General features: G+C 50.7%; 10 protein-coding genes across 17 annotated transcripts in view; 6 read left to right on the top strand and 4 right to left on the bottom strand.

Annotated features, from left to right (window-relative positions):
- The first annotated feature begins 16,978 nt into the window (after nt 1-16,978).
- Nucleotides 16,979-25,487, top strand: PRSS36 (serine protease 36). Of its 3 annotated transcripts, none has more exons than XM_039247864.1 (15): nt 16,979-17,023; nt 17,296-17,331; nt 17,562-17,597; nt 17,822-17,984; nt 18,383-18,663; nt 19,983-20,149; nt 21,807-22,056; nt 22,165-22,294; nt 22,640-22,896; nt 22,976-23,124; nt 23,514-23,751; nt 23,886-24,027; nt 24,280-24,545; nt 24,628-24,749; nt 25,019-25,487. In XM_039247864.1, exons 1-15 carry the CDS (start codon nt 16,987-16,989, stop codon nt 25,295-25,297), a joined length of 2,553 nt encoding a protein of 850 aa, XP_039103795.1. In that variant the 5' UTR covers nt 16,979-16,986; the 3' UTR covers nt 25,298-25,487. The 3 variants fall into 3 exon arrangements, with proteins under 3 accessions (XP_039103795.1, XP_039103794.1, XP_039103796.1); XM_039247863.1 differs by having other exon boundaries at nt 22,976-23,139; XM_039247865.1 differs by lacking the exon at nt 24,628-24,749 and having other exon boundaries at nt 22,976-23,139; nt 24,280-24,358.
- A 2,365-nt stretch (nt 25,488-27,852) lies between these two features.
- PRSS8 (serine protease 8) lies at nt 27,853-31,819 on the top strand. The gene is made up of 5 exons (XM_039247805.1): nt 27,853-28,037; nt 29,800-29,962; nt 30,224-30,495; nt 30,585-30,751; nt 30,875-31,819. Exons 1-5 carry the CDS (start codon nt 27,953-27,955, stop codon nt 31,181-31,183), a joined length of 996 nt encoding a protein of 331 aa, XP_039103736.1. The 5' UTR covers nt 27,853-27,952; the 3' UTR covers nt 31,184-31,819.
- Nucleotides 31,820-31,892: 73 nt separating this feature from the next.
- KAT8 (lysine acetyltransferase 8) lies at nt 31,893-43,945 on the bottom strand. The gene is made up of 11 exons (XM_039247804.1): nt 42,975-43,945; nt 41,571-41,645; nt 41,317-41,492; nt 36,660-36,713; nt 36,395-36,559; nt 35,559-35,648; nt 33,070-33,210; nt 32,879-32,972; nt 32,634-32,784; nt 32,338-32,492; nt 31,893-32,080 (listed from the first exon to the last, which is right to left on the bottom strand). The coding sequence occupies exons 1-11, from the start codon at nt 43,183-43,185 to the stop codon at nt 32,016-32,018; spliced, it is 1,377 nt and encodes a 458-aa protein (XP_039103735.1). The 5' UTR covers nt 43,186-43,945; the 3' UTR covers nt 31,893-32,015.
- A 2,235-nt stretch (nt 43,946-46,180) lies between these two features.
- BCKDK (branched chain keto acid dehydrogenase kinase) lies at nt 46,181-50,405 on the bottom strand. Its single transcript, XM_039247896.1, has 12 exons — nt 50,302-50,405; nt 49,366-49,745; nt 49,173-49,241; nt 48,971-49,081; nt 48,610-48,657; nt 48,410-48,529; nt 48,229-48,327; nt 47,963-48,036; nt 47,516-47,644; nt 47,335-47,424; nt 46,707-46,865; nt 46,181-46,616 (listed from the first exon to the last, which is right to left on the bottom strand). The coding sequence occupies exons 2-12, from the start codon at nt 49,558-49,560 to the stop codon at nt 46,472-46,474; spliced, it is 1,239 nt and encodes a 412-aa protein (XP_039103827.1). The 5' UTR covers nt 49,561-49,745; nt 50,302-50,405; the 3' UTR covers nt 46,181-46,471.
- Nucleotides 50,406-58,349: 7,944 nt separating this feature from the next.
- VKORC1 (vitamin K epoxide reductase complex subunit 1) lies at nt 58,350-60,485 on the top strand. The gene is made up of 3 exons (XM_039247897.1): nt 58,350-58,686; nt 59,416-59,525; nt 60,011-60,485. Exons 1-3 carry the CDS (start codon nt 58,514-58,516, stop codon nt 60,217-60,219), a joined length of 492 nt encoding a protein of 163 aa, XP_039103828.1. The 5' UTR covers nt 58,350-58,513; the 3' UTR covers nt 60,220-60,485.
- Nucleotides 60,486-62,234: 1,749 nt separating this feature from the next.
- PRSS53 (serine protease 53) lies at nt 62,235-67,529 on the top strand. The gene is made up of 11 exons (XM_039247823.1): nt 62,235-62,611; nt 63,533-63,553; nt 63,659-63,821; nt 64,152-64,417; nt 64,549-64,703; nt 64,863-65,082; nt 65,846-65,996; nt 66,083-66,327; nt 66,410-66,555; nt 66,788-67,004; nt 67,295-67,529. Exons 1-11 carry the CDS (start codon nt 62,554-62,556, stop codon nt 67,312-67,314), a joined length of 1,662 nt encoding a protein of 553 aa, XP_039103754.1. The 5' UTR covers nt 62,235-62,553; the 3' UTR covers nt 67,315-67,529.
- A 203-nt stretch (nt 67,530-67,732) lies between these two features.
- On the bottom strand, nt 67,733-76,341 carry ZNF646 (zinc finger protein 646). 3 transcript variants are annotated; one of them, XM_039247820.1, is made up of 3 exons: nt 76,070-76,341; nt 69,489-74,920; nt 67,733-68,215 (listed from the first exon to the last, which is right to left on the bottom strand). In XM_039247820.1, exons 2-3 carry the CDS (start codon nt 74,836-74,838, stop codon nt 68,094-68,096), a joined length of 5,472 nt encoding a protein of 1,823 aa, XP_039103751.1. In that variant the 5' UTR covers nt 74,839-74,920; nt 76,070-76,341; the 3' UTR covers nt 67,733-68,093. The 3 variants fall into 3 exon arrangements, with proteins under 3 accessions (XP_039103751.1, XP_039103752.1, XP_039103753.1); XM_039247821.1 differs by having other exon boundaries at nt 68,134-68,215; nt 69,439-74,920; XM_039247822.1 differs by having other exon boundaries at nt 68,157-68,215; nt 69,430-74,920.
- A 691-nt stretch (nt 76,342-77,032) lies between these two features.
- Nucleotides 77,033-86,999, top strand: ZNF668 (zinc finger protein 668). 2 transcript variants are annotated; one of them, XM_039247958.1, is made up of 3 exons: nt 77,033-77,118; nt 83,109-83,784; nt 84,328-86,999. In XM_039247958.1, exons 2-3 carry the CDS (start codon nt 83,135-83,137, stop codon nt 85,538-85,540), a joined length of 1,863 nt encoding a protein of 620 aa, XP_039103889.1. In that variant the 5' UTR covers nt 77,033-77,118; nt 83,109-83,134; the 3' UTR covers nt 85,541-86,999. The 2 variants fall into 2 exon arrangements, with proteins under 2 accessions (XP_039103889.1, XP_039103891.1); XM_039247960.1 differs by having other exon boundaries at nt 77,054-77,118; nt 83,114-83,784.
- Nucleotides 87,000-101,971: 14,972 nt separating this feature from the next.
- On the bottom strand, nt 101,972-107,625 carry STX4 (syntaxin 4). Of its 2 annotated transcripts, XM_039247961.1 has the most exons (11): nt 107,224-107,488; nt 106,936-107,037; nt 106,724-106,823; nt 106,514-106,588; nt 105,925-105,995; nt 104,298-104,406; nt 104,149-104,225; nt 103,773-103,910; nt 102,491-102,601; nt 102,302-102,400; nt 101,972-102,206 (listed from the first exon to the last, which is right to left on the bottom strand). In XM_039247961.1, the coding sequence occupies exons 1-10, from the start codon at nt 107,251-107,253 to the stop codon at nt 102,320-102,322; spliced, it is 894 nt and encodes a 297-aa protein (XP_039103892.1). In that variant the 5' UTR covers nt 107,254-107,488; the 3' UTR covers nt 101,972-102,206; nt 102,302-102,319. The 2 variants fall into 2 exon arrangements, with proteins under 2 accessions (XP_039103892.1, XP_039103893.1); XM_039247962.1 differs by lacking the exons at nt 101,972-102,206; nt 102,302-102,400; nt 102,491-102,601 and adding an exon at nt 103,287-103,427 and having other exon boundaries at nt 107,224-107,625.
- Nucleotides 107,626-121,492: 13,867 nt separating this feature from the next.
- Nucleotides 121,493-136,218, top strand: part of STX1B (syntaxin 1B) — an 18,390-nt gene continuing 3,664 nt past the window's right edge. For both annotated transcript variants that reach the window (XR_005531045.1, XM_039247956.1), the window contains exons 1-9: nt 121,493-121,569; nt 129,597-129,671; nt 129,873-129,972; nt 130,086-130,160; nt 132,892-132,965; nt 133,329-133,437; nt 133,616-133,689; nt 135,821-135,958; nt 136,042-136,152. Coding sequence is in view for 1 of the 2 variants with exons in the window: in XM_039247956.1 (XP_039103887.1) it covers nt 121,540-121,569; nt 129,597-129,671; nt 129,873-129,972; nt 130,086-130,160; nt 132,892-132,965; nt 133,329-133,437; nt 133,616-133,689; nt 135,821-135,958; nt 136,042-136,152 (786 nt within the window). In the remaining variant the exon portion in view is untranslated. The remainder of the gene's footprint in view (nt 121,570-129,596; nt 129,672-129,872; nt 129,973-130,085; nt 130,161-132,891; nt 132,966-133,328; nt 133,438-133,615; nt 133,690-135,820; nt 135,959-136,041; nt 136,153-136,218) is intronic.

Here is a 136,218-nt window from a genome sequence, read left to right as displayed (position 1 = left end):
CCCACCCAGTCGCCGCAGAAATTGATAATTTTTAAATTATCATTGCATGTTATGTAGTCTCTGGAAAACTCCGGAAAGTGAAAAAAGGCAAATGACCTCTTAGTATTATAATGAAAATAGTTTTGATCTTACAGGCCCTCTAAAAGGATTTGAGAACCCACAAAGGACCTCAGACCTCACTTTGAGAACTGCTGAGCTAGACTATTATGCTATAGTAATAAACAACCCCAGAATCTCAGTAGTTTTACACAGGTAAGTTTACTTTCTGCTTATGCGCACGTCCACTGAGGGCTCTGCTCTTTATCATCCTCATTTGGGGGCCAAAGTGGAACATTGCTGGTTATTGGAGCAAGGGTGAAAAAGCTAGCACAGAAGGTCTCAGAATTAAAGCTTTGGCTCAGTAGGTGTACATTCATTTCCATTCACAATTCATTGGCCAGAAGTAGTCACGTGTCTCTCCTCAACCACAAAGAGGGTCTGGGCAGTACAATCCTGCCACGTGAAAATGATCCATTCTCCTGGAAAATATTTTTCTTTTCAATAAGGAAAGAGTCTTTCTCAGAAGCCCCAACAGACTTTCCAGGGGTCAGAATTTGAGCAATTGCTGGTAAAGAGGAGCAGGCGCAGAACCATTATCATGCACTCCTGGCCAGAGGGTAGGGGTCCTACATCCATGAACATATTGCTGCCCACTCAATGGCTGAATAAAATCGGAGTCTGGTTAGCAAGAAAGAAGGAGAGGAATAGCTATCACTATCTTCCCCCTTCTTTTTTGTTTTGATCTGCTCTCACACTGGCAAACACAAATAGTATATTGAAATAGGCAGGAAACATACTTAGGGTACCTAAGGTATCTCTTTTTCTTAACAGACTTTTTTTTTGAGAGAGAGAAAGAGAGCGTACATGAACCAGTGGGGGAAGGGCAAGAGAGAGAGAGAGAGAGAGAGAGAGAGAGAGAATTTTAAGCAGGCTCCACAGTCAGTGTGGAGCCTGACTCGAGGCTTGATGTCATGACTGGAAGTTCATGACTTGAGCTGAAATCAAGAGTCGGTTGCCCAACCAACTGGGCCACCCAGGTGCCCCTCTTTTTTTTTTTTTTTTTTTTAAGTAAACTCTACGCTCCATGTGAGGCTTGAACTCATGATCCAAGATAGAGTTGCAAGCTCTACCCACTGAGCCAGTCCAGGCACCACTGATGCCAGAGGTGTATCTCTTAAAAGGGAAGATTTCCATTTAGAGCTAAGAGATAGCAAAACTGAATATTGTATTTCATCACAACGGGTTCTAACCAGCTGAAGCTAATAAACAGGTGTGGCCTTTGAGTGACTCCTGGATGCCAGACCCTTATGGGAACAAACCGAAGACTCCTTCCTAACCAATGACAATGGGACTTGTTTTAACCAATTGAATCAGACCTATGGATCATTCTATTCTATCCAAAATGTTCATTTAAAAATTTTTTTTTAACATTTTATTTTATTTTTTGAGAGAGAGAGCCAGAGACAGAGCTTGAGGAAGGGAGGTACAGACGGAGAGATCGACACAGAATCTGAAGCAGGCTCCAGGCTCTGAGTTGTCAGCACAGAGCCCGACGCGGGGCTCAAACCCACGAACTCAGGATCATGACCTGAGATGCTCAACCAACTGAGCTACCCAGGCACCCCTTGATTTTTTATGGTAATTAGCATATTACCATCAAAACCCCTTCCTATTACTCAAAACTCCTGACCTCCTAGTCTGAGCAACACTCCCAATGAATTTCTTGTTCTGTCAAGCACATTCAGCTTTTTTCTTTTTCAAGCTTTGGAGATCTTTGTTTTATTTATTGATAATCTTTTTTTAGGCTTATTTTTTTTTTTTTCTGAGAGGAGGAGGAGGGACAGAGAGAGAAGGAGAAAGAAAATCCCAAGGAGGCTCCATGCTGTCAGCTCAGAGCCTAACACAGGGCTTTCACAACCATGAGATCATGACCTGAGCTGAAATCAAGAATGGAGCATTTGCTTAACTCACTGAGCCACCCAGGCACCCCTATTCATTGATAATCTTTAAATTTTTTCTTTAAAGGGCAGATGGTAAATATCTTAGGCTTTGTAAAGATCTCATCACAAGTATTCAACCCTAACTTTATAGCACAAAGGCAGCCATAGACAATAGGTAAATGAATGGGAGTAGCTGCACTCCAAAAAAAATTTACTTACAAAAGCAAGCTAATGGCTGGATTTGGCCAGAGGGTCAGTTTGCCAACTCCTGCACTAGAATAAATGCCACTAACCTATGGCCTATTATAAAAATCAGTCTGAAAGCCTAGTAAAAATCAAGTTAGAGGGCCACCTGGGTGGCTCAATCAATTAAGTGGTGGACTACTGATTTCGGCTCAAGTCGTGATCACATTGTTCGTGAGATCAAGCCATGCCTCGGGCTCTGTGCTGACAGTGCTTCAGAGTCTCTCTCTCTCTCTCTTTCTCTCTCTCTCTCTCTCAAAATAGGAAAAAAAAGTGGCGGGGGGATGCCTGGTGGCTCAGTCGGTTGAGTGTCCAACTTGAACTCAGGTCATGATCTCACGGTTCATGGGTTCGAGCCCTGCACTGGGCTCTGTGCTGACAGCTAGCTCAGAGCCTGGAGCCTGTCTTCAGATTCTGTATCTCTTTCTCTCTGACCCTCCCCTGCTCAGGATATCTCTCTGACTCTCAAAAAACAATAATAATAAATAAAAATTTAAAAAAAAAGAAAGAAAGAAAAGAGTCTCTCTCTTCCTCTCCCTCTGCCCCTCCTCTGTAGCACATACCTTCTCTGTCTAAAATAATAATAATAATAATTAGTTAATTAATTAAATAAATAAAAATAAAGTTGGGGATCCCTGGCAGTAGCCATATCTCCTAAGAAATCTCTGTAGAACGGTCCCCAGCAATAAGGGATTATGAAGCCACATGGTTTCTTCCATGAGCTGACTGGGACTAAGGCCTGTTCATACCCTGGACAGTTCATGTACTAACCTAACCCAAGTGAACTTTAGTAATCAGAAATTTAAGACCATTTCTTGGAAATGGTCAACTACCAAAAGAACTAACCCAGTTTCAAATTATTTTTTTTAATGTTTTATTTATTTCTGAGAGAGAGAGAGAGAGGGTGAGCAGGGGAGGGTCAGAGAGTCAGGCTTCAGGCTCTGAGCTAGCTGTCAGCACAGAGCCCGACACGGGACTCGAACCCACGAACTTGAGATCATGACCTGAGCCAAAGTCGGACACTTAACCGACTGAGCTACCCAGGCGCCCCAAACTACCCCAATTTCAAAACCAAGATACAAAGCAGGTGCCCCTCTGTAGAGAACAATGAGAAATATTGATCAAAGGGCAGGGCCAGTCAAGATCACTAGCAGACTACTATCCATTCTAACACTCTGATTGGCCCAGCTTCAGTCAAGTGTTCTGGACTAATAACTTGCCAGGGAAGTAAGGTTGTGTCTTTCAAAATGGCTGATAGTATGAGATTAAGAAAAGCATTCAAGGACATTTCTTTTGGGCATTGTAGGCCATATTGAGTTTAATTCAATTATAAGAGCCTTGAGCAGCCACAGGATTTTTTAAAAGTTTTTTTATTAAAATGTTTTTTAATGTTTGTTTATTTCTGAGTGAGAGAGAGAAAGCAGGGGAGGGGTACAGAGAGAGAGAGAGAGACAGAATCTGAAGCAGGCTCCATGCTCTGACCTGTCAGCACAGAGCCCGATGTGGGACTCTAACCCATAAACCGTGAGATTACGACCTGAGCCAGAGTCCTACGCTTAACAGACAGAGCCACCCAGGCGCCTCAAGTTTATTTCTTTATTTAAGTAATCTCCATACCCAATGTGGGGCTCAAACAACTCCCAAATCAAGAGTCACATGCTCTTCTGACTGAGCCAGCTGGGTACCCCATCCACAGAAAATTTTGAAGCAGGGAAAACAATTTTATTTATTTTTTATGCTCTGTGCTGACTGCCAGCTCAGAGCCTGGAGCCTGTTTCGGAGTCTGTGACTCCCTCTCTCCCTGACCCTCCCCTGCTCACGCTGTCTCTCTCTCTCTCTCCTAGAAATAAATAAAAAAACATTAAAAAAAATTTAAAAAAAAATATTTTTTATTTTCAAAATATTTATTTATTTAAGCAATCTCTACACCCAACATAAGGCTCGAACTCACAACCCTGAGAACAAGAGTTGCATGCTCCACCAACTGAGCCAACCAGGCACCCCATAAGCAAGGGAAAACATTTTTTTAAATGTTTATTTATTTTGGAGAGAGAGGGAGGTAAAGGACCCAAACCTGGAGCTCAATATAGGGCTCAAACCCAGGAACCCTGAAATCATGACCTGAGCTGAAATCAGACTCTTAACCAACTGAGTCACCCAGGTGCCCCCACCTTATTTTTTTAGGTTTATTTATTTATTTATTTTGAGAGAGAGAGAGCACATGCAAATGGGGAAGTGTCAGAGAAAGAGAGGGAGAAAGAGAGAATCCCAACCAGGCTCTGCAGTGTCAGCACAGAGCCTGATGAGGGGCTTGAACTCATGAACCTTGAGCATCATGACCTGAGCTAAGGTCAGATACTTAACTGACTGAGCCACCCAGTCACCCCAGGGGCAAAAGGTTATAAAATTTGATTTAATAGCTGCTAAGGTCCAGGGATGGAGGCAGGGGGTGCCGGGATCTAGCAGAGAGAAATGCAAGTAAGAGCAGTTACTTTTCCTGTCGCAAGGGGGAGCACCAGGAGGCACGACTGGATGCTACCAGTTGATTAGACTTCCTCATACAGAGTGGAGTCAGTATGTTCTCAACTTTCATCAGTAATTTCCCAGTGGTGCCTGGGTGGCTCAGTTAAGCACAGACTCCTGATTTCAGCTCAGGTCATGATCTCACAGTTCATGAGATCAATCCTCTCATCGGGCTCTGTGCTTACAGCATAGAGCTTGCTTGGGATTCTCGATCCCTCTCTCTCTGCCCCTCCCTGGCTCTCTCTCTGTCTCAAAATAAATAAACATTAAAATAATAATAATAATAATTTCTCAAGTGTCCCCATTCAGAGGATACCTCCATCGAGTAACATGGTCTATGCATTTTATTTTTTTAAACATATTTATTTATTTTAGAGAGAGAGAGAAAGCACAAGCGGGGAAGGGGCAGAGAGAAGGAAAGAGAGAGAATCCCAAGCAAGCTCTGCACTGCCAGCTCAGAGCCCCATGCAGGGCTCAAAATCCCAAACCGTGAGATCATGACCTGAGCCAAAATCAAGAGTCAGACACTTAATCAACTGAGCCACCCACGTGCCCCTTGACTGTGCATTTTAGACTCTACATCAAGTTATTTCGGAACACACTCCAGAAAGTCTCATTCTTCCAAGCAGAGGAGACAACACAGCAACTTAACAGGACAGTATTATGGCCAAGGTAACAGGGTAGCCAGATTAGCAAATAAAAATACAGGACACCCAATTAAATCTAAATTTCAGACAAAAACAAATGATTTTTTAGTATGAGCATGTCCCAAATATTGCATGGGACCTAGTTATACCATAAAAATTATTCATTGATTATCTGAGATTTAACTGAACATCCTCTATTTTATCTAGCAACCTTCAAGGCATTGCATCTGCTTCAACAGTTTGCCAAACTGAAATATTTACAGACTTGCTCTGTAGGGGCACCCTGTCTGGGGTGCATTAGAGTAGACACCCCAGATTCTATTCTGAGGAGACAGTCTCCTGCCCACAAGATCTTCACAGAGCAGCTCTGACCAGAAGCAGAGTAGCTCCCAATTTGGCACTTCCTCTTATCACAGGAAGCTGTAGTGCTGTGGGCCCCAGCTTATGTGATGTGTATGTGGCTACGACATTAACCCGTGAAATGATCACCTGCTCCCTCCATTCAGCACCTTTCAAAAGCTTGGCTGAGAGAAACAACATTTTTCTTCCAGTTTTATCGAGCAATAATTGACATAGAAGTGAAACAATATTTTTATTAAATAAATTTAATGTTTCTTTATTTTTGAGAGAGAGAGTGTGTGAGAGAGCAAGAGCAAGCAACTTGGGGGGGTGGTGCAGAGAGAGAGGGAGACACAGAATCCGAAGCAGGCTTCAAGCTCTCAGCTGTCAGCAGAGAGCCCAACGCAGTCCTCGAACTCACAAACCGCGAGATCATGAACTGAGCGGAAGTCAGATGCTTAGCCCAAGTAAGCCACCCAGCCACCCAGCAAAATAATATTTTTAAAGGATTATCTGAAGAATGTCTTTTTTTCTAGGTCAGTGATAAACTTTTTCCTGAGAAGCCCCATTCAGAAAATAAGTAACCTGTTACCAAATTTTTTAAAAAAGAGATTTTTTTTTTTTTTAATCAGGAATGTAATAGCAACAAGTTTGCTTAAGCATGCTTTTATTGTTTCTCCAGTTGCTAAAGGGTTTTATTGTTTTGGTTAAACTTTCAGAAGCTACATAATGTACTCTCTGTTATATCTGATGTAATGCTCTACCTTCTACCGAAGTTTGTGGTCTAGGAAAGCATTTTTGGATCTGGTTCACTTCATTTATCCTTTACTGACCCTGAAATCCACTTACCTGTAAATGTGTTTTGTCTCTTTTCACTCTGGTATAATGACCATACAGTAAAGTGATAAAGTGTACTAATCTTAAAGGTTCAGGGGCGCCGGGGTGGTTCAGTCAGTTAAGCTTCTGACTTCGGCTCAGGTCATGATCTCACAGTCCATGGGTATGAGCCCTGTGTCGGGCTCTGTGCTGACAGCAAGCTCACAGCCTGGAGCCTGCCTCAGATTCTGTCTCCCTCTCTCTCTGCCCCTCCCCTCCTCATTCTCTGTCTCTGTCTCTCAAAATAAAGACATTAAAAAATAAAAAAAAATTTTAAAAAAGGTTGAGTTTAGTGAAATTTTGCATTTGTGTACACCTGTGTAGCCACAACTCAGATCAAGATATAGAACTTTCCTGCACTCCAGCAAGTTCCTCTGTATTCCTTCCTGGTCAATACTTCAGCCAGAGGTAACCATGGTTCTACTTCCATCAATAGCAATTAGTTGGGTTTGTTTTTTTTTAATGTTTATTCATTTTTTGAGAGAGAGAGAGTGAGAGCACGCACGAGCGGGGGAGGGTCAGAAAATGAGGGAAACAGAAGATCTGAGGTGGGCTCTGCGCTGACAGCAGAGAGCCTGACTCAGGGATCAAACCGATGAACCATGAGATCAGCACGAGCCTGATAAGGGGCTTGAACCCATGACCCTGGGATCATGACCTGAGCTAAAATCAAGAGTCGGCACGCTCAATCAACTAAGCTACTCAGGCACCACCTTAGTGCTTCTTTTTTTAATGTTTTTGTTTTTGTTTTTCCTGAGAGAGAGAGTGGCAGCGTGAGCAGGGGAGGGTCAGAGAGAGAGGGAGACACAGAATCCGCAGCAGGCTCCAGGCTCTGAGCTAGCTGTCAACACAGAGCCCGACGCGGAGCTCGAACCCACTAACTGTGAGATCATGACCTGAGCCAAAGTCGGACGTTTAACCAACTGAGCCACCCAAGTGCCCCCCACCTTAGTGCTTCTTGATTAAGGATTCTTTAAAATGAGAGTTTTCCCGTTGTAAATAAATAAGACTCAAAGGCTTATCATTCCAGTCATTTTCAAATACAGGATTCTCTACTTTTCATTTTTTGGTTAACTATGTTAACTTTTAATCATAAAAATCAATACAGCTTCCCACATATGAACCTGAGCTATTCCATAAACTACTCTCCTGACCCTCACAATGCCTAAATTGAATCAGTATGTATCCACAGCCAGGATGGCCAAGAAATACCAGTTCAAGGATGCCCAGGTGGTTCAGTCAGTTAAGAGTCCAAATCTTGGGGCACCTGGGTGGCTCAGTTGGTTAAGCCTTGGACTCCAGCTCAGGTCATGATCTCATGGTTTGTGGGTTCGAGCCCTGCATCGGGCTATGTGCTGACAGCTCAGAGCCTGGAGCCTGCTTCAGATTCTGTGTCTCCCTCTCTCTCTGCCCCTCCCCCACTCACGTTCTGTCTCTCTTTCTCTCCAAAATAAATAAAACAGTAAAAAGAAAAAAAAAAAGTCCGACTTGATATCAGCTTGGGTCATGATCTCTCGATTCATGGGATTGAGCCCCACATGGGGCTCTGTGCTGACAGCACAGGGAGCCTGCTTTCTCTCTCTATCCTTCCCCCACTCATGCTGTCTCTCTCTCTCTCTCTTAAAATAAGTAAACATTAAAAAATTAAAAAGAAAAGCAAAGAAATACCAGTGCAGTGATATACCAATGTTCGCAACATTTGAACCTCAATTTCCTCATCTGAATTTTTTTTTAGAGAGAGGGGGACACAAGTGAGCAAGGGGCAGAGAGAGGGAGAGAGAGAGAGAGAAGCAGGCTCACTTGAAGCAGGCCTGGAACTCATGAACTGTGAGATCATGACCTGAACCAAAGTCAGATGCTTAACCAACTGAGCCACCCCTGTGCCCCTCTTCATCTAAATTCAAAGAACTTCCAGTGGTGCCTGGGTGGCTCAGTTGGTTAAGTGTCAAACTTCAACTCAGGTCGTGAGTTCGAGCCCTACATTGGGCCCTACATTGTGCTGATAGCTTGGAGCCTGGAACCTGCTTCAGATTCTGTGTGTGTTGTGTGTCTGCCCCTCCCCCATTCATGCTCTGTCTCTCTTCTTCAAAAATAAATAAACATTAAAAATATAATAACAAAAATAAAAAATAAAGGACTTCCAAAAATTTGATCTCAGAACACACTGGCAAGACAGATGGCTATGGTAGGTTGATGATTCCCAAAGATGTCTACACCTAATCCCCAGAAACTGTGGATATTTTACCTTACGTGGCAAAAAAGACTTTGCAGATGTTATTGAGAGTATGGACCTTTGGGGGCGCCTGGGTGGCTCAGTTGGTTATGCATCTGACTTCGGCTCAGGTCATGATCTCACAGTTTATGGGTTTGAGCCCCGCATCCAGCTCTGTGCTGACAGCTGAGAGCCTGGAGCCTGCTTCGGATTCTATGACTCCCTCTCTCTCTGATACTTCTCTGCTTGTGCTCTGTCTCTCAAAAATGAATAAATGTTAAAAATTTTTTAAAGAGAGAGAGAGAATGTATCTTTGGATAGAGAGATTATCATGGATCATCCAGATGGGCCCATTAATCAGGTGAATCCTTAAACTCAGAGAACCTTTCCCAGTTTGGTCAGAGAGAAGGATGTGAAGACAGAAGGGTCAGAGAGATGTGACCTTGCTGGTTCTGAAGATGGAGGAAGGGAGCCATGAGCCAACAAATGACAGCAGCCTCTAGAAGCTGCAAAGGCAAGGAAATGAATTCTTCCTTAGTGCCTCTAGGAAGAAACCCAGCCCTTTGATAACCAGGGTGATGTTAGCCCAGCAAGACCCATGTCAGACTTTTTTTTAAGTTTATGTATTTGTTTTGAGCGAGAGAGAGAGAGAGAGAGAGCAAGAGCAAGCATGGGGAAGAATCAGAAAAAGAGGGAGAGAGAATCCCAAGCAGCCTCCACATTGTCAATGCAGAGACAGACATGGGGTTTGATCTCATGACTCTGATATCATGACCCTGAGATCATAACCTGAGCAGAAATCAAGAGTTGAATGCTAAATCTACTGAGCCCTGACCCATGTCAGACTTTTAACCCTCAGAATTAGAAGATAACAATTTTCGGGGCGCTTGGGTGGCTCAGGTGGTTAAGCGTCTGACTCTTGGTTTCTGCTCTGGTCATGATCTCACGGTTTCGTGAGTTCAAGTCCCACATCGGGCTCTACACTGACAGTGTGAAGTCTGCTTGGGATTCTCTCTCTCCCTCTCTCTCTGCCCCTCCCGCACTGACGCTCTCTGTCAAAATAAATAAATAAAAACTTCAAAAAAAAGAAGATAACAAGTTTGTGTGGTTTTAAGCCACTATAAATTACCATACACTTAGTGTATGGTAATTTGTTACATCAACCATAGAAAACAAATACATTAGCTGGTCTGTAATTTCCCCTTCCACTAATCAGACCAGCAGAGAACTATGTGTCTATGTACTGCGCCTCTTACCCAGAGGCAAACATCATATAATTATTTTATTGACTTGTGGTTTGATTATGGTGTTATTGGCTGACATTAAGCAACACTATAAAAATCAACCTTATGAAACTCTTTGTTGCTTTTGCCATAATGGTGTGGCTGAGGAAGATTTCATTACACCAAAGTTTACTCTCCATTAGAACCTGCAGAAAATTATTTTCTGTCCTAGTACTTGGAAGAGAGATTCCTGGTTGGGTTTCCTTCTTTGTCTGTTGTCTGTGAGGAAGCTTAGAGCAGTGATTCTCAAGCAAGCACACCTTGGGCTGGAAGAACTACTAGAATCATCCTTCTTCGCACAAGGTCCGTCATTTTGCTGAGCCACTGTGCTATCTGATGAGAGGCAAAACCCTCTAAAGGCCTGATACGTAAGGGAAGCCATTTAAAAACTTTTTTTTAATGTTTTATTTATTTCTAGGAGAGAGAGAGAGACAGCGTGAGCAGGGGAGGGTCAGAGAGAGAGGGAGTCACAGACTGAAACAGGCTCCAGGCTCTGAGCTGGCAGTCAGCACAGAGCCCGACGTGAGGCTTGAGCCCATGAACCGCGAGATCATGACCTAAGCGAAAGTCGGACGCTCAACCGACTAAGCCACCCAGGCGCCCCCCCTTTTTTTTTTAAATTTTTTTTAAGGGAAGCCATTTTAGATTTCTAAGTCATAACTGCATAAACTTTGTTTAAGCCAAAAGCCAGGGTGAGGGGGTGACCCTTGGCTAACTCAGTCCATGGAGCATGCACCACTTAGTCTTAGGGTTGTGAGTTCGAGCCCCGTGTTGCTTGTAGAGATTACTTTAAAAACAAAATCTTTAAAAAACAAAACAAGGGGTGCCTGGGGGCTCAGTCAGTTAAGCATCCAACTTCAGCTCGTGTCGTGATCTGAAGGTTTGTGAGTTTGAGCCCTGCGTTGGCCTCTGTGCTGACAGCTCAAAGCCTAGAGCCTGCTTTGAATTCCTTGTCTCCCTCTCTCACTGACCCTCCCTCCCCTACTTGAGCTCTGTCTCTGTCTCTCAAAAATAAATAAACATTTAAAAAAATTAAAGCAAAACAACATAAAACAAAACAAAAGCCTGATTTATGGCCCACCCAGCATACATTATACACTTGCTTTGTAAATGAGTGGCCTAAAAGAAAGCCATAGTATCCTTAGATATGGTCAATGAACCTACTCCCTAAATTCCTTGACATTGAAACTTGTGATTCCTGCCTATATGTTAATCTATAATCTCTGACTTTAAAATTTTTTTAATGTTTTTTAATTTATTTCTGAGAGAAAGAGAGAGCGTGAGCAAGGGAGGGTCAGAGAGAGAGAGAGATACAGAACCTGAAGCAGGCTCCAGGCTCTGAGCTAGCTGTCAGCACAGAGCACGACACGGGGCTCGAACCCACGAACCATGAGATCAAGATCTGAGCCAAAGTCGCTTAACCGACTGAGCCACCGGGCACCCCAATCTCTTGGCGTTTATAAGAGGTAAAAAAAAAAAAAGTATATAATCCTTGGGGTGCCTGAATGGCTCAGTCAGTTAAGCCTCTGACTCTTGATTTTGGCTCAGGTCATGATCTCTCAGTTCATGGGATTGAGCCCCATATCAGGCTCTGGGCTTACAGCATGGAGCCTGCTTGGACTTCTCTCTCTCCCTCTCTCTCTCTGCAACTCCCCTGCTTGTGCTGTCTCTCTCAGTCTCTCAAAAATAAGTAAATAAACATTAAAAAAAAGTGTATAACCCTGTAAAAACCATTTATCCTCTGGAGCACCTTCTTTTCTGTGAAGACTTTGTCTCCCAAGCAACTGTCCTAACTTGAGCTCAGACAAAACTCCCTTCCTTACTTTTAGGGATTCTGAAAGGTTTGTTCATTTTGCATCGACATATCTAAAGGAGCAAGTCCTATTTCTCAGGTCTGTTGATTGGAGAAAGGGTTAAGAATTATTGTCTTAGGGATCCCTGACTGGCTCAGTCGATAGACCATGCACCTCTTGATCTCACAGTCATGAGTTTGAGCCCCACATTGGATGTAGTTTAGTTTGAGAGAGAGAGAGAGAGAGAGAGGGAGGGAGAGAATTATTGTCTTAGAACAGCAGTTCTTAAATATGATCTGGGAAGTCCTGGGGGGGGTTCCTAAGACTCTTTCAAGGGGTGCCCAAGGCCAAAACTATTTTCATGATGTCAAGTGTACAATACAGGTTTCCAAAGGCTACTTGACAAGTGATATTTCAAAAGGCTGGATGCAAAGGCAGATATGAGAATCCAGCTGTAGCCCTATTAATCCAGACACTAGTGAGGTTTGTGCAAAAATGTCACTCTTTTCACTTTTAATTTTTTAAATGTTTTTTATTTATTTCTGAGAGAGAGAGAGAGAGACAACGTGAGCAGGGGAGGATCAGAGAGAGAGGGCGATACAGAATCTGAAACAGGTTCCAGGCTCTGAGCTGGCAGTCAGCACAAAGCCCGACATGGGGCTCGAACCCATGAACCTCGAGATCATGACCTGAGCTGACGTCAGACGCTTAACTGACTGAGCCACCCAGGTGCCCCTCTTTTCACTTTTAAAATGACATCACTCTTTTAACTATTTTTTATTGGATTAAAAAAATGTTAAGTTTATTTATCTATCTTGAGAGAGAGAGAGAGAGAGAGAGAACTGGTGTGCAGGGGAGGGGCAAAGAGAGGGAGAAAATCCCAAACAGACCAAACAGATTCCGTGCTGTCAGTGCAGGGCCCTCACGAACAATGAGAAGGTGACCTGAGCTGAAATGAAGAGTCATAGGCTCAACCGACTGAGCCACCCAGGTGTGCCTTCACTATGATTTTTGAAAATATAGCTATTTTTCATAAAAAATATGTTACATTAACATGTAACAGAGTAATTCTTTAGTGAATTAATAAATAATTTTAAGTGCTTCTGAGTTTTAATTTCAAAGGCAGTAAATATTGATAGATATAACCCACATGAGCAAAAATTCTTTGGATTCCTCAATAATTTTTTTTTAAATGTTTTATTTATTTCTAGGAGAGAGAGAGAGAGAGACAGCGTGAGCAGGGGAGGGTCAGAGAGAGAGGGAGTCACAGACTGAAACAGGCTCCAGGCTCTGAGCTGGCAGTCAGCACAGAGCCCCACGCGGGGCTCGAACCCATGAACCGTGAGATCATGACCTAAGCGAAAGTCGGACGCTTAACCGACTAAGCCACCCAGGCACCCCAATAATTTTTAAAAGCGTAGGGAAGTTGGGGCACCTGGGTGACTCAGTCGGTTGAGCAGCTGACTTTGGCTCAGGTCATGATCTTGTGCTCATGGGTTCAAGCCCCAGGTCGGGCTCTGTGCTGACAGCTCGGAGCCTGGAGACTGCTTTGGAATCTGTGTCTCCCTTTCTCTCTGCCCCTCCTCTGCTCACACTCTGTCTCTCTCTGTCTCTCAAAAAATAAAATAAAACATTTTAAAATTTTTTAATAAAAAAATTAAAGTGTAAGGAAGTCCTGAAACCAAAATGTTTGAGAACTACTGAATTGCAGCAAGTACTCTGTAGGTGAGGGTGTTCCTGGCATGAATATTTTGCTTTAACCAACCCATACTCTCTCTTTCTTTTTTCTTTGTTTGCCCATTCCCTCATTTTTCTGAGTGTTTGTTGTCTAAATATCTAGTTCTTTATCCTTGGAGGGGCAAATACCTGCAATGACTGCCTGAGGAGACTTAGAAACTCCAGAAGTGTGACTCTTGATCTTGGAGTCCTGAGATTCAAGCCTGTCGCTGGACCTAGAGCTTACTTAAAACATAAATAAACAGGGGAACCTGGATGGCTCAGTCGGTTGAGTGTCCAGCTTCAGCTTAGGTTATGATCTCACAGTTCTGGGTTGGAGCCCCGAGTCAGACTCTGCGCTGACAGCCCAGAGCCTTGAAGCTGCTCCAGATTCTGTGTCTCCCTCTGTTTCTGCTCCTCCCCGGCTCACACTCTGTCTCTCTCTCAAAAATAAATAAACATTTAAAAAAATGTTGGGAGAGGTTGCTTGCGTGGCTTAGTTGGTTAAGCAGCCATCTTCAGCTCAGGTCATGATCTCACAGTTCGTAGGTTCATGCCCCACGTCAGGCTCGAAGGAGCCTGCAGGCAGGAGCCTGCTTCGGATTCTGTGTCTCCTTCTCTCTCTGCCCCTCCCCCACTTGGTCTCTCTCTCTTTCTCTCTAAAATAAATAAACATTTAAAAAAATTGTTTTAGAGGTACCTGGGTGGCTAGTTGGTTAAGAGGTCAACTATTCATTTTGGCTCAGGTCATGATCTCATTGTTTCGTGGGATTCTCTATCTCCCTCTCTCTCTACCCCTCCCCCACTTGCACTGTCTCTGTCTCTCTCAAAATAAATAAATAAACTTTAAAAAAAAAGTCTTTTAGGGGTGCCTGGGTGGCTCAGTTGGTTAAGTGTCCGACTTTAGCTCAGGTCCTCATCTCACGGTTTGTGGCTTCGAGCCCCATGTCAGGTTCTGTGCTGACTGCCAGCTCAGAGCCTGGAGCCTGTTTCAGATTCTGTATCGCCCTCTCCTTCTGACCCTCCCCTGCCCACGCTGCCTCTCTCTTTCTCTCTCTCTCTCTCTGAGAAATAAAGCATTAAAAATTTTTTTTAGTTTTTTAATAATAAATAAATAAACAAACAAACAAACTGAAACTCCAGTATTACTTTAACGGGTTTGAAGCTATTGCCACCAAGTTTACTTTCATTGTCTCCCCGGACTAGCTAAGGTTAGCAAGGTTATCACTTAACTCCACCCAATTGTTGGGTCCCTATATTTGCATTTTCTCCCTCCCTGATCACCTGATCTCATTTTCCCTTGCTCTTGTTGCCCTAGGATTGTACCTCCCAATAAAGTACAAGCATGTAGGCTTTGCCCAGGCCTCTATTTTCTAGGGAAACTGGATTAATAGAGTTATTATTAATCTGTATTTGAGAGAGAGAGAAAGCACAAGCCCAGGAGGGGCAGAGAGAGAGAGAAGGGTCAGAGGATCCGAAGTGGGCTTAGTGCTTACAGCAGACAGCAGCAAGCCCGATGCAAGGCTCAAACTCCCGACCCCGTGAGATCATGAATGCTTAACCGACTGAGCCACCCAGGCGGCCTGCCACTTTGTTTTTTAGGAAAGACCTACGTTAGTACTTGTTTTCACTAACACAAAGAAATCCAAAAAGGATTTTCACTTTTTCAAAAATAAGGTGAAAAGTGGAAATGGTGCTTGGCGTTTATTTTGCAGCCAGTCATCATGGAGAACTCCTTCCCTGGCAACCACACTCAGCACCTCAGCATCAAGTCATCATAGCTTTGAACTATGTGAGCGTCTGTGCTTGACTTCAAGTTATATTGTGCATTTGATAGCAAGATATGGCCTAAGGTATGAGAAAAGCCTAAAAGACGGGCCCCTGGCTGGCTCAGTCAGTGGAGCATGCCACTCTTGATCTCAGGGTTGTGGGTTCAAGCCCCACATTTGGGTGTAGAGATTACTTAAAAATAGATTTTTTCAAAGAAAGGAAGAAAGGAAAGGAGGGAGGGAGGAAGGAAGAGAAGTGAATTTTGGATCTGGGAATGTTAAAAAAAACCCTCCATATAAATTAATAGTAACTGCTTCTTTGCTTTATGCCTTTTCCGCTTCCAAATGATTTCATAGAAATGCTCTACTTTCAGATAGCTGGGAAAATCTGTGTGTGGCTATTCAACTCTTCCTTTCCATTCTCCTCCATTCTTCTCCATTCTGATCTGTTCCCCCAGAGTGACCTTTATGGGCCACATCATGGGCTCCCTGTCACTCTGGCTTCTGGGAGGTTTCAGAGATGGGAGGAGCTGGCAGGTGATGAGAGGGTAGGAGGAAAGTGAGATGGTGACTTTTACTTCCCAGCTCCCTCCCGGTATGAGCCACAGGTTGATAAAGGTCACATCTCTCCACTGGAGGAGCTCCCACTGATCAACCCTCTCCTACGGGCTCTCCCTTTCCAGTTCCAGTGTGTGTTCCTTCTCTTGGCCTCTCCGGGCAGGCAGGGCTCTCCACTATTGCTAGCCCCAGGGTGCTTCACCATCCCTTGCTGGTTTCCCTTATCCCCGCCTATACCTCGGCAAGTAGTTCCTTAATTACACTCTCCTCCATTCCTCTTTGAGGCACCATTGTTTCTTAGGTGGATTCTTATTGAAATACACTGAAGGGTTGAGTGACTTCCCCAAAGTCACACAAAGAGTCAGTGACAACACTTGAGAGCACTCTAACACAGAAAAAGGGTGGAGTCTTTTTGGCTTTGCCAGCCTGCCCAGCCCCCTCCCACAATCCTCAGCCCCGCGCAACCCCACGGAATCTGTGATCCCTTTGTTGGGATGGGATTGAATTCCCTAGGGCTCCCTTCCCAGACCCGGCCAGCAACTCCAGTAACCAGAGCTGTGTGAGAAGAAAAGGCCAAGCCACTGGGGTAAGCCGCACCCCGAATAGAGGTGAGGACTCGGGTGAGTCACGCCACTGAGGGGCCGCCTGCTCTGTCCCAAGGGCCTGGGCTCACCTACAGCCTGCCTCACCAAGGACCCAGAACATCAGCCTCACCGCACCTAGCTGTCCTCACCTTCTACCTTTGCCCACAGGGTTCTCCACTCCTCCACCCCCCACCCAACAGTGTCCTGAAGACACTGCCTCCCACCCCCACCTTGGGCCTCCAGAGATATGAGATGCTCACGGGGCTCTGGGTGTGGCCTCTAGGCTCCCTACTTCCCCCTTCCAGCCCCACATCCTCTCAGATTGCCAGAGATGGGCTCCAGCCAGGGAGGGTGGGGCTGCTCCTGGGACCATCACGAGTCACAGGCTGCCTAGGCAGTGACAGAGCTGTGGCTGGGAGCAGACCTTCACCCATCTCTGTGCCTCCAGCTGACTCAAATGTGCCATGTCCCAGCACCTGCTCCTTCCACTTGTGATTCTCGGTAACTTCAGGGGACAGGAGATGGCTGCAACGGGCCCGGGCCCTAGTACCTGGGAAGCTGGAAAGCAGAACTCCTGGGTCCTGTGTGGGCAGTGGGGTGTCAGAGGAGGACATCAGGAAGAACGAGGGAGTGAGGTGTCAGAAGGGAGAGGAATAGCCTACCAGAGGGAAAGGGGCCTGGAAGATGGAGTAGCTCCAAAGCTTGGGGTAGGGAGGCAGGGAGGGTTCATCAAATTGTAGGTCTTTAGCCTCTTCCTGCTTCCCTCTTTCTAGCCATCAGCCCCCTCCCAGGAGCTTTCCAGGACTCAGGTAAGGCAGCTGCACTGGGCGGGAGTGGGGTGGGGTGGGAGAGGTTGTCACATGGGAGGCAGAAAAGACGGGAGGGGTACCATGGGGGCTCCAAGGGGGTGCTGGAAGAGCAGAGAACTGGGGAAGGGGAGAGGAGAGGGTAGGGAAAGGAGAATGGGAAGATGGGGGCTGGGCAGTGTCAGGGATTGGAAATCACCAGTCCCTTCCTCTCTTTCCACTCCAACTCCCAGCTCTCAGTCCTACCCAAGAAGAACCTGAAGATCTAGGTAAGGAAGAGTGGGGTTCCTAGATCTTAAAGAAGGTTAGGCCTGGCTAGGCAATGAGGAAGGTGGAAGTCACCAGTAAACTAGAAGTGCCTAAGTCCTCTTTGTGCTTTGTTCAGAGGGGCAAACTGAAGCCGGGTGGGAAAACAAGGCTTTATCTTGAGTTACCTGGGTCTCCCGCCCAGGGGGACCAGGCAGGCTATGACCTCCATGGTACCCCATTGCAGACTGCGGTCGCCCTGAGCCCTCTGCCCGAATCATGGGGGGCTCAGATGCGCAGCCAGGCAGCTGGCCATGGCAGGTGAGCCTGCATCAGAGGGGGGGCCACATCTGCGGGGGCTCCCTCATTGCCCCTTCCTGGGTGCTCTCCGCTGCTCACTGCTTCGTGACGTGAGTATTCACCCATGTCCAACCCCTCTTCAAACGCTAAGCCAGCCCCGCAGCTCGACCCCGTGTACCCATGGCCAACTTGGAGCCGAGCAGCGCCACTCTCCCTGAATATGGTTGACGCCGCCTGCAGACTCGACCCACCACTCCACCAAATACCCGAGTCTGAGTTCCGTCTTTCCAGTATCCTCAATCAACCATCTCCGAATCGCATCCACTCCTCTCCCTTTTGGGAATCTATCTCAACCTGGATCGCCCTAGCCCCAAATCTGGATCCCACTCTGCCCCTCCTGGATTGCCCCTGATCCCACCTTCTCCCTCGCTCTGAGCCCCCACCCCCACGAGAGTCTGCTCCCACCTTAGGGTCAACCTAACTCCCTTCTGCCTGGGTCTCCGCGCAGGAATGGGACCTTGGAGCCAGCGACCGAGTGGTCGGTACTGCTGGGCGTGCACTCCCAGGACCGGCCCCTGGACAGCGCGCACGTCCGCGCGGTGGCCGCCATCCTCGTGCCGGACAACTACAGCAGCGTGGAACTGGGCTCAGACCTGGCCCTCCTGCGCCTGGCCTCGCCCGCCCGGCTGGACCCCGCTGTGCGGCCGGTCTGCCTGCCGCGTGCCTCGCACCGCTTCGCTCATGGCACGGCCTGCTGGGCCACCGGCTGGGGGGACATCCAGGAAGCAGGTGAGTGAGGCGAAGGGTCCCGGGAAGTAGGTTACTGGAGAAGTGGAGCCTACTGAGCGGCCCTTGGGAGAAGACCTCCAGGCGAGTCCTAAAAGCAGTGGCTCCGGGTAGATGGCCCCCTTGGAGCGGGGGCTTGGGGAGGCGGGAGCCACAGGGTGAGGCCGTGGGCCGGGGGCCTGGAGCGCAGATTTCTGCCCAGCCTCGGGTAAATGCCGTGCAGATGTCCTTGCATCCTCCTTCCCAAGAGCTCGCAAACTAAGACTACTGACTCATCCACCCCGATTCCCTCCTCACCTTTCCTTGTTTCTTTTTCTTTCCTGGATATAGGATCCAGATAGGGTTCCCATCCTAGCTCTGCTATTTCAGATAAACCACTTCATCCAATCTCTGAAATTTCCTCCTCTGAAAATTGAGGAAAAATAGTGCCCAGATCGTGGGGTTGTTGGGTTAAGGATTAAGTGAGAAAATCCCTGTAAAGTTTATAGCACGATGCCGAATAGTGGTAATTAATGCACTTTGGATATTTTTGCCCTAGGTAATGGTGCACTAAACCGCAGCACCTGGAATATTCTAAGCATTCAGCAGATGTCAGCTTCTGCCCTCCTTTCCCCGTCCCTCTTCCTCCCATCCTCCCCTCCCCTCACTCATTTCTCTACTTATCCACCTCCTGTCTTCTCCCTACTTACCCTCATTCATTCCATTCATCTTTCATTCGTTTAACAGATATTTCTTGAGCACCTTCTTGTGCCAGGCACCAGGGAGGAGCCTGGGCCAATCATCCAGGCCCAAAGTTGTACCTCCTGAACTAGGGCAGTTGCAGTGAAAATTCCAAGAAGTCACAAATGAGAGGTTTTCAGGACTTGGGAACTGATCGGGGAGAGGAAGCTGAGATGGGGGTCACAGCTGACCCCCAGCTTCCATGCTTGGCAACCTGGTACAGGACCACACCTTAGTCGACATGGCACCTTTGTTGAAAAGGATGCCCTCTCAAGATTGATACAGCCTATATGTCAGGGCTCAGATCTTAGTGATTTTAGCCCCTAAGGGCATCGTTTATTGTCTGGACACCTTTCTCACTGCACAACCATCCATGGAAGCTCTCCCTAAGCACTTGATGGGCCATTCCTGAGATGAGGATATAGGAAGAACAGAGATATAGGAACAGGTGACAGTGACTGGTTTTGAATGTAGCAGGCTGGGGTGCCATGAGGTACCTAGGTAGAGGTGTCCAGGAGGCAGCTGGAGGGCATTAAGCCGAGCTGGGGAACAGGGAACGTCCTATCTGCCTCACAGCACTTGCTCTCTGGCTCTGCCTGCAGACCCCCTGCCTCTCCCGTGGACGCTACAGGAAGTGGAGCTAAGGCTGCTGGGAGAGGCTGCCTGTCAGTGTCTCTACAGCCGGCCTGGCCCATTCAACCTCACTTTCCAGCTCTTGCCAGGGATGCTGTGCGCTGGCTACCCAGAGGGCCGCAGGGACACTTGCCAGGTGAGGGGGGGGCCCCTGCATCTGCCTCGCAGGGCCAGGCAGAGCCCTAACCAGTAGGAAGCATGAGGAGTAGACAAATCTCGTCTCTCTCAATGTCTCTGAAACTCATCTGCAAAACGAGGGCAAGACTGCCAATAGATAAGATTGATGAGAAGACTATAAACGGACAGAACTTGGGGCTCAACAGGAGAGCACTGTTCCTTACGGCAGCACAGTGCAGAGGTTACATGTCGGACGCCAGAGTGAGTCAGCCTGGTTAGAAGTCCAGCACCACCACTTATTAGCTGTGTGACCTTGGCTAAGTTATTTAACCTCCATATGTTCAGACTTTCTCACCTGGAAGATGGAGATGATAGCGTTACTTACTTCATAGGGTGGCTATGATGATTACAGGAATTTGTATATATAAAAGCACTTAGGACAGTGCCTGCTCTGTAATAAGAGCTTAAATAAGCATTAGCTGTTGTTATTATCCCACATCCCAATCACCTGTTACTTAGCAGATTCATTTTAAAAAATGAATTAATTCAGGCACCTGGATGGCTCAGTCAGTTAAGTGTCTGACTTTGGCTCAGGTCATGATCTCATGGCTCGTGGGTTCGAGCCCCACGTTGGGCTCTGTGCTGACAGCTCAGAGCCTGGAGCCTGCTTCAGATTCTGTGTCTCCCTCTCTTCTACCCCTCCCCTGCTCACTCTCTGTCTCTCTCTCAAGAATAAATAAACATTAAACATTAAAAAAATGAATTAGTTCCTCACAGATGAGAATTTTCCAGATATCTTGCTGAAAACCAGACTTAGCATATTTTAACCATTCCCTCCCAGAAACTTTCCTCCAATGGCACACATTTTTTTAGGGCACTCAAGCATGCATGGTGATGATAGGGATTCAAGCTAGATAGTCTTCAGTGTCCCTCCCAATTATGAGGCTCCAGGACCTAGGGACATAATCCCCTGCCTTCTTGAACAGGATTGCAAACAATTCAAATTCCTCTAAACCAAGCACTGTCCGTTGGAACTTCCTACAATGATGAAAATGTTCTATACCTGTGATGTCCAGTGTGGTAGTCACTAACCACTTTGGCTATTGAACATTTGAGATGTGGCTAGTGTAACTGGAACATTGAATATTTAATTTATTTTTTTTAATTTTTAAAAGTTTATTTATTTTGAGAGACAGAGACAGTGAGCAGGGCAGGGGCAGAGAGAGAGAGAGAGAGAGAGAGAGAGAGACAGAGGATCTCAAGCAGGCAGGCTCCACACTGCCAGCAGGGAGCCAGATGCAGGGCTCAAACTCATGAGCCATGAGATCATGAGATCATGACCATGAGTCAGACACTTAACCGACTGAGCTACCCGGGCACCTCTATTCCAGCCATTTACTGAACAAGAATCAGTTGGCTCTGAATGAGACCTGCAGGCTCTCTAACATGGCCTTTGATGCATTAGCTCGGTGCCCTTGGCTTTGGCTGCTCATCAACCTTTCTGCCTTGGAAAGCTTTCTTCTGTTTAGAGTTGCAGGGGATGCAGAGGATGAGGTACAGCCAGGGCCGGTTTCCAGAAAGTGGCTCTATGTTTGGCAACAAGAAGAGTTCTAGAACCCAGTATAAGCTCGTGGGTCCCTGGACTAATCCCTTGACACTGAGTTATCTATCATCAGGGAGACTCTGGGGGGCCCCTGGTCTGTGAGGAAGGCGGCCGATGGTTCCAGGCAGGAATCACGAGCTTTGGCTTTGGCTGTGGACGAAGGAACCGCCCTGGAGTCTTCACTGCTGTGGCCCCGTATGAGGCCTGGATACGGGAACAGGTGATGGGCTCAGAACCTGGGCCTGCCTTTCCCATCCAGTCCTGGGAGCCCCAGGCAGGTCCTTGGGAGCCCACGGATGAGAACTGCACCATTGCCCTGCCAGGTGAGGGAGAAGGACCCCTAGATGTCACCTGGACATGGGAGATTTGAGTTGGGGTGGAAACTGCCTGGGGCCTGGGAGGGCCCCTGACCCAGATCTCTCACCCCTCAGAGTGCGGGAAGGCACCACGGCCAGGGACCTGGCCCTGGGAGGCCCGGGTGATGGTGCCAGGATCCAGACCCTGCCATGGGGCGCTGGTGTCTGAAAGCTGGGTCTTGGCACCTGCCAGCTGCTTTCTGGAGTGAGTAAAAACCCAGGCTCAAGACAGATTCTTGTACCTCCCTCCCCATTGGCCTAAGACGCTATCGACCAGTCCCCAGCCCTTCCCCTGGGCAGGGTAGAAGTAGGGTGGAGGGGCACATAGGTTTGGAGTGCCGGGATTTCACAGGCAGGTGTAGGATCCCGCTTGCAAAGCTAGGGGGTCCTAGTCTACCCGGGGCGAGTACGGGGTAGTAGAAGTTCCATCCAAGATGCCGGGGTCTGAGTGCACAGTTCTCTGGAAATCCAGAGTCCAAGCCTGACGTGTGCGGTTTTGAGCCGAGTGTGCAGGATCTGGCCCACGTCCCCAGTTTCCCCCATCCCGCAGCCCCATCAACTCAGACCTCCTGCCCCGAGACCTAGCCAGCTGGCGCGTGCTACTGCCCTCGCGTCCGCGCGCAGAGCTGGTGGCACGCTTCGTGCCGCACGAGAATGCCTCATGGGACGACACCGCGGATCTGGCGCTGCTGCAGCTGCAAACGCCCGTGAACCTGAGCACGGCCCTGCGGCCAGTGTGCCTACCTCACCCAGAACACTATTTCCTGCCCAGGAGCCGCTGCCGCCTGGCTCGCTGGGGCCGCGGGGGTGAGCAGGGGCCCCACTCAGGGCTGGGCGGCGCCGGGCGGGACTCCTCGGCAGCGCAGGCTCCCTTTTTCTCTTCCAGAACCTGCGCCTGGACCCAGCACCCTGCTTGAGGCGGAGCTGTTGGGCAGCTGGTGGTGTCACTGCCTGTATGGCCGCGAGGGGGCGTCAGTACCGCCGCCAGGAGACCCTCCGCACGCGCTCTGCCCCGCCTACCGGGAGGAGGAGGAGGCGGGCCGCTGCTGGGTGAGCGACGGGGGCGGGGCCCGCGGGTCTCAACGCGGGTGGTTGCCGGCGCAGGGTCTGAGAGGAACTGGGAATGAAGCAAGAGAGCTCTGCGGGCAGGGACGGGATTAAGGCGGGGCCTCTCGCTAGGGGCGGAGCCTAGCCCTGGAAGACTTTGGGGAGGGGCCTGAGACCGGCCCTGGGCGATGTCTGACCTTCTTGCTATTCCTAGATTTAAAGAAAATGTTAAAGTGAGGGCTGATTTACACAGATAACTATTGGAGCCTGGCTTGGAGGAGGTGGGACTTGTTTTGCCTGAGTACAAGAATGGAGTACAGGAAAGCCCCAGGACCTTTCGATAGCCTCTCACCAACTTGCACACGCTCTTGCTGCAGAACTATTCTCATTGGAGCCTTCTGTGCCAGGAGGAGGGGACCTGGTTCCTGGCTGGAATCAGCGACTTCTCCAGTGGCTGCCTACGTCCCAGAGCCTTCTACCCCCTGCAGACCCATGGCCCGTGGATCAGCCATGTGACTCGGGGAGCCTACCTGGAAGACCAGCTGACTTGGGACTGGGGCCCTGAGGGGGAAGAGACTGAGACACAGACTTGTCCCCCCTCCACACAGCCTGGTGGTGAGGGCTTAGGGCTTAAAGTCCCCTTAGGGCTTAGAGGGCTTTGGGGCTCCTGCATGTGCTAAGATCCATGGCAGAGTCTTCAGGGGTCAGCTGTGGAGCCCCCACTTAGGTGGTGACCTCCTCTCCCGTAGCCTGTGGCCTGCGGCCAGAGCCGGCTGTGGTGGGTGTCCTGTGGCCCTGGCTGGCAGAGGTGCATGTGGCTGGAAATCAAGTCTGCACTGGGATCCTCGTGGCCCCAGGTTGGGTCGTGGCAGCCACTCACTGTATCCTCAGGTGGGTCTCACCCATCTCTTGGGCAAGAGGGAAAAATGGAGAGATGGGCAAAGGACTTTTAAAATAGTAGGATAGTCTCCCTTTTGGGCTCTTACAGTACAGGGAACTGCTACAAGTGTTTTGAGATAGAAGAGAAATTTGGAAGGAGCTAGTGGAATGACCTTGGAGTTCATTCTGCCCTGTCCCCTGCATTGAGCAGGACTTTCCAGCAATTGGGGGAGCAGGAGGTCACATTGGGCATTGTTCCGACAGGCCGGGCTCTACAACAGTGCCTTATATTGAAGTGTACCTGGGCCGGGCAGGGGCTAGCCCCCTCCCACAGGGCCACCAGGTATCCCGGTTGGTCATCAGCATCCGCCTGCCCCGACACCTGGGACTTCGGCCCCCCCTGGCCCTCCTGGAGCTGAGCTCCCGGGTGGAACCTTCACCATCAGCCTTGCCCATCTGTCTTCATCCAGGGGGTATCCCCCTGGGGGCCAGCTGTTGGGTGCTGGGCTGGAAGGAACCCCGGGACCGAGGTGAGAGCCCAGGGTTCTGGGGTTGAGAGGTGACTGAAGACCAGATCCCTGCGACATCCCTATCCCTCTCTCCTTTCTCTAGTCCCTGTGGCTGCAGCTGTCTCCATCATGACACCACGACTCTGTCAGTGTCTCTATCAAGGCATTCTGCCTCCTGGGACTCTCTGTGTTCTGTATTCGGAGGGTCAGGAGGACAGATGTGAGGTAAAAGGGTCTGGGCGTCCTGTTCCAGGGAGGGGAGAGGCAGTGCTGGGCAGCTGGACCCTAGAGAGAGAGCAGGGTTGGGATTCTTGAGTGCTGGGCCCCACATGGGAAGAACCGTGCTTCCTCGCTGAACCTCAGAGAGAGAATAGGGGCCAGGATGCCTAAGGATGTAGACAAGCAGTGCTTTGTGGTTGGACTCTAAGGAGAAGGTGCAGGGAAATCAGAAGGAAGGGTAAGAGACCCTTTTGGGCTTGGCCCTGACACTGCAGGTGACCTCAGCACCTCCGCTCCTGTGCCAGACCGAGGAAGGCTCCTGGGTCCTCATGGGCATGGCTGTTCGAGGGAGCCGGGAGCTATTTGCTGCCATTGGCCCTGAAGAGGCCTGGATCTCCCAGACAGTGGGGGAGGCCCATTTCCTGCCTCCCAATGGCTACCCCTACTGGCCCCCTGAAGGCAGCGACCTCTGCCCGCCCGACATGGCCAGGGCCTCAGGCTCCCCTCAGGTTGCTCTGTTGCTGCTGCTACTTACCTCCCTGATCCAGGGCTGAGGGGGGCCTGGGTCCCTGGGCTACCTCTCCTCCTCCTCCTCCTCCACCCCCTTAGCCGTCCACTTCCCTCCCTGTGGGGCTGGAATGTGGCCTAACCGGCTTTGTTCCCTTGCCGGAACCTCCAGAGCGTCCCGCCCACCTGGACTGCAGCGGCTTGGATAATTGGGCCTCTGTGCCTGGCTATTTTGGGCACGGGAATCCTTGGGGGCCGTGGGAAGCGGGACAATAAAGGTGTAAACATAGACACGTGGCCTTATGGCATTGCTGGGGGCTGGCTGAGGGGCTGGGGGAAGCCCAAGGGCTAGGGCCCATCCCTTCTGGGCCTCTGTGAGTCAGGCCTTGGGCTCCCAGGAAATGTGTCCCCGATAACGTGGCAGCTGTCCCTCATTCCTGCCCCAGGGCGGGGGAGGTTGGGTGGCAGCTGGGTGTGTGTCACCTCCCCAGTGGAATCAGCATCCCTGGCACCTGCCAGAAACTTCAGCCCTAGCTCAGACCCCTACTTCCCTTCTCTTCCTGCCACCCCCCACCCCCACCCCCACCTCCCTCCACAAAGACTGAGGGTGAGCGTTAGAGGAAGAGTCCAGGAGTCTGGGAGTGCAGAGGGTCTGTCTGCCTTATCCTATATCCACAGACAGCTGCCCCTCATATACACACCCTGATGAATGTCCCAGGGTGTACACCTCCAGTGTCCCCAGTACACATACATGACACTTATGTGTGACCCTTAAAGGGTCCCCCACTTCATATCCTGCCCAGTGCCCCCAGAATTTGGGCACCATCATATGTCCTTGTGTGTACATCCCACTGCCTCACCCACCACTTACTAGTGCACCTTCCTACATGAATTCAACCACATTCCCTGCGAACTACTAGGTCCTGGGGTCTGGGGTCTGATAGATAAGCCCCTGAAGTGCTCCCAGTGTAGTGGGGAACACATATGGACACCCCTGCCTGGGCATCAGGAATAGGTCATGGAAGAGGTTGATGTTTGAGTGCAGAAAAAAGGCACGTGGAGACATGGGGAAGGGGACGTGCTTGAGGTGGAAGCCAGTCCCTCCCTATAAAGGTGGCAGAGGGGTCACCTCAGGGGCTGGAGTCCCCATCACTAGGTAGAGTGGGCAGAGGATGGGGGAGGGGAAGTAGGGAGTTCCTGGGAGATTGAGGAGAGGGGCAGAGGTTCTTAAAGGGACAGGCTTATCATTAGCTGCCAAATCCCAAAGAGAATATTCCCCTGGATAGGACATACATCCCCACCTGCGTTCCATGGCCAGTCAGTCACCCATATGCCACCCCCCATAAACATTTAATACAACCATCCTCTCCCCCAAACCCACCACAGTGTCCAATGTTGCTCCATCTTACCCGGCTTAGACTCTTTCCGAGTTAGCTAGTGAGTTAGCTTCTAGCCCCTCACCCACTCCAGGAATTCCTTGCCCTTCAGGAGGGGCCCTGAAGTTTTTGGCTGGGAGGCCCCCAGTCTTATGGAAATTAGGTGGGGAAGTGGGGCTCTGTTTTTCTGAGGCTTGAAGCCAACACACATGCCTAGTTGTCCACAGACTTATACACTGATTTAGGATGAACCTGACCCCAACCTGGCCACATGGGCTTTCGTCTCCTGGACTTGTGCCACCTGCATCCTCCACCTGAGAACACTTTCCCTGGACCACCCTCCTCCCATATTTGCCTTAACACTCTTCCATAGCCCCTCTGGCCGCAGTTCTAACCGCACCTTCTTGAGGAGCCCTTCTTTACGCCAGCCTACGTCAAAGCTCCTGTGAACAGGCCCCCAGAGTACCCGTTCTTCTTTATCAGAGTGCCTAGCTTGAAATTATTCTATAATTGCTATGTGATTATTCAATTCAAAGCTGTCACCCCTACTTCACTGTGAGCTCAGCGAAGGCAGAGATGTTGTGTTTTGTCTCCTGTGCCTGGAACATAGTAGGCACTCAGGAAATATTTGTGAGATGATTGGCGCTTGCCAGTCACACTCACCACACCTCACCACACACAGATGATGCTGCAGGCTCTATAGAAGGCCCTGAAACGGCAGGCCCAGGGAAGACCCAGGTGTCCTGAGCTCAGTCAGATACCAAGCAGAAGAAGGGAAGAAAGGAGGAGCGCGGTGGCCCCAGGACAACAAAGGCTGGGCCAGGCCCTGGGGGGACATAACTGCTCTGTGAGACCTGAAAGACCGGGGGCAAAAGGCAAGGGGTTTCCAGTCCCTTCTGGGGGGTGTGCGTGCGTGCATGCGTGCGTACACACACACACACACACACAAACGGCCCGGGGGTCTAGGAGGACTTAGGACTGTGTTGGCAAGAAAAGCCGCAGGAGCTAAGTGAGGAGGGCGGGGCTAGGGGAGGGGCAGGCAGGTAGGTGCCTTTCTCCACGGATCCACCACCCTCTGGAAGGTCTCTACGTAGCCAGACCGAGCGGGAGACGTGTCCTCACTGGCGGCTGCGGAAACCCCAGCGTCTCCCCTTGTGCTTTATTTCTTGCCTTCGAAGCTAGCCTTGGACATCTCTTCCCCCTTCCCAGCGCGGATTCTAGGATCCCTTCCCTCTGGGCCTGATTCCTGGATCTTGCCTTCGAAACCAGCCCCAGGTCACTTCCCTTGGGTGCCTGGTGTCTTCCCAGGGGCCCTGGTCCTGGGCCATGGCCCACAGGGCGGGCCTGGGGCTTGGTCAGCTGGAGGCTGTGGCCATTCTGCTTTTACTCGGATTATTCCCGTCCGGGCTTGGTGAGTACGTGCGGGTCAGAGAGTGCGGGGCTCAGGGAAGGGGTGGTGCACATAAACTGGGGCTATAATCTTTTTCTGGGCACATCCCTTATCCTGGGCTCAAGAACCCACCCACCCCAGCTTCAGTCTCCCTAGCTCTTGTCCTCTGCCTCTCCCTTCAGCTTCGGCCTCCTGGGAGTCAAGGGGGTGGGGAGGACCGTCCCCTGGAGCAGTGGTAGGTGCTAAGGGGCCTGGGAACTCTGGTCTTTCCTGTTTACCCTTTCCTCTTTCTCCCTCCAGGAGCTGACTGGGAGGAAGGTGAGGCTTGCATGGGGGAGGGGAAAGGAAGGGAACAGGGATTCAGATTCCAGTGGAATGTTTCATGAGTGCCTGACCCTCTCTTTGTAGAGCCGTCTCAGCCACTCTTACTACCATATGTAAATCCCCCCATCAGTTCTGTGAGATGGGGATTAGGGCCCTCATTTTACGGAGAAAGAAACTGAGATAGAGAGGGAAATGACTTAGCCAAGAGCACACAGCCAATAAGAGGTGTAGCTGGGATGTTACACCCAGGTCTGACTCCAGAGGTGGGTCCTTTGAGGAAAATAAACCAGAGATTTCCTTTCTTCTAAGGCACACCACTTGACTCTGAGTCCGGTTTTCAATCCCCACTTCGCCAGATCCTACGGCTATGTATCCTTGGCCAGTCCCCTCACCTCCAAAATGGAAGTTGATTATGTTTGCCTCCTGGGGCCCAGTGAGGAGTCACGGAGATAGAGGAAGTGAAAGCCCTCTCCCAGCCTGGCATTGCTTGAACAGTCACTAAATAGTAGCTACTGTAGTTGTTATGAGGAGAGAAGGAGGAGCTTGGCTGGGCAGTTTTCTCTGCTCTGGGGAAGATGACTTTGTGAAGGGCTGTTGGGTCCTGCTCCGAATGGTAGCCTCAGTGGTGGTGAGGCTGTCCTGGAAACCAGATGTTCAGTGTAGGAGTCCTGTTGTTTGTTCAACACACATCCACCACTCCAACTGTGTGTCCAGCCCTGTTCTGGCCACTGGGGACAAGGAGATCTGCTCCAGTCCCTGTCACTAGGGAATGCCCAGACTGGTGCAGTTGAAACAGTCACAGACCATCATGACTGTGTGATGGGGCAGTGTTGGGGGAAGTTGGGGGAGCCCTGGGAGCTGCCGTCCTCGTCTAACTCAGCGAGCAGACTCAGGGCAGGTTAAGGAGTGCCTGACATTTGAACGGTCTCCATAGGCAAATAGGTTTGGTGAGCAGGAAGGGATGAAGAAGGGTATTCTAGACAGAGTGACCTGAATAAGCAAAGGTCTAGAGGCAAGCAAGTATGTGGCGCAATGTGTGTGACAGAAGTGTCCAGAGGGATGGTGGCTGGAGTAAATGGTAGTGCCATGGAAAGTCTAGAATGTATCTTAAGAGCAATGTGGAGCCAGGGGAGGATTTAAGCAGAGTCATGACCTGATCAGATTCGTGGTTTATAAAGATCTTTTGACTTATAAGGAGTGGGCTGAATGGAAGGTGGGAGGACCTGAGATAAAGGAAGGTGGACGAAACTTGGGTTGGGTAACGAGGATGGCAAGGAGCCAGAGCTAACCATGCCCTGTGAGCAGTGGGGTGAGAACAAAGGGGGGATGGTTGGCTCCTGTGAACTCACTTCCCAAGCTCCGAACCAGATTGTCTGGGCTATACGGGGAACGGCAGGGCTGAGGACCTGGGATGGGGGCCCCAGAAGGACCTGACCCCCTCCCCTTCCTCCCTGGGCAGCCTTCTGCGGCGTGGCCTCCCAAGCACGCATCACAGGTGGTAGCAGTGCAGCCGCTGGCCAGTGGCCCTGGCAGGTCAGCATCACCTACGATGGCACCCACGTGTGTGGTGGTTCTCTCGTGTCTGAGCAGTGGGTGCTCTCAGCTGCTCACTGCTTCCCAAGGTACCAGCTGGGTGGCGGGCCGGGTGGGGAAGTCAGAAGTGGATCAGTCTGGGCCAGAGACTGGGGTTTTGGGGTTGGGTCTAGGGGTGTCAATAAAGTCTGAAAGGATCAGTCAGGAGTGAAGGCCAGAGGTCACAGGTCACAGGATAAAACGAGCATGCAGTGTGGGATCAGAACCCGGGGTTGGATATAACAAGGCAACAGGGATCAGGGACCTAGGAGAGGTCTCCTGGGTCCCAGCCTTGGCCCCTCTGCCTGCAGGGAGCACGCCAAGGAGGACTATGAGGTAAAGCTTGGGGCCCACCAGCTGGACTCCTACACACCTGAGGCTGAGGTCCGCACCGTGGCACAGGTCATTTGCCACTCCAGCTACCACCAGGAGGGCTCCCAGGGTGACATTGCACTCCTCCGTCTCAGTAGCCCTGTCACCTTCTCCCGCTACATCCGGCCCGTCTGCCTCCCTGCAGCCAACGCCTCCTTCCCCAATGGCCTCCAATGTACTGTCACTGGATGGGGCCACGTAGCGCACTCAGGTGAGGTGGGCGCTGATGCCTAGAGGCATGGGGGGGCAGTGCCTGACTCAGGGTAGGACCCCCCAGCTAAGCACCTTTCGCCCCTACAGTGAGTCTACTGGCCCCCCGGCAACTTCAGCAACTTGAGGTGCCACTGATCAGCCGAGAGACGTGTAACTGTCTGTACAACATTGCCGCCAAGCCTGAGGAGCCCCACTTTATCCAGCAGGACATGCTGTGTGCTGGCTACGTGAACGGGGGCAAGGATGCCTGCCAGGTAAATGCAGGGAGTCCAGTGAGACAAGTGCGTCTTGGGAGACGTGGGCCGGATGGGGCCGGCATGGACGGCTGGAGGCCTGGGGCTTAGACCTGACAGTTACTGTATGGCTTTTCTCTTCAGGGTGACTCTGGCGGCCCACTCTCCTGCCTTGTGGGGGGCCTCTGGTACCTGGCAGGGATTGTGAGCTGGGGCGATGCCTGTGGGGCCCCCAACAGGCCTGGCGTGTACACTCTGACCTCCAGCTATGCCTCCTGGATTCACTATCATGTGACAGAACTCCAGCCTCGTGTGGTGCCCCAAATCCAGGAGTCTCAGCCCGATGGCCATCTTTGCGTCAACCATCAGGCCTTCAACTCTGCCCCAGCCCAGGGCTTACTGGGGCTTATCCTTCTGCTGCCACTAGGCCTGACCCTGGGCCTCCTCTGCTGAGCTGGTCATCCTGGGAAATGACCCCGCTTCCAGGACTTCCACACTGCCCCCAAGAACAGATGGACCTGGCTCTTCCCTGACATCTTTTGGGCCTGGGGACTGGCTTCCTTCCAGAACCCTGCGGGAGTCCAGGGCACCATCCTGACCTTCGAGCCCACTCTTCTGGGTTTGTTCTATGGGACTATGGTCCAGAGTCAGGAGTTTTACTACCTGTGGTATTGGCTAGAACCTCTAGCCACCTCCACCGACTGTTCACAACCCTACTGACTGGGCTCCTGTGTAGCCTCTAAGGACCCTTAGCGATGAAAATGAGCCCAGGCTCCCCACCCTGTTTCTAGAAAACTGGGTACCTGCCCAGCTAATTGCTGCTAAAGAACTGGCTCCAGCACCCCACCAGTTCTGCCTGATGAACCCCATCACTTCACCTTCTTCCTGTATTCTGAGCTGGAGCTGCCTCTGGGCAGCCTGTTTTCAAGAACAGAAAAGGCCCCAATCTTGCCCCATCGGCTGCCATGCCTTCCTTGAACCTCGACTCCTAGACTCCGGAGGACTGAGCCCCCACCGGAACTGGGCTTGGGCTTGGATCTGGGGTGAGGGGCAGAAAGAACAAGAAGGAGTAAAATGTTTTGAGCACAACTGGCTCTGTGTGTGGCGTGCAACAAAGAACTTCGGCTCCTAGCCTCTCCCTCCCACCTCCAAAGTCCAGAACCACTGGCAGAACTTACTTTATTAAAAAAAAAAAAAAAAAAAAAACAACGACGAAACAAGTTTGTACATATTTACAGGCTAGGGGACAAGGAGGCAAAGGTCCAGCAGCAGGGGCACAGGCCACTCACTTCTTGGAGAGTTTGACTTGCTTGTGCTTGGGGGGGGCCCACTTGAGACAGACAGAGTCCACTGTGGGGAGAGAGACATGAGAGGCAAAGCTGGGACTCTGGGCCCAGGCCAGGTGTCACCTCTAGGTGAGAACAAGGGCAGCTTGAGCTGGGAAGGGGGTAGGGAGGCCTGGGAATGACTAGACTGCCCCAGGCTTCGGTCCTGGGAGCTGGTCAGACTAGTTTGGGATCATGTGACAGCAAAAAGGTAGCCTTGGCTCCCGGTAGACCTCAACACCTACCCCCTGCCACACACAACCTGGGCAGCCCCCCACCTACCTGTTATGGGTGGTTTCTTATACTGAGCACTTTTGAGGTGTTCTTCTACCAGCTTGGGTGTGACGCAGATCACATGCTGGCCCTTCCAGTACTTGACCATATTGAGGGACTGCAGGGTGCTGATGATGTCATTCTGGGTGATGCTGGTCATCTGACTGCAGAAAGGGATTGGAGTATATGCTGGGGAGAGTTCCCTTGTGGGGTATGACTGGGACAGCAAAAAGGGACAAGGAGACAGACAAGATCATGGCCAACCTTAGAAGAACACTTCCCTCTTTAAGTTCCAGGGCCCTCACCTGAGGTCCTTGATGGACAATGTGCCCCGGAAGTCTCGCAGGATCTCCAGCAGGACCCAAGACCAGTAGCTGCGGTAGCTGAGCTTGCCCAAGTCAGACAGTGGCTTCTCAGGGGAGCCTACTGTGCTCTCTAGCTTGGAGAGCTCATAACCTGGCAGTGGTGGAAAAAAGGATTCTGAGGACCCAGCCCTGCTCTGGCTCCCCCCAATAGCTGCCCCTTCCCTGACAGGCCAGGAACCACTCACTGAAAGCAATGAGGAATTTTCCATAGCCACGGCGCTGGTAGGGGGGCAGAGTCAGGATGCAGGCCACATTGTTCCCATCTGGAGACTCCTTCTCCTACAGGGGTGTGTGGTCAGGGCCTCTGGGGAGGCTCAGCCCCTTCTCTGGTTCATAGTCCCCACCCTCCCTCCACCTGGGCCCTCCAATCCAGCACCTTAGAGAAGTAGCCAACAATGTGGGCCCCCTGCCTGTCCACTTCAGTCAAGATGTAAAAGACGAAGGGCTCCACGTCGAAGTACAATGTCTTGTGGTCCAGGAAAAGCTTGGCCAGCAGACACAGGTTCTGACAGTAAATCTGAGAGGCGGGAGAAGTGGAAGCTGGCTCAGGGAGCAGGTGTAACTCCCCCACCTAGCTCCACTGAGGCCTGGGCTGTGGCTGCCACCCTGCTTTGCATGTGCCAGTGCCAGGCCCGTGAGAAGTGGGCTCCTCACAGAACAGTAGTATTTAGAATTGGAGGCAGTCTTACCGTCATTTTTTGATGGACAGGGAAACTGAAAACCAGAGAGCTGGATTAATCTGTTACCACTTCTTTTTTTGTTTTCTTTCTTTTTTTTTTTTTTTTTTCCCAAAGATTTTAAGTAATCTCTACACCTAATGTGGAGCTCAAACTCATGACCCTGAGATCAAGAGTTGTGTGCTGCACCAATAACCAGCCAGGTGCCCAACTCAGTTACCACTTTTTTTTTTTTTTTTTTTTAATAGACTCTATGCCCAGCTTTGGAGCCCAAAGTGGGGCTTGAACTCATAACCCTGAGATCAGAACTGAAACTTAGACAATTGAGCCACCCAGGCACCCCTCAGTTACCATGTCTAAGTGCTAAATAGGAGTTCAGTCTTCAGGGACATTAACTCTTATGTTTCAGATTGGCAAACTGAGGCTCAAGGAGATATGGCTGGCATGAGGTCCCATGGCTGGTGAGTGCTATGGCAGGATTCAAACTGGTATAGGACTTCTGTCTCGTTCATAGCAAGTGCCGAGCTTTATTGCTTAGCCTTGTGCTTGGCAAATGTTTGCTGAATGGATGACCTCTGAGCCTGACTCCAAAGCCTGAGCTGTCTGCCCACTTGGGTGCACTCCTCTGCTGGGCCTCAGCAGCCTCCTTGCTGCAGGCCCAGATACCCACCCACACCAGCTAGAGACCAACATCAGGAGGGACAATGAGACCGTGAGGCTGGCTTCATGGCACAGATCATGAGGCCCGCTGGTTTATGACACCTTTTATATCCACTCTTATTTGATCCAACAATTGTGAAGTCCAGCACTGCTTGTGCACTTCACTCAGGAAGAAACCGAGGCTTTGGGAAGGGGCAGTGCTTGCTTGAAGCTTCAGGGTTAACCTAGAGCTAGAAAGAACACCCACACCTCCTGCTGGAGCCCTTTCTGCTATTCCCACTGTTCAGGCTCAGGCAAAGCAGCGGACTCGGGCCAGGCTAAGGGCTAATATTCCCCAAGCTATTTATCACAAGGCTGACTTAGCCCGAGGGGTCACCAATAATAACAAAGGCCCATGTTTACCAAGCACCGACTTGATGCCAGGCACTGTGTTAAGTACTTGGCATTTCTGTCTCATTTGTTCCACCAACAGCCCTATTAGGTAAACATTATCATAACTCTTATCTTATAGATGAGGAAATAGGAACAAACAACGTTAAGTAACTTGTCCAAGGTCAGCTACCAATAACAGGACAATTTGAAGCAGGAGCCACTCAGAAGCCTTCCCTCTTTTCCTCACACTCTACTGCCTTTCCATGGGAAACAGGGACACTTGGTGAGACCTTGCCAGGCAAAGGCCAGATTCTCAACGGCAGCAAAGCAGGCCCTAAATGCCCCACCCTCCCCCACTGAGGTCTTTCTGCCAGAAACAAGGAACTCAGCTGTCAGAGCCATACCGGCATCAGGCAGAAAGTCTCACACAAAGCAGTCCCCTCCCAGGAAAGAAACCTTTCCTTCAGGCAGAAAGAGAAAGCGCTTCAGGGGCACCTGGGTGGCTCAGTCCGTTAAGCAGCTGACTTCGGCTCAGGGCATGATCTCGCGGTTTGTGGGTTCGAGCCCCGCGTCAGGCTCTGTGCTGACAGCTAGCTCAGAGCGGGGAGCTGGTTTTGGATTCTGTGTCTCCCTCTCTCTCTGACCCTCCCCTGCTCACGCTGTCTTTATCTCTCTCTCTCAAACAAGTAAATAAAACATTAAAGAAAGAAAGAAGGAAGAAAGGAAGGAAGCAAGGAAGGAAGGAAGGAAGGAAGGAAAGAAAGAAAGAGAAAGAGAGAAGGAAAGAAGGAAAGAAAGAAAGAGAAAGAGAGAAGGAAAGAAGGAAAGAAAGAAAGAAAGAGCGCTTCTCAAAGCAGCCTCTGGCATGGCAATCTCTACTGTGGGTGTCAAAATTGCCCAAAACTAAGCTACCCATCAGGAGGAAAGTCTTCAGGGACAGAACAGAAACCCAGTCCCTAAGACTGATACCACAGGGCCATGTGTCTACCATGCACCAACCATAGGTCATGTGCCAGGCTAAGCACGATCCACAGGCCTTTTCCCGGTGGGGGCCTGTCCCAAGACTGGCTTCTACCCTTTCGGTGACAATGAGGATCATCCAAGAGGTGCCAGTGCTCCCCACACCGCCCCACAGCACCTCGGCCGTCTAACTCACCTTGTGGTCTTTGCCATCTACCTCATACACAGAGATGTTGCTCTTGCGGTAGATCTCCTTCCCTGGGGGCTGCCGCCACTGACACTGGCCCTGGGGGTGGGGATGGGGAGGCATAAGCTTGAGACCCTGAGGTTGGGCTCTGTACTTCACCTACATCAAGTAATCCTGCCAACTACCTGAGGAGACAGAGCCTATCTTATAGATGAAGAGACAGAGGTACAGAGGCTAAATAACTGGCTTGAATATAATACATCTAGATGGTTTCAAGTTCAGATCAGCCTGGCTTTGGAGGACTCTACAGGGCTCTCATCCATGACCATGGCGATTCCTAAAATGTACACATCTACCTCAGACTACACCCTTTGAGAGATACCCTAGTGTTTCCTGCACTGGTGATGTGAGCCCGCAGCAACACCCCCCCTCCCCCAACCCCACTCCCCCAACCCCCCCACCCCCCCTTGCTTCCCATCTGTCCACACCTTACAGTCCCATTGCTCAGGGGCTATGCTTGCTTCCTCTTTTGCACTGAGGAACCTGGCACTGCGCTGGCCTTGATAAACATATGGTGTTTGGGTTGACCTGAGGAAACGGTAAGGGCAGGGATTACTGTCCCCATTTCACAGAAGAGGAAACTGAGGTCTGGGAAAAGGCAGCAAGTTGGCCAAGGTCACTCAAGCAAAGGTAAAGCCAGGCCTAAAACCCAGGTCTCTTGACCCACGGACAGCTCTTCCTTATACTCGACTCCTCTGGGCCTGTCTCTCTTCCCTATCGCTGCAGCCTTGGCAGCCCTTGCCTCCACGCCTGCCTCTCTCCAGGCCCGGCTGGCCCAGTCTCACCAAGTGGAAGCGGTAGCTCTTCTCGAATTTCATGTACTTAAGGCAGTACTCGCAGAGCCACAGCTTGGGCTGTTTCCCATAGTCCTCGGGGAACGGTGAGAAGTACCAGGCATCGATTTCGTAGTTCCCGATGTGGATCTTGTCCACATACTTCACCTTGGTGATCTGTGGGGAACGTGGGGGCCGAGGGCAGTGGATGGCTCAGTCGGAGCAAGCAAAGCCGGGAGAGGGGGTACCCGCAGGCAGGAGCCCTGCCCCTGCTTACCGCCTCATGTTCCTTTTCCAAGGCTGCTGTTGTGGGGTCCATCTCTGCATAGGTCTGGGCAAGGACAGAGCAGTGGATAGAGGTGAACAGAAGTAGAGGGCAAGTTGTCCCTCCCCTGAACCAGAACCCAGTGCTTCCCTCACATCTTCCAGACCTCAACCTCTGAATGACAATAACCACATGAACAGCTAGCTTGTTTTATCTGGTTTTAAAGCCAGCTGGGCCAAGCTTCTCTCTGACTTTCCCGCCCACCCACACATCCCTGATGCCTGAGTTTGGACCTTTTGCCAGGTGACCTGGGCTTGGATCAGGCCTGGTTCCGGTCTCCTTGGACTAGGAGCTCCAGCTATGCAACGGGAGCTCTGCCAAAATTGTCCTGAGGCAGGGGCGCCTGGGTGGCTTAGTCGGTTGAGCGTCCGACTTTCGCTTGGGTCATGATCTCGCGGTTGTGGGTTCAAGCCCCGCGTCAGGCTCTGTGCTGACTGCCAGCTCAGAGCCTGGAGCCTGTTTCAGTCTGTGACTCCCTCTCTCTCTGCCCCTCCCCTGCTCACACTGTCTCTCTCTCTCTCTAGAAATAAATAAAACATTTAAAAAAAAAATTGTCCTGAGGCATATAAATAACGGATCTTCTCTTCTGTGCAAACAGGAGGGACTGGCGCTGGCCTCCCTGACGTGACTGGACCTCTTTCCTGAGCACCAGGTCCAGGGAGCTGCCTGCCCCACGGGTCGCTCCCACAGGTACATCGGACTTTAGATGTCTAGAAAGGGACTCAACCTGTGCTCCCTGCAAACCTATTCATCCTCCTGGACATCACCCTCAGTCCAACTGCCCAAGACCAGTAGCAGGTCTGCTCTTTTTTTTTTTTAAGTGATTTATTTACTTGAGAGAGAGACCATCGGGGAAGGAGCAGAGAGAGAGAGAGAAAATCCTAAGCAGGTTCCACACTGCCAGCTCAGAGTCCAATGCGGGGCTCGAACTCACAAACCGTGAGATCATGACCTGAGCTGAAACCAAGAGTCGGATGTGTAACCAACTGAGCCACCCAGGTGCCCTGGTCTACTCATAAGACTCCTTCTCTCAGGAGGCTGGTGTCCAATATAGGGCCAAGTCCTGTGAATTCTACCTCCTTGACATCTGTGGAATTGATCCCTCTCTGGAATTCTCCTCCGTCCAACTCCAAATAGCCATTGCCACCATCCCAAGTCTGGACAATTACCTAAGCCTCTGAAGATTCTCAGCCTCCAGTCTCAGCCCCTTCAAATTTACACTATCAATACTTCTCTTCTTGAGGCCTCCGAGCCTTTGCACATGCAGTTCCCTCGCCTCTTGCCACCAAAAAATGCTTACTCAACCTCAAACAGAGCGTAAGCCAGGTGAGTGTGAGATGAGGCAGTTTTATGAGCCATCATGTGTAATTGTTTTTACTGTACTCTTTCCTGTCCTTCAAGGCCTCGCACCCTTCCTGCTCCCTCCAGGAGACCTGACTGGATTCTTCTGACAGAATACGCCCTCTCCTTCTCAATTTGGGAATTCAGTGGTTAACAACAATCCCCTCTACCTGCCCCCAATTGGTGTCCCCTATTTTCCAAGTCCTTAGAAAGCAGGGACTAAAAGTCATGCCATACTCATGACACATCCTACTCTTAAGCCAGACTCTGTAGAAGTAAAGCAAGTACAGCCTAACGATGAAGGGGGGGAGGGGGTCCAAGAAGGCCCATGACCTACACTAGAGACAGGAACCTTGCCGTATAGTTGAGAAGGCAGAAAGGAGCCAGCGTTTTACTCAGACCCCCTTCCACAAAGCACTTTGCCTGTATGGCCTCATTTTACCTTTTCAGCCACCCTGAGACAGAGCATTCTTATTTCTATTTTACAGAGAAGTAAACAGGCAGGGAGAGGTGAGGTCATTTGCCCTCGGGGACTAGCTAGCTGCCATTTATTACAAGTGCCAAGCACTCCACACACATTATTTCATTTAGTCCTCACAAAGAACCAGGGACATGAGTGCTCATTATCCATACTGCACAAAAAGGAAACTGCGGCACAGAGAGGTGAGGTTACAGAACTGGTACTCAGCACTGTCAGGCGCAGGCCCCTGGTGTGTCCAACCCTCAGCCTAACCCCCGTAAAGATGAGGGAAGAGAGATTTTCCTCATAGGCCTCTTTAAAAAACCCACTTCCCAACTCTCACAAAATACAATCCTCTTCTGCAAATGCGTTAAAGAACTACAAAACACTACTTTTTTAAATGCTGCAATTTATTTAGAATTAAACATTAATTAGGCTGTGAAGAACCTGGCTGATTAACTCACCGATTATCCGTCCTTTGATTTTTATCACCACTGGCCCACTGTCATCCACCCTGCTGACTACCAGGCTTTGAGGTACATCTTTGAGACTTAATTTGCTAGTGCAACCTGGTCGAGGAGCTAAAAGATACTCAGACCTATGCTGTTCAGCAGAGGAGCCACTGACCACAAGTGGCTATTTAAACTCATTGGTTCAATTTTATTTTTTAATGTTTATTTATTTTTGAGAGAGAGAGAGACAGAGCACGAGCAGGGGAGGGGCAGAGAGAGATGGAGACATAGAATCTGAAGCAGGCTCTAGGCTCTGAGCTGTCAGCACAGAGGCCAACGCAGGACTCGAACTCACAAACCGTGAGATTAGGAACTAAGCCAAAGTCAGATGCTTAACCGAGTGGGCTACCCAGGCACCCCGAAATTCATTAAATTTAAATAGAATTCTTAGCCACACTAAACACATTTGAAGTGCTCAATTGCCACATGTGGCCAGTGGCTACTCTATCAGACAGTATAGCTATTAAACACTTCCACATATCACAAGAAGGTCAATTGTGGTTAAGTGCAGCCTTAGACCATTTCAATTTCAAAAATTGTTTTTCACAACCCCCAGTATGAAGTGCAGTTGGCACTGTAAACGAGCTGACCTGTTTGTGTATACATGTACGTGTACTTGTAAGTGAAATGAAAGCTGCTCAAAAATAATACTTACCTCTGATAACATACAATGTACTCTGATATTTTCTATCTTACCCTATTTCTTCTTTTCATTTTTAAAAAATTTTTAAGCAATCTCTCTGCTCAACATGGGGCATGAACTCACGATCCCAAGATTAAGAGGTGCATGCTCTACTGAGACAGCCAAGTGCCCCTTTCTTTCATTTTTAAATGTAAATGCCAGTCATAATCCACTGAACTAATCTGACAATCCACTGAAAGTTGCGCCCCACTGTTGGAAAAACACTGCCCCAAAGCACACAACAAACATGCAAAAAGATGAAATCTCACAGGCTGAAGCTAATGAATGTCTAAGTGCCTTGAAACCTCAATAAGCCCTGGTCTCATCTGCACTCCCTGTTTTACAAATCAAGAAACTGAGGCTCGGGGGCGCCTGAGTGGCTCAGTCGGTTAAGCGGCTGACTTTGGCTCAGGTCATGATCTTGTGGTTCGTGGGTTGGAGCCCCATGTTGGGCTCTGAGAGCCTAGAGCCTGCTTCAGATTCTGTGTCTCCCTCTCTCTCTCTGTCCTTCCCCTGCTCAGGCTGTCTCTCTCTCTCAAAAATAAATAAACCTTAAAAAAAAAAAAAAAAACTTTTAAAAAGAAACCGAGGCTCGAAGTGGAGGAAAGTATCCCCCAGGGGCAGGGATACTTTGGTGAAAAGAACCCAGATTTTGGAACGAGTGGCTCAAGTTTCTAGGTGTCAAAGTCACGATTAAGGGCTGGTACGCCAAAGTAGGACAATCTAGTTGGCAAATCTAATTCCTGACTGGGTTCTTAAGCCTATCTGTTCCTCCCCTGTAAACTGGAGATAATTACGATGCTTACCTCACAGGACTGCTGTGAAACTTCAGTGAGATCATGTATTAAAACACTCAGCCTATAACTTTGGCTCACAAGCCAATAAATGTTTGCCATTATTGTTCTAATTCCAGTCCACTCTTTTACTAGCTGTGTAACCTTGGGCATGTTACCTAACCTCTCTGATCCTGCTTCCTCATCTACAAAAAGAAACCATTATTCCTGTGGCATTGAACTGTTAGGAAGGATGTGATAAGCTTATGTACACGCATGACTCAGCACGGTGCTTGGCAACAGCAAGTGCCCAGTATCATTCATTCTCTTCCTTCCCTTTGGACTTCAATTGTTTGTCTGAAGTGGCACAGCAAATAGGAGACAAAGGAGGCTATCGGTGCAGGAGGCCTGAGTTCCAGTCCCAGCTGTGCCATTTACTTGCTGTGAGACTGGAGCAAAGTGCTTGCCCTCTCTGAGCCTCAGTTTTCTTATCTGTGAAGACTCTCTCACAAAACATAGGTAGAGCCCCTTACACGGGGAGCTTGAGAAAGGGGAGGGGCTGGAGCACCTGGTGGCTCAGTCGGTTAAGCAGCCGACTTCAGCTTAGGTCATGATCTAATGGCTTGTGGGTTCGAGCCCCACATCGGGCTCTCTGCTGTCAATACATAGCCTGCTTCGGAGCCTCTGTCTCCGACTCTCTCTGCCCCTCCCCCCGCCCAAATATATAAACATTACAACTAAAAAGAAAGAAAGAAATGGGAACTGCTATGGTTTTGGCGCTGGGACCCAAGGACGCTGGCAGAGCCTCCTGGGGCCTTGGGGAAGGGGAGGGGGCCCGGACCTTCTGCACATGGTTGATCTCATCATGCTTGCGCTTTTGATTGCGAGTGATCTTGCGCTCAGGCTGCTCAGCCAGCTCGCTCAGGTACTTCTCTGAGTTCTTCTGCACGGCATCTTTTACTGTTTTGGTCAGCGCCAGCCGGTTCTTGTCTACCCATTCGTCCAGTCGCCGGTTAACTGTGAGGATAGGCCATGAGGGTGCTGTTCTTCCACCCCTCACCCCTACCCAAGCCCAGGGAGCCCCAAGTCACTCACAGCCCACGTAGTGTACATAGAATTCCTCTCGGCCCTCCTGATCGTTCACTCGAGATTGAATCACTTCAGCAGAATCTGTGAAAGAAAAAGGATAGGATCATCAGGAAGGCAGGGATGGAACAAGAATCCTTCACCCCCAGGAGCAGTTTCCAGATTCGAGGGACACACACAAGCTAACATCACCTGTCTATATCTGCCATTCCATCAATCGCTGCCTGTGAAGTAGGCTTGGTTGGAGCTGTTACTCTTACTTTACAGATGAAAAACTGAAGCTTACCCAGGCTCACGTATTTGAAAAATGATAAACTAACACTTAACTAAGTTAAAATCTGGCTCCAAATTCAATGCTTGTTTTACTATATTTAGTTGTTCATTTGTTTAGGAGTCACAAGGGCTGGCTCTGGGTTTATATACAACTCTAGCTCCTCACTTCCTCTATTTAAGTGCAAATTATTTTGGTTGAGCTTCAGTTTCTTCATCTACAAAACAGAGATAATAGTGCCCACCTCAGAGGGTGAGTTAATGCCTCTAAAAGCATGTAGCATAGTGCCTGACAACTAGTCAACCATTCAACAAATGAGTAAGGCAACCACTGCGTGTCTGTCTGGCCCTATGCTGTGTTATTGCTGGGTAGAGAGGACACAGCAGTGAATCACAAGTGTTCCTGCCCTCCAGAAGTTCCCACTTTGATAGTGGAAGACGTAGACAGTGACTAAATAAAGTCACATATGCTACGGCCAGCTGAGGTATGAAGAAAATGTAGGCACATTCATAAAAGATGGACTCACTTTGCCTGAAGGGAGTCAGAAATGGCATCACAAGGGATATGGTGTGTTAAAAGGATGAGTAAGAGCCAGCCAGGTGAACAAGGAGAAAGGCAAGGGCATTCAAGCAGCGGGCACAGGTGGTAAAAGGCATATGGTCTTCAGAGAGCACAGTGTGATCTAGTCTGGCAATGGCCTTTGCTAGGGGTGTCTAGAAACCACAGGTCACAAAGATGCACGTCCTTCTAAGGAATCTGAGGTTTATTCTGAAGATGAAGTACGGCAAGGGAAGGAAAAGGGAAGCTCAATTTTGTGTTTTGGTAGGTCCTCTCCGCTGGCGGTTGTAGAAGAGGGATGGAAAAGTAAGTCGCAGAGACCAGAGAGACCAGCAAGGAACCACGATTTTGTTTGAACAGAAAATGAAGCCTAAGATTGGATAAGCAAGTGGAATGGGAGCGCTACACAACGTAAACAAATGGGAGCTACTGTGGTCAGGTGTAGCCAGACTGCTGGAATTTGTAGGCGGCGCCCGGGAGGGCCGGAAACTCTGCGTTCTTCCCTCAAGCCCCGCCCCCATGACGCAGGCCCCTCAGATAACCCGCCCTCAGGCCCGCCCCCTGTCCCTGGGCCCCGCCCTCACGCCAGGTGCTATCCGGACGTCGGCACAGGTACGTTTCTCCGATCTCCACGGTGACTTCCGGCTCGCCGCGCGCCGGGGTCGGAGGAGAGACGCGGCCCGGGGACGGGGCGGCCCCCTCGACCGCCGCATTCTCCCCGGGCCCGGGATCGCTCTCCCCCGCGACCCCTGAAGTAGCCGCCGCAACCGCCGCAGCAGCTCCCTGTGCCGCCATCGTTGTAGTGGAAATGACGCCAGGATTCGGCGCCGCGCAGTGCTTTTAGTTCCGGGTCAGCGACGCGTGGCGGAGGTAGCTGCCGGTTTGAAGGTGGGGTCTGTGACGTAGCAAGAGTTCATTGGTTACTGCGGCCTTCTGGCGGTCCCTGGACAAGTTTGACCTTTCGGGTGCCAATCGCGCTGGACTTTTTTTTTTCTTCCGTATGGAAATATGGCTGAATCCTGAGTTGAAAGAGACCTTCGTGATGTGATGACTGAGTCAGATATTTTTAAAAGGCCTGGTGCCTGAGGAAGTTGAGGGGTGCCAATTACCAGAGGCACTGCCCCCACTTTACCCGGTACCGGGGCGGAGCCAAAGCTTGCCTCCCTGGCTGCCTGGCAGTAGGGCTTTAAGCTTGGAATTAATTTCCACCTCTGCGCCGCCCACTTCTGCCGTAAAGATTGTAAAGATTGAAGAAACTGCCATACTTGTTCACGGTGAGGGAAAACAGGACCGCTGTGTCCGGGGATAGCTAGTAAATTACTTTCATAGGATTAAGCTTTTCTAAAGAAAGTACCAGGCCACCCACAACAGATGTCCCCTAAACAAACTAGTCAAACACAACAGAAATCTTAGCGTCTTGGGCTTGGTGAGGAATCCCGGGTTCTGATCCTGCTCTGGGTAAATTGTACAAAGGTGTCCATTCTCAGAGGGTCCATAAAGGTTAAAATACATGATTGTATAATCCATAGAACTATATAAAGGGTATGTCTTATGTATATAAGTGTGTTGCACAGTACTCCGCAGGGTAGGTACTCAATAAACATTGTTTTTTTGCCATCCTCTGAATTTTCTTTGACTTGCAAATTGGTTATAGGGCTTAGAAGCTCATACTGGTTATTGGGGTGGAACCTGAGGCCTCCTCAAGTTGCAGATCAGTAGGAGTTCTTCGAGTGCCTGTGTGGCTCAATTGGTTAATCCTCGGACTTGGCTCAGGTCATGATCTCATGGCTGTTGAGTTCCAGCCCCAAGTCCGGTGCTTTGCTGTCCGTGTGGAGTCCGCTTCGGACCTCTGTCCCCCTCTCTTTACCCCTTTCCGGGGCGCGCGCTCTCTCAAAATAAACTAAAAAAATTAAAAATAGTTCCCTATGGGGTGGGGGTGATGGCAGTGGTAAGTGCTGGTAACTTGGCTTTGGGGAAACTAAAGAATTTTAGGGGGGGAGGGGCGCCTGGGTGGCTCAGTCGATTAAGCGTCCCGACTTCGGCTCAGGTCATGATCTCACGGTTCGGTTTGTGGGTTCGAGCCCCGCGTCGGGTTCGGTTCTGTGCTGACAGCTAGTTCAGAGCCTGGAGCCTGCTTCAGATTCTGTCTCCCTCTCACTCTGCTACTTACACGCTCATACCCTGTCTCTCCCACTCTCAAAAATAAACTAACACTTAAAAAATCTTTTTTAAGGGACGCCTGGGTGGCTCAGTTGGTTAAGCTAGTCCGATTTCGGCTCAGGTCATGATGTCACGGTTCGTGGGTTCGAGCCCCGCGTCGGGCTATGTGCTGATCGCTAGCTCAGAGCCTGGAGCCTGCATGGGATTTTGTCTCCCTCTCTCTGACCCTCCTCTGCTCATGCTCTCTCTCTCTCTCTCTCAGCAATTAAAAAAAAAAAAAAAAGAATATGGAGAAATCAGTCAGGCAAGACAAAATTAAAATTGTAATGCCTTCTCCCACTCCCCATCCCACCCCCCACCTTCAAGATTGTTATTCTATCCACCCAGGGTTCTGGTGCATCACTTTTGACTTCACTCAACATCTTGTTACAGGGATGCTGTCCTTTCTAGTTCAGGATTAACCCTAGCTTTATAAATCCCTGATCCAGGTTACTAAACCAACCTCCTCACTATTCTCCCTCCTCCTACTGTGCAAATCTGTTATTTCTAGAACTATGTAGATGCTTCACCCAGATCCTCTGGAATCTCTTTGTTACCTCTTCGGATCCATACCTACCCACCCTTACATCCCAACATAGACATTAACCAATGATTGTCAAGTAAAGGAGTCCATCAATGACTGTGGAACTGAACTCTCTTGCCTCCAATTCTAAGGCAAAACTTAACTAGTTCTGGACTTTTGCCGGAGATGACATCCTTGTTTGGTTTCCTGCCCTTCCCTTTCCTGCTTCCCCTCCTCCCTAACCGGAGCACTTTCTCAACAAATCACATGGACACAAACCCTCCTGTGTCTGCTTTGAGGAGGAAATCCAACTGGAACCATCCCTTCCTAGCTTAAAAGCTGTCCATGTATCGCTGCTGTCTGCAGAAGGCCTGTGCTTCTTGGCTGTACTCTGGCCTCACCCCCCTGCACTGCAGCCAGCAGAATTTTCAGTCTGGTAAGTCACTGTGGTTTCTACCACCTGGCATTGACCTTCAGATACAATTCCTTCTCCCCTCAATCACCCACCTCCATCACCAGTCCCACCAAAGCAGGCTTTCAGGCCTGTCTTCCCCTCCCCTGGGTCCCACCTGCTCTCTGGAGCCCTTTCTTTTAGCCCTTCCTACCAGTGCCCCACTGTCCCTTGGCACCTGCCAGGGTATAATCTTGTGTGTTCCTTTTCCTTGGCAGAAGTAGGCACAGCTGGCAGGCAGTATTTTTAACCTGACTCAGGCTCAGGAATCAGGTGGCTCAGGTCGCCCAGTCTGGTGACCTTCACTTCCAGAACCTGTGACTGCCAGGAAGGGAAGAGTCAGAACTGACGCCTGAAGCTGGGCCAAGTTGGGCCTTCAAAATTATCTGGGACCCAGAAATATTTGTTAAGTGAAATGGTCTTTGCACAAACTGCCAGTCATCCCAAGTCCCGCCAAACCAAATGTACAGACTTGGGGGGCAATTCTATACGTAGCCTGCCAGGCTGTCGGGACAGTTAGAAGCTAAGACATGAGCTAATTAAACCCAAGGGCCCAGGGAACCAGAACAGGGTGGAAACAAAAGCTCACCTGCCCTCCCCACACACGGGGCCCAAGAGGGCATTCAAAATGTGAACTTTAATAACAAACAGCAGTCAAGGTGGGGGTTCCCCAGGAACGAGAATAACGGAGCTGGTGCTGGAGGCCTCAAGGGTCCCCACTTCCTGCCCTCCAAGGCCTGGAGGCAGGGAGGCAGCAGCACCGGGCTCCATGTAATTCCATATATTTGGGGCCCTAAGACCCCAGATGCAGCAGCATGTGGAGCAGGGCGACACCCTGCCTCACCCAGAAGGTCCCGGCAGGGTGTGCAGCCCAGGCCAGGCAGGCAAGCAGGCCCCGGGCTGTGGGGTCAGATGCGGAAGCTTTCCTCTCGGCCATCAATGTGACGGAGCCGCAAGTAGACATCTGTGCCAATGCCCTGCAGGGACTGCAGCCGGAGGGAGCCACCGAGGTATTCCGCGTAGGCCCGTGAGGTGGGCAGCCCGAAGCCGAAGCTAGGATGGATGGGGCAGAGGACAGGGGCTTCAGAGGCTTGAGTCTCCTGGGGTCCCCCCACTCCCCACTGTGGCCAGGTGGGGCCTCACCCGTGCATGGGCCCTGACTGGCCGCCACTGTGCATGTCCAGGTGACCAAAAAGGGGGCTGATCCGAGGGTCCTGGGTGCTGGCCTCAGCTGTAGTGAAGTGGTAGTCCATAACCCGATCCAGGTCTTTGTGAGCGATTCCCCCGCCCCGGTCTGAAATCCTGGCAGAATGTTGATAACATGGACTTGGCTCAGCTTTGGCCGGGGCCTCACTACCTCCCAAGCAAATAGTACCGAGTGAGCCTTCCTACCCCCTCCACCCAAAGATGGAATATGGTCCACCTGGACCCTTGGGCCTTGTTTTTTATGAGTGGCATCCTTCCATCCTCACTTCTGCTGGGCCACTGGCTGCTTATACCATCTCACAGGATTTTACATTTATTCTCAAGCCAGCATTGTGGACTGGTTACTCCTGGCTCCTCAGTCCAGGCCTTTCAGTTGCTGACAAGCACAGGGCCCTGGAGCCTGCAGCTGGCCCCAGATCCATTCATATCCAGTTCATGGCATTCTCAGAAACGAAGAGTATCTTGTCTCAGAGTGGGGCAGGTACTGGCTCAAGGTCATAGAGCAAGTCAGAAACAGTGCCTAGAACCCCCATATGTCCCAGCCCAACTCCCACTGAGGGCAAACCTGATGACGAGATCAATATCATTGTTGGCGATGGTGATGACCACATCTGGGACATTGTAGGGAGTATCCAGGTGACTCTCCATCGTGGCTCTATGCAGGGAGGGAAGACCAGTAGGTAGTGGCATCCCAGCTTCACCCCTGTTCCTCTCTTGCCCCCTTTCAGCATATCCAGCCAACCCACCTCATGGCGTTCTTGAGGAGCTCAGGCAGGATGTAGTCCAGTGGCATGGGGATGAAGGGGAAGCGGGCAGCCACGTGTCCATTGATGCGGACGCGGGGGGCATTGCCATACTTGTGCTCACACAGGCGTCTGTGGATAGGAGCAAGCATTCCAGCCTAGACCAGTGATTCTCAGATGGAGGTGATTCTGCCCCCACCACCCCTAGAGAAATTTTGCAATTTCTAGAGACATTTTTCCTGGCCACAGCTAGAAGTTGTATTAAGTAAAAGCCAGGCACCCTTCTAAAGATCCTAACAAGCACAAGACAGCTCCTACGAATTATCTGACCCAAAATGTTAATTGTGTCACATCTGAGAAAGCTTGCCCTAGACCATTCCCTAGGCTAGGGCTCAGACCCAAGCCTTCTGGGTTAGAAGATATCCACCCCCTTAGCTGTTCTAGCCTCACCTGGCAAAGTCCACCCACTTTTCAATAATCTTCTTTGGAGACAGGCGAGTGCAGATGATGCCAACAAAGTCGGGCTGGCAGGAGAAAGAAGGTCAAGACTAAGCAGCACCTTGACTCACACCATGGCCACCAAATGTTTGCAGTCTTTGGACCTCTGAAGCAGCCCAAACCTCTCCCCAGGTCCTTGGCCCAGTCCCCAGCCCAAGGAGGCCCCTGGCTCAGTACCCTCTGCCCCACCTGATAGGTCTCAGATCCCAGCACCCCACCTTGTCCTCATGCAGTGCCAGATGATGTGTGGCCAACATGCGGATCCCAAGCCTTGAAGTCAGTGTCTTGTCCAAGAAGTAGCGGACGAGCTTCTCGTCCTGTAAAGAGTGGGGTCTCAGAAACTCTGTGCCTTTCCCAGCCCCCCCAGTAGGCACGGGCGTCCACTGTGCTGCCCCTAACCTCTATGTGCTTCCGGCTCTCACGTAGGCCCTCAGCTAAGAGGGTCACCACATCCTTGTGGTCATCCAGCAGCTGTCGCACCAGCTGGCAGTACTGGGCCTCGTCCGCCTGGTCCTTGATCTATAGGCCACAGAGTCATAAGCATGGATGTTCCAGCCTTGACCTCTCAGCCCCTCACCCTGCCCTGGCCCAGCCCTCACCGGAGGGAAGTCTGTCAGCTTCTGGAACGCACGGATGTACAACTCGTGCTGCAAGGAAGAGGTGTGGGAATTCACAGGGATGTTATGGGCACTGGGTAGAGAACAGCCACCCATGCTTACCCATGGTGATTGCCATCTACCCCAATTCACTTGGTTTAAACCCCCATCATGGCCTTTTAAGCCTCCACGTATAGTCAGCTTTGGCCTCTGAAGGCTGGGATCTGAGTTTTCTGTGGCCCTGAAACCTTTTGGCAGACAAGTCTCTGCCACTCTAGTCCCGTTTCCCAATATACCCCTTGGGCAGTGGGCACATTGATCTAAGGTCCCCTCTAGAGAAACCCACGCCCCGAGACCACCTTACCACGTGCAATATGGTGGGGTTGCAGCCAATGATAAAAGGAAGGCTACGGAAGCCCTTGATGCGGTGAGCAATCCTCACTGGCAACTCTTGCTGCAAATACCGGGCACTTTTCTAGAAAAGAAGACGGAAGTCAGGGCCAGGACATGAGTGGTTGGGCCAGAGCTCCAGGGACCAAGAGAGAAATAGGGTGCAGAAATCTTACCAGAAGGTGGCTGCCATCCTGAGAGCGGCCTGAATAGAGCATCATAGTCGGAGTGAGGCGGACTGAGGGCTGGAGGGGGGGGCACATGGGCTTTGAGCACAGGATCTGCAACACCCCACCCCCACCACATTAGCTCCACCCCTTCCCTGGACACCCTTTCCAGCTCCGGACCGGCATCTTGCCAGCTGCGCACCTTCTCTGCTGCCACATCGATGGCCGACTGGTTGTAAAAGGAGGTGACAGTCTTGGAGCGCTCCCGCGCCAGCTCCACGTGGTGTGTATCGGTGGCTGATGTGGAGCGGACCCGGAGCGACAGTGCAGGCCCCAGTAAGGGGCGGAGTGGAGGCCCACTCCGGGGACCACTTCCCAGCACAGACGCCAGTATCATCGTTCTGCTCTGCTCCTTTTTTTCTTTGTCGAACTAGGCCGCTGCTCGGGCAGAAGACCGGATACACGGACACGACCCCAAAACGGGGCAGGGGTGTGTGGGTCCGAAGGGTCTCTTCTCTGACTTCAGGGGCAACAGCAGGTCAAGGATGCTGACAAGCTCAGCCCCCAGGGAACAGTTCCCATCTGTCAGGGAAAGGGAAGGGGGAGTTGTTAGGATCCGATTCCAGTCAACCAGCACCATATCTCCACGTGGGCACTTGGTATTATCAGTCCTGGGCAATCTCTGCCCACCCATTCAACCGCCTCCCAAACACATACAGGCTGAGCCTGCACAACCTTGTTTTCCGGGGTAATTCTTCAACTTGAGGCTTTATCTGGTGTTTGGAGGGTTGGGGATCCTCAGACTCTTCCAGCCCGAAAACAACGCCCCCGCTCCCTAGGGTCCTGAGCACCCCAGTTCAGGGGGCGGGGTTGACCCCCTACTCAGCGCCTTTAGACCTGGGCCCCTCGAGTGTGGCCTGCTTATGTGTGGCACACAGTATTGTGCCCCCGGCTGCCTCAAAGTAGCGGCCCGGGAGTCGCCGTCTGGGTTTCCCCTCCGCAGGGTCACTTGGTTCGGCCCGGATCCCCCCTATATGGTAGATGCCACCCCTGCCCACGCGCACGCCACAGTCCTGCGCAATGGCGGAGGCTATGAGCACGCGCCGCCAAGCCTCTGCAGGCAGGTTACTCCACTTACCGCGGTGCCAGGGCCAGGGCCAGAGCCGAGGTCCGAGCGGAACGGCCAACAGTCGACCGGCCGGGGTAGACAAGATCGCCTGCGCCCTCTGCCGCTGTGACGTCGCCTGGGCTTTGGGGGCCCGGTGCCTCCTGGGAGTTGTAGTTTGGAGCCAGCCCATCCCGGCCACACCCATGCTCCTGGACCCCCAAAATAAATTCCACGGCTCCTTCCACAGGTCTCTCGGAGTTATTTGTGGTCGCCCTCGGTCCCTCTCTCCTGCTTTATAAAATGGGCTTCCTGAGAGCTAACGGAAGAGGGCAGGAAGACCCTTAGATGCAAAGCAAACCGACCAAACCCTGAGTCCCTTCCCTGCTCTCCCAACCTCCTTCCATCTCTTGACTCATTTATGGAAAATCAAACTGCTGGTTCAAACCCCACCTCAGCACTTACTAGCTGGGGCAACTTACTTAAACTGCTCAATCGTTTAATGTCCATGTTGGTATAATGAGGATGTATCAACCTTGGGGTTGATGTGTGGATATATGAGTTTATATATATGTAAATTGCCTGGAACAGTGCCAAGCAGAAATTAGCACTATCTGTTAGGTATGTTACTATTATTCATTCATACCTGCCACACTGATTGGGTAATTTTCTGTGCCAGAAGAGGAGTTTGGGTATTGAATCAAATAAGTAGATCCTTCCCTGCTCCAAAGAGAAAGACAGTTTCAATGTCATTAATCCTGATGGTGATGGAAGCATTAAATAGGGTCTGGGACATTGGTATAGGTGCAACATGAGTAGGTCTCAGGCAGGAGCCTAAGCTGGAACGGGAAGGGCATAGAAGGACAGAGAATAGCCTGGATAATCTGCAGATACACCTGCAGCCATGTAGAGGCTGGGAAGGAGAAGGGCCCGATGGGGTGGCCAGAACCAGACCATGAAGGGTGAGGAGTTTGCATTTGTTCTGAGGCTAAGAAGTCACTGAAGGGTTTTGATTCAATCTGCTGGTTAAACAGAACCTTCTGGAAGTAGTGGTTGGGAGTGTGAGAGACCAGTGAAAAAGTAATTACCTTTTTCAAGCAGGAGATGATTGGGAGGAGACTTTTCAGTGTGTGTGTGTGTGTGTGTGTGTGTGTGTACACTTGTACTGTTGGATTTTTCTTTACCGTGGTTGTGTGTTTTCTAAGTATTTAAAAAAATTTTAAATATTTATTTTTGAGAGAGAGGTGCAGAGAGAGAGGGAGACAGAGGATCTGAAGTGGGCTCTGTGCTGACAGCAGAGAGCCCAATGTGGGGCTGGAACTCATGAACTGTGAGATCATGGCCTGAGCCAAAATCTGATAGTCAATCGACTGAGCGACCCAGGTGCCCCCCAATTAAAAAAATTTTTTTAAATAGTTTTCATTTTATTTTTGAGACAGAGAGAGACACAGCATGAGCAGGAGAGGAGCAGAGAGGGGGGGGGGGGAGACACAGAATCTGAAACAGGCTCCAGGCTCTGAGCTGCCAGCACAGAACCCGACGCCAGGCTCAAACCCACGAACCGCGAGACCTGGGCCGAAGTCGGACACTTAACCGACTGAGCCACCCAGGCGCCCCTTAATTTTTAAATTAATACCTGGTTAAGTGAGGCAGGCAACATCTTTGGAGCCCTAAGTCTTCAGCAGAGGTGGGACCCTTCACTGCGGCTGACCTGCCTGAGGAATTGGGGGAAGGTGGGCATACCCATGAGGAAACGGCTCCCTGAGTCTCTGGATATCCTCTGTTCCCCCTAACCCCCACACCATTCCCACCCTTTCTTTCTCAGCATCCTGGCAATATCCCGGAGTGGGCAGAAGGCCACTCAGCTCTGGAGGCAGGCACGGCTTGAGCTGGTGGAAGAAGGGAGAAGGAAGGGTGGTTCGGGTGAGGAGGACAGCACGCACAGAGAAGCAAAGGGCACCGAGTGCTTTCAGTGTGCCAGAACTCGGCGCTCACGCGTCCGCGGCGTGGACCAAAGCACACAAGCGGGAGGCGTCTGGGCAGGGCTTCACCCCTTTTTCACCCTGCGCGCTAGACCAGGACTCGGCCTTAACTCGTTGCTGCCACCTAGCGGCGGAAGTTGGAAATACACCCCAGAGTTCCGTAATAATAGAGCTCACCGTTGGCCAGGCACTCTTCTGAGAGCCCTTTGCGTATTAATTTCCATCTTCGTAACAGCCCGCTGAGGCAGGTACTATTGTTATTATCATTTTACAGAAAGATTAAAGACTTGTTCCCCTCTTTCCTCTCTGTCCTTTCCTCCCACATGCACTGGCTTCAGCCACTCTGGCCTCCCTGTTGCTCCCTAAACATACCAGTAACATTCCACCTCAGAGCCTCTCCCTGCCGTTCTCTCGCCTGGAATACCCTTCCTCTAGATAGCCATATAGCTTACCACCTCACCTTCTTCAAGCTTCTGCCAAAATGTCAATTGAATGAAGCCTGCACTGACCATCCTCTTTAAAACTGCAGTCACCTCCATTCCCCTTGCTCTGCTCTACCTTTTATTTGTAGCACTTATCACTAATAACATACTATATATTTTATGTATTTATTATATTAACTGCTCACTTTTTTCTCCTCTTCTAATATGTAAGACCAGAGCATGAATATTTGTCTGGTTTCCTAATTTATCCCAAACTCCTAACACAATCCCCTGGCACATAACATGTGCTCAGTAAACACTTGTTTTTTTCTAACATTTATTTATTTTTGAGAGAGAGCGAGAGAGCGAGTGAGCACAAGCTGAGGAGGGGCAGAGAGAAAGAGACAGAATCCAAAGCAGGCTCCAGGTTCTGAGCTGTCAGCACAGAGCCAGACACAGGGGTCGAATCCACAAACTGTGAGATCATGACCTGAGCCGTAGTCAGTGGCTTAATCAACTGAGCCACCCAGGTGCCCCTCAGTAAACATTTGTTAAATAAATGAAGGAAATTTGGGGCTTTATTTTCTGAGCTATTGAAATGGGACACTATTGAAAGGCAGAAAGTGACAGAACTACATCTTTTTTTTTTTTTTTTTTTCAAACGCTGGGCTTGAACTCACAACCTAGATCAAGAGTCACAGGCTCTACCAACTGAGCCAGCCAGGCGCCCCTACATCATTCTTTTTTGAATGGATCACTTTGATTGCAGTGTGGAGAATCAATCTGTGGATGAGGGACAAGTATACCTGGGAGACCATCGAGGAGACAGCTGTATTTATCTAGATTACAGGGAGTGAGAAAGTAGCCCAAAAGGAGCAGCTTAGGCGGATGGAGGGGCCATATTTAAAATGGGAAATCCCAGAAAAGGAACAGGTGCGGGGAAATGTAAGGGGTTTGCTTTTGGGTGCATTGCATTGCATCTGATTGGCCTATGAGGCATCCAGATGGTGACATCCAAGAGGTGCTTCTATGGGGTTTGGAGCCTAGGAGAGAGATCTAAGCTCAGGTCAGAGGTTGGAAGTGGTGACCTATAGGGAGTAAGAGAAGAGACAGGGGAGAAAATGATGTTGTTCGAGGTGGAAGTTTGTATTTCCAAAAATGGCCCACCTCACATGAACTTCTTAGAATATGACTTCGACATTTCTCAGATCAAGAGATGGAGTTCTGGGCCGCCTGGGTGGCTTAGTCGGTTAAGCGTCCAACTTTCGCTTAGGTCATGATCTCGCGGTTCATGGGTTCGAGCCCCGCGTCGGGCTCTGTGCTGACTGCCAGCTCAGAGCCTGGAGCCTGTTTCAGTTTGTGATTCCCTCTCTCTCTGACCCTCCCCTGCTCATGCTCTCTCTCTCTCAACTAAAAAAAAAAAAAAAAAAGAGAGATGGAGTTCTGGGGCACCTGAGTGAATCAGTCAGTTGAGCATCAAGACTCTTGATTTTGGTTCAGGTAGTGATTCCAGGGTCATGGGATCAAGCTCTGTGTTGGACTCTGCACTGAGTGTGGAGCCTGCTTGGGATTCTCTCTCTCTCTCTCTCTCTCTCTCTCTCTCTGTCTCTCTCCCTCTCCCCTGCTTGTGCTCTCTCTCTCAAAAAAAAAAAGAGAGAGAGAGAGAGACAGACAGACAGAAAGATGGAGTTCCATGTTCTTCCCCTTGGAACTGAGGAGGCTTGTGCACAGTAAAAGGGATACTATGTGACTTTAAATATGCCTGGGTGGCTCAGTCGGTTAAGCTTCCGACTTCAGCTCAGGTCATGATCTTGTGGTCCGTGAGTTTGAGCTCCGCGTCAGGCTCTGTGATGACAGCTCAGAGCCTGGAGCCTGCTTCACATCCTGTGTCTCCCTCTCTTTTTGCCCCTCCCCTACTCATGCCCTGTCTGTCTCTAAAAAATGAATAAACCTTTAAAAAATTTTTTTAAATAAAAGCTAAATCGTAAAAAATGATTCAGTTTCCACCTGGCTCCCCGGAGTTACCTGTACTAGAATCTTGAGCTGCCGTGTAAAGCAGTCTGACTGCCCTGTATTAATCCTGTATCACTGTGTAACAAACTATCACCACAACCATAGCAGCTCAAAATAATAAACATTTATTATCTCACACAGTTTCTTTGGGGCAGGAATCTGAAAGCAGCTAAGCTAGATGGTTCTGGCTCATGGTCTTTCATGAAGTTGCAGTCAAGATGTTGGCCGGAGAACCCATTTCCAGGGTACCTGTCTCACATGCTTGGCAAGTTAATGCTGATCATTGGTAAAAGGTTTCGGTTCCTTACTAGGTGGACTGTTCCCTAGGGCTGCTTAAGTGTCCTCACAGCATGGCAACTGGCTTCACCTGGAGCCAGTAATCTAAGAGGGAGCAAGATGGAAGCTGTTATATCTTGACTTAGCTATGAAAGTGACACACTATAATTTCTGTCTTATTCTACGGGCTCAGGTCAACCCTGCCTAGCATGGGAAGAGACTATACCATGGTGTGAATACTAGAAAATGGAAACCATTCAGAGCAATTTTGAAAGCTGACTATTGTAGCCTGGGGGCTGCTATGCTGGGAGAAAGCCCAAACTAGCCCCTAGAGAGAGACCACATGGATCTTGAGACTATGAAAAAAAAGAGAAAAAGGCCGCCTGGGTGGCTCAATCAGTTAAGCATCTGACTTCAGCTCAGGTGGTGATCTCATGGTTTGTGTGTTTGAGCCCCGCACTGGGGACAGCTCAGAGCCTGGAGCCTACTTTGGATTTTGTACCTCCCCCTCTCTGTGTCCTCCCCCACTCCCATTCTGTCTTTCTTCCTCTTTCTCAAAAATAAAACATCAAAAAATTTTTTAAAAAGAGAGAAAGAACTGTGAGGCAATCCCTCAGGTACTTCAATCTCTCATTGTTCCAGCCTTAACCATCATCTGGCTGCAACTATGGGAGCCAGACGTCTCAGCCAAAATTCTCTTTCCAAATTCCTAACCTATGTCCTCAATGATCCCCATCTTCTGGTATTCATACCATTCACCAGTCTCTTCCCACACTGAACAGGGCTGACCTGACCCCACAGGATACAGCCCTGACCCCACAGGATAATGGAAAGAGATGAGAAACAGGCCTAAGTCCTAGCCCTCTGTATTGCTTTCCTATTACTGCTGTAACAAATTACCACAACCTTAGTGGCTTAAAACAATATGTATTATCTTATAGTTCTGATGTTCAGAAGTCTGACATGGGTCTCATTGGGCAAAAATTAAGATGTCAGCAGCTCCTTTCAGGACACTCTAGGGCAGAACCCATTTCTTTGCCTTTTCCTGCTTCTAGAGGCCTCTCATACTCCTTACTTCATGACCTCCTTTCTCCATCTTCAAAGCCAGCAACATTGCATCTCTCTGTGCCTTTCTTCCATAGTACACTTCCCTGACATCCTTCTTCTGCTGCCCTTTGTCACTTTTTTATGTTAAATGTTTATTTTTGAGAGGGGGGGTAGTGTGGGGGACACTGAATTCGAAGCAGGCTCCAGGCTCTGCACTGTCAGCACAGAGCCCTACATGGGGCTCAAACCCATGAACTGTGAGACCATGACCTGAGCCAAAGTCGGAAGCTTAACTGACTGAGCCATCCAGGGGCCCCTGCCCTTTTTCACGTTTAAAAACTGTTTACTTTTTTGTAATCTCTACACCCAAGGTGGGGCTCAAACTCACAACCCTGAGATCAAGACTCTCGTGCTCTTCTGACTGAGCCAGCCAGGTGCCCCCCCCCCAGCCCTTTTTCACTTTTAGGGACCTCTGTAATTATACTGGACCCATAGGATGATCTTTTTTTTTTTTATGTTTTTAAATTTATTATTGAGACAGAAACAGAGCATGAGTGGGGGAGGGGTAGAGAGAGAGGGAGACACAGAATCCGAAACTGGCCCCAGGCTGTTAGCTGTCAGCACAGAGCCCGATGCGGGGCTTGAACGCATGAACTGGAGGATCATGACCTGAGCCAAAGTCGGACGCTTAACCGACTGAGCCACCCAGGTGCCCCTAAGATAATCTTTTAAAACCACAAGAATTAAGGGCGCCTGGATGGCTCAGTCACTTAAACGTCTGACTCTTGATTTCAGTTCAGGTCATGATCTCACAGTTTGTGAGATCAAGCCCCAAACTGGGCTCTGCGCTGAAAGCATGGAGCCTCTTTGGGGTTCTCTATCTCCTTCTCTTTGCCCCACTTTCTCTCTCAAAATAAATAAACTTTAAAAAAGGTTTATTAAAACCAGCAGATTAATAACCTTAATTCCATCTGCAACCTTAATTCCTGTTTGCCATGGAAACTGACATATCACAGGTCCCAGGGATTAGAACATGGGCATCTTTGGGAGCTGTTATTCTACTTCCATGCTGCCTAGAAGAGGCGTGCCTCTGAGAAGGGGCAGCTAGAGAGAGAGGAGAGCCATCAGGAGAGTGAAATATCACAGAATTCAGAGAAAGAAAGTTCCTGGGAAGGAGTGCTCAACAGCGACTAATACTGTTGCGAGGTCAAGAATGATAAGAACTCGGGGCGCCTTGGTGGTTTAGTCGGTTAAGCGTCCGACTTTCACTTAGGTCATGATCTCGCGGTTCATGGGTTCGAGCCCCGCGAGTCAGCTCTGTGCTGACTGCCAGCTCGGAGCCTGGAGCCTGTTTCAGAGTCTGTGACTCCCTCTCTCTGACCCTCCCCTGCTCACGCTGTCTCTCTCTCTCTCCTAGAAATAAATAAAAATATTAAAAAAAAAAAAGAATGATAAGAACTCAAAAATATCCATTGGAGGGGCACCTGGCTGGCTCAGTCTGAAGAGCACGTGACTCTGATCTCCCGGTGGGGAGTTCCAGCCTTGCACTTTGGGTACAGAGATTACTAAAAAGTATTTCTATGTATAGATATATACAGATACATGCATTGGATTTAGCATCCTGATGACATCAGCCATTAGTTGTCAGGGGAGTGTTTGGGGGCGGGAGCTAGTTTATGATGTGCTGGGCAGCAAGGAAGAAGTGAGGAAGTACAGACTGGAACTGTAAAATCTTCCCAAAAACTTGATTGTGAAGGGAGATTTGTCACTGTTTCTAAAATGGGGAAAGAGAAGCGAGTTTCAATGCCTACCGAATGAAAGCTTGGAAAAGTGGGACTGTTGGGTTGATCCAGACTCAGGTTTTGCCAGGCTGGTGCCACAATATAACAGAGGTTAATAATGTCAGTGGTGTGGCAGTGGTGATGGAGCTGGGAATTTGAGGGAGAGAAAGACTGGTCGGCAGGAGGTGCTGATGAGGCGGGAGAGAATGACTGAACAAGCATTGAGGATTGGAATTATAGTGCTAATAGCATCTGAAATAATAATTTTAGGGGAAATGCTGGTTCTTGATCGGACCGCAGTATTCTCTGGATTCCCTGATCTCTAGGTCCTGGATGTTCCAATGCTTTGAACACAGTTTGGCATGGCCTAAGCGCTATACTGTTAGCCACATTGATATAATTTTTTTTTTAACTCGGAGACTCCATTTCCCTTGAGGCGCTGAGGCCGCTCGGACTACAACTCCCATCATGCCTGACAGGCCTTGTGCTCTGTAATTACCCCTAATCCCTAATCTGTTTTCTCAGTCCCAGCATTCCTCCCTGTTTTCCTACTTTGCCAGCACGACCATCAAGTACTAGAAACAACCAGTGGATCAGGGACGCGCGAAACCAGGCAGGCCAATCGCCCAGTCAGAGGGGCGGGAGAGGGCGTGGCCACATCCTGCTCCGCCCCTGCTCCGTGGCGGGTTCCCTACTGCTGGCGCTTCGGGAGATACGGTAAATCATGGGCGCTACCTGGGGGAACCCCGGACGGGTGCGGCTCGCGCTCTGCCTCGCGGGTTTAGTGCTCTCGCTCTACGCCCTGCACGTGAAGGCGGCGCGCGCCCGGGACCAGGATTACCGCGCGCTCTGCGACGTGGGCACCGCCATCAGCTGTTCGCGCGTCTTCTCCTCCAGGTGCGAGCGGGAGTGGTGGTGGCCAGGTTGCCAGATGATTCTGGAGTCTGGGAGCGGGATCCCTGGGAGCGGACGCACGGGGCGGGGCTGCTCGAGGGGGCGTTGCCTGGCGAAACTGTGTCTGAGATAGGGGTGTGGGGCCTGGGGCAGATAGTGCTGGGCGCTGGGGATATTATAGGGAGTAGCACATAGAGCCTGATGCTGGGGAATAACGGTAACCGGGCAGAAGGGGGAATGGGATAGTGTATAGGGGCTGATGATGGTCTTGGTCTTGGGGATGGCCGTAACGGGATAAGGTGGTCAGGTCTGGCTATGCTTGAGGGCCTGGGGTTGACCGAATACAAAGGAGGGGAGTGGATGGCCAGGGAGCTGGAGATCTAGAGGTCCAGGGCAGTGAGATTCTGCAGTGGATTCCCAGTCTGTGGTAGCTCTATAAAGCCAGGTCAAACCGTTCTACCTACCTTGCCATCTTAAGAATTATTGAAGGTCTAGGATGAAAAGAGGGGTGTATGGTGGAGTCACGCATGCCTAGCATGGGGATCGGGGAGGATAGGGACAGTGACGTGGAATCCTGAGCTAGCCAGGAGGTCATCGACCCTTGGACTCGCAGGGGCATGGGGGTGGGGGAGAGGGAAAGTACAGCCTGTGTGGCTTCTTGGAAATCACCCCTCCAGGACAGGGCCAAAGCACTGGGCTGGCACTCCTAACCTGAGCCCTCCCCTCCACCAGGTGGGGCCGGGGGTTCGGACTGGTGGAACAAGTGCTTGGCCAGGACAGCATCCTCAATCAATCCAATAGCGTATTCGGTTGCATCTTCTACACATTACAGCTGTTGTTGGGTGAGTGGCCCCGCCCATTACCTGCAGGCCCCGCCTCTTCTAACAAGCCCCTTCCCCTTTGGCCAGTCCAGCCCCATCCCTTATAATCTGGTGACCCAGACACGGGACAGCAAGCTGCTCATCACTGAACACCCTGGGGTAGGAACTAAAAAGTCACTTGGTTTACTTACTATCAGGCAAAAGGCCCCTTAAAGACTTCCTAGGACTCCAATTTTATGAAAAGACTCAGAAGTTACTCTCTGGGAGGAATCCAAGGGCTGCTTCTCTTTCATCTCATGCAGAGTTCAGCAGGAAAATTCACTATTTGGGTTCCAGGGACCATTGAACAGATAGGCCCAAGGCCTTGATGAGGCTCATCAGAGCCTCTCATTTTGGAGACCCTTCCCCAGCCGCCCCTGATGTCTGGGTGGTACCATGAGGTCAAGGCAGTATTCTAGAGGTGGCCAGTCCCTGAAGCCCATACTTGAGTCTTGTCTGCCTTGCAGGTTGCCTCCGGGCCCGCTGGGCTTCTATCCTGCTGGTGCTGAGTTCCCTGGTGTCTCTCGCTGGTTCTGTCTACCTGGCCTGGATCCTATTCTTCGTACTCTATGATTTCTGCATCGTTTGCATCACCACCTATGCCATCAATGTGGGCCTGACGGTGCTCAGCTTCTGGGCGGTCCAGGAACCCCAGGGCAAGGTCAAGGGGCACTGAGCCCTCACCCAAGCGAGGCTGACCTCATGCTCTGCTTTGGCATGTGAGCCTTGCCCAAGGGGGCCATGTCTGGGTCCTTTTAAGAGTCTGCAACCTGACCCCACCATACTCCCACACAAGACAATGGACCAAATGTGCCACACTCTTTCCTCAACCCTAGTGCCTTTGTCTCTGTCCCCAAGGACTGGTTTCCACAGCTCCTGCCATTGCCCAAGGAGGGAAGGTTCTGAGCAATAAAATTTCTTAAATAAATTAGCTAAGTCTGAGCCATCCATCTGTGAGGAGCCCTAGTGTTGAGCCTCCCCCAATCTTGCCTCCTCTGGACTAGAAGGATATGAGTCAGAGGGAGAGCGGAAGGCCTGCCTTGGAAGGGTGGTTAGTCCCTTCTCCAGCGTGTGGAGTCAGCAAGACGTCGGGTGCCATCAGCTCCCACCCCCAGGAAGCAGGCTGGCAGTTCTTTCCTGGGAAAGCCAAGCACACACTTACAAGGGCAACGTTCTGTGCATACTTGCTGGGAAGTTCTTCCTATGGTCTAACCTTAACCTCTCCAGCTGCCTTATCTACCACCCAAAGCCAGTTCTGGCAGCCCTGGAGGACCAGGAACAGGTTTTGAATATTTTTGTTTTATTTTTTCTGATATATACTAAGCATTTACATGCCAAGCACTGCTTAAGAATATGACATGTGTTAGGGGTGCCTGGGTGGCTCAGTTGGTTAAGTGTCCGACTTCGGCTTAGGCCATGATCTCATGATTCATGAGTTCGAGCCCTACATGGGGCTCTGTGCTGATAGCTTAAAGCCTGGAGCCTGCATTCTATTCTGTGTCTCCCTCTCTCTCTCTCTCTGCCCCTCCTCCACTCACGTTCTCTCTCTCTCTCTCTCTCAAAAATAAATGAACATTAAAAAAATTAAAAAATGTGACATGTGTTAACTCATGTAATCTTTATATATCCAGCTGTATGAGGTAGGTACTTTTATTATCTCTATCTTGATGAGGAAACTGAGGTAGAGAGGGTAAGTAGTTTGTCTAAGTAGTTTGTCACACAGCTAGTGCCGGGGAAAGGGTTAGGGAGCCCTCAGGATTTGACCTCACCGGGGCCATCTGGCTCCAGTGTTTAATGCTCTTTTTTTTTTTTTTAATGTTTTTTAATGTTTTATCTATTTTTGAGAGAGAGAGAGTAGGGGCGTGGGTGGGCAGAGAGAGAGAGGGAGACACAGAATCGGAAGCAGGCTCCAGGCTCTGAGCTGTCAGCACTGAGCCCAGCACAGGGCTTGAACCCATGAATGGTGACATCATGACCTGAGCCAAAGTCGGATGCCTAACCGACTGAGCCACTCAGGCGCCCCACCAGTGTCTATGCTCTTAACACAGCTACCTCTGTGGTGGGGTCAGGGTTCCTGAACAGTTTGGGCTGCCTAAGTTAGAAATCAGAAGGAGAAAAAGGATGCAGCCTGAGTGTTCTTCCCTCCGGATTGAGTCTTCCACCACCTGCAAGAAATGTGGACACCATTGTAACACTGTTTCCTGGGAAGGCAGCAGAGATGTGCTGAGATTTGCTAGTCTCATTGCCAGGAAGTAGCAGAGAGCCCCAGCCGTCAATACTCAGCCCTGCACACACTGCCACTGAAGCAAGATGGGAGAAGGTATGTGAAACCCACCTGCATGTGGGCCTGGGAGAGAGGTGGGGGTGTGTGTGTGGAGCTGAAACAGAGGGAGACATGGGAGGGTATGCCTGCAGTGCCCTTCTCAGTTCCTGGAGGACAGCTTCCATTCTGGGCACAAGTTTGCTCTATACTGGACTCTAAGTATTTTTTTAAATTATGTTTTATTTACTTCTGAGAGAGAGTGTGTGAGCAGGGGAGGGTCAGAGAGAGAGGGAGACACAGAATCCAAAGACAGGATCCGACAGAGCTCAGGCTCTGAGCTGTCAGCATGGAGCCTGATGTGGGGCTCAGACCCTCAAACTGTGAGATCATGACCTGAGCTGAAGTCAGATGTTTAACCAGCTGAGCCACCCAGGTACCCCCATCTAAGTATTTTTACATTCAACAATTCTGAGTTTTTCATACAAGGCATATAGGGGTTGACTGTCCAAGGTCAAGGTCACTCATGTAGTAAGTAGGGGAACTGGGAGTTGAACCAAGGCAGTCTGGCCGTGGCTGAGGCCCAGAGAAGGCCCAGGGTAACACAGTCACAACCCCAGAGCTGAGCTGCTGGCTCCCTTCTGGCACCTGACTCCTAGGCAACTGGGGGTGGAGCAAAGGTGGAGCTAGGGAGACCCAGGTGGCCTCTCTGAAAACCAGAGTACAGGCGGCAGAGTGGCTTGGAGCAGCATGAAGCAGAGCTGGGGACCAGAGCTGCTCATCCTGGGAGCAGTGGTCCTCACAGAGGGTGAGCCACCCATGTTTGGGTAGGGGAGTGGTACGGTAGGTGTTCAGGGGCCACCCTCTGCCCCAGCAGCCTTGCAGCCTGGTGTGTGTGTGAGGGGGCATGCCTATGGGAGTGACCGTCTGCCTGTGGCGATGTCACCGTGTCCGGCTGTGTATCAGAGGAGGTGTATGTGGCCACCTATGTCAAAATGGGTGTGATTTCTAGATTACAATCTATGTCTGTAGTCTTTATGCCTGTGTGTGTACCCTGTGTCTGTCTGCCTCTCTACTTCCAGAATGACCTTAGGCAAGTTCTGGGGGCCCTTTGGCCTCAGTCTCCCCATCCCTACCTATGCCCCATCTCTCCTGGTCCAAATGTTTCTGTGCCCGTGATGGAGAAGAGGCAGGGCCGGGGATCTTTTGGTAAAGTGTCTGGTGGTCTGTGGAAAGGGGGGGAATCTGAGTCGTCAGAACAAGGGTGGGGTGAGTCTCAATCTCTTGGAGCCCTCCCCCACTCAGACATGACGTCGGCCTCTAATCCTTCCTCTTAGGCATTCACAGCTGAGGGCACAATTAAGCTAATGCTCTCCACATATACAGGCCGCCTCCCTGACTCAGTGGCGGGGGCTGGAGTTAGGGGATCTGAAGCCTGGAGGAAGGTTGGATTAGTCCCAAGCTGAACCCTGGCCCTGCTTCTCGGGCCCAGGACTGCTGAGCACAGCTGAAGGAGGAGAATTAATTACTGAGTGTACGCTCTGAATAAGTTCCAATAAAAGCTGTTTCTTGACCTCATATATTTTCATTCTGGGAGGGGCTGGTAAGGTAGCCTACACAGTCATAGGCAAGGACCCAGGGTCCATCCCCCAAAACCTATCCTTTTCACCAAGGCTGGGCCAGGCAGATAAGGCTCCCCCAAGTCTCACTTGTGTCTCTCTCTTCCCAGGTCTTCAAGCAGCTCAGCACGGTAAGCTTTGGGGACATGGGGCCAGGCCTTCCTTGGGTCTGGCATGGGCCTGTGGTGAGGACAGGACAGGGACCTTCTGTCAGTCTGATCCACCCCTCTCCGCAGTATGTGGGCAGCGCGGCCCTGGCCCCCCCGAGCCTCAGGAGGGCAACACAGTACGTGGTGAGTGGCCGTGGCAAGCCAGTGTAAGGAGGCAGGGCATCCACATCTGCAGCGGATCCCTGGTGGCGGACACCTGGGTCCTCACTGCTGCCCACTGCTTTGAAAAGTGAGTCACGGCTGGGATCAGAGTTTCTGACTTTCAGGGGTGGGGTGAGTGATTATATTCCCAAACTCTGTAAAACTGACCCCTGCCCCTAGAATCACAAAGAACCATTTACTGAAAGTACACCATGTGCCAGGTACACATTATCAAGTTAATCTTAACTTTTCATGGTAGAAGCCTTACAAATGAAAAAACTGAGGTTGGGAGAGAGAAGGGCCTTGCTTAAAGCTCTGGGGTGATTTTCGTCCATCTTTCACCTACCTGGTGGTGTCCCCTATGGTGTCACTGTCCCCCTTTGCATTCAGTGCCTCAGCCTTATCCCTCCCCTTCCAGGGCAGCAGTGACAGACCTGAACTCCTGGTCAGTTGTCCTGGGTTCTCTGCAATGTGAGGGGCTGAGCCCAGGGGCCGAGGAGGTGGGGGTGACTGCTCTGCAGCTGCCAAGGGCCTATAACCACTACAGCCAGGGCTCAGACCTGGCCCTGCTCCGACTCGCCCACCCCACGGCCCATACACCCCTCTGCTTGCCCCAATCGACTCATCGCTTTCCTTTTGGGACCTCCTGCTGGGCTACTGGCTGGGATCAGGACACCAATGATGGTAAGTGCTGTCCCAGACGAAAGCCCACAGAGACACTATGCTTGCCCAAGGACACACAGCCTCAGCTGCCAACTGTCCGTGCTCAGTCTCCCTTGTACCCTCCCCCCCCCCCATTCCCTTTCTTTTGCCAGCTCCCAGGACACTACGGAATCTCCGCCTGCGCCTAATCAGCCGCCCCATGTGTAATTGTCTCTACAACCGGCTGCACCAGCGGCTGCTGGCTAGCCCAGCTCGGCCTGGGATGCTGTGTGGGGGCGCCCAGCCTGGGGTGCAGGGGCCCTGTCAGGTCTGATGGGAAAGATGAGAAGGGAGCAGAAAGGGAGGGGGCCTAGCCCTGGGCTAGGTGCATGAGCTATAGGGATGGGTGGACATGCCACTGTTAAAGGGTGTCTGTCCCTGGCTTGGGGCTGAAGTGTCTATACTTGACTCCTTTTTCTGGCTCCAGGGAGATTCTGGGGGCCCTGTGCTGTGCCGTGAGCCTGATGGACATTGGGTTCAGGCTGGGATCATCAGCTTTGCATCAAGCTGTGCCCAAGAAGACACTCCTGTGCTTCTGACCAGTATGGCTGCTCATAGCTCCTGGCTGCAGGCTCGAGCCGAAGGAGCAGCCTTCCTGTCCCAGAACCCAGAGATCCCGGAGATCAGTGATGAGGACAGCTGTGTAGGTATGAGCGGGGGGTGTTTGGAGTGGGACATGTTCTGGGCAGCAGACAGAAACACAGTGAAGCAAGTTTCAGCTCAGAACAGAGAATTGGTAGGAGCCAATCACACATTGCCAGGGGCTAAGTAGGGGCCCTTAAGGCCCCTTTCAGCCTCTAAGATGGGAACCATCCCATTTAAGGGCTGAGAGGCACAGATACTTCAGAACTTTGTGCATTTAGAGTTTCGGTATGAAGAGGGATCTCTGAAATCTGATTGAAGGTTGTGGGGGCAAACTGCAAGTTTCCAAGCAGGGGCCCAGTGAGACTGGACAGGGCAGGGCTCCCACTCCGGATTCTGGCATTAAGTGACTAACATGCAAATTGCATGCAAAATTATTTCTGGGACGGAAGCTTTACCTTGATGGTTAAGAGAAGTACTAGTGAGCCAGGAATTCTGGGGCCAGTCCAAGCCCCGAGGGGCACAGACAGTTGGGGTGGGAGAATGATGAGCGGGGCCACTCCCATGAGGCTAGACCATCAGGGTTTAAAAGCTTAGGCCCTCCCTGGCTTTTGAGTCTCAAGTCGGCTACCTGCCTGTGGTTGGTTACTGAGCTAGAAAATCACTTAACCTCTCTGGAACTTTGGTTACTTCGGTAATGAGGGTAACAAAATCCAACTTAAGAGGAGATCATGAGGATTTGATGGTACGTGGGAAGGGCTTAGCACAGGGCCAGGCATGCAGTGAGCACTTAGCAAGAAGGCAGATGATGTAATCCGTCTGTTCCAGCCTGTGGATCCTTGAGGAGAAGAGGTCCCCAGGCAGGAGCTCCCTCCCCCTGGCCCTGGGATGCGAGGCTGAAGCACCAGGGGAAGCTGGCCTGTGGTGGAGCCCTGGTGTCGGAGGAGGTAGTGCTGACTGCTGCCCACTGCTTCATTGGGTGAGCCATGTCTCTCTTGCCTTCATGCCCCTGCCCTCGCTGGCAGCCCTGCCACGCGATGCCGTCAATGATGCCTCTCTGCACAGGCGCCAGACCCCAGAGGAGTGGAGCATAGGGCTGGGAGCCGGACCAGAGGAACGGGCCCTGAAGCAGATCATCCTGCATGGGGCTTATACCCATCCAGAGGGGGGCTACGATGTGGCACTCCTGCTGCTGGCCCGACCTGTGACACTGGGCCCCAGCCTTCGGCCCCTCTGCCTGCCATATGCCGACCACCACCTGCCAGATGGGGAACGTGGCTGGGTCCTGGGGCTGCCCCGCCAAGGAGCAGGTAGGTAGGACAGGCCCACCAGCAGCTGTGTGTCCATCCTAGAGGCTGTTGGGACGGCTGGATCTTCTCCCTTGCCCTATAGGTGCCAGCTCCCCTCAGACAGTGCCTGTGACCCTCTTGGGACCCAGGGCCTGCAGCCGGCTGCATTCAGCTCTTGGAAGCGACAGTATCCCCATTCTGCCAGGGATGGTGTGTACCAGTGTTGTGGGTGAGCCGCCCCACTGTGAGGTGAGCCTGTCCCCCAAACCTTACTCCACAGACCCCTGGCGTCTTTATCCTGTAACTCACACACAGACCTCTGCCAGGCATGGCCTCTAGACTTGCCTCTCACTTGAAATTGGGCCTTTCTGCCAACTGGCTCCCAAAGAGCCAGAGCCTCATCCCAGCCCCTAGCCCCTTCTGCCCCCACAGCTGCCTACGGAAGAGAGGAAGTCACCCAGTGTCACCTGACTCCTGACAGGGCCTGTCTGGGGCACCTCTGGTGCACGAGGTGAGAGGCACATGGTTCCTGGCTGGGCTACACAGCTTTGGAGATGCCTGCCAAGGGCCTGCAAGGCCTGCAGTCTTCACGGCACTTCCCGCCTATGAGAACTGGGTCAGCAGTTTGGACTGGCAGGTCTATTTTGCTGAGGAGCCGGAGCCTGAGCCAGAGACTGGAAGCTGCTTGGCCAACATGAGTACGTGGCCCTGGGGCCTCCCTGCCAACTGTTCCCTCTCCAGACCCATTCTCTCTCAGTCCAGGGAAAGATCTGTTCTGATCCCCCTCTAGCTGCCCTGGGTGGCGGGGAGGGGTGGACAAAACTCTGGTTCCTAATCATTGTGACTTGGAGCAGGCCTCTCAACGTCTTCAAACCTCAGTTTTCTCATCTGTCATGGGGGTTAAGTAGCACCTTCTTCCTTTTCCTTCCAGGGAAGGAGGAAGGTTTGGAGATGAGGCCAACCCCACCCTCCTTCCTTTCCCTGACAGGCAAACCAGCTGGCTGTTGACAGGTGGCTCTGGGATGCTGCAGGTGCAGTGAGACAATTCCTGCATCACTGCCCCTGTCCCTGTCCCATTCCCCCCACCCACGCGTGATTCCAGGCACCGGGGCAGGCCCACCAGCCCAGTGGGCTCTGGGAAGGAGCGCGCCGGGACCAGCAGTTGCCCTTACTCCCCACCCTGCAGGCCAGGGAGATGTCGCCTGTAGCTGCTTCCCTACGCCCAGCTCTGCAGTCCGACGCAGGCGTCCCCAGCCTTCCCTAGTCTTCGTCCCCAGATATGATCACACCAGCCACTTACTTTGAAAATTTTTTTTTTTTTGGGGGGGGGAGCAGTTTTCCTTTTTTTTTTTTAAACTTAAATAAATTGTTACAAAATAGACTTTAGAAAATAAGTTACAAATTGTAGCAAAAGGCTCCCCTTCCACAGGCAACAGTCCCACCTGTGGCTCTCTGAATCCACCTCTCCCTGGCGTTGGAATCTGGCTGGTGACAGTGGACCCACATTGTGGCAGAGTCTGGCACAGGCTTCCTTGCAGGGCTGGTCATAGGGAAGAGCATAATGACAACGGCTGGGGAAAGGAGAGCCTGCAAGGACGGGGACATGAGGAACACCTTATGCCCTGCATGGACAAGAAGCCAGATCTGGGTCCTCTTCACAGCAGGAGAGGAGAATAAGAGATGAGGATGCCTGACTACTCCTGAGCAAAACATGGAGATCAAGCCTTTCCCTACAACCCGCCCCCCACCCCACCCCGCCCGTATTCTGATCTTTGGAGACTTGAAGTTCAGAGGGAGAAGCTGAGGTCTGCAGGCCACTGGGGTGAAGGATCCAGAAGTGGGGTCGTGGGGGTAGGTGGAGGGGGCAATGACAGGTCCCGTCTGCCCGCCGCTGGTGCCTTTGGGGCTCCTGGGGAGAAAAAGAGGAGGTCACGGATAGAGTCCGGCAAACCCCACACGGCTTGCACCCCCTCCCTAGGCTGTAGGCCATTCTGCTGCTACCCTCCTGACCCCAGAGGCCTGCATGAAAACTCCCAATGATTTTTCCAGGCCTGACTAACTGGCTCCTCACTCATTCCCTTGAGGTCACAAGAAATCTTTTATCCTGAAAGCCATCTCGTCAGCTCTCTCAGGATACACTCACCCACCATCCCCTCTTTCCCTGACAATCTCTGGTCAAGGGCCTGCCAGCTTGGGGATACCTACTCTTGGTGGCCACCAAATGGAATAGATCCTGGGAGAAGGCCTATAGATCTCTAGAGGAGGCAGAGGACATGAGCCCAGGGCTCAAGAACAGACTGAGGAAACAGGCTGCCCAACTCCCACACCGCCTCATCCTTCCGTAGGCCTGGGTGGAGTGGCTTTCCATGGAAATTCCCCGATAGAGGATGGGAGATAGGGGCTAATGACTGCTGTTGCCTCAGCTGGGCCTGGCTTCAAAGCCAATTATCTGTGACTCAATCCTCCAGGTAAAGGTGTGCGGGCGGGAATGGGGGTATGCAGGTGGAAAAAGTGGTTTGGTTGGCTCCTAAAAGGGAGATGCGCAGCAGAGAGAAGAAAAAGTTCAATATAGGGAAGATTCATGAGGCAATATCAGTAGCAAAGGACCAAAGGTCTAGATTCCAAGAGAGGAGGGAAACCAGAGACAAAATTTGGGGAGAGAAAGACAGGGAGCTGGGGGCCAACCAGAGACCTGTTTCCCTGGGCAAGTCAGCAAAAACCACACAAAGCAGTCCCTTCTGGGGGGTGCCTCTCACCCCCTTTCTTCATCCTCTTGCTCGGTGCCTACTTAAGGAAAGAGCACCATCTAGGCCATTTTTCTCTGGAAATCATTTCTTTACTGGCTGGATCAGGAGTTTCCAGATGTAGTAGCCAGATGGCTGCCTCCCCACCCCAAACAAAAAGCCCATTCTTTGGCTCCTGCACAGCAGCTGCCTCTGCCCCTGTCCACAACCACTCCCTCCCCCCACCACACTGTCCAACCCACCATGCTGTTTATCTGGCCCAGGGGTTCTGATCTCTGCCCTCACCAGACAGCATCCTCAGACCAGTTTCCTCCATATCCAAGTCCCCACCCTCCGCCTCTGCCCAACCTCTCTCACTCCTTGTCTCCCCCAACCCCACTGTGCCCACCTCCTCTGGAACCCTTCCGTCCTCTGCTCAAGCCATTCCTGTCCCCGTACCAGAGCTGGCCACTGTCCATTCCTCCTGGTGCTGCTGCTGGTGCTGCTGGAAGCTGATTCGGCGGCGGAAGTGGCGAGGACAATGAGGGCAGGTGAAGGGCCCCTCCCGAGGTGCGTGGACCCGCCCATGACCCTCCAGCCGGGCAGCTGTCCGGAAGGCCTTGCCACAGATGCTACAGCGGTGGCGCTTGGGGTCTGTGTGGGTCCTGCCATGGTTCTTAAGGGACAGCAGGTTGGGTAGAAGTTTGGGGCAGAGGGAACAGGGGTAGAGTCCAGTGGTGTGGGCCTTCTGATGGTTCAGCAGGCTACCGGCATGGCGGTAGGAGCGTCCACACTGGGCACAACGGAAGGGCCGTTCCTCATCTTCAGCCACTGTGGACTTTACTCCTTGCCCCCCATTAGCACTCCCAGCATTCTCTCCTGGGGCCCTGGGGGGTTCTGATGGGGACTTTTGGATTTCCCCTTGGCCAGGGAGATCCACCTCATCGTTCACAGTCCCACCTTCAGGACCTCTGGCCTCTATCTGGGGTGGCATCTGACTGAGGCCGCTGGCATGAGTGTGCAGGTGGCTGGCTAGTTCATAATGGGACTGAAAGGCCTTACCACAGTCAGGGCAGGCAAGGGTCTGGGCAGCTATGTGGTTGTGGCTGTGGCTGTGGCTGTGGCTCTTAGTGGCCACAGGATTCAAGAACTCCTTGGAGCAGAGCAGGCAATAGTGGCAGTCTGTCTTGGAGGTGCCGTGGCCATTCAAAGGGCCTTCCGATTGGCAGTATGTCTTGCCACAGTGGCTGCAGGAAAAGGTGTGACTCTCTTGCTGGAGCTGAGGTCGGCTGTCTCCATTGTCCCAGCTATCCACAGGACTTAGACTAGGTCCATTGGGCTGGCTGTTGCCAAGGCAGCAAGGACTCTTGGGGATGCTGTTCCCTGACTCATCTTCTGGCTTGGTCAGTACCTGACCCTGAAGAACCCAATCTCCACCATGATCCACTGGTCCCCCATCTCCTTGCCTCCCTTCTGCATTCCCCATGTCCCAGGATACCAGCTCTGTGGCTTCTGAACCTGCTGCTCTGATGGGGCTCGGACTCTGCTCCCCCGGCCTCCTGGAACCATCCTCCAGCCGGAGAACTGACTCAGTACCACCCGATGTGTCCTCTAGTCCCTGGTCATTAGCCAGCTTCCCCTCATTGCCCTCTGTGCCATTTGGATCCCTTTTGGTATCCTCCTCATGCTCTCGCAGGTGCTGCTCCAGAGATCCCCGGCCAGGGAAGCCTCGGCCACAGAGGGCACAGCGCACAGCTGCCCGCCGAGATAGCCCTGCTCGCCGCCGCCGGCTCTCTGAGTGCAGTCTCTGGTGGTCCTTCAGGGCCATGCTGTTGGAGTAGGTCTTGGGGCAGGTGGGACAGCTGTATTGGCCTGTGTCGTGGCTTCGCCGGTGGTTCAGGAGGCTGCCAGCATGGCGGTAGGTCCTCCCACACTGCCCACACCGGAAGGGCCGATCTTCCCGAGTCAGCTTCCGGGTACCCCCACTCCCACCTCGCTCAACATGGACCCGCTGGTGGCTGGCCAGCTGTTTCCGCAGGCGGAAGGCCTTCCCACATTCGCCACAGCGGAAACGCCGGGGATCTGCATGGATGCGCCGGTGGTTCTTGAGAGACATGAGGTTTGAGAAGCCTTTGGAGCAGGCCTGGCAGCCAAAGTGGCCAGTCTGGTGGCTCTGCCGGTGATTGATGAGACTGCCAGCATGCTTGTACGACCGGCCACATACCTCACAGCTGAAGGGCCGCTCAGAGCTGGCCTCAGTCTGGCAGCTCTTCTCTGCGGTCTCCAACCTTGGCTCCACCTCCTCCCCCTTCACAGTGGCCTCCTCCCACTCCTCCTCTTTCACCCTTGCCACCTCCTCCAAGGGTTCCACTTTAAGTCCCTCCTGGAACTTCCCCACATCTGCCTGCCCCAGCCCTTCTTCTGCTATGTTCTGGGGCTCGCTGCTGCCTCCTGCCTCTGGGACGGGCCCCACTTGGGGCTCAGAGCCTTTGCAGCGCGGGTGGTTTCGCAGATGATTACGGTAGGCAGCCAGGTTGGGGTAGCAGCGGGAGCAGACAGGGCAGATGAAGTCTCCAGTCTGGTGGATCTTGCGGTGGTTCACCAGGCTGCCCCCATGGCGGTAGGTCTTCCCACACTGGTTGCAGCGGAAGGGGCGGGGTTGGGCCTCCAGCGAACTTTCCGCACCTTGCATGGAAAGGTTGTCTACAACCATGGCACCTACTCCCTCTCCAGACGTCGTGTCCCCACCCTCCCCAGAGAGGCAGGCCATTGTGTCCTCAAAGACATGGTCATGGTCTGCAACCCTTCCCATGGCATCATCTGACTCTCCTAAGTGGCCGGGAGATTTGTCTATGGTGTTCCCAGAACTCTGACTTTGGTGGTGACGCTCCAAGCTCCCTAGGTCATCATAGGTCTGACCACAGCAACCACAGATGTGCCCATAGCCAGCTCCATCCAGTGCCTCCACCTCCCGCTGCAGCTGATTCAACAGCTCTGCTTCTGAGAGCTGCAGTGGAGGGTTATGGGTGGAGGCCGCCCCTGCTGCTCCTTCCTCTTCCCCCTCCTCCTCTGAACCCTCAGTCATGCCAGAAGAGTCATGAGCTTGGCGCCGGTGAAGCCTGTAGCCAGCCCGTCCCGGGAAGATCATCCCACAGAGGCAGCAGAGGAAAGGCTGTGCAGGGGCTGCCTCCCCGGGCCCATGGTTCTGGAAGTGGCTGCGCAGGGCAGGCAGTGAGTCAAACTCCTTTGGGCAGAGAGAGCACTGATAGATGCCTGGTGGGTGGCAGGGCCTATGGCTCAGTAGGCCAGTGACATGAGGGAAAGAGTGCCCACAGTCAGAACACGTGTGGGAGACATCAGCCTGCCAGCCAGTGACTGCTTCAGGGGAGTGGCAAGAGGAGCTGGGCTGGCCACTGGCTGGTTTCTGGTCTTCACCCATCCCAGTGAGACCATCACAGAAGCGAGTCCCACTGCTTTCTTCATCACCTGGGATGTCCAAGTTGTCAAGGAAACAAGCCTCCTTATTTTTCAGTCCTTCCTCAGTACCCCTGCTCTCTTTATCACCTTGGAAACAGGCCTCATCCCTCTCAAGCCCACATCTATCCCTTTCAGTGTCAGCCTGCAAACAGCCCCCATCACTTTCCAAGTTGCCTTGGACTACATTAAGACTTCCCCCTGAAGGGTCCTGTGGACAGTCCAGGCCCTCACTGTTTTCCACCAACTCCGGGGCCCAGCTCCCTCCTGATGAGAGTTTGGCTTCTCCCCCACTGCCAGCACTGCTAGCTCGCCTCCGGTGCTGCTTGCTCCACCGCCCACTGTGGCGTCGCAAATGGTTCTTCATGGCGGCCATGGTGTGGAAGTGTTTGGCACAGGCCCCACAACTGAAGTCCCCTGTCTGATGGGTCTGCCTGTGGTTGATAAGGCTGCCTGAGTGGCGATAGCTCTTTCCACAATCCTGGCATGCAAATGCCCGAGGAGGGGACTCCCTGGTCTCTGTCTTGCTGTCTTCTCTTTCCCCATGGGTCCGGCCATGATGTTCAAGGCTCTCAGGGTCTTCAAAGAGCATCCCACACATGCTACATATCTGTGGTGCTGTCCTATCTGCTGCTGGGGGGACGTCAGTGGTCTCCTCTTCATGTTTGCACCCATGCCCCTGATCTGTGGGTGGGGCTGCCTCTGCTTCCACTGGGTCAGGCGGGAGCTCTACCCTGAGGTGGCTGGGGGGACCCTCAGCTCCTGGGCCTGCACTGCGGCGAGCGGCTTTGCAATGTACCCGCACATGGTTCCGCAGGGCCATAAGGTTAGGATACTTGCGGGGACAGAGTGAACACTGGTACTCTCCTGTCCGATGGCTGTGGCGGTGGTTCACCAGGCTCCCCCGGTGGCGGTAAGCCCGACCACACTCATCACACTTATAGGGGCGGTGGTCCAGGGTGGTGGTGGGGACCTCTTCATCTTTGTGGGTGGTATCAGCCAGAGGCAGGGGAGCTAGTGGCACTGATGGCTGCCCGTCCTCTCCAGCTCCTTGCCGGGGTCTGTGATGAGCCCGCACATGGTTTTTGAGGGCAGCTGCATTGAACAGTTGCTTGGAACAGATGGAGCAGGGGTAGACACCAGTCTGGTGGCTCTTGCGATGGTTGATGAGGCTCCCAGCATGACGATAAGTACGGCCACAGTCTCCACAACGGAAAGGCCGGTACTCCTCTAGGCCACTGTCCTCCAGCTCCCCAGAGGTGCTGAGCTCCCCAGAGCAGTTCAGTATCTGTGTACTAGGGAGCTGGTCCTGGCTGCTCTCATCTGTGTGCCCGTTGGCGGTGGGCATCTCTTTCTCTTCCCATAGCCGCTCTTGCCTTTCACCCTCATGGGACTGTTGGTGTTCCAGCAGCTCTCGGGGGAGCCTGAAGGCACGAGGACAGTGGGGACACTGGTAAGGCTGATGCTGGGCATGGAGTCGGGAGTGGTTCTTCAGAGCCATGAGGTTAGAGAACTCTTTGAAGCAGACGGCACAAGGGTAGATGCCCAGGGTGTGGCTCTGGCGGTGGTTTGTGAGGCTCCCAGCATGCTTGTATGTCTTGCCACATTGACTGCACTTGTACCGCCGTTCTTCCTCAGCAGGAAGGGACTGAGTGGGCTCCTGGCCCCCTGTGAAATTCACTACTGATTCAGCCAAATACTGTTCCAAATTGCTAAGGAGGCTGCTGGCTGGGGTGGGGAGCGGGGTGGCTCTGGCAGAATTGGTAGGGGGCCCCCAGCGCTCTGCACCCTCCTCTGAATCTGGCTGGCTTTCCCAGCCTTCTCTTTGTCTGGTGGGTGGATCTTCCCGAGTGCTCAGTGCTGCCCTGGGGTCAGGCCCAGACTCACAGCCAGAGGTCTCTTCAGCATGTTTTTTCTGGCTTGTCCAGCTTTCCCCAGGGCTAAGCATCTGGTCCCTGGAGTCAGAGGATGCTGTCTCCCCTTGAAGATGTGGAATGACTTCCTTGGAGCGGGGAGGACGGCGCCTGCGGCGGCCCTCTGGAGCATGAGTCCTCATGTGGCTCTTGAGGGCTACGGGATTGGTGAAGTCCTTGCCACAGGTGGTACAGGGGAAAAGGCCAGTCTCGTGGGTCCGACGGTGGTTGACCAAGCTCCCTGGGTGACGGTAGCCCCGCCCACACTGCTGACAGCGGTAGGGCCGAGGGATGCTGTCTGCCTCCTCACTGTCCTGCTTGGAAGATGGATGGAGCAGCTCACGGTGCCGGGACAGTTCCGGAAGACTAGGAAAGTGGCGCTGACAGTCAGAGCAGCTGAGTGAGGTGGGCTCGTCCTCCATGGGGCAGTGTGGCAGAAACCTAGAGGTTCAGGAAGAGCAGGCAGGTGGCAGCAGCATCTTCCTCTGGTGGAGGGGCCAAGGCCTAGGAAGAGGGGTTGGTGGTCAGAAGGCAGGCCTGAATGAACTTTGCCTCTTGGCTCTATAAGCAGCAAGCTCATCAGAGGTCACACAAATGTTCCCCAAGCAGTAATGGCCCAGGGACTTGCCTTCTTTTGGATTTAAGGCCTCCTGCATACAAGCTCCCCAAATATGGGAACTCCCCTAGGCCTAACTCATCCTAGAAGTATAGATGAGGAAACTAAAGTCTAGAGGGATGCAACGTACCTCTGATCACAGACCTACCAACCTACTTCTGTTCATCAGATGAAATCCAAAAAAGTCTTACTGTCCCTAACCCTCTCCTAATTCTGAAACAACCAATGTTATCTCCTGTGACATATTAGAAGGAAACCTTTTCTAGAACCTTCAGTATGAGAAGTCTAATTCTCCTTGACCCCTCAGCTAAACAGAGTAGCCTAGAGACACTGAAAAGCAGCCTTTTTCTCCAGTTGACAGCTAAGGATGTGAGAGGTGGGGTTAAAGCCCTCTTCAGAGAAAGGGCTGGCTTGTTGCCTCATCTCACCTATTCCTTTCAGGGTCATGAGGTCTCTTACCTAAAATTCTCTTGGCCACTTCCCTCACCTACTTCCCCTGAATCCAAATCATCTTCTATCTTAGAAATTCCAACCCAATCCTGGTTGCTCTTCACCCCCTACCTTTTTTCTCTCCTACATCTCATTATACCCTCACCATCCCTTCTTATTTTTCCTATCTAATCTCAAAATACTTATGACATCAACACATGCTAACTGAGCATTACCATGTGCGGAGTACTATGCTAAGTAAAGAATATTCGTTGTGTCACTTAATCCTCACAATACATTGCAGTGCCTCCTTAGCCCAGTATACACAGAAGCAAACCCACTCACTCTGGCAATTTTCTTTCCAAAGCCCTGACTCTCTCCATAGCAGGCCCCCATGCCTCCTATATCACATTGACCTTTGCTGACTGATTCTTCACTCCCATGGGTTCCCTATACATACAACTCCTGATCTAAAGCCCCTCTAAACCTGCTCCTCGACTTCTCAACTCACAAAGCCCCTTCGCTTGAGCCCCTTCTCCTGATCAACCACCAACCAGGTCTTCTCGCCTCACTCATTTCCTGGGCCAATTTCCTCTCAGGACCCCTACCTCACTCGGCTGGCCCCTTTTCGTTCCCGCCGCGGGTGAGTCCGTTGGGGACCGCGAACGGGAGCGCGCCTGCGCACTGGGACCCTCACCCTAACTGCAGCCGCGCGCCCCAAGGGGTGGCTGTGGGGGGCTCTCGCGCTCCCACACACGCACACTCCGCCAGGGCTCCTGGGAGGCGGGAAGGGAGGGAAAAAGGGAAAGGAGAAAAGGGAGAAGGAAGGAGGTAGAGGAAAGAGGGCGCAGCTGGCTCGAGCCAGGAGTCAATCCCCAGCTCCGCGGATACTTCCTATTGTTACTAGGAAACAGGAAGTGTCCTAGCCGCAAAAGGTTCCCCCCCGAAACCTCTGCCTGGAGAACACTTCCTGTGCCGCCTCCAAGCAGCAGTTCTACACAGACACACTTCCGGAGCTAAAGTCGCTGAAAAGCGACTCTGACCCCGCCCACGAGGGTCAAAATTCTGCGTTGCTTTGCACTAGTCTAGGCCACACTTCCGGCAAGAGCTGCTAAAATCGTTCCGGCGCATATTGGCTGAAAGCAGAAAAGGGGAAAAAAGGGTTTTGGTGTTCTGGCCTCAGTACTTTGGCGACACTTTTCATGGGGCTCCCTGAAAAAAACTTCCCAACACAGAGGGAGGGAGCTTCATTCACTCCTCGCTACAGAGGGAGATGTGGAATATAAGCGGATTTCGGTACTACAAAGCTTGCGCATAGCCCTTCTGTCTTCCCGCCTTCCAGTTCTTGGTGATCTGGCCCCAAGCTAGCAATAATCCGGTATATGCCGTAAACCTGTCTGGCGTCCCCTGTCATTAGTACCCACAGAGACCCCTTTCAAGACGTTTCTCCGCCACCTTCGCCTGCAGTGCTCGGGTAAACTTTGCCTTCCTCCCTAGCTGGGAAAGCTCCCTCCCACTTCCGCTTTCCGGCCCCGCCTCTCCCTCCCCCTCCCCCCCCCCGCTGGGTCCTAGCGCCTGCCCCTCCCTGGCAGTGTCCGGGCTCCGTCGGTCGGAGCAGCTGCCGCAGACGCCACGGAGCCAGCCCAAGTTCGTTGAGGTAGGAATCGCCGGCGGAAAGCCGCAGGGACCCCCGGGCCGTCCCAGTGCGAACACAGTCCGAGAGGCCTGTTTCCCCGTCGGTGCAGAGGGCGGATGGGGTTGGCCTGGCGCGAGCAGCGCGGGCGGGGCGGGAGGAGTGCGGCCCCGGGAGGGCGCAGTCGGGCTCCGGCCCAGCGGGTCCTAGAACCCGCCGGCTGTCCCCGCGGGCCGGCTGCTGCGGACGCCTGGGCTCGGCTGGCACAGCTGCCCGCCTTGCGCGGTGCGGACCTTGGGGGTCCTAGAGCCCGCCATGTTGCGGGCTTTTGTCCCAGGCGCGCGGCCCGCCTAACAAGGTCCCCGGCGCCTGCGGCACCCCTCCCCGGCCGAGGTCCTGGCCGCCCCTCCCGCGGTCCTAGAGAACGCCATCTTGCAGGCCTTTGTCCAGCGTCCAGTCCGTGGCCCATTCATTTGTTCATTCTCTCATTCTTCCTCCACTCCTTCCTGCCTCGTTCTCCGAGTCCACGTTTTCCCAGCCTTCGGAGACGAGTCAGCCCAGGGTCCTGCTCTGCGGGGCTGTCTAGTGGGGGCGCCGACAGACTGTTGCAGAGAGCGAGAAGCGCCGGGTTTCTGCAGCCCTCGGCCCCTTCTCAGCACGTCTTCTAGGCCCTAACGCCCTTCAAACTCCCACGTACCTCAGAGACCCCATTTTACTGATGAGAACACTGAGGCCCAGAGCACCGCGGCGCCCTTTCCTCTACTGCTTTTTAAGTATTTTTGAGGGCACTGAGAAAGCGAATATTTGAAGGATGCACAAGAATCTTCCCATGGGAGAAGGCAAGCAAGGGCTCCCCAGGGAGAGGGCTCCCCAGTGGAGATGCATTTAGGTGAGAAAGTTTGAAAATTGAGGCTGGAGCTTAGTTCGCTATTGGGAGGGGGGACACTGCCACTGGAGCTGAGGCTGAAAAAGTAGGTTAGGATTAGGTTGTGAACTGACCAGGTTGGAGGCGTAGGAGATGATTAGCTTTCACTTCTGCACAGTTCACAGTTCCCCATTCACCATCTCACCAGGTCTCAATGGACTGTAAGGCCTTATTGGCATCTACTTATTTATACATGGGGGAGACCAAGATGCAGAGAAGAGAAGCAGCAGCTCCTTTTTTTTTTTTTTTTTTTACCTCATCCTTGCTTACAGGGTCATAGCCTAAGCTGTCGGGGAATTAAATCCCTGCATCTCTGGTATTTTACAGCCTAGTCAGGCAGCAAGCCCGCATCTCCCTCCTAAGCCAGTAGGGAAGGGAAGACAAACCTCCCTCACCAGAGCAATGAACCCACTTTGGGATAATGGGGTGATATTTGGAACTTGTGAACTTGGGAAGACAGAGAAATTCGGTTTATAAATAGTTGTTGACAGACATTCTCACAAACACCTCCTATAGAGGAGGCAGAAGCAATAGACCTGAGTCTGAATTCTGTCTCAGAGGTTGATTCATTCACTTTGTTTTGGGGCATCAAATCACAGTTCTAGGTGTAGAGGATATAAAATAATAAAGGTTCCTGGCTCTTTGCCAGCCTAGACTCTGGTGCTGGAGACAGAAAATTAACAGTCAAGCTATAAAATGTGTAAGTGCTACCAAAGCAAAATCAGGACAGAGAGCAGAAATATGGGAGGCAGACTGCCTATCTGGCTTTGAATACTGGCTGTGACCATGACCAGTTACTTCATTTCTGTTGCCTCATTTTCTTTGTCTGTTAAAGGGGAAAAATAATATTGTTTAACTTAGTGTGTTCAGGCTAACCATGACAAAAAAAAAAAAAAAAACAAAAACCCACAAGACTGAAGGGCTTAAGCAACAGAAATTTATTTCTCACAGTTCTGGAGGCTGGGAAGTCCAAGATCAAGATGCCTGCCAGTTCAGTTCCTGGTGAGGACTCTTTTCCTGCCTTGTAGATGTCCAGCTTCTTGTTATGTCCTCACATGACATGTGCGCATTCATTCAGTCCATAAGAAACTGCTGGGCAGTTGAGAGGCTTAGCTTGAGTAGTACACGCAAAATGCATAGAATGATACTTGGCCCATGGTAACCTTGCAAGGAATGTTATCCAGATGGGCATCATAAGGGGAACCAAAGAGGAAGAGCAAGAATGTAGATAGCATTAACAAAGGTGGTCAGGGGGTGCCTGGTCAGCGTCTGACTTCCGCTCAGGTCATGATCTCACTGCTTGTGAGTTTGAGCCCTGCCTCAGGCTCTGTGCTGACAGCTCAGAGCCTGGAGCTGGCTTCAGATTCTATGTGTCTCTTCTCTCTCTGCTCCTCCCCCACTCGTACTCTGTCTCTCTCTCTCTCAAAAATGAATAAATGTTTTAAAAAAGGGTGGGGGGGGCACCTGAGTGGCTCAGTTGGTTGAGTGTCTGGCTTTTGGTTTTGGCTCAGGTCATGATCTCAGAGTTTCATGAGTTCGAGCCCCACGTTGGGCTCCACGCTGGTAGTGCGGAGCCTGCTTGGGATTGATTCTCTTTCTCCTCTCTCTGCCCACCTCCCCCTGCACTCACACTATCTCTATCTCTCTCAGAATAAATAAATGAATTTGACAAAGAAAGGTGGTCAGGAAAGCCTTCTCTGAGGAGGTGACAGGGAGCTGAGGTCCAAATGAAATCAAGGAGATAGTTACACAATGACCCTTGGGGAATAGTGGTTCTGGCAGAGGAAACTACTAGTACAAAGGCCCTGGGGGGGGGGGGAGGAGGAATTTAGCTATTTTTGGAAAAGAAAGACAGCCTGTGTGGGTGGAGCCTAGCAAGACCATGAAGAGGAGGGGAAGGTGAGGTAGGCAGGAGTTAGATCATTCAGGCCCTTGCTATCCATGGAAAAGATACTGGTCTTTGTCCGAGTTTCCTCGGACAAAGTGGAAAGTTTCCTGATTTGTTTCATAAACCTGAAGTAAATGAAGACTGGTAGAGAAAGAACCCAGGGGCCTGAAGACATGGATTTGAGTCTGGGCCTCTTGACTAGTTAGGTGTGCTTGTAAAGTGTTTTTCCTTATGGGATCCTTAATCTCCATATCTGAACAAGAGGCATCGTAGTGCCTCTCCTAGGAGCTTTGTGAAGACCCAAGGATGCGTCTTTGGTTCTTAAGCGTTGGTTGGCATGACCCCCAGAGGATCAGGACCCCGAGAGGATCAGGACCCCGACAGCTTTCTGAGTCCAACCTCATGCTCCCTGGATGATGATTCTCAGGCAGGGGACGGGGTTCACAGACTTGACTTGGAGAAACATCACTCTAGGGAGTGATGGGTGGAAGAGTCCTCAGTGAACAATGAAGCGAGGAACTAATGGTGGGATTTAGTGGGGGGCCTAGCCCACGGGGCCCTCTGCTCTTCGTGGAGCTGGGCATCTGTTGGGACCAACCTGGTGCTTCCCTACCTTTTCCCCGGGGAAGTGTTTTAGGGGGAGAGATGTATACCTCCAGCTGCTATCTGGTTCACAGGTGGGAACACTGAGGCCCAGAGCTCAGAACACAGGCGTGAAGCCCTCTGAAAGGGAAACAAACATAAAGCGTGCTGGTTCCCGTCTCATGGCAGTTCTATAGGGGTGAGAGAAGATGAAGATGTGGCCTGAACTCGGGGTTCTGGTCACTGGGGGGTTGGCCCAGCAGCAGACAAGTCTGGGAGGGCCAAAATGACTGATCAGGGGCCCAGCAACTCAAGGCGAGTTAAACATCTGATTCAAGTCCCAGCTGTTGAGTCTAGCTTTGTGGCCATGGGCTAGTCACTAAATTCCTTGGAACCTCAGTTCATTTGTTTGTAAAATGAGGATAAGAATCTCTATCTCAGGAAGCTGTAAGAGAATTAAATAAAGTAGCACGCTCAGCAAATGCTCAGCAAAGTGTCTGGCTCTCAGAAGACTCTCAGTAATTGAGGGCATTTATTCATATCATATCACTTCTATTCAGTCTTCACCCAACACTGTGAGGTAAGTACTATTATTACCTCCATTTTTCAGATCAGAAAACTAAGGTCCTGTGGCATAAGGTAAATGTCACAAGGTCACAGCTAGGAAGTGAGTGAGGCAAGATTCAAAGCCAGGCAGTCTAGTTTCAGAGATGGGACACTTAACCACAGTGCTACATTGTTTCTCTGGGCCTCTGTTCCCTTATCTATAAAAAAGGAATCCATATAATAGAACTTTTCTTGTGGTGCTGACATGAAGTTTGAGTTAATCCATGTAAAGAGCTTAGGAAATTGCCTTTTATCTAGCAAGGGCTCAGTAAATGTGAGCTATCTTTTTTACTAAAGAGAAACTATCAGGCAGTCTGTCCAGAGATGGTCTGGAAAGGAGGTAGTGACTGCCTCATCCAGAGACAGGGAAGGATCCCCTGGAAACTATAGGGGGGAATTCAAACCACAGGGAAGGTTGGTCCTCAAGCCCTTTAACTCCCTTCCAGCCCCAGCATTTATTTAGTGGGAAAAGTGAGAAAGGGGGGGAAAAAAAAACAAGCTGAGGGTGGAACAGAGTTGTGAAGGATTGGGACCAAAAACCATAGAGGAGATGCAGGAAGAGCTTCGGGGGGGGGGGGGGAGTGGGGCTCCAAGAAAGGATTGGGGGGATTTGTAACAGCCAGGAAGGACCTGGGAGTTTGCGTGGTATGATGGAAGTCATGGAAAGTTATCGAGCAGTGGACAAATGATCACATGATACTTTATGAAGAGGCTGCCTGTGCGCATAGCAGATTATGTGTGTAGGGGTGGGGGACCATGGCAGGGCCACTAGGCAGAAGGGTGCTAATTCTAAAGTGCAGCTCTTGCCACTTACCCCCAGGGCTCCTGTGTCCTCCCTGGGTCAGAGCTTTGAAGCCACCAACCCCTGAGGTACCCAGATGAGGAAACAGGCCCAAAAAGGAGCAGTAGAACTCAGGCCTCTTACCTCCCAGCCTGCATTCTGCGCACAACTGGCTCCCCTGCCCTGTCTGTAGCAGTGTCCTCCCCCCTTCCCCTGGTCACCCCCAGCAGCTGCTGCTGAGCACTCCCTAAGTGGATCTGCCCATAATCCTCTTCTTTTCATCCCCTAGGGAGGATGAGCTGGTGTTAAGACTAATGTAGCCATTAATCCTATTTCCTCCCAGCCTTGATCCCCAGGAGCAGCTGGGTGGAGGGTGTCTGGGCTCTGAATGAGAAAGAAGGGAGCTTAGCTAGAGCAGGTGTCCCAGGAGGCCAGGCCAAATCAGATATATTGATTATGCTGAGACACGTCTAACTGCTAGCAATGGCTCAAGCTGCCGCGAGTGTAACTGAGCTCCCCGTTACCAGAGCTATGGGAGCAGGAGCTCAACAGCAAATCCCGAGCAGAGGGTGGACCAGGATTCCTGTCTAGGGTGGAGTCCCTTACAGCTGTGCAAGGCCGGAATTCTGTGTGAACAGTTGCCGCCTCTGAAAGCTAACTAACCAGAGGGGCAAGACAAAATACATATGCTGGGGACCTGTCGCTTCCAGACAGATGGTGCCAATCACCAGTTAGCCCACTACTTCTGCCTTCTTCTGGACCTACCTCTGGCTTCCTGGGCACTTGGCATCCTTCAGGTCTGACCCACATCTATGTAGCCTCTGTGTCTCCAGGCTTGCATAGGACTCTGTGTCCTGGCACAGGCCTTAGATGCTGAGGTGGAGAAGGAAGATGGCGAGATGGATGGAACCTGGGCCTTCTGGGAATGCTGCAGCATTTGGAAAAGCCCAGAGGCTGGGGAGAGAAGTGCGGGTGCACATTCTGATAACTCCAATCTCCTCTCTTAGCCTCTCAGAGGTTACCTGGTCCAACTTCTTTCCTGAATGAACAGACCAGACAGGAAACTTGAGTGCAGAGTGTTAGACCCTGGAGCGTTTGAAAAGAAGGCTGTGGCCATCCCTCGTGGGAAATGCTGATAAGACAGAACTCCCCCTCTGAGGCCTTGGCAAGGATAGAGGCCTTAGAGAATGGCAGAAGGATGTGGCTTGTGTCTAACTCTGCTTCTTTCCTAGAGAAGCTAGCTCCGCCCTTTGTGGCCATGGAGGTGGAGTCTACGGAGGCCCGGTCATCCTCCGCCCCCGGCTACAAGCGCTCCGGCCGCCGCTACAAGTGCCTGTCCTGTACTAAGACATTTCCAAATGCGCCCAGGGCAGCGCGTCACGCTGCCACACATGGTCCTGTAGACTTCGCAGAGGAGGTGGTGGAAACGAAGCTGAAGCCGGAGACAGAACCCAAAGCAGAGGATGCCAGCGGGGACAAGATGTCAGGTGCATCGGCAAAGCCTCGGCCTTATGCATGCCCGCTCTGCCCCAAGGCCTACAAAACGGCGCCTGAGCTGCGCAGTCACGGTCGCAGCCACACTGGTGAAAAGCCCTTCCCTTGCCCGGAGTGTGGCCGCCGCTTCATGCAGCCAGTGTGCCTGCGTGTGCACCTGGCCTCACACGCTGGTGAGTTGCCCTTCCGCTGTGCCCATTGCCCCAAGGCCTATGGCGCGCTCTCCAAGCTCAAGATTCACCAGCGTGGTCACACCGGCGAGCGGCCCTACGCTTGCTCCGACTGCGGCAAGAGCTTCGCCGACCCTTCGGTGTTCCGCAAGCACCGGCGCACCCACGCGGGCCTGCGGCCCTACGGCTGCGAGCGCTGCGGCAAGGCCTACGCCGAACTCAAGGACCTACGCAACCATGAGCGGTGAGGGTCCTGAGGGTGCGGTGCTGGGGTGAGGGTACCGGGCTTGGGAAGAGCCGACCAGGGGTGGAGGTGGGATGTGGGGCAGCAGCAGCTGCCCTGGGACCAACGGGGCCTGGGGTTGAGGCTTAAAGAGGGAAAAGAGCCAAATGGAAGGTGACTGGGGCTGGGCTTTGGGGAGAAGCTGGTGGCCCTGGTTGGGGGCGGGGAGGGGCAGACTGTTGGGCCGGAGCCCTGGAGGATTCCACTGGGATCTGGGACTGGCCTGGGTCCAATTGGAAAGGGGACTCGGCTGGAAGTTGGGCCACCCAGAGGGTCTCTGGCGGAGGCTAGTAGGTGGGAGTGGGGCCTGGCCATTGGTGTGCAGAGTGGGGTCTTATCTGGGATCTAGACACCCAGCCTGAAGGTTTCCTACTCTGTGGAGTGCAGCCCTATACACCCCCCACCCCCCCTGGGGATTTAGGAGCCCCTAAGTCACTGCAGACAGGCAGCAGTAGTCAGGTGAGGGATCTGCCACCTTCCTGACCCGTCCTCCACACTCCACAGGTCCCACACGGGTGAGCGCCCCTTCCTCTGCTCAGAGTGTGGGAAGAGCTTCTCCCGCTCCTCCTCGCTCACGTGCCACCAGCGGATCCATGCGGCACAGAAGCCCTATCGCTGCCCAGCCTGTGGCAAGGGCTTCACGCAGCTCAGCTCCTACCAGAGCCATGAGCGCACCCACTCCGGCGAGAAGCCCTTCCTGTGCCCGCGTTGCGGCCGCATGTTCTCCGACCCCTCGAGCTTCCGGCGCCACCAGCGGGCGCACGAGGGGGTAAAGCCTTATCGCTGCGAGAAGTGCGGCAAGGACTTTCGGCAGCCCGCAGACCTGGCCATGCACAGGCGGGTGCACACAGGCGACCGGCCGTTCAAGTGCCTGCAGTGTGACAAGACGTTCGTGGCGTCTTGGGACCTCAAGCGCCATGCGTTGGTGCACTCAGGCCAGCGGCCCTTCCGCTGTGAGGAGTGTGGACGAGCCTTCGCTGAGCGAGCCAGCCTTACTAAGCACAGCCGGGTACACTCAGGTGAGCGCCCCTTCCACTGTAACGCCTGTGGAAAGTCCTTCGTGGTATCGTCAAGCCTGAGGAAGCATGAGCGGACCCATCGGAGCAGTGAGGCTGCAGGGGCTCCCCCTCAACAGGAGCTGGTGGTGGGGCTGGCACTGCCTGTCAGCGTGGCAGGCGAGGGCTCAACGGCCCCAGCAGCAGGTGCGGGCCTAGGGGACCCTCCAGCAGGGCTGCTAGGGCTGCCCCCCGAATCAGGTGGTGTGATGGCCACGCAGTGGCAAGTGGTGGGCATGACAGTGGAACATGTGGAGTGCCAAGATGCTGGGGTTGGGGAGGTTCCTGGTCCCTTGGCAAGGGCAGGCGACGTGGGAGGTGAGGAGGTTGATGAGAAGCCACCGCAGTTTGTGTGCCGGGAGTGCAAGGAGACGTTCTCCACACTGACGTTGCTGCGCCGGCACGAGCGCTCGCACCCAGAGCTCCGGCCCTTTCCCTGCACCCAGTGCGGCAAGAGCTTCTCTGACCGGGCTGGGCTGCGCAAGCACAGCCGCACCCACAGCTCTGTGCGCCCCTACACCTGCCCCCACTGCCCCAAGGCCTTCTTGAGTGCCAGCGACCTGCGCAAGCACGAGCGTACCCACCCTGTTCCCATCGGGACCCCCACGCCCCTTGAGCCCCTGGTGGCTTTGCTAGGAATGCCTGAGGAGGGACCAGCTTGAAGCCCATGCCCCCTCCACCTCACTCCCAGGAGCCCGGGTTTCACAGGGTGCCTCCTGAACCTCTCTTTGCCCCAGCTCACTCTTTAGACTCCAGATCCCTACCCCCCAGGCAGATAGCTCTCCTTGCCAACAAAGAGAGCTGGGGACAATGGAGGCGGGCAGCAGCTGTTGAGAGATGCGTGTCTCTCTCTGAGTAACAGTCATTAAAGCATTCACTTTGACATCGGGTTGTCTTCTGTGTTTTGGTTGGGGGAAAGGGAGTGGGAGTTTGGACATTAGGTAAGGTTCAGTGGAGACCCCTGGATGGACAGATCAGAAACTAGAAGGGTCTTTGGATGCATTGTTTCCCAACATATGTTTTCAGAATGTCTTCGGACAAAGGGTTCCCTGGTCAAGGAAGTACAGGGAATTCCCTGTGGACTTCTTGGGGACTGTTGGTGATCAAGAGTGTATTAGTGTCATAGATAAGTCCTACAATGAACATCTATTGAGCTTTGTTTAGCCCATAGTTATTTCATCATGGAAACCTCTTACTGACTAGTTCTGTCCTTTTACAGATAATACACTGAGATCCTAAATTAGTTTATTTCCTGTATACCGCAGTAACAAATTAGAAAAACTACCTGAGGGACAAACAAAACCCATAAACTACAAAAGAATAAACCTCACAAGAAATCTGCAAAACCTATGTGAAGAAAATGGTATCACTGAAGGTCCTAAAGGTTTTAAGACCGAACTAAATGGAGACATACCATGTACCTGCATGGAAGGACATTCTCCCTAGTCAAATCCTTAGATTCATTATCATCCAAAAAGATTTATTAACACAACCTGAAAGCCCAAAACTGCTGTAATACATTTGTAAGAACCAATGGAGGTGATATATTTGACATACTAGATAAACACCAAAGCACTGAAGTTAAAACAGATTGTTATTGGCACAAGAATAAATCAGCCAACGGAGTGGGAACAATTTAGAAACAGCCCTATTTCTGAGAATTTAGTTTATGGTAAATATGATTATTCAGATCAGTGGGGACAGGATAGGCTGTTAAATTACAGTTCTATCCATATTCTGGAAGACTACACAACTTTTTAAAGTAATTTTTTAAAGACAAAAAAATGAAACCCCATATACTAAATTATACCATTTAGTGTAAATTGGTATAATTTTTTGGGAAGATGATTTGGTCATGTTTATTAAAAAGTTAAAATGCATATACCCTTCACTTGGCAAGCAGATGTCAAAGAATTTACACCACAGATTTCTTTTTCCATTTCCATGGCAAAGTTGAAGACAAGAATGTTCGGTGCAGCAAAATTTGTGATAATCAGGAATACCCTAAATGTCCATTAGCAAAGGACTAGTTAAATAGAGCTAGCCACTCTAAAATATATTATGCAGCTGTTTTTAAAAAGTGAGGCTTAGGGGCGCCTGGGTGGCTTAGTCGGTTAAGCGTCCGACTTTCACTTAGGTCATGATCTCGCGGTTCGTGGGTTCGAGCCCTGTGCTGACTGCCAGCTCAGAGCCTGGAGCCTATTTCAGAGTCTGTGTCTCCCTCTCTCTCTGACCCTCCCCTGCTCACGCTGTCTCACTCTCTCTCCTAGAAATAAATTTAAAAAATATATATATAAAAAAATAAAAAGTGAGGCTTATTAACTTATGTTGTTGAAAGATATCCTGAAAATATGTCAAGTGAAAAAACTAAGGTACAAAGCAGTGTGGTTAGCATACTCCCATTAAGTTTATTTATTTTTGAGACAGAGAGAGCACAAGCAGGGGAGGGGCAGAGAGAGAGGAAGACACAGATTCCAAAGAAGGCTCCAGGCTCTGAGCTGTCAACACAGAACCAGATGTGAAGCTCAAATCCATGAGCCGTGAGATCCTGACCTGAGCCAAAGTCGGAAGCTTAACTGACTGAGCCACCCAGGCGCCCCTAGAATATTTTTAGAAGGACACTCAAGAACTGACTTTGGATTATAAAGTCTAGCCACTAGGACCTTCCCAAATTATAAGCCAAAATGAAGCCAAAGGTCGGTGCGAACCCGTTCCTCCTTTCCATGCTTTTACTGTCTCTAGACTTGCTCTTATCAACACTAGACCAAGTTGGCAGCCTCAGGAAGTGACCTGTGTGCAGCCCCTCTCCAGTCCCACATGCCAGTCACTTTGCAGCAGCTGGTAAAGTCAGGACTGTTACACCAGGTAGCTCCAGGAACAGAAATAGCAAGTATCCCCTTGATGTCAGCGACTTCACTCAAAAATTGTCATATCCGGGTCCTCAGACACAAGCTTTAGAAGTGGTTCTTATTCCTGTTCTCCATAGCAGCACAAGGGGGCTACAAGGTAACAGCAGGGACCAGGATGTCATGGCTTCAGGAAGAGACACCAGTTTGGCCAAGGACACTCAACTGCCTGTCGCCATTCCCAAAGTAGGACAAGCACTGACCCCAGGCCTCTGCCTGTAGAGGCTGAGATCAAAGTCTCACAGAGTCCAGGAAAGAAACAAACTGGGCTAGGGTATTGGAAATGGAGGTTTTTGTTCCTAGTGCCTTGTTTTGTGAACTTGAGCAAGATGATTTATCTTGGGGATGACTAGGCACCTTTTTAAAATTGGTACAAAGATACCATCGACCCTAATCAACAGATTACCACGGGTATCTATCTACAGTGAAGGATGATGTGGGTCCCCTGGATGTTTAGAAGAAATCCACAACCTCTGCTCCCTTTCTGGGACCAGATGGCACACCCATCATCCCTTGGTCCCCCTTCTCTGGCATCCCACATCCCAGTTCCTGCTCCCTGAGGACTCAGATGGTCTGACTTTTTTAAAAAATTATTTTAACAGCTTAATTAGGAAATAATTTACATGCCATACAATTAACCCAATTTCCAGTATCCAATTCAGTGGTTTTTAGTATATTCACAGGGTTATGCAACCATCTCAATCTAATTTTATAATAGTTTTCATCCCCCCCCCAAAAAAAGAATAGTTTTATCCCCTTAAAAGAAACTCCATACCCATGAGCTGTCACTCCTTATTGCTCCCAGCCCCAATTCCCAACGCTTTTCCCTTAGCCCTAGTCAATAACTAATCTACTTTCAATCGAGTTGCCTCTTGTGGATGTTTCATGTAAATGGAATCATACAATATATGGTCTCTTTTGTAACTGGCCTCTTTCATTTACCACACTGTTTTCAAGGTTCATCCATGCCATAGCATTTGTCAGTACTTCATTCCTTTTTATTGTCGAATAATATTCCATTGTATGGAGATACTTTTTTTTAACCCATTCACAATTGATGGACATTTGGGTTTCCGTTGTTTGTCTATTGTGAATAATGTAGCTATGAACATTCATATGAACATCCTATGAACAAGTTTTTATGTGGACATGTTTTTTAATTCTCTTGTTTGCATATCTACCACTTGAGGAACTGTCAGAATGTTTTCCAAAGTCGCTGCACCATTTTACATTCCCACCAACAGGATATGAATGTTCTAATTTCTCCACACCTTTACCAACAGCTGTTACTATCTATCTTTTTATTATAGCCATCCTTGTGGGCGTGAATTTGGTTATGATTTGCATTTCCCTAACAGCAAATGATGTTGAGCATCTTTTTGTGTACTTATTGGCCATTTGTATATCATCTTTGGATAAATGTCTTCAAGTTCTTTGCCCATTTTTTAATCGGGCTGTTTGACTTTTTGTTGTTGAGTGGTAATAAAAGCTTTTTATGTATTCTAAATAGAAGTTTCCTGTGATTTTCAAGATTTCTCTCATTGTGTGGATCGTCCTTTTACTTTCTGGCACACTTTAGATCACAGAAGTTTTTAATTTTGATAATATCTCATTTATCTATTTTTTTTTCTTTTGTTTGTGCTTTGCAGATCCATATGTAAGAAACTATTTCCTAATTCAAGGTCATGAAGATTTATGTCTATGTTTTTACCTAGGAGCGTTACCAATATTTATAACGTTCACAACCTAGTTCTAAACTTACAAGCTCAAACTTTATAAAAGTGTGTGTGAACTATAAAAGTTTTATAGCTAAAAGCTCTCACTTTTGGGTCTTTGATTCATATTGAGTTAATATTTATGTATGTTTGAGACAGGGTTCTGATTTCATTTGTCTGCATATGGAGATCCAATTGTCCCAGAACTAGGACGCTTGGGTGGCTCAGTCGGTTAAATATCCGACTTCAGTTCAGGTAGTGATCTCACAGTTTGTGGGTTCGAGCCCCACATCGGGCTTTGTCATGACAGCTCAGAGCCTGGAACCTGCTTTGGACTCTGTGTCTCTCTCTTTCTCTGCCCCTCCCCTGCTTGCGCTCTGTTTTTCTCTCTCTAAAAAATAAATAAACATTAAAAATAATAATTAAAAAATTAAAAGACTGTACTTTTTCCATTGAATTGGCTTGATATCCTTGTTGAAAATTAACTGTACACGGGTTTATGTCTGGAATCTCAGTAGTATTCCATGAAGATATACATATCTATCTATCTATCTATCTACTCTCTTTACTTTCTCTATGCTAGTATCACACTATTTTGCTTACTGTGGCTTTGTAATAAGTTTTATCAAGACCTGTGATTCCTCCAACTTATATTTCAAGATTAATTTTTCTGGGTTCTTTGCATTTCCATATGAATTTTAGAATCAGTTTTGCAAAAAAAAAAAAAAGCTGGGATTTTGATAGGGATCTGTAGATCAATTTGAAGAGTATTGCCATCTTAACAATATTAAATCTTCTGACCCATAAACTTTGTATTTTAAAAATCCATTTGGATTTTAAATTTCTTTCCACAGTATTTTGTAGGTTTCAGTATATAAATCTTACTCTTGTTACATTTATATGTATTTTATTTCCTTTGTTTCTATTATAAATGGAATTGTTTTTATTTCATTTTTGGATTGTTTCATTGCTAGTGATGAGAAATACAATAGATTTTTGTACATTATTCTTATATTCTGTAACCTGGCTAACCTAGTTTATTAACTCTCATAGTTTGTGTGTGTGTATTCCTTAGGATTTTCCATACACAAGATCATGTCACCTAGAAATAGAGAGTTTACTCCTCCTTTTCCAATCCAGATGCCTTTTATTTCTTTTTCTTCCCTAATTGTCCCAGCTAGAACTTTCAGTACACTGTTAAAGGGAGCAGATAACCTGATCTCAGGGGAAAAACATCCAGTCTTTCACCATTTAAGTATGATGTTAACTGTGAATTTTTTATAGATGCCGTTTGATACTTAGCAAGTTAAGGAAGATTCATTTTATTCCGAGCCTCTTACGCTTTTTTATTATTGTATTTAAAGGGTGTTGGATTTTGTCAAATGTATTTTCTATTGAGATGATTATATGGTTTTTGTTCTTTATTAGTATTCAGAATTACATTAATTGATTTTTGGATGTTAAACCAACCTTGCGTTCCTGAGATAAATCTCACTTGGTGATACTGTATGATAATTTTTATATATTGCTAGATTTGGTTTGTTAGCATTTTGTTGAGGGTTTTTATAAGAAATATTGATCTGTAGTTTTCTTGTGATCTCTTTGTCCAGTGTTATTATCTGGATAATACCCCATCTGACTTCTGGCCTTCACTTTTCTTCTGCCCTAACTTCCTTTACCTCCCTGGCTCTCTACCAGGACCGTCCCAGGGAATGAGTACATCTTGGGAATGCAAAATCATATGCCCTGATGCTGGAGCAGGGGCCGGTGTCACTCCTCACTCTGTACTATACACTACAGTCATCATTCCCTTCCCAGACAAATGGCTGGAGAAGTTAGGGGCTCCTCACAGGAGTATGCGCCAGGAACAGGGTGAGGACATAGAAGGCAGCAAGCTTTGTAGCTGGGGCAATCATTCTGGATTCAACAGAGGAGGTTTGGAGACCAGTTCTCAATTATCTACACACAGTCCGCTCTCAACACAAATCCCTCCACCTGGAGCCTACCTTCCTTTCTGTCCCTATCCCTGCTCTGGCCTCATGTACCTACTCCCTGTCAGCAGGCTTCAGCCAAGAGGACCTTCTGTTGATTTGTTTCTTCCTTCTCTCAGTCTTGGGGCTTTTGTACTTGTTCTTTCCTGGGGATGGAGCACACACACTTCCCCAGATTTGCCCATCCATGATGTTCTTTCTCTTTATTCAAATCTCAGCTCCAGTCATACGGTTACTAGGTGTCTATTCCTGCATATTAAATAACCACCAACTTAGCATCTTAAAATAACACCTATTTCTTATTTCATAGTTCCGTGGGCCAGAAGTCCAGGCTCATCCAGCTGGGTCCTCTACTAAGGGTCTCACAAGGCTGAAGTCAAGGTTTCGGCCAGTGTTTGGGGTCTTATCTGGAGGCTCTGGCATAGAGTCCATTTCCAGACTCATACAGGTTATTAACAGAATTCAGTTCCATTTGTCTATAGGGCTGAGGTCTCTGTTTCTTTGCTGGCTGTAAGTCAGGTTGTCCTCAGCTTCTTAAGGCCATCTATATTCCTTGGCTGGGGACCCTTCCAAACTGGCAATGCCACAGCAAGTACTCCTGTTTCAAATTTTCTGACTTTTTTCTCTCTTCTGTTGCTAGCTGGAGAAGCTTCTCTGCTTTTAAGAGTTAATGTTATTTCTTTGGGTCCACCTGAATAATTCAAGATACTCTCCCTATCTTAGAGTCAACCGATTAGTAAACATGGGGTGCCTGGGTGGCACATTTGGTTAAGCGTCTGACTCTTGATCTCAGCTCAGGTCATGATCTCATGGTTCGGGAGTTTGAGCCCCTCATTGGGTTCTGTGCTGAGACTGCAGAGCCTGGTTGTTGAGATTCTGTCTCTCCTCTCTGCCCCTCCGCCACTGGTGCATGTGTGTGCACACACACACACTCTCACTCTCTCAAAATAAATAAACTTTAAAAAAAAAAACACCTCAACCAATTAATAAATTTAATTACAGCTACAAAGTCCTTTTTGCCACGTAAGGAAACATATTTATAGAGATTAGTGCATGGAATCTTTGGAGGCCATTCTTCTTTTTCTTTTTTTTTTTAATTTTTTTAAAAATATTTTTATTTATTTCTAGGAGAGAGAGAGAGAGAGAGACAGCGCGAGCAGGGGAGGGTCAGAGAGAGAGGGAGACACAGACTCTGAAATAGGCTCCAGGCTCCGAGCTGGCAGTCAGCACAGAGCCTGACGCGGGGCTCGAACCCACGAACCGCGAGATCACTACCTAAGCAAAAGTCGGACACTTAACCGACTAAGCCACCCAGGCGCCCCCATTATTCTTCTTACTACAGTTCACCCTCTAGCCCTCAAAGATTTATGTCTGTTCCACATATAAAATACATTCACTTCCTTCCAAGGTCCTAAAAGTCTCACCACCCCCTAAAAATCTCATCCCATTACAGCATCAATTCAGAATCAAAAATCTCATACAAATCTTATCAAGCCCAAAGCCCTAAATCCCATTATCTAAAAGCAGATGCAGTGAAGCTCTGGGTATAATCCTTCCAGGAGCACAATTCCTGCCATCTGTGGACCTATGAAACTAAAGAAACAAAGGGCGCCTGGCGGGGACAGCTCAGTTAGTTGGGCATGAGAGTCTTTTTTTTTTTTTTTTTTAGTGTTTTATTTATTTCTGAGAGAGAGAGAGAAACAGCGTGAGCAGGGGAGGGTCAGAGAGAGAGGGAGACACAGAATCTGAAACAGGCTCCAGGCTCTGAGCTGTTAGCACAGAGCCTGACACGGGGCTCGAACCCACAAACCGCGAGATCATGACCTGAGCCGAAATCAGACGTTTAACCGACTGAGCCACCCAGGTGCCCCATCAGAGTCTTGATTTCACCTCATGTCATGATCTTAAGGTCATGGGATCTAGCCCTCTGTCGGACTCTGCTCTGGGCATGAAGCCTGCTTTAGATTCTCTCTCTCCCTCTTCCTCTGCCCCTCCCCTGTTTGTGCGCACATGTGCACATATTCATTCTCTCTCTCTCTTTCTCTCAGAAAAAGAAAAAGGAAGAAAGAAACAAGTCATGTACTCCCAACGTGCAGTGGTGGGACATGTATAGGATAATAGTTATAAACATTCTGGCTCAAAATGGGGAGAAATAAAGCTTAAAAGCAGTCACTAATCCAAAGCAATTCCAAAATCCAGCTAAGCAAATTCCCTTAGGATTCCAGGCCAAGAAAGAATCCTTCATGGCTCTGTTCTGCCCTGAGCTCTCAGGTCTGCCCTTTGGATTAGTCACCTTCCCTAAGAAGCCATTCATTCTCGACTACCTATTAGCATAGCCATCTCCAACCCCTTGTCATTTTTTGTCATAGCATGCTGCTTAATTTTTAAGAATGTATGTCATGGTTTTGGAATGTCTTAGCTATTTCTTTTCTTGTCCTCTCTACTAAAGTATAAACTCCATGAAAGGCAGAGACCTTGTCTGTATTTTTACTTCTATTTCTCCACCGTTTTCCATAGTAGGAGGTACATAACTCTTGCTCAATAAATATTCTATGAATAAATGAATGAATGACTTACATGTGGAACAAGGTGGTATGGTAGGCTAAACAATGGCCCCCTAACCATGCCCACATCCGAATCCCTGGAACCTGAGAATGTTACTTTATATGCCAAAGGGACTTTGCAGATGTAGTTAAAAATCGTAAAATGGAAGATTATCCTGGAGCACCTGGGTGGGCTCAAAATAATCATAAGTATCCTTATGAGAGGGAGACCGGAAGGTCAGAATCAGAGAAAAAGGTGATGTGACAATGGAAGCTGAGAAGGGAATAACATTCTTTGAAATGGAATATGAGGCCACAAGTCAAGGAATACGGGCATCCAATAGAACCTGAAAAAAGCAAGCCAAAGTTTCCTCCAGAAGGAGCCACCTCTGCCAACTCCTTGACGTTAGCCCAGTGAAACTAATTTTGGACTTCTCATCTCTGGAACTATAAAACAATAAAGGTGTGTTATTTTAAGCCACTGTGTTCTTGGTAATTTGTAACAGGAGTAATAGGAACTTAATATAGTTGGGATGGGTTAACACTCAGTGTGTGGCTGTAACTGCTGATACCTCCCCTGCCCCCAAGTATTCATGCTTCCAAAGTTAGCTTGCTTCCTGGCAATAGTTCCCCAGTTCCCCTAGAACTTTGATCTGGACAAAAAGCTTGCCCAGGGTGAAGATTATGTTTCTCGGCCATGTGACTACATTCTCACCAATAGGATCAGAGCAGAAATTATTGGTACAACTTCTGCAATTAAGGGTAAAGGATAAACCTCCCCCTCCATTTTTCTCTTTCACAAGGGCTAAACTGTGGAAGTGGTGGTGGACCATCTCCGACCATGTGGGTGAGGGCACTATCCCAGGGAGGGAACAACAAGATAAATAAAATAATTTACTATTTTGTTGTTGTTGTTGCTCTTGTTGATGGGTACTGATGACTTCATGCCATGGTTAGTTTGGGTCTCTGTTTCATGCAGCTGTACTTATTCACAAACAAATGCAGAATTTCCACTCACTATCCATTATGTGGGCGCTTCTTGGGAGGGCAGACATCCATGCACTTCAGGCAAGTTTGGGTTTCCCTTTCTCTTTTTAACTTTTGAACAAGTCCTTTGTGATAGTGCCATTGTGGTCTTAGGATATGTGAGATTGGCATTTACTAGGCGCCAAGTTGATGCTAGAAGGTCTGGGGCCGCATCCCCCCAGATGTTTCTCTAGTTCATAGGAGCAGCTACTACTAGTTGCCAAGAACCAGCAAGAATCCAGAAGGCTCACTGGACCTGAGGGTAAATCTCTAAATAAGGGGCACAGTCTCACACCTTACAGCGCCACTACAGCTTATTTTGGTATGCTAGTTGTCTTGGCGACAGGAAAGGAGAACTGAATAGAGACTCTCTGCAACATACAGGGAACTTTCATCAGTCATCTATGAGCAAATTATGCTGCAGTAACAACCATCCCAAAATTTCAGTGGCGCACAACAAATATGTTTTCTCACTCATATTCCATATCCTCTGTTGGGGGAAGTCATCAAGAGGATGTGACTGTCAGTTGACTGATGAGTGGCAGCCCCACAATCAAAGGCTCCCATACCCCTCCCCTGTCCTTGGAGTGTACATTCAGTTTGCCTTCCTTGCCCCCAGAGGCTGCCCCAAGGACACAGCCCTGAGAAAGCACTGTGTTGTTGAGACCATGCGGATGGTATACATGACTGAACTCACTTAAGGCCTCTATATATAAAATTTTATATATAAAAAAATTTTAAGTAGGCTCCACACCCAATGTGGGGCTTGAACTCATGACCCTGAGATCAAGAATCATATGCTCTACCAAGTGAGCCAGCCAAGTGCCCCAATGCCTCTATATACATTTTTAAGATTTGGGGGCACCTGGGTGGCTCAGTCAGTTAAGCACCCAACTTCAGCTCAGGTCATGATCTCATGGTTCATGAGTTTGAGCTCTGCTTTGGGTTCTCTGCTGTCAACACAGAGCCTGCCTCAGATCCTCTGACTACCTCTCTCACTCCCCCCTTACCCCCCACCTTCACTCTTTCTCTCTCAAAAATAAATAAAAACATTTAAAAAAATTTTTAAGATTCAGGGCGCCTAGGTGGCTCAGCTGGTTAAGCATCCAGCTTCCGCTCAGGTCATGATCTCACGGTTTGTAGGTTTGAGCTCCGCGTCAGGCTCTGTGCTGACAGCTAGCTCAGAGCCTGGAGCCTGCTTCAGATTCTATGTCTCCCTCCCTCTCTGATCCTCCCCCTGCTCATGCTGTCTCTCTCTCAGAAATAAATAAAACATTTTTTAAAAATTAAAAAAAATTTTAAGATCCAGTGGGAGGTACAAAAAAAAATATTTGGTGGGAGGTGCAGAGATCTACTCATTTGGCAGCTGCCCAAGACAAACCTTGCATGTAAGTTCCCTTGCTTACTTTAATATTATTTTTTTTTTTAAGATTTTACTTTTAAGTAATCTCCACACCCAATACAAGGCTCAAATCCACCATCCCGAGATCAAGAGTCTTATGCTCTGCTGACTGAACCAGGCAGGCGCCTCTACGTCCCCTTCCTTATTAAACCCGCCACCTTCCAATCTGCAGTGGCCTGCCTCTCTGTTTGATTTCTCCCTGCCCTCTGCGTACAGGGGCCAATTTCTGATTTCACTTGGGAAGCTCCTGAGGATGCTGTAAACCAACATCCTCCATGGGACACCCGTGGCTCTGTTCTATATCATCTTCATTCCAGAATCCAGTCTGGAGGAACAGCCTCAATCTGGAATTTTTAATCTCAATACAAAGAGAAGAAAGGTGGCAGACACCTTGATGGCTCTTAAAGCTTCTTCTTGGAAGTGGTACATATTACTCCTACTCAAGTTCCGCTGCCGAAAGCAAGCCACATACCCAAAGCTGACGTCAGTGGAGTAGGGATATATAATCTCTTCATATGGTGGGACCCCATAGAGAGGGTTAATGAAAAATTTTTAATGTTTTCTATTTGTTTCTGAGAGAGAGACAGCATGAGCAGGGGAGAGTCAGAGAGAGAGGGAGGCACAGAGTCTGAAACAGGCTCCAGGCTCTGAGCTGGCTGTCAGCGCAGAGCCTGATGTGGCGCTCGAACCCATGAACCGTGAGATCATGACCTGAGCTGAAGTAGGACGCTCAACCAGCTGAGCCACCCAGGCGCCCCTTTGAATGTTTTTGAACAATTGTGAAGCCTTCCTAGTCTGCCTTCTTTGTCACAAATATGGCCTTTGTGTTTCTTCTACATGCAAAAATAAATACGCATCCTTCCCAGGGGAGACCACCCAAATGACCCATCTAATCATGGCATCAGGGCCAAGAGCAGGACCTCTAATAGTCTGTATATCAGGTCCAGAGGTGGCTTCTCTTGATCCAGAGACCTAATAACCCCAAAATCCTCAGCTCCCTCCTCTTCCTCACAAGTTATCTCTGCCCCCCCCACACACACATTCAACATATGAAGTGGAACAGAGACAGGATAATGGCAGTAAACACTCCCATTTAGAAAGAAGAATGAGAGGGGCACCTGGGTAGCTCAGCTGGTTAGTGTCTAACTCTTGAATTTGGCTCAGGTCATGATCCCAGAGTCATAGTATTAAGCCTCGTGTTGGGCTCCACACCGGTGTGGAGCATGCTTGAGAGTCTCTTTTGATCTCCCTCTGCCCCTCCCACCACGCCTTGCATGCAGGCACTCTTTTTCTCTCAAACTAAATAAATAAATAAATAAATAAAATTAGAAAGAAGAATGAGAGGCACACAGCACTTACTGGCCCATAGTAATTCTAATACCTTGCTGAGCAGATGCTGCAAAGGCCCCCCACCTTTTCCTGAGAGTGGAACTGCTTTCTGAGACTAATTCCCTAGTTCCCATTAAGTAGCTCATCTGTTCCCATTTATTCTCCTTGGCCACATTTGAGAAAACATTGGAAGTTATGCCCTTTTGAAGCAAAGCAGCTTTCGGTCTCCTTCATGGCCATAGATATTTGGGAGCCCTCAAGGTCTTAAACACAAATCCATGCTAGTGGCTTTTTGTGAGGAAGGAAAGAGGCTTCTTATCTATTTGATTCCAGTCAGTTGTGGGCCAAATGCCAAACCTACCAATTCTTCTCAGACATGCCTCTCTCTTTAGACTTAATTGTAAGCAAATGGAGCCTACTAACTCCTTTGGGAGAATTACACTCTTAAACTCTCTTCTCTGAACCATCTTGACTAACTGAAAGGTTTTATTGGGAACTACTCTGACCAATTCAGAGGTTTTTACAAAAGGCATGAAAGCCAAACACTTGATATGACCCTTACCACAAAGATGAGTTTTAATCAAACCTTGTGGCTTAAGGGCCTTGTCAGTTGTATCTTTCACTGGTTAAAAATGCAGATCACCTGCCCAGGAGTTTCTATATTCTCTTTCATTTCTGCTTAAAAACTGGCCAATTAATGGGGCGCCTGGGTGGTTCAGTCAGTTAAGCACCCGACTTCGGCTCAGGTCATGATCTCACGGTTTGTGGGTTCAAGCCTCATGTGGGGCTCTGTGCTGACAGATAGCTCAGAGCCTGGAGCCTGTTTCAGATTCTGCGTCCCCCTCTCTCACTGACCCTCCCCTGCTCACCCTCTCTCTCTCTCTCTCTCTCAGAAATAAATAAAAACATTAAAAGAAAAACTGGCCAATTACTTTCTGGGTCATCTCTTTCTTACAATAACTTGTCAAATGCATCCAAAAGCAATCAAGGTATGCTCCTAATATTCTTTCTCAAATTTCCCCCTCCCCAAAAGCCCCAAGCTCATTTGGATATCGTTTATATTCTTAGTTATTTCCAGCTTACAGTTTAACCAAATGCTTTGCCACTGCCTAACGCATGTCACCATCTTTCCAACTTTCACTGATGGTTTCCTCATCAGCCACTGCCCAGCTCCAAAGCCAATGCCACATAATTCAGGTTCATTTTTAATGTGGTAGTACGCCACTTTTGGGTACTAGTTCTGTGACAATTGGTTTAAACTTACTCTTACTCTTTTTTTTTTTTTAGACTTATTCTGATATGACAACTACTAGCCTCCAAATACCAGTGGTTCACAGCAAGTGGGAAAAGAAAAGGCAAGCTGCCAGACTACTTGCTGGTACTTAAAGCTTCTATCTGGAAGTGATACTTTACATTTCTACTCACATCCCATTGGCCAAAGCAAGTCATATACCCAACCCTATTGTTAGTAGGGCATGAATGTCTACAGTTCTACAGTGAATGGTCTAGCAGGAACGACAGGGTATATTCAGAACAATGATACAATCTATCAGAGGGCCACACCAGAAATGTCAATCACTGAGCTCCTCCACTCCTCCTTCATACACACTCTGCTGCACTGTTTTGTACCAGGTAACACTTCACATACATCTTGGTCAAGGGTAAAGTCTTGATTCCAGGTAGATAATTTATGTAGGCTGGTCAAAGTAGCCTGACCCGGACCAATCGGGTTTCTTTTCCTGGTAATTTGAACCATGAAATATTGAGTGACAAATGAATGAGATGATAAGTGGGGAGATCTAGAGCTGAAAAGTTATGCTGCAAGATGGATTTGGAAAAGCCCCACTCAACCAAGACCCTGTGCTCTGAACAGCAGGCAAGACAGGATTTCAGTGCAAAACCTGCCTTTCCCTCCTCGTTCAGCTCAGTTTTCCCCAGGAGAAGGTATCCTCAAGAGAGTCACCTTGTGGATTTTCACTGGAGTGAAATCTCCAGTGCATGGGCCCACCTGACTGCAAGATCTGCCCCCAAACTTGCCACTCACCTGTTCAGCACCCTTCCATGTGTCCCCTAGCCCACAGGAAAAGTCCAAACTAACGGGCCGGCATCTGAGGCCTCACTCGGCCATCTAACTACCTCTTTCGGGAGGTTCTGCACAGCTTCCTGGGTGAGACAGAGAGGTAAACAGGCTTTCAGGGGTGGCGCCGTCCAGCAAAACCAATCAGAAGTCACATACCGCACACGGATACCCAGCTGCGTAGATGTGACAGTCCCTGTACTGGTCTGATAGTCTCCTACCGGATCCCAGTAGGTGCCACAGGTCGTGCAGTTTTCCTCTGAAGGCAGAAAGGTGAGTGGGCGGGAAAAGGCGAACAACAGGACAGGGTTCCGCTGAAGATGCAGGCCGCAGGGGAGGAGATGGAGAATTAGGGAAACCCAGAGGCCCCATATTCAAATCAGTCTTCAACTGGGGCAGGATCCACCCTGCCTCGCAGTTTTCCCATTGAGTGGACATCCAGATTGTGTTTGCACACCTTTCTTGTAGAAGTCTAGGGCTTCATCTGTACACAGAACACAGATGATCTCAGGCAGGATGAAGGCATGGGCACCCTCCCAGACTTGCGCGGCGGCCCAGTTCAGCGACTAGGAAGGACCCAGCCACGCCTTCTTGGATGAAGTCCCAGACTCACTACCCCTGCCAGACTCTCGCAAGCCCGCAAGCCCGTGCCCCTCCGCTTCTTTTAGAGGTTTGATCATGCCCCCTACGCCCTGTGATCCAATCACTTTTGGGTGCAACTGAGGACTCACCGAGGCCCCTCGCATATCAGTATTTGGTTAATTGTCGCTTAATACTGCAGGACGTCCTACAGACCAATCCGGATGCGCTTTAGGAACAACATTTAGTTCCGTTGGCCAATCGTTTTCCAATTCCCACAAGGCCACGCCCCCTACACTCCGAGCCAAGCTTAACGCTCCGACCTGGACCTGATGCAGAAGCCTTGCAACAGCTGCGCCAGGGTCACTTTAGGTCCACTGGGAGGCGCTGCAGGCGGGCGCCGAGGTGGATGGAGGCAGAGCAGGCAGGGGTCACCAGGGCCTAATCCCGCCCTCTGGCTCCTCCCCCAGCCCAGTCCAGGGGCAGGGACTGAGACTGCACCGAGGGACACACGTCCAGCCCTTCCATGACTCGCATCACCCTGGCAACTACACGTGCGCAGCCGAAGCAAGAGGTACTTTGGCCAGATGGGCTGGGCAAGGGCAGCTTGGAGCAGCAGCGACGACAGCAGCAAGGACCTGTGGGATCGAAAATGGGATGGGACGGGGCGTCTGGAACCCAGCCCCCAGAACTTGGTTGGGGTCAGGCGCCGCCCCACTCCAACCAGGCTTCAGAGACAGAAGTCAGCTTACCCCAGAAGCTAGGTTTCTAGGGACGGGTGCCACGCCCAGCTCCAGAAACTAGGCTCGGGACTCAGTACTCTTAGAAATTTAGAGCTGGGGTCTGGAGTTTAGGTGCCTCCAGAAACCAGGTGTCAGGCTCTTCCGACTCTTCTGCTGCTTCAACTACATAACCACATAGAAACCAAGTGTGCTGATCTAGAGTCACTGGCTCTCTAAGCTAAATTCCTTGTCAAAGCCTATGCTTTTCTGCTGGGCATAGGGCTGCTCCTTCTGCCTAGCAACCTGTCTGCTTCTTCCCATAACTGGCTCCTCCTCATTTAAGGTTCCACTCAAATGTCGCCCCTTCTGAGACAGGCCTTTCCCTGTTCACTGTATCTGAAGCAACAGCTTCAATTACTCATGGTGCTTCTTTTTAGCCTCCGGAATGCCCACCGGTGTGTGCCCCCCCCTCCCCCCCCTTTAAATCTCACCTGTATCCCAGCTTCACTGCTTTGGTGTTAGGTACTCACAGTGAGTCTTTCCCCAGGAACAATACTGAGCCAGATGTGGGTGTTACCCTCTCCCTGCCCCCCACCTGTTCCTATGGGATAGTAGGAGGGCAGTACCAGCTTGCTGCAGTCACAGCACCTGACCAGTCTGATGTGAGTCTGCCTGGGCTGGGCCTGGTCCCAAGGATGGCCAGGAAAACGGGAGGCTGGATACCTGGAGGTCCTGGGGGAGCCCTTCCAGGAACACACATGCACAGGGGAGTCTCCAAGCTCTTTTTTTTTTTTTTTTTTTAATTTCTAAACAAAACCATGTGTTCCAGCCAAACAGGACACTGCAGGCTCTCTCCCAGGCACTGTGGCCTGAGTGGGGAAGCCCCCATGAATGAGCGGCTGCCAACCCCAGAAGAACTGTCTGCCCCTCTGCACAGGGCCAGTGTGAGGAAGGGGGTCCAGCTGGAGGCTCTGTCCTGCCCTCCCCCCTCAGCTGCTGGGAGAGAAGGCAGACCTGGGTCCCTGGTGCTCTTAGTGCCTGCAAGGGAAGGAGGGAGAACAGGGTCTGAGGGGAGGAGGAAAGGCTGGCGCCTGGGATGAGGCAGGCCGGGGGGCAGGCCCACAATAGCTCACCAAGAATGTGCGATGTTCTCAAACCAACGTGGAGACACCAATGATCACTGCCACAATGAGGACAGTGACAGACACACAGATGGCGATCAAGACTTTTTTCTGTGGGAGAGGAGGAGTTCAGAGAAACTCAGGAGGGAAGGGAGGGCCGCTCAGGGGCTGGGATGGGACAAGAGGGGCGAGGAGGCTCACCTTCCGCGCCTTCTTCTGGTTTTCCAGGGCCATCTTGACATGTTCCTGCCCCCGTTCCACATAGTCTGCAGAGCTCAGAATATTCTTCTCAATCCGGTTGATCATCTCCCCCTGCTCGGAAGAGGGGGCTGTTCAGGCAGGTGGGGATAACTGGGGGCGGAGGGCCCAGCAGCTCCTGTTTGCTCACCCTAGACCCCAGGTGCCTGAAGGACATTTTCTGGCAGAAAACACTGCTCTAACAAAGGTGTGGGGGCAGGACCACATGTGACAAAAGTTCACATCCTAAGGGTGGCTTCCAGGCCCCCACTTATCATGTGGTCCCTTCTGCCCTGCTCCCTTACCCCATACAACGTTCATCTGCAGTGGTGGCTTGCAGCCAAGTGCCTTAAGAGGCTCACACCTTTTCACAGAGGGTGGATTTTGTCCCATCGTAAATCTGTTTGAGTTTGCCCATTCTTCTAAGGCCTGCCTCTCAACAGATGTGAAGCCCTCCCGATCCCTGCCTCCTCATCCCTGCCAGCCTTCACGTCCTGGTGCTCCTACTGAATGAAATCCCTTCTCCACGACTCCCAGCTGCACAAGGGCACTGGCTGCAGCACTAGTGAGTCAGCTCCTCTGGGACAGCGCTGGAAGCTTCCCTCACCCCAAGCAACCAGGGGGAGGGGAAAAGCACCACCTCCCACCCCGACCTCATACAGATTTGAGGACAAAGGCTCTCTAAGGGACAACTTTGACTGGAGCTCTTAGAGGTATAAAGGTGAATTCTATTGGTGGCGGAGGAGCCAGGGTTGGGGCCATACCTGGGGTGGGCTCAACTGGTGGATAGGGTGAGATGCTGCATATAGAGGAGTGGCATCTGGGTAACTGTGGAGGTGGAAGTAATTCTGGGGCATGGCTCAGGATGGAAGTAAGAGCCAGCCTGGGGGCATGGCCCAGCCTGGAGGAAGATAAAAACCTCAGGGAGAGAGGCTTAAGGGTGGAGGGGGTGCTGACAGTCACAGCCGGGGTTCTTTTTTTTTTTTTTTTTTAAATGTTTATCCATTTATTTTTGAGAGAGAGAGAAAGAGAGAGACACACACAGAATCTGAAGCACGGGTTCTGAGTTGTCAGTGCAGAGCCTGACACGAACTTGAACTCCCAAACCATGAGATCATGACCTAAGGCAGTCAGATACTTAACCGACTGAGCCACCTAGGCACCCCCACAGCTGGGGTTCTGACTGAACATGGTCTCATGTCCTGGGGCTAGGTCTCAAGCCCAGCCAGCTATCCTGGGTGCCCACCTGCATCTCCACTTCAGTAGCCAGGAAAGTGAAGATCTCATGAAGTTCACGGATACTGCGTTCAAGCTGCTGGATCTCACTGTGCCGGGCTGAGATCTCATTTAGGGCCTGTCGAGTCACTTGTGTGTCCTTCAGTATCTGGGGAGTGGACAGCAATGGACGGATGGGTCACAGGAAAACCAGCAGCAGGTGAGACGTTCCTGTTGGCAGTTCTTCAGGCAGCCCTTGGGCTTAGAACTGGGGCTAGGGCCCTGATGAGTGACTCTAGGCATGTGAATTCGTCCCCCACGGGGCCTCAGTATTCCCCCAATCAAAAAGGGCCAGGCCTCAGAGAAGATGGGAATCCCAGAAGAGGGAGCAGGCTGTGGCCACTCACATTGGACACAAACACCTCACTTTGCCCACTGTCCAGCATCTGCTCCAGCTCTTCGTCAGACACCATTCCAGCATTTGCTGCGAAGGAAAAGGCCAGGCTCAGAGCTAGGTTGGGTTACCTGACCCTGCGGGCCAGACACCACAACTCACTGATCTTCAGCTGCCTCCGAATCCGCTCCACATTCTTCTCCCGGTATTCCGACTGCATCAAGTTGCACTTGTTGATGAGATCCACGAATTGCTGGGACAGGACCCCATGCTAAGGATGGAGAACACAGGCTGGGCACCCCGGATCTGGCCTCAGCATCCCCATGAGTATAGCAAGCAAACAGCATAAACACAGGTGCCTGTGACCTTAACCACCCTTCTCTCAAAATAAAAGCCAAAACCCTTACCAAGGCTTACAAGGCCATATATGACCTTCCCTTCTCCCATTTCCCCTCTGACCTTATCTCCCCCAGCTGTTCCCCCACTCACTCCCTCCAACCACACTGGGCTCCTTACTCCTCCCCCGCCAAAGCCACTTCCACCTCAGGCCTTTGCACTCACTGCTCCTTGGTCCTAGAATGTTTATGCCCCGCAGAAGTCTTTGTGTCTTTGTTCCAGTATCACCTTCTCAACAATTTTCTTTTGAACGAAGTTTTCTTACCTTATTAAAACTGCAGCCTGCCTTCTGCTGGCACTCTCAATCCCTTTTCTCCTCAATTTTTTCCCTTAACTAGGTTCTAAAATAGCGTACTTCTTTATTATGATGTTTGTCTCTCCCCACCAGAATGCGAGCTCCCTGAGGATAGGGATCTTTGGTTCACTGCTGGGTCTCAAACAGCTAGAAGAGAGTCTAGCACACAGTAGACACTCAAGAAATACCTGTGAATGCTTGCTGCTGAACACAAGCCTCACTGCTTAGACTAAAGGTGTGCCAGTATTCCCGGACGTCAGCCTATTGCCCAGATATTACAGGTCCAGCTGGGCCCTCAGCCTCTCACACCAACGACCACCACAGCCTCCTCCTGAAACATCCTCTCACCTTGTCCATTGCCCTGCTGCCTTCCGTGCGCTCATTCCTTGGAGCTGCTTCCTCAGAAACATATCTGCTCTCCAACCTTCAGCTGCACCCTTGCAAGATGCCCAAACTGCTCTATCTTCAATCTGGGGTCCTTGCTGAGCCCTGGGCCCACCTACTCCAACTCTGGTCTCCAGGAACTCCAAACCACTCCTCGTTGGGTACCCAGAGAGGGGGCATATACGTCACCTCAAATCTTAGGAGTTGATAAGATGTTGATTCAGTGACTTTCCCCTTCCGGGGAAGTTCCTCTTCCTGACTTCTTGAATTTTGCCCATGGGGTAGAGGATGTTCCTGTCACATGGGCAGGAAACCTCCCACTCATTTATGACTGTAGCCTCTTCTTCCCTGGGCAGGAATATTAGCTACCAAACCCTACCTGAGTAATGTCTTTGTCACCTATTCAAGATTGACTCCCCATCTTGGTTTCTAGAAAGCATGGCTTCTGCAGCCAACATGGCCCCAGGCATGATCTGGGGACCCTGCAACTTCTCATTGAATGGAGAAGGCAGCAGGATATTAGGAGGACTGGGAGTCAGGAGACCTTGGGTCTTGACCTTGGGTGAGTCTTTTCTTTCTCTCAGCCTCAGTTTCCCCATTTGAAAGTCATCAGGTTGGACTTGATGATCTCTAAGGGAACTTCCTTCTTACTTCTGCCACCTAATGATCTAGAAACACTGCAAAATCTCCTAGTTCTGGGAATAACAAACCTACCTGCGTTTTTTTCATCCTTGTGTTGACTGAGTTATAATTCTCATCAGCTTCCTCCTTCTGGGGTTCTATGGCTGCGGGAAGACACAAGGTATTGATGGGCAAGGGGGTTTGACCTGTAGCTTCAGAAAATCATGTGGGGACCAGGACACAGGGCCAGGACCATACCCCATCCAAACAAGAGAAAAGTGCTTGTCTCCACGAGATTCTTTTGGGAACTATAATTTATCATAAATGACTAATTCTGACCCTCTGATGGGAGAAAGTATCTTTTTCTTTGCAGTACATCAGAGAATTTCCAAAAGTATGCAGAGGCCTCTTGACAAACTCCTGTCTGCCTGTCCAAAGAATGCACATTGGGTAGCAGGAATTGTAGGAGTAAATGCTTTCCTTACAAATAAAGGAGCTCAAGAGGCAGGCACGTGCTGCGGAAAATACTATGGACTGGAAACCAGGAGACAAAGATTCTAGGGCTAGGCCTGCTGTGTGGCCTGGGCATATCACTGGCCTCTCTGGGCCACAAACCTCCCAGATATACCAGGAGCTGGGCAGGACCACAGGGAAGGATCTGTCTGAGGTCCCAGAAGCTCACCTTTCAGCTGCGCTCGGATCTCCCTCCCCAGCTGTTTGATTTCATCACGCAGGTTCTGCAGGTTCTGCTTCATACCTGAACAAGAGAAAGCCAGGACTCCCAAACCGCAGCCCCCATCTCAACAAACCTCCCTGGCCACCACCTGCATGGTACTACAATCCCCACAATCCCTCTGGCTGAGCAAGCTTTTGCGCTTGGGGTTTCACTCACTCTCCTCGGGAAGGGGCGTGGCCAGGATGGTGACCTGCTGCTTCTCCAACTCTCGGACTTTATTCTCCAGCTTGACAATAGTCTGTCGAATTGTCCGGACCTGAGGAAGGTGACCAGGAGGGCTGAAGGAGATATGGGGGTACTCCAGACCGCGCTGCTCCTCGGGTCATCGAGCCCCCTCGCGAAGGCAGGCCGAGACCCCAGCCTCTTACCTTTTGGAAGAACTCCTCGTCCGGGCTCCCGAGCCGTGCAGTGCCCGGGTGTACCACCAGCGCGACCCGCTCCTTGTCCTCATCGTCCGAACTGTCATCCCCCTGCCAGGGCCGGGATTACTGGCATCACTTGCCTGCTGTTGCTTTCCCCGAAGGACTCACGGACTTCCGGGTCTGTCCTTCCTAGCCCTCAGCCACCCCTCCCTGCCCCGAAGACCAGGAGTCCTGTATTCCAGCCAGACCCCAGCCCGTCCGCCCGTCCCCAACCTTGCAGCCCCTACTTCTCACCTGCCTCAGTTCGTGGGTCCTGTCGCGCATGGCGGCCCGAGCTCCCTTCCCCGGCGCCGGAGACCCGAGGGCCTCAAGACTAAGTTTGGAAGTCCCGTACCCCACTCACACTCTGACACTGACACTGCCCTCCGCCCTCACCCTGCGGACCCCCAATCTCCCCACGAGCCACCAGAGGCTCTGTGCCAGGTACCATCCACAGTCTATGGGAAGAAGCCGACCTCGGGGACCCCCCAAGATTCCACAGGTTGGAATTCCCTTTTCTTTCCCCCCCTCCCGCTCCCGTAGCCTCGGCCCCGCCCCTCTGGGATGATCGGGGCATGCGCATGGGGTCGCGTCTCTTCCTCGCCCGAGGGAGAGGCGGAGGTCGGAAGCTGTAGCGCCCCGAACGGAAGCAAAGCTGCCAGGACGTGAGAACCCGCCCCCTTTGCCGGAACTGTCGCATCTTCCAACGGAAATCTAGTTGCCAAACCGGGTGGGAATGCGTCATTGGTACGTAATCTGAGAGGCCCTGCATCTCACATCACCCCATGGTGCCCCTCCCCCCGCGTCACATGACCGGTCCGGTCCACCCTCGAAGACCACAGAACGTGACGCTTCGATTGTCACGTGTCGCGGCGCTGTCGACTCAGTCTCTGGAATATCCTTCCTCCCTGCGAAGTCCTCGGCACCCCGGCGCCCAAGCTACGCCCCTCCAGCCCCCACGAAACGAGGAGGGGGCGGCTGACTATCCTCAGAGACCCTTTGAGGCAGTGGGTGGTAGGACCCTTGCTGAATTCTGTTTTCTTTTGCGCCCAGGGGCGTGGGCAGACAGAGAACTTAGGATTCCGGGCTATCAGCATCATGAGACCTTGAAATTCAGGAAATAATAAGATCCAGCGTCATAGAATTGCAGGGTTTTGTAGACAGAAAATCTGGGGGTGGAAAGTGACCTCACCCAAGACAGAAATCTCTTCTCCCGCATACTCCTGGCTCAGCTTCTGACAGGTGGGCGGCTGGCGCCCAGCTTGAACACTGCAGTTCCGCTGCACTCACCACCTTCTGAGCCTGAGACCATTTCAGGGCAACTAAAGCTGAGGAAAGTGTCTGTATTATATTGAGCCGTCTGCCTCTTACATCTCCCTACCTAGCATCAAGGTCTACCCTCTGAAGCCCACAAAAAAAATCTGCACACATTCCACATTACAGTGGACTGTGAGCTCTTGAGGTCAGGGCATGACAGTCTCGTTCTTACCTGAATCTCCAGTGCCTAGTTCAGTATGTAGCACAGATGGGCCCTCAGTAAATATCTGTGGACAGACCTTTAGCCTTTCATGTATCTGAAGATAAAACTGGTGGTTCTTGTGTTTCAGGCTTCAGCCTCTAATGGTGACACCTAACCCCTAGATGGTATTCATTCAATGGATATTTATTGGGCACTTATTATGGGCCAGTGATCTTCTAGGGATTGGAGATAAATCAGGGCCTTGGAGATAAATCAGGGCCTCACAGACAAAAATCCTTTCACTTGTGGAACTTACATTATAGGAGGAGTCCCCAAGGCCATTCAGTGAGTCTCAACATAGCCAGAATAAAAATCAGGTCTCCTGGATTCCAGTGTTCTTCACAGGGAACTTACATGACGGTTTAAGCCAAGGAAGGAATGGCCTCTATCTAGTATGCCCTGATAAGGAAATCTACATTCCTGTGACTGAGTTGTTGACTTCTGGAAAGTCACTTCTTGTCTCTGGGATTCAGTCTCCCATCTGTACAATGGGTGGTATAGAGGGATGGGGAGATAATCTCTATGGGTATTCCCTAGTCTAAAGTTCATGGATTATTGGGTTGGAAACTGTAAAATACTATCTGATTCTACTGGAAGGGCTTTGATCCTTCTCTTCCCTCAGAACCCAGCTCACCTGAGTTTGGGAATGAAGGAGTGAAAATGGTGCTGCACTGATCAACCCACAGGAGGAATAAAGTGTTGGAACGTTTTTCAGAAGGCCAAGCCCTGCCCTGCCCTGCCCTGTGGGGTCCCTTGGAGATCATGAGGAAGGATCTCTCCATTCTTAGGTCTTGTATATCAGTCCCTGCTTCCCTTCCTCCCTCCCCTTCCCTTCTGTCTGTCTCTCTCTCTCTCTCTCTCTCTCTCTCTCTCTCTGTCTCTCTCTCAGTGGGGCAGTGGATGGGCTTTTGGACATCTAACTCCTAGTCCTGCATGTGATCTTGAATAGCTCATTGCTCCTCTCTGATACTTAATTTCTTCATTTGACAACCTGATCTGGTAATTTCTGCCTTGCCTAAGGTGAGAATTGAACAGTATCAAGTGAGGTTATAAAGAGTATGGAACCTGAACTTGACCTGAAATCAAGAATCAGATGCTTAACCAACTGAGCCACCCAGGTGCCCCTCCTCCTCAGACTTTTATGAGTGCAGGTTCCAGCTCTTTCTAGGACCACCAATCCCACCTGTCTCTCGGTTTGTTAGTCTCTTGATGGTTTGTCTTCTTGGTTCCCGGCTGTGATCTGGAGTTGTTGGGGCCTTTGTTAAACTTCCCAGGATTGTGAGACTCATTATTTTATTTGTGGTCTCTGGGTGGGATCACAGGACTTTGGAATGGTGACTTAAGGTCACAGGAGTCTGGGCCCAAAGCCTCATGGAGTGGAATGTGGAGGGGGAGGGGATCAAGGGCCCTATAGGGAAAACAGCTCTGGGAATGGAGCTTTCCAAAGCTGAGCCCTTGTCTCTATTTCACAGTTTTCGGGTTATTCCTTTTGGGCCCTCTGAACCTTGAAGTGTGTGTTAAGTATATGGGATCTTGGATGTGTAGGCATTAGGGATGTGTGTGCTCCTTCCAGTCTGTGTGAAAGTCGGGCCCTGCCCCGTCCTGAGGCATGGCAGACTGTCCTGTCTGCTCCACCTGCAGGTCCATCTTACCAACATCCTGCCTACACTGAATCCAGATGACCTGGGCTGGAATTCCACCTCATTCAGTTACTATATAACTCTCTAAGACAAGTTACATAACCTTGCTATGCCTCAGTTCCCTCACTTGAAATATGGGAACAATAACAGTTCAATGTAACAGTTTAACAATAACAAAATGGGGGAGAGGGCGCCTGGGTGGCTTAGTTGGTTAAGCGTCCGACTTCAGCTCAGGTCATGATCTCACGGTTCATGGGTTCGAGCCCCAAGTCGGGCTCTGTGCTGACAGCCCGGAGCCTGGGGCCTGCTTCGGATTCTGTGTCTCCCCTCTCTCTGCCCTTCTCTTGCTTGTGCACGCGCTCGCACTCTCTTTCTGAAACGGTAAATAAACAACAACAGCAAGAAGGGAACCAACCTCATAGGACTGCCAAAAGGATTAAATGAGATGATAGTGAATAGTACAGGGCCTGGTACGGAATAAGTGCCATATAAGTGCTTGCTGCTATTATATGACGGTGATGATGATGATTGTTACCCTGAGGGTGTCAGCAGCCCCAGTGTCTCTGCCAGGGATCCCACTCTGCTTCTTGTCCAGGGTACCCTTCCACTTTCCATCTCTTGCGCCCCCTCTGCATCAGGTACTAGGCTAGCAGCCTTACCAGCTTCTGCACGTCTCATGTCTCCACTTGGATCTAACTCACCATATATTTTATTTTACATTAGTTACATTGTTTACATTTATTTTATACATTGTCTTCACCCCTCCTCTCCACCTACCAGAATGTAAGCTCCATGAGGACAGGGATTTTCACCTGCTGTATTCACTGCTATGTCCCCGGCACCTTCCACAGTGCCTGGCACACGGTAGCTGGCCAATGAATATTCATGAATGAATGACGCTATTATTTTTTTTTAATGTTTTATTTATTTCTAGGAGAGAGAGAGAGACAGCGTGAGCAGGGGAGGGTCAGAGAGAGAGGGAGTCACAGGCTGAAACAGGCTCCAGGCTCTGAGCTGGCAGTCAGCACAGAGCCCGACGCGGGGCTCGAACCCACGAACTGTGAGATCATGACCTAAGCGAAAGTCGGATGCTTAACCGACTAAGCCACCCAGGCGCCCCTAATGACGCTATTATTTTTAATTTAATGTTATGTATAGCATTTACCATGTGCCAGGCACCAATATAAGCACTTTGTAAATATTAACGCACTTAATCTTCATAGCAGTTCCATGAGATGGGTACTGTTATTGTCTTCATTTTACAGAGGAGGAAACTGAGACAAAGAGGTATTAAGTAATTTGCCCAAGGTTGCACACTAGTGCATGAGAGAGTCAGGGTTTGAAGCCAGAGAGTGGAGCTCTAGGTTCTGTGCCCTTATCCACTCCACTATGACCCAAGGAAAATGTGGGCCAGGGGAGGCTCCGTGTGTTCCACTTACCTTTGGGAACTTCTGCTACCTACAGATGCCCTGTTATAGATCATCTGTGGGGAGGAGGGGGCAGACTTTGCCTGCAAGACTGAGCCTTCTCCACTCCCCTGTCACGGGGTCTCACTTCCACACCTGCTGGATGGGGCTGACTGCTGGGGAGGTTATTTGTCCTCTCCCGTCTCCCTGTTTGCTGTGTCCCCAGGAGCCAAAGATATCCATGCATGTTTCACATAAAGGGCCTCTGTTTACCCTACCAATGTCTCTGAGGCTGTTTTTGTGCCAAGCCCCAGGGCCCCCAGAGATGAAGCCCCCACAGCTCTCTCTTCATGAGTGTGTTTGTGGCCTGAGCTTGACCACTCCCTAGAGTTACATTGAGAACCTCTCTTCAGACGCTACACACATTCTTGTGGCTTTAACGGGCATGCATATGCTGGCTCCAAAATCTGTATCTCCAGCCCCAGATTTTCTCCTGAGTTCCAGACCTCTGAATCCACTTCTAGAGGTACCCTCCAGAACATCCCCTCGTAGGGGTCCCGTAGATACCTTAAATTCAACATGTTCTGAACAAGATGCATCGTGTCCCCTTGGGAATCTGCTAAACTAGCTTCTGCTCCTGTTTCCTCTCCATGTAGGTTGCACCTGGTCATGTGTGCCATAACCCTGGTCTTGAATTTCATTCTAAAAGTGATGGGTCACACAATTTGTCAGGATGAGCTCCCTAAAAATACTAGAAGAAATACGGGCAAAATCCTTTATAACTCTAGGCCTTTCCAACTCCAACTCAAAATTCAGAAGCTATAAAGGATTAATATATTTGTTTACATGAAAAAAATTTGCATGGCAAAAAAAAGACACACATCAAAGCAAAATCAAAAGACAATAAACTAGGAAAAATATTTGCAATTCTTATCATATACAGAGGGTAACCTATTTTTTCTCTCTACTGTTTAAAGAGTTCCTCATATTGATAAGAAAGACCAACAGTTCAATAAAAAAATGGGCAGAGAACATGACAGTCGCAAAAAAGAAAATACATAAGGCCTTAAACATGTGCAGATGTTGAACTTCACACATAATGAGGGAAATGAAAAGACATACTGAAATACCATTTTTTTCTTTTATTGCATTAGCAATAACCCATGTCTGATCCCCCCCCCCCCAAAAAAAACCCCACAAAACAAACAAGCAAACAAAACCATTCTTTTGGCAAGACTGTGAGGAAACAGGGACTTTCACTCATTGTTAGTAGGAATGCAAAATGATACAACCCAGACGATATTTATCAAAATTATAAATGTAGATATACTTTGGTTTTTTTTTAATATTTTTATTTATTTCTAGGAGAGAGAGAGAGAGAGAGACAGTGTGAGCAGGGAAGAGTCAGAGAGAGAGGGAGTCACAGACTGAAACAGGCTCCAGGCTCCGAGCCGGCAGCCAGCACAGAGCCCGACGCGGGGCTCGAACCCACGGACCTCGAGATCATGACCTAAGCGAAAAGTCAGACGCCCAACCGACTAAGCCACCCAGGTGCCCCTAAATGTAGATATACTTTGAATCAGCATTCTCAATTTTGAAAATCTATCGGAATATCTAGCTGTATTGGTTAGCTATTGCTTCTGAAGAAACCACCTGAATGTTCACTGGCATCAAACAACAATGATTTATTGCCTCTCCAGATTCTAAGGATGGTCAGGTGGTTTTTCTGCTGATCTTAGCTTAGATGACTCAAGTGGTGACTGTCAGCTGACACCACAACTGGGTCTGGATGGTCCATGATGGCTGTCACACTAGTCTGAGACCTTAGCTCTAATGGCTTGGTCAACTGGGATGGCTGAGCTGCTCTCTCCACATGATACTTCACCCTGAGCGTGTGTGTGTGTGTGTGTGTGTGTGTGTTCTAAGTAAGTTTTACACCCAACGTAGGGCTCGAACTCACAACCCTGAGATCAAGAGTTGCATGTTCTACTGACTGAGCCAGCCAAGCTTCCCCCATCCTGAGTTTCTTCATAGCATAGTGAAAATATGTGAGAGAGAGTAACAATAGAAGCTTCAGGGTGTCTTGAGGTCCTGTTCAGAAGTTGTGCAATATTCTGCCATATTCAGTTAGTCCAAGCAAGTCACAAGTCTGTGCCAACTGCAAAGAGGGAGGAATAGAATTATATTTCACTATGTCTACCATATATGAAATGACATATACATCAATGTTAGTCATTGGATATTGTTTGCAGGTGTGTCCATCAGTAAGTAAGCAGCTGTCAAAAAGGATGAGGATGCACATTATGTTCGTCAAATACCAAGGTGTAGAATGAGTATATCATGCTACTGTGGTATAAGAAAAAAAAAGTGTGTGTGTGTGCATGCGTGTGTGTGTTTATTTGTATCCTCAAAGAAATCCTGGAAAGTTGTGTAAGAAACTAATAAAAGTTGTTCCCTACAGATGTTTCCTGAGAACAAGGTGGTGAGCATCAGTGTCAAGAATAAGAATTTTCACTGTAAGCCTTTTATATTATTTACATTTTTTGAACCATATGAAAGTATTACCTCTTTAAAAAATTTTTTTAAATGTTTATTTTTGAGAGGGAGAAAGGGCAGAGAGAGAGGGACGCAAAGAATCCAAAGCAGACTCCAAGCTCTGAGCTGTCAGCACAGAGTCCGATGTGGGGCTCGAACTCACAAACTGTGAGACAGTGACCTGAACTGAAGTAGGACACTTAACCAACTGAGCTGCCCAGGAGCCCCAAGTATTACCTATTTTAAGTAATTGTATCAAAGAAAGAAGGTATCTTTGAATAATTTCAAACAAAGGAATATGTCTGTCTTAGCTTGGGCTGCTGTAACAAAACACCATAGACTGGCCAGCTTAAACAACAGACATTTGTTTCTCACACTTCTGGAGGCTGGAAGTCCAAGATCAAGGTGCCAGCAGATTTGGCTCTTGGTGAAGAGTCTCTTCCTGCCTTGCTCCACCTTCAGCAGAGAAAAAAGAGGAAGCTCTGGTGTCTCTTCCTTTTCTTAAAAGGGCGCTAATCCGATCAGGGTCTCTACCCTTGTGACCTCATCTAAACCTAATTACCTCCCGAAGGCCCTACTTCCTGATACCATTACAGTGGTGGTTATGGTTTCAACAAATAAACGGGGTGGAGGGGGGTGCAGACATTCAGCCTGTAGCAGAATACTATGATCAAACTTTCATTTTACAAGGGTCCTGCTGGTGGCCATGTTCAGGGCCACCACACATGGCTGTGCCTGCGGGCACTATGGGAGCTATCACATAAGAGAGGCACCAAATACATCATAGATATCAATATTTATTACAGTTGTCTGACAGATGGAGTAGTGTCATGAGGAAGGGACACCTTTTTCTACTTGCACACAGAGGCAGTAAGGTTTGGCAATAGCCCTGGCTGTGTAAAGGTTGATTGGGAAATCAGGAATCACCTCCGGCCAAAAATAATGAGACCTGGAAGTGGGGATGGAACATCCGTTAAAGAGACAAAGTCTGTCAGACATGGTTGCAGATTGGAAAAAATGGTGAGGGAGTAGGAGAGTCCTAGCTCACTTCTGGATATCTGACTCTTGCTGTCTGTGGAGGCAAGTTTCCTGGAATAAGAGAAAGTATTTTAAATAAATTGCCTTTATAAATCACAGCAACAGACTATTAGGAAATGTAAAAAATACCATTTATAGACATATACAGTGCCTAAGTAAACCTTTTTTTAAAATGTTTTTTGTTTTTATTTTGTGTGTGTGTGTGTTTTTTTTGTTTTTGTTTTTTTTTTCTGAGAGAGAGAGACAGCGCGAGCAGGGGAGGGTCAGAGAGAGAGGGAGACACAGAATCCGAAACAGGCTCCAGGCTCTGAGCTGGCTGTTAGCACATAGCCTGATGCGAGACTCGAACCCATGAACTGCGAGATCATGACCTGAGCCGAAGTCGGACGCTCAACCGACTGAGCCACCTAGGCGCCCCCTAAGTAAACCTTTTTAAAATATGTTAATGTCTTCTGTAACAGAACATTTTAAATTTTATCAAAATACTTTTTAAAATTCCAAAACTAATGGATAGATATACCATGTAAATGAATAGGAAGACTCAATACTGTAATGACATCAGTTCTTCCAAAATATATCTACAAAGTCAGCACCGTGATCCAGTCTCTGCTGCGTGACGTTGACTCTGGTTTTGAAGGAAAGAAGGGCTGGCGTGACTCCCTGGGGAGCCAGATACTAACTGGCTAAGAGAATGTTTCGATAGTCCAGAATTTCTGCCTGGATTGGATCCCAGCTCTTGCCTTGAATAAATCACTTAAACTCTTTGTGCTTGAGTTTCCTTGTCTGCAAATAGAGATAATAGCAGTAGCCTCAGATGGTTGTCGTAAAGATGGAATAATACAAATAAAACACTTTAAAACAGAGCTTGGCACATGATAAGCACTATGTAAGAATTAGCTATTGCTATCACTACTATTATCAATATTATGAACGTAATATTCACTTTACAGGTTCACGATGGTTTGAATGGGCAGTGGTAATAGGGCAAGGGATGTGCAACTAAACTTCAGGGGCCTAATCCATAAAACCTGAAAGTTGGATGTGAGGGATGGAAGAACAGGATAACAATGCTCTTTCACATCTGCCTGAATTGAGATTTACTTTTTCTTTTTGTTTGTTTATTTATTGTGAAAGAGACAGAGTGAGAGTGCAAGCGGGGGAGGGGTAGAGAGAAAGGGACAGAGATCCAAAGCAGTCTCTGTGCTGACAGCAGAGAGCCCAATGCAGCGCTCAAACTCATGAACCACAAGATCATGACCTGAGCCAAAGTCAGACACTTAACCGACTGAGCCACTCAGCTGCCCCATGAGTTGAGATTTTTTAGTTACAAATGGCTCCCATGCTTGTTTTCTCGGTAAATCCTCACTGTGCCTGGGGGTTGAGTATTACAGCCCATTTTACAGATTTGGGACCTAGGGCTTAGAGAAATTACCTCCAGGGAAATAAGCAGGTTGATGTTTATTTTTTTTTTTAATATTTTTATTTATTTCTAGGAGAGAGAGAGAGAGAGACAGCGTGAGCAGGGGAGGGTCAGAGAGAGAGTGTGATTCATATTCTGAAATAGGCTCCAGGCTCTGAGCTGGCAGTCAGCACAGAGCCTGACGCGGGGCTGGAACCCACGAACCGCGAGATCATGACCTAAGCGAAAGTCGAACGCTTAACCGACTAAGCCACCCAGGCGCCCCAGGTTGATGTTTATTTTGCTAGCACCACAGCATAGTCCTGACACAAAGGGTAGAGTCTCAATAAATACTTACTGGTTAATAGATGAAAGAGTCAAATGAATATTCATTCTTTTGTTGCTAAGCACAGCAGGTGTGATAGATAGGCCCTGTGCCAGGTACCATGGGGAGGCAGAGATTAATTAGATGGGGTCTTTAAACATGAGGCACTCAGAGTCCAGTGGGTTGATAAGCTATGTATAAATTTCTCCACCTGAAGTACCGAGCCTTGTAGGACAGGAAGTAATCCAAGCCCACTGCAAAAATAAGCCTTTGTTGTGTTAATCACTGAGATTTGGGGGATGTTTGTTATGTAGCATAACCTAGCCTTGGCATTGCCTAGATACAGTGTTGTTCCCAAGCTTGACTAAAAATAAGAATCTTTAGAGGTAGTTGCTAAAAACACAGATTCCTGGGCTGCCACACAGATCCACTGAATCCGAATTTCCAGGAAGCATCCTGGTAATCTGCATATTTAACAGGCTTTCCCTTCATCTTCAGAAGGGTCAAGAAAAGCTGAGCAGCTAAAGTCAAAGGAAGGGTAGGAGTGGGTCTTGGGCATGTGAAAGGGAAGGGTGTTCCAGAGGTTAGGAGGAACATGAGAAAAGCATGAGGTGGGAAAATGCAGGAGATAGCTTGTGACTGGAATCAGGTATATGAGCCATGGTGGTATGTGCTGAAGTGGGAAGTCAGGTGAGGAAGTCTGGGCTTTATCTCACCAACAATGAGGAAGTAAGGAGGCCTTCTGATCAGCGGCTGGGCTGCTTATACTGATGCTTTAGAAAGGCCAGTCAGGCAGGGAGACTGCATAGGAGACTGGGGCATGGTGCAGGTGACCCACTTCACCTGGGGATACTGGGATGGCTTTAAGAATCACTGAACAATGGGGGCACCTGGGTGGCTCCGTGGTTAAGTGTCTGACTTCAGTTCAGGTCATGGTCTTGTGATTCTTGAGTTCAAGCCGTCTCGGGCTCTGTGCCGACATCTCAGAACAGATGGAGCCTGCTTTGGATTCTGTGTCTCCCCTTCTCTCTCTCTCTGCCCCTCCCCTGCTCATGCTCTGTCTCTTTCTCTCTCAGAAATAAACACTAAACATTTTTCTTTTAAATAAAAAAAAAAGAATCACTGAACAATAAGAGGAATTACAATTGTTGTCACATCATGCATTCCTGTGTCCATCTTTAGCGCCACAGCCAGATTTGAGATGAACACCTTTCACTCATTCATTTACTTAAATAGTTGGGCACCTTTTATGTGCTGGGTGCTATAGTGTCACTGGAGAGCCAGCAATGAACAAAACAAAAGTCCCTGCCTTCACGGAACTTTCTTTGTCTTTATGCCTGGGTAAGGGAGTGAAGGCATATACCATTCACTCATTCATTCATTCATTCATTCAAATTTTTAGTGAACATCTGTTTTGCACCTGACCTTGGTGGCCAAGGAGAAGTAGACATGAGTCAGGCCCAGTCTAGTCTAGTGGGGAAGCTGACTCAGCCCACACCTCATGAGGTTGTTTGCCTAGACTGCTGGGAGAAGCTTGGAAGGATGGGAAGTCCGACTATTCAGGAAGAGACAAAACAGAGCACTGGGCAGAGGAAATGACACAGTGAAAGACTCCAGGGTGTCTGGGTGTGATTAAGGCTTGGGGTCTGTGGCCCAGGGAGGGAAGTGATAGGAGAGATGAGGTGAGGATGGTGGGATTCAAATGCCAGGGCAGCTACTGAGTGTAATCCGGGAGGCCATGGTGGGTAGTGGAGTTGTTGGTGCAGGAGATTGATATTATCACATTTATTTAACGGACAATCACGCTAACACATGAGGAGAAAACTGGACATGCAGGGAAGGGACTACAGGTGGGAAGACCAGAGAGGAGGTGTTAGGATGGTCCAGGTGAAAGCCAATGAGGGCCTAGACTGACCTGAGAGCATGGGGGAAATGAGGAGGGAGAGGACCCAGGGGACAGCTCTGGGTTTGGCAGTTGAGGGAGGAGCTATAACATTGTGGTTTTACAAGAATAGGCTTTGTAATCAAAAGATGTATGCAAGAGCCCCAGCCCTGTCCTTTATAAACCTTGTGAACTTAGATCCATTATTTAATGTCTGGCCTCAGTTTCCTGATCTGTATACTTGGGATAATGGCAGTAGCAGCTACGTGGTTGGGAAGATTCTAGGAGCTACTAAGCATAGCACCTAGGACATAGTGGATGCTCAGAACACGGCAGCATTAAGAGGATAGGGGAAGGAACCAAGGTCAGGTTTTAGTCTGCTTCAAGTAACTGGCTGATGGAGGTGCCATCTCTGATGGAGAACACAGGAAGGGATGCTTTGGGAGGAGAAGGCAAGGCCACCACAGTCTTGGAAGTTCCATCAAAGCCCTGGCCTCACTCACTATAACACTATAGTTATGGATCTACTCATGTTTCTGATGACATTTTGCACCTCTGTGTCCTTCGTGCCCAGCTCAGTGCTCAGGCTTGTAGTAGGTGCTGCCTTTGAGGAGGAGGACCTGGCTTGCAGGTATAGATGTGCATACTGTAGGCAAGTAGGTGCAGCTGACCCTGGGAAGTGAGAGGGTAAAGAAAGAAGAGAAGAGAGCCCAGGGCAGGGCCCAGGGAACCCTGATGTAGAGGAGTTGTGAGGGAAAGAAAGGATCTGGAAGGAGGCTGGGAAACAATACTGGGGGGGTGGGGGGGAGGACTGGGCATGGAAGGGAGGAGGCAGGCTGGAAGCCAGGGAGGGGAGGATTTCAAGAAGAGAAAGGTCTAGGCAAATTATGAAAGAGCTCAAATGTCCATTGACTGATGAATGGATAGAGGAGATGTGTATACACACACACACACACACACACACACAGAATGGGCTATTACTTGGTGATCAAAAAGAATGAAATCTTGTCATTTGCAACAATGTGGATGGAACACCAATGTATTGTGCTAAGCGAAATAAATCAGTCAGAGAAAGATAAATATATGATTTCACTCATATGGGGAATTTAGGAAACAAAACAGATGAACATAGGGGAAGTGAAGGAAAAATAAGATAAAAACAGAGAGGGAGGGAAACCATAAGAGACTCTGAAGTACAGAAAACAAACCAAGGGTTGCTGGAGGCGAGAAGGGTGGAGGGATGGGCTAAATGGGTGATGGGCATTAAGGAGGGCACTTGTTGGGATGAGCACTGGGTGATATATGTAAGTGATGAATCAATAAATTCTACTCCTGTTACCTAACTTCGATTTAAATTAAAAGAGAGAGAGAGGTCATCAGGGTCATATGTCACTGAAAGATCATGAAGGGTAAGGCCTCTGACCAGTGTTCGATGGATTTGGCATCAAGGAGGTCATCAAGTAACATGGCAAAAGCAGGTTCAAGGCCTGTCAGGGAGCAAAGCCCCATTGCAGGGGTGGAGCAGTTGATGTGATGTTAAAATATGGAGATGTGGGGGGCTCCTGGTGGCTCAGTTGGTTAAGCTTCGGACTTCGGCTCAGGTTATGATCACACGGTTTGTGGTGGGTTAGAGCCCCGCGTCGGGCTCTGTGCTGACGGCTAGCTCAGAGCCTGGAGCCTGCTTCAGATTCTGTGTCTCCCTCTCTCTCTGACCCTCCCCTGCTCACGCTGTCTCTCTCTCTCTCTCAGAAATAAATAAAACATTAAATTTTTTTTTTTTTTAAATATAGAGATGGGGAGAGGAGAGGTAGGCATCAAGGAGAAGGACCCAGGGTATTTGGACCCTGAGGTGTACCCTCATTCCCCTCCCAATAAGGACGAATTTCGATTTCAACAGTCAGAGCCATGTAAAGATAGGCCAAGAATTCTGGTAAGGTAGTGAGCCCCCTGTCCTTGGAGGTAGACAAGCAGAGCTCTGAGATCCACCGCTGCCCAGAGATTGTCACAGAGCCCGCAAGGCTGTGCAAAATAAACCCCAAAACAAACAAGTCCCTGTCCTTCCAGCCTTGGCTGATTCCTTGCATCACAAAAGCCACCTAGAGGGTCAGTTTTGCTATTTCTAGTGTCCAAAGGACCTCCTGCAGGGACACACACACAGAGAGGGTCGTGCACACGCTCACACAGATACTCACAGACACCAAACATAAAATCTATCTATATCTCCCGTGTAAAGGGATCCACAGCTCCCCTCCCCGGGTTATTTATTCCCTTAATTCATTCCTTTACCCCCTTTCTGCCGTCGCCCCAAACCCAGCAGCTCGCTGCCTCCCGCCGCATCCCTTCTGCCTCTCTCCGAATCTCTCCCAGCTTCTCTGGTTCTGCCCTTCCCCACCCCCCTCTAGGCCTCTCCACTCCCCCTCTCCCTGGGTCCCCCTCCCCCGGACTACAACCCCCAGGCGCCCCCAGCCCCGGGCGCTGCGCATGCCCCCTGCTCCCCGCCCCCTCCCGGTTCCCCCCTCCCTCCCTTCCTCCTTACCTCCCTCCGCCCCCCTCCCCCGCGCTTCGGCTCCCGCATCCCTCCATCCGAGCCTGTGCCGCAGCCGCATCGCCACCGCAGCCCCGGCAGAGCGAGCCCGGCCCAGGCCCCTGCCCCTGCCCGGCCCTCGGCTTGCCGCCCCCGGCCCCGCCCCCGCCCGCGGGCCCCCCCTCCTCAGCGGCTCCGGTGCCCCCCGGCGCCCCCAGACTCCGGCCTCCAGCACCGAGGCAGGAGGCAGGGAGCAGCAGCAGAGCCAGGAGGACGAGGAGGAGGCGGAGGAGCCGTCGCAGGATGAAGGATCGGACTCAGGAGCTGCGGAGTGTGAGCTTGGGGGTGGGGAAAATGGGGGGGCGGGACCCCAATATTGGGGGAGCGCGTGGGGGTGGAGTGGGGGAGGTGCTGGGACATGGGGGCAAATGATGGGGCCGGAGGTTGGTGGCAGGGGCACCCCAGTATCTAGGAGGCACCTGATGTCTCCAATGAACCTGCATTTTGGGGACAGCGGCTGGAAGAGGTGGTTGGAGGCCATTAAGACTCAAGGGGGCAGGAGAGATTTCAGGGGCCTTGGATACCCACATTCCCAGGAGAGCCCTGGGGTCGAATCTGGGGATGGGAGAGAGTGAACATCAGGAGAGAACTGGAGGGTACTGTCACCCCCTGAGCAGATCTGCGGAATTAGAAAGATGGGGGCGGTTACTGGGCCAGGCTGAGTCTAGCGGACCCAGATTTGGGGGGTGCTATGGGGAAGGACACCGGTTGGGACAGAGATGCCAACACCTGGCAGTGAATGAAGTGGATGCTTGTGTGTGCACGCGTGTGTTGCCGCCTGTGGGGAGGGGGCGCCCCTCAGAGACAAGGAGGGAAGTGGTGGCCTCAGGAGACAGCCAGAGGGCCAAGGCTGAGGTGGGGTGACCCCAGAGGTGGGAGATGGGGCTGCAGAGGAGGGGGGGAGGAGGCTCCAGGCACAGGGCACGGAACTGGGTTGTGTGACACGGACTGCTCTGCTGGGGGGAATTGGGGCATTCTGAACAGTCAGGGGCAGGTTGATGTGGGCCCCTGGTCTGCAGGCCCGAAGAGGCCCAGCTCCAGGAGTCTGGCCAGGCAGTTTGTGTTTGGGTGTCAGGGGGAGGAGGGCAGCACTGATGTCCGCAGTGAAGGCTGCCGTTTGGAGGGACTGAGGAGTGGGGGCTTGATGAGAACGGTTTCTAGGGTAGGAAGAATGTTGGGGGATTTGTAGAAATGACCTGGGGGTCGAGGAGGCAGAGCTGACAGCCTGCTGTGTGCTCAGGGCCTGTGGTGTGATGTTCCTAAAGTACTAGCCCCCGGCCATGATGTATGCTGATGCACTGGGTCTTTTTCAGGAGGAGCCTGTTGGTGGTTCCCTGCTCCCAGGGTTATTACCCCATTTGACAGATGAGGAAACTGAGGCTTGGAGGTAGCAGGAACTTGTCCAAGGTCACCAAGCAAATGGGTGGGAAGATCAGACTGGAATCTGGGTTTCCAGTCTGGCAGGTTGACATGTGTCTCTGTTTTTTTTGGTCTTTGAAACAGAAGTCTCAACACTGGGGGTAAAAAGCTTTGTCTTTGGAGACCCCCCTGGATATGCGGGTGGGAAACCAGATTGCAGAAAGGCCAGAGGAAGGGGCTTGAAGATAAGTGACTATTGTCTCTGGGGAAAGACGGGTTGGCAAATGAGAGGGAAGGAGAGAGTGGTGGTTGAATAGGGAATTTTGAAGGTTTCTTTATTAAACTTACACTGAATATAAGGGTCAGGCATCCAGAAAATGGCAATAATAAAAATAACTAACCCCCTAGTGCCAGATCTTGTTTTGAGTGTTTTATTCATATTTACTCATTTTGATCCTCACCTCACCCCTGATCTGATCCCATTTTATAGACAAGGAAATTGAGGCCCAGAGAGATTAAGTATCAGGGATCAGGGATATGGATCATGGTCACATAGGCAGGAAAGGGCAGGCAAGCAGCTGGCTCTGAACTCAATGGTACCCTAAACTCCTCTTCTCTCACGGCGCAGTTTTCAAAGCAGGTTGCCATCTGTAATCCCGTTAGACCCTCAGTGACCTCCTGGTAAGGTATGTAGGCTGAGAAACTACCTCATTGTAAAGGTGAGGACACTGATACCCAGAGTGGTTAAATAACTTGCCCAAGGTCACACAGCCATCAAGCGAGGAATGTGAATTTGAACCCAGATCCTTTGCTGCCAAGACAATTCTATCACTCCCGAACCCAGAGAAATGGAAAGCAGTTGAGGTGAGGTAGTGGTGAAATTGTGGTATAATTAGAGAGAGGGAAGGAAACTCCAAGTTAAGGATGGAAGGGGAGACAGGGCATGGAGTCCTCTTCCGAGTGGGTGCGGGAGCCCCTGCCCAGAGGCCTGGAGGCCTGTCTGCTGGGGCTGCAGGGGGTGAGCAGTGGGGGGTGGGGTGGGAGGTGGTATGGAGGGGTAAAGGGAGCTGGGTAAGGGCTGGTGGCTCTGGTATTAGTCACAGCTCAGAGAAACTGGAGATTTGGGAGGGGGTGGGTGGGGTGGAGAGAAGCCGCCAGATGTAAGGAGTGCAAGGGTCTCCCCACCAGAGTTGAGAGAGAGGAGAGTGGGAAGCAGGAGAGACCGAGCAGGGTGTGGGAGGCCCGGTTAAGAGGTCTCTGAGATGTCGAGAGTGATGGGGGGCAGTGGTGGGAAGGGATCTCAGCTCAGGGGACCTGATCATCTTCCCAACAATACATTCGAGTTCCCCAGGGGCTCTCAGATTTGTGTATCAAATACCCAGCGAGGGCACAGACTTGGGAGTCAGACTGCCTGCGTTCAAATCCTAGCTTTGCTACTTCCTGTGTCACCTTGGGTTAAGTTTCTTAACCTCTCTGGTCCTCGGTTTCTTCGTGTTTGAATTGGGAGTAACAGTAGTACCTGTTCACAGGATTGTCCCAAGGATTGAAATTAGGTAATATCAGAAAGTACCAAGAAGGGGCCTGAGCACAGCAGTGCTCTGTGAGTGTTTGTTATTCCACAGTTAACTTGCTTATTTCCCTTGAACTTCATAGCAGCTCCCTGAAATGGGCAGGATGTGACACTGAATTTATTTTGGAATATATTGAGGGCCAGAGAGGCAACTGGACCAAGGTCATACAGCTGGTAATGGCAGAGCTAGTGTTGAACCAGGGTTTTCTGCTTTCCAGTTCACCAAGCACCTTTGGGCATGAGTTCGGAGGCGCTGGGCTAGAGTGGAGGCTGCGGTGGGGAGTTAATCGGCTGGATTGTTGTCCCAGGGTCCAAGGAGCGGGGCCAGGACCAGGGCTCAAGAGGAGAGAATGAGAGCAAGTGGCTTGGAGAGGAGGACTGAGGAGAGAGAGAAGCCTGTGGGGTTGCATGGTGGACTGTGGAGTGGGAAGGCAAGAGACCTGGTGGGGGGGGGTGGGGAGGGAGATGAGGCCTGTAAGAAAAGAGGCTCGAATTTGAGGCCAGGTGGGAATGGGGGCTGTTAAAGGACAAGTCACACACTCTTCGGGCAGGGACTGACTCATCTGTGTAGCACTCAGGTATGGGATAGGCACAGTGAGGGTAGGCCTGAAATAAGGAGAGAGCAGCCCAATGTGAGAGGGCAGGGACCAGGAGAACCCCGGTGATGGACTGCCGCCCCCCAGCTGCACAGGGCACATTTCTGCTGTGCAAACACAGCAAGTTCACCACTGCTTCAGGGCCTTTGCACTTGCTGTTCCCTCTGCTGGCCCCCCTGTTTTGAACCCTCTTCCCTCTGCCTGGACCGCTATTCCCTCTGACCTGAATTCTGTGTCATCAAATGTCACCCACCCCCGGAAAGGGCCTCCCTGACCATCCTGTAAAAAGCCACCCCGATAGCCGTTTCTCCCTCACACCGGGTTCATCTCCCTCCTTCCCGTTAATACAGTCTGAAATCGGCTTGTTCATTCTTCGTCTCCCCCCAGTGGAACGTCAGCTCCTTGGAGGCAGGCCCTTCTTCCTGTCTGGTCCACCACTGTGTTCCCAGCAGCAGCCAGAGGACTTGGCTCAGCTCATACATAGCTGCTAGGTGAATGAATGACTCAGTGGGGCACAGAGAGGATCAGGAAGGGAGTAGGTGGGTAAGGAGGGGAGGGCAGAGCGGCAAGGTTGGGGTGGGAGGGCGGAGAGGCCCAGTCAGGGAGACAGATGGACAGGAGCGGGGGTGCGGTGGAGAGAGGCTGCTGCCTCTAGATCAAATGATGCCTGCACCCCTGAGGAGCGCGTGTGAGCCTGTGTGTGCGGTGCGCATGGGTACGTGTGTGTGTTTACGCACACACACGCACACACTCCCTGACTTTTCTGTCACCCAACACCAGGCTCTTTCTGCCTCTGTGCTAGTCACCTTCTTACCATCTGTCTCAGGTCTCTGACCTGCTGGCTCACTGTCCCCCTCCTTCCATCCACGCATCTGTATGCATTGTCTCCCCACACCAACATACACAAGGGCCCTTGTATCTCTGATGGGGAAAGACTGAAGCCAGAGACTTGGATCTGATGCCCCTCATTCCCAAGGCGGTTCCAGAAGGTGCCCAGGACCTCTGCACTCTGTCACTTAATCCCTTCAAGCACTTAAGGAACTGGTAAGTAGGAAGAGCAGAGAGCTCGAGTTCAAATCCATCTGCCACTCTGTCACCACTCCATACAGCACCCTCTGGATAATCTTTAGCAAGTCACTTAATCTCCCCGTGCCTCAGTTTCCTCATCTGTCAAATGGGTATAAGAATAGTATCTACTTCATGGAGTGGTTATAAGAGACACTTAAAGTTCTTTTAACAAGGCCCAGTTCATTGCAATCAGTGCATATGTGTTAGATTTCTTATCTTCATCTTGCATACAAGGAAACTGAAGCTTGAATTGTCCGTAAAGTCGATCGAGTGCATGCGATCATCTTCTTCTGGGTGATCTCATCTGCCCGTAGCCCGCATTCTTTTAGGCTGGCCAACTTCATCCAGAAATGGAAGCCGTGCTCATTAGTAAACATGCACGTTGCAGAGCAGGGAGGGCCCTCAGTCTCCAGCCTGCCCTTTTTGTAGATGAACTGGGGCTCAGAGAAGGGCTGAGATTTGCTTAGGATCACAGAACAGGGCAAGGGACGATAGAGCTCCTGGCTTCCTGTCTGGGCTCTTCCTGCAGCCTGGCCTCCTACTGGGTTTCTCTCCCGGCCACAGGAGTTCAGCAGTACTGGGGACGCAGCAGAGCAGGACAGAGGGGACAGAGCACCAGCAGTTCAGGCCCCACGTCTGGCCTTATTGGCTGTGAAGCCTTAGGCAGTTCAGGCCACCTCTCTGAGACTGTTTCCTCATCTGCAACATGGGAGGGGCAGCAGTTAATAGCCGACCCTCAGGAAACACTGCTTCTCTCTGGCAGCGTTAGGCATTTTGCCTGCCTGGTCTCATTGCCTCACCTGCCCAGCATTTGGAGTAGACGTTATTGCTATTCGGCCAATGCAGAGGCTGAAGCTCAGAAGGCAGAAATCATGTGGCCCTGCAGCTGCTAACCTGGGCAAGTTCTTTAGCCTCTCTGGTGCCTCGGTTTCCCCATCTATAAAAGGGGGCCATAATAATATCTACCTCAGGAGGCTTTTGTAAGAATTAAATAGGCAAATGTACACAAAGGGCACAGAACGGTGCCCAGCTCATTATAACACGCTGTGTAAATGTTTGCCATAATTATAGTTATGCTAGCCGATGGTCTGTATAGACTTTAAATAAAGATTAAATGAGATGACAAGAATATAAGACCTATATAGAAGGTGTTACTATAAGATAATCTTTTCCTAGGATTTCAGGCACAGAGCCTCACCCAGATTGGGTCTTGGCAGGCGCTGACCAGAGAGAGAAAATCGGTGGTGGCAGAGTTGGTGGAAGGAGGTGGCCTGGTCTCAAGCCTTGGAAGGGGCTGTGGGGAAGGTATATCTTAGCTGCCGATGATTTCCAGCCTGTTCAGGCTGGGTGCCCTTGGGCACTTCCCTTCTCCCCCCTGACCTCCTATTCCCTCATCTGTGAAATGGGGACAATGATATTTGCTCAGCCTTTCTTTCAGGGCTGTGTGGTGAGGATCAAAAGGGATTATAGATGTAAAAGTGTTTGTATACTGTAGAGGATTATTAGCTCTCAGCTCTCTGTAATTATTATACCACGGAAGTCATCCTTGGGCCTCTAGCTTTCTTCCTCTCTCAAGGACAAGCAAACAGGCAGCCAGGGATGCCCTAGGGCAGAATCTAAGGGAACTGGTTCTGTGAATAACAAGGGAGAGGGAAATTAGACTTTAGAAAATCTAAAGTCAGTATGGGGAAGAGACAGAGAACAGGAAAGTTCCCAGGCACCTGAGCCAGAGAGATGCCTCATGACCGGTGGGCAGCTGGGCAGAGGGCCGAAGTCACAGAAGTGGCAGAGGAATGGCTTTGGCTGTAGGGGAAGGAGACCTTGAGGGGCAGCTGGCTTGAGGACACAGTATCAGGGGAAGCCAGGGGGCGGTCCTCAGAGATGAGCTGAGCACCCCAGAGCCTCTTCGGGCCAAAGTTTATCGGGACAGCCCTGGTCTGGTGGAGACGTGAGAAGCCTGAAGTCCTAAAAGAGTCCCCGAGCCCAGCCTGGTGTTACCCCTCCTTCTGAGGGCATCTATGGGCAGAGACAGAGGAGCTTCTCTTTCCCAGTGGATGTTCGGGATTGTCTGGAAGTTAAGCGTAAGTGCTGAACACATTTTCTGACATGGGGTGGGGCCCAGCGTCTGTGGGGAGAATCCCTTGAGTTCCATTTGGGCAGGAAGCTGGGGTGGCATCGAGAGCGTGCAGCTGGAGGACTCCTCCCGGTGCTGTTGGGGCTCTGCTGATTCCGAGTTCACTTGGCTGCCTAGATTGCATCTAGGTCCCATCTGGCTCTGTCTAGGTTCGATCCGAGCTGTCTGGGATCTGTCTGCACCGAGTCTAGTTCGGTCGGAGCCTGTCTGGTTTCTGTCAGGTCCTGTCTGGGATCTGCACGGACCCTGTTGAGATTCCGTGTGAGCTCTCGCCCTTAGATCCCAACAGGCTCTACCCCTGGTGGACACTTTCGGATCCTGTCTTGATTTCATTCAGGCTCTGGTAGTCAGGTTCTGTCCTCTTTTAGCTAGGTTCTTTCTGGAAGTCAGGGTGAACTCTGTTTAAATTTCTACTGGGACCCATTAGGGCTCTGCGTGTAATTAAGCTTGACAGGCTCAGCGTTTGTCCTGAGACTTCTGTCCCAAGCAGAGAAGAGTCTCAAGCCCAGAGTGTGCAGCGCTGGGGAGCCCACTCTGTCCCAGCCCTGAATGAGCGCGCAGACCTGAGGCTCCGAGAGGCACAGAGGGCCCTCCCAGATGTCCCTGGGGTGCCACACGTGACAGCAGGCAGCTTTGCTGTGGGGCCGTGTGTGGGTGAACGTCAGCATGTCAGTGTCTCTCCGTGTGGGTGTCGGTGGGCCTATTTCTGTGTGCCTTGTGTGTCAGCCCTTCTGTCCGTGTCACTGGTCTGTCTGGCGGTGGCGGTGGCGGTGGCGGTGTGGGTGGGTAAATCCCTTTGTGTCTCTGAGCCCTGGGGGTGGAGGGCTGAGCAGCTGCAGGTTGCAACTGGGAAATCCAAGCAAGTGAGAGTAGGTGGGTGTGAAGTTGGGAGAGGCTGGATGAAAGAAGTGAATACGCTCGAGGGGCAGAGCAGCTGAGGGGGTGAGAGCAGGCAGCCGGAGGAAGACGCAGGGAGCCGGGGGTGGGGGGGGGTTGCTGCCTGTGGCTCTCCTCCAGCCCTCCCTGGGCTTGACTGCTTGCTCAACTTGGTGCCCGCAGCTGGCAGTGAAGTGACCTTGCACAGGGGACGTGGCTGGCTGGGTAGACGCTGGAGGGAAAGAGAAGGGGAGCAAAGTAAGGCCTGGGCAGGAGCGGCCGGGGGGATAGTGGACGGGGTCAGGATCCTGGGCCTCCATTCCAGGCCCCTTCTGGGAGCCCAGAGCCAATTGTGGCAAGGCTGACATCTAGCCGGTTCACGTGATACGGGTTCATAGCAGCTGTCCTGAGTGTCACCCACCTCCAGGGTGACTGGGCCAATTCTACCCTTGAGAGGGTGCCTTTTGCTAATTCCCTCCACCTTGTCCTTTGAGCTGCCAGCTACCTGGCTTCCCGGACCCCGTGGCACAAGAGAACCAGTGTTTCGTTCTGATTGCTTGGTGCCCTTGTGTGTGACCTGCATATGACCTGCCCCCTGCATCTGACCTCTCCTAAGACCTCTGCTCTGAGCCTAGAGCTGGGAGCATCCGACTCGGGGTAGGGACTGTTCATGGATTCTGCCTCTCTTGCCTCCCAGGCGAAAGACAGTGATGATGAAGAGGAGGTGGTCCATGTGGATCGGGACCACTTCATGGATGAGTTCTTTGAACAGGTAACTGAGCTTCCGATGCTCTCAGAGCCGGAAGCTGGCCCCCAGCCCACAACTTCCTTCGCCCTGTTCCCGTCGCTGCTCTCCGCTTCTGCGTCCCCTTGGCCCTTAAATCTGGCCCGTTTACCTGAACCCTGACTAAGCGCCCGGGGCCCCTTGTCTGGCTCAGCAGCTTGGCTGGGTATAGCTGATTTGCTGCCACAGGTGGAAGAGATCCGGGGCTGCATTGAGAAGCTGTCAGAGGATGTGGAACAAGTGAAAAAACAGCACAGTGCCATACTGGCCGCCCCCAACCCAGATGAGAGTGAGTGCTGCTTCTGGGTGGCTGTGAGGGGGATGGGGCTAGACAGTAGGGGAGTCGGGTGGGGGGTCTGGGCTCCTGTCCATACATGTCATCCTTTCTGGCTCTCCCTTCAGAGACCAAACAGGAGCTGGAAGACCTCACTGCAGACATCAAGAAGACGGCCAACAAGGTTCGGTCCAAGTTGAAAGGTGAGGAATACAATCCCCAGACTAAGGAGAAAAACAACTGTGTCCTCATTGGACCAAACATGCCTTTCTATAAGGAATGCCTCCAAATTTCCAGGACCCAGATTCCTAAACAGTGAGAAAGCACAAAACCCCAGATTTCCCTCCTTGGTCCAGATTCTTTGGAGAAAGAAACATGAGAAGGAAATGAGGGAGAGGGGGGTTTTTGGTCCAAGTTACGTCTGCGCTCTGCTGGATCCATCAGCATGAAGGTCCACCAGAAAATACCGTCTTCTGAGTGGCTTTAGTTTCATTAAATCCTTATTTCTCCAGAACAGGTGCCGGGCCTAGCGCTAAGCACCCAGTAGGTGGGCTCAGCAAATGCTTCTGAATTGGTATCGTCGGCTCAGGACAGATTGGACTGTGTGGCTGACATCAGGAGCTGGCAAGCTTTCAGGAGGGACCTGCCAAATGCTTATGTATTCGCTCTAATTTAAGGACTTGGGTGCTGGTAATAACCACCTTCCCTCAAAGCATTGTGGGTTGGGAACCTCCTTGTCTGCTGGTGCCAGGGGAATAGCAGTGTTACCGTGAGGTGGTAATTCAGCATCAGAAAACATTTGTTAGGCACCTACTTTGTCTGAGGCACATTGCTGGGCTTTGGGGAAGAGGTGCCTTATCAGATGCCTGGCCTTGAGCGTACTAACATTTGTCCAGAGAGATGAGAACGGAGACTCCATGCCTTTCCGGAGTCAGTAGGAGGTCATGTGTAAGCCTCCAGTGCTGATCTGTGAAAATAAGCCCTTTACACTTATGTGCTGGAAAGGACAATGACCCAAACTGGGAGCACATTAAGTACAAATCCAGACAGACGGAGTTCAGCTTCCATCATCAACTCATTCCTCCCGTCAGCTTTCTCACTGGTGCAGTAAGAAAAACAGAAGCAATTTCAAAACAGGCTTTTGTTTTTGTTTGTTTGTTTTTTTTTTTTGGTAGCAATTTTTTTTTTCCTAAATGAAATCTTACAGAGAATTCCCGTATATACAACATGTAAAAGTCACGCTGTTCTGGATTCACTGTGGTTGGGAGACCAGGGCCCTACCTGCCTCGCTTCCCCCTTTACTCCTGGCAACAGTCCTTGAAGTTCTTTCTCAGAAGCAGGGTTCCACGGAACACCGTTTATTATTTTTTTTAATGCTTTATTTCTGAGAGAGAGAGAGAGAGAGAGAGAGACAGTGTGAGCAGGGGAGGGTCACAGAGAGAGGGAGATACAGAATCTGAAACAGACTCCAGCCTCTGAGCTAGCAGTCAGCACAGAGCCCGATGCGGGGCTCGAAACCACGAACCGTGAGATCATGACCTGTGCCGAATTCGGAGGCTTAACCGACGAGCCACCCAGGCGCCCCTCACAGAACACTGTTTAAAAATCCCTGGGCTCAAAGATTTCTTTGGGCCCGTTGAGCTCTGACCAAGAGGTGGGTTCCATAGATCATGAATCCAGGAACAGACCAAGAAAGAACCCAGGAAAAGTAGCAGTGATGTAGAGAAGCTGACCTTCCAGACCTCTAGAAAAAGAGAGAAAATTTTCTTCTTCTCCCTCTTTCTCGAGCTATTTGGTGGCATGAGCTCGGGCTATGTGTGTGACCTTGAGTGAGTTGAACCTCAGTTTCTAGGGTGAAACAGGGACTGAATTTCTAGGATTGTTGTAAGAAGTCAATGAGATCCTATAAGGCACCCCTTACTTCAGGGTTTGGCTCCAGCCCCAAGTCTGACAATAAGATCCCAAGTATGGGCCAGAGGGTCTGACATCTGACATCCCAGAGGGTCTGACATCCTTGAACACATGGTGTGTGTTCTGTGCTTTTCCAGCAGCAGGTGGGCCAGAGGTGTCACTCGGTCACTGTACCCACCATTGCTGGCAGGGGAGCATTGGGGTTGCTATTCAGCCCCATATCTCCCCCGCTGCCAGCAGAACAGAGAAGTGATGTTCTCAAGAATGGCCTTGGAGGCCCTTCCAGGTCTGGAGGGCCTGGTGATTCATCCCTGCTGCATTTTCAGAGCACTGTAGATCTTATCACACACAAGCTCTTTTTTAGAAAATCTGAATGATAGATGTCAGAAGTGCATGATCCAGAAGCAGGAACCCCGGCTAATCTGTGCACTTTTCCAGAACATCCATTAGAAGTGGGAATTCTCAAAGTAGGGATCACCTTGCAGGGCCAGGGGAGAGCTATTTTCCATTGGAACATCCCTCCCTCACCCTAGGATTTTGGAAGAAAAGGGCGGCCACTAGAACCTGACCCACCTGGAAGTGCCTGCCTTCTGCCAGAACACCTCAGGATGGGTTCCTGCCCTCTTTCCAGAGGCCGTAGGAAATGGAGAGTTCTCCCCACACTGGAGACCCTCCAGTGGACTGGGCCCACACCCCCTCAGTGGGGTTAAGCACCAGTTACAGCTGTGGGACTTTCCAAGACCCAACCCTTCCTCCTGAACAAGCAGCCCCTTTCTGTCTGGTGACCCACGGACCGCAACCTCCCCTCCTACCTGCCTTCCAGACCCCCTGAAACGTCTGTCCCTCTAGTCATCCGCCTCCTGCCCCTGCCCCTTGGATCCTCTACTGTCTGCCCTCGCCATGGGTGTGACATCTTTTCACAGACCTGGGGCCTGCCTCGGGGTGTCGACCCTTCCTACGTCCCGGACCCCCGCCCCACATGCCCCGGGTCTCCCGCCGGTCACTGCACCCTCTCTCCCGTAGCGATCGAGCAAAGCATTGAACAAGAGGAGGGGCTGAACCGTTCCTCCGCGGACCTGCGCATCCGCAAGACCCAGGTAGGAGGCGGCAGCCTGGCGGGGCGGGGACCGGATCGGGCGGGGGAGGACTCCAGGTGGGAGTCCGGCGAAAAGATAGTGGGCGGGCCCGAGCCGTGCCAGGCGCTGGGCGTGGCCAGTGAGGAGCCTGGGCGGGGTTATAGCGGAGGGCGGAGCTGGGCCTTAACTCCGGGCACTTGCGGGGACCCGGCTGGTTAAGGAGTTGGATGCGGGGGGCCCGGAGGCGGGGGCGTCCAGGAACCGAGCAATTGCCTGCGGTTGGGATCGCGGCGCGAGTTAGCGAAGGGCCGTAGGCCAACTCGGCTCCTCCTCCGTCCACTGCCTCCTTGCCCCCCTCCTGATGTCTCTGTACCCCTACCCTAGCACTCCACACTCTCCCGGAAGTTCGTGGAAGTAATGACCGAATATAACGCGACCCAGTCCAAGTACCGGGACCGCTGCAAGGACCGGATCCAGCGGCAGCTGGAGATCAGTGCGTGTGCCCCCTTTCAAAGTCCCCAGGCTTACCCCAGCCCTCTTCCAGGCCCTTCCTCTCCCTGGAGACCTTAAGGCCAGGTGGGAGGGTGGGCTCCTGGGTCTCTGCCCCAGCCCACTACTTCAGGCCCCCAGACTGGCCCAGTCCCTGAGCAGGGAGGGCTTTCTCCCCACAGCTGGAAGGACCACGACGAACGAAGAACTGGAAGACATGCTGGAGAGCGGGAAGTTGGCCATCTTCACCGATGATGTGAGCCCCGGGTGGGGGTGGGTCTGGTTTTGGAAAACTTCCCTAAGCTGAGGCTGAGCTAAGGTCCTAAGTCCACCCTGGGATAACAAAGAGTAGGAAGCCAGGACCTGGAACTGGGGAATTCCATGGGAGCAGAGCAGGAAGGCACCCCCATAAAAATGGCCAACATTTTGAGTAGCCAGACACTGTTCTAAGCCCTTAACATATTTACCATTACCTGCTACCTCATTCAGCCCTCACCATCACCCTTCCGGGCAGCCAAATTTCACCGATGAGAGATTAAATAACTTGCCCCAGGTCTCAGAATCAGGATCCGGACCTGCGGTCGCCTCTCAGGACTAGGGCTCTTCAGTGATAAGATACACTCCTCCCTCCTGCAGTGAGTGGGTCATTTCACCAAATGACTAATTTGTGTACATGTTGACACATTTTTTAAAATACCAGTTTTACTTTTGCTGAAGTTTTGCACCCTACCCTTGTCATCTTCAGTGTGAGTAGATGGGCTTCCCCACCGTAGTTCTTCTTTCTCTTTGTAGACTTTGCCTTGGCCTGCCCAGTTCTGTCTCTCTGCTTCTGCTAGCAGAGTGGCTCTGGCTTAGATTTCTAGACCAGAATTCAAGTATGTTCAGTGACTATCTAGCAGTTTTCAGCAAATTGTTATTTGGAGAGCTGATCTTTTTTACATTAGCTTTGAGCAAATTGATTAGGGCCAGTTAACCTGGAGCCCTCCCAACAGCTCTGCCCAGGCTCTCTGAGAACGGAGGGGAGCTTGGTGGGTTCTAAGAGGGTAGAGCTGATCCCTGCCAACAAACCCACTACCATTGCAATGGAAACACATCATTACAATGCAGGGCAGTTGGGATCTTGCCTGAGGGATGCTGAGCCTGCAGACAGGCCCAAGGTTAACTACTGGAGTCAGGGAAGGATTCCTGGGGGAAGTAGCATTGAGCTGTGCTTTAAGAAACAAGGAACATTTGGACATGGTGAGATGGGCAAAGGGCCCACTAGACAAAGGGCACAGATTGAACAAAGACAGGGAGAGTGGACCACTTGCCCAACAGCCATTGAATGATTTTGGCTCGTAGAGGATATGTAAGAGATGAGGGCAGAAAGGGAGACTGAGCCCTGGCTAGGGTAAAGGTGTGTAGCTTGTGGTGGTGGGGAGTGGGGAGGATAGTGGTGAGCCCTGGAGGGTTTTAGAGGAGAGGAGTGGCTCCATGAGGTCTGAACACTGAGCAGTTTGGGAAGAGAGTGGCCTGGCTCAAGCCAGGTGTGTGTGGGGAGGAGGTATATCTGATTGAGGGTGGGAATCTCTTTCTCCCTCGGACTCTTTTTTTAAAAAATTGTTTTTTATTTATTTCTGAGAGATAGAACAGTGTGATCAGGGTAGGGTCAGAGAGAGAGAGGGAGATACATAATCTGAAACAGGCTCCAGGCTCTGAGCTAGCTGTCAGCACAGAGCCTGATGCGGGGGTCGAACCCACTAACCGTGAGATCATGACTTGAGCCGAAGTCGGATGCTCAACTGACTGAGCCACCCAGGCGCCCCTCTCTCCCCCTGACTCTTGAGAGCTACAGGGCATTTCTTTATTATTCTCCCCCCGCACCCACATCTAATGTCACAGGGGCTCCAGAGTGGGCACACTGCCTTCTCCTCTGGGCCTCATCTCCTGCTTGCTTTCTCTGCTGTGTCCTCCTTCATTACCCAGTCTGCCTTTGACCCAACAGGGTTCCCCAGTACTAGTGGTGGCTCTGCACCCCCCTCTCTCTCTTCCCCGGGCTTCCCAGTGTGTGTGAATCCCAGGTAAAGTGGTGGGCTTAGGTCAATTTTTATTTCTTGTATCTTAACAGGCCTCTTTAGGGCTTTACTGTGTGCCAGGGACTGTTCTAATCAGTGTATATATATTAACTCACTTAATGTTCACAACTGTGGGAAGCAGGCACTGCTATTATCCACTTTCTCTAGGTATGGAAACCGAGGCCAAGAAGAGTTAAACAATTTGCCCACAGTTAGAGTTAGTAAATGACAGTCGGATTAGAACCCAGATGCTCTGGCTGCAGAATCCAAACTTATGGGGGTGAAGGGTGGTCTGCAGCTCCTCCCCTCTGCCCCTCACCCCCATCTCCCTAGATCAAAATGGACTCGCAGATGACAAAGCAGGCACTGAATGAGATCGAGACGAGGCACAACGAGATCATCAAACTGGAAACCAGCATCCGAGAGCTGCATGACATGTTTGTGGACATGGCCATGCTTGTGGAAAGCCAGGTACTGCCTTTCCCGCACACTCTAGGAGCCTGCCCTACGTCCAGCCCAACCCCTACCCCGTCCTATGCACATCTCCTCTGCAGGGTGAGATGATTGACCGCATTGAGTACAACGTGGAACATTCCGTGGACTATGTGGAGCGAGCTGTGTCTGACACCAAGAAAGCTGTGAAATATCAGAGCAAGGCCCGGAGGGTGAGCTGGGGCAGGTGGGCCTTTGGGGCAGGTGGGCTGGAGCTGAGCGGTCGGGGCTGGGCTCAG

Source organism: Hyaena hyaena, unplaced genomic scaffold, assembly GCF_003009895.1.
Source record: "Hyaena hyaena isolate Hyena2069 unplaced genomic scaffold, ASM300989v1 scaffold_306, whole genome shotgun sequence".
Taxonomy (NCBI): Eukaryota; Metazoa; Chordata; class Mammalia; order Carnivora; family Hyaenidae; genus Hyaena; species Hyaena hyaena.
Note: the sequence above shows the minus strand (reverse complement) of the source record. Positions and strands in the feature narration are given on the sequence as shown.

Coding starts and splice junctions, on each gene's coding strand:
- PRSS36 (XM_039247863.1), top strand. CDS start 16,987: ATGTCCCAGCACCTGCTCCTTCCACTTGTGATTCTCG. Junction 17,332..17,561: donor AGGAGCTTTCCAGGACTCAG/GTAAGGCAGCTG, acceptor TCCAACTCCCAG/CTCTCAGTCCTACCCAAGAA. Junction 22,897..22,975: donor GGCTCGCTGGGGCCGCGGGG/GTGAGCAGGGGC, acceptor TTTCTCTTCCAG/AACCTGCGCCTGGACCCAGC.
- PRSS8 (XM_039247805.1), top strand. CDS start 27,953: ATGGCCCACAGGGCGGGCCTGGGGCTTGGTCAGCTGGAGGCTGTGGCC. Junction 28,038..29,799: donor ATTATTCCCGTCCGGGCTTG/GTGAGTACGTGC, acceptor CTCCCTGGGCAG/CCTTCTGCGGCGTGGCCTCC. Junction 30,752..30,874: donor GGGGCAAGGATGCCTGCCAG/GTAAATGCAGGG, acceptor TTTTCTCTTCAG/GGTGACTCTGGCGGCCCACT.
- KAT8 (XM_039247804.1), bottom strand. CDS start 43,185: ATGGCGGCACAGGGAGCTGCTGCGGCGGTTGCGGCGGCTACTTCAGGG. Junction 33,211..35,558: donor TAGATGGCAAAGACCACAAG/GTGAGTTAGACG, acceptor CCCGCCTCTCAG/ATTTACTGTCAGAACCTGTG. Junction 32,785..32,878: donor AAAATTCCTCATTGCTTTCA/GTGAGTGGTTCC, acceptor CACCACTGCCAG/GTTATGAGCTCTCCAAGCTA.
- BCKDK (XM_039247896.1), bottom strand. CDS start 49,560: ATGATACTGGCGTCTGTGCTGGGAAGTGGTCCCCGGAGTGGGCCTCCA. Junction 48,037..48,228: donor TGGCACTGCATGAGGACAAG/GTGGGGTGCTGG, acceptor TTCTCCTGCCAG/CCCGACTTTGTTGGCATCAT. Junction 46,617..46,706: donor CAGTCAGGGCCCATGCACGG/GTGAGGCCCCAC, acceptor CATCCATCCTAG/CTTCGGCTTCGGGCTGCCCA.
- VKORC1 (XM_039247897.1), top strand. CDS start 58,514: ATGGGCGCTACCTGGGGGAACCCCGGACGGGTGCGGCTCGCGCTCTGC. Junction 58,687..59,415: donor TCGCGCGTCTTCTCCTCCAG/GTGCGAGCGGGA, acceptor CCCCTCCACCAG/GTGGGGCCGGGGGTTCGGAC. Junction 59,526..60,010: donor CACATTACAGCTGTTGTTGG/GTGAGTGGCCCC, acceptor TCTGCCTTGCAG/GTTGCCTCCGGGCCCGCTGG.
- PRSS53 (XM_039247823.1), top strand. CDS start 62,554: ATGAAGCAGAGCTGGGGACCAGAGCTGCTCATCCTGGGAGCAGTGGTC. Junction 63,554..63,658: donor TCTTCAAGCAGCTCAGCACG/GTAAGCTTTGGG, acceptor CCCTCTCCGCAG/TATGTGGGCAGCGCGGCCCT. Junction 65,997..66,082: donor GCTGCCCACTGCTTCATTGG/GTGAGCCATGTC, acceptor CTCTCTGCACAG/GCGCCAGACCCCAGAGGAGT.
- ZNF646 (XM_039247820.1), bottom strand. CDS start 74,838: ATGGAGGACGAGCCCACCTCACTCAGCTGCTCTGACTGTCAGCGCCAC. Junction 68,216..69,488: donor ATGGACAGTGGCCAGCTCTG/GTACGGGGACAG, acceptor TTTTCTCCCCAG/GAGCCCCAAAGGCACCAGCG.
- ZNF668 (XM_039247958.1), top strand. CDS start 83,135: ATGGAGGTGGAGTCTACGGAGGCCCGGTCATCCTCCGCCCCCGGCTAC. Junction 83,785..84,327: donor GACCTACGCAACCATGAGCG/GTGAGGGTCCTG, acceptor CACACTCCACAG/GTCCCACACGGGTGAGCGCC.
- STX4 (XM_039247961.1), bottom strand. CDS start 107,253: ATGCGCGACAGGACCCACGAACTGAGGCAG. Junction 106,589..106,723: donor CACGCCCCTTCCCGAGGAGA/GTGAGTGAAACC, acceptor TCTCTTGTTCAG/GTATGAAGCAGAACCTGCAG. Junction 105,996..106,513: donor GATCCGAGCGCAGCTGAAAG/GTGAGCTTCTGG, acceptor GTCTTCCCGCAG/CCATAGAACCCCAGAAGGAG.